The sequence below is a fragment of the Boleophthalmus pectinirostris genome, unplaced genomic scaffold (assembly GCF_026225935.1).
Source record: "Boleophthalmus pectinirostris isolate CB_2022bp ecotype Guang Dong unplaced genomic scaffold, ASM2622593v1 HiC_scaffold_14, whole genome shotgun sequence".
Taxonomy (NCBI): Eukaryota; Metazoa; Chordata; class Actinopteri; order Gobiiformes; family Gobiidae; genus Boleophthalmus; species Boleophthalmus pectinirostris.
Window position 1 is genome coordinate 12,004,327 of NW_026571047.1, and position 123,110 is coordinate 12,127,436.

Sequence of the window (123,110 nt, forward strand, 5' to 3'; positions counted from 1 at the left end):
CCCAGCAGGCTCTTCGCATTCCTCGACTGTACATGAAACCTTAATACCGACAGTCGCCTTCATAAATTAGCTCAGCGTACAAATGTCAGGTTTAAAGTTGAAAGGGTATTATTGTGGATGTAAATGGAGGTATTTTCTTGGGTGTGGGTCAGAAGATGGAGAGGGAGACTATTATCCTGTCAGAGGTTTGTTAAAGAGCCTAGTGATACAGGGATCTGTGAGGTTTAGTGGGTCAGCTCAGGGGCTAAAGTGGCCAAGGTGACAGCTGAGTTTTCAGAAGAGCTCAAACGCACATGCAAACATGTTCACAAGGACACCAAGGCGCAGGTGAATCAACAGTTCTAAGATCAATGTCAGTCCTAAAGCCAGACACTTTAGATAATAATCATGAAAACTCAAAATAATTAGCTATATAAAGGGACAAACATGGTGCAACTTTTACAATTAGGCCAAACCAAACTCATGAAACTTTTTAGAAGGCAGACATCAAGACACAACAGGCCATCATTTAATATATAAAGGCCAGGGTAACCGCTGGTAGCTAATATCAATGGCTAATAAAAACAGTGTAATAAAACAGCGTTAATATCCAATTTAATGAAAGCTAATAAAAAGGGCCGACAAACATGGCAGTTAACCCTAGTGCAGTTACTTAAAAACACAGATCCCAGAACACTGCATAGAGGAGCCAGTATCACGCTCATAGCCCCTAATGATGACTGATGAGACGCATTTGATTCAGCTGTCTGAAGTGGAGTGTCAGGGGGCTCCTTAGTGGAATATTTGGGCAGAGAGAGGGGAGAGCGGGTGGGCGGACGCAGCCAGACCCATTTGTCTTCTGTGTCAGCGCTAATGCAAAAAATAAAACATAAAAAGTGAAGGCGCTTGTCGATAGCACCAGGAGGTAGCGTTAGCTCGCATACTGTTTTGGAAAAATGGCTGATGAGAGCAGTCAAGAGTTATCAAGGGAGCGCAGTGGGATGTTACAAGATTTTAATGAAGGACATGTTTAGTTTCCTCTGTACGGCTTATGCTTTTCCACTCGTCTGCGTGTGTCTATGTGTGTGCTCTCTGTGACTGAGCAGACACTAATTTCCTGCATGGATCCCTGACCTTTCAGTGTAGCCTGGGGGATGCCATTTGATCATGACACACACAAACACACACATACACCATTTCCTGTGGCTCCACACCAGCCAGCACACTGCTTTTAGTAGGACATTGTTGATCTTTGCCTGCTGTGATCAAAGGTAACTAATTTCATGTTGCTTAGTTACTTTTTAAATTGCTACTACTACTGCCATCACCTTGAGGATTTGGAAGGAAACAAATACCAAAAACCTTAACATTCTTAGCAAAGATTCAGCTTCAGAAGACATTATTCATCCTTGAGGGCAATTCATGTGTAGCTGTACAGCAGTTCATTCAATCATCATCAATTACATTACAGAGCACAGTCATAAATGAGATGCATCATATGTAACAGTGACCCAGATTTGTGACAGGACAATGTCATGTACAGAGATGTACACATGTGACTGTAACTTGAGGCCAGGCTTTAGGTGTGTGCTCTGTTGACTATGCTTCCTCCTCCTTCTGTCCTCATTCGTTCCCTCTGGGGTCCAGTTGACCCCGGCTGGCCTTAGTCCACCTCTGTCTCTCAGACTAGCGACCCATGCCTCATTATGACCCTGGAGGAGGGAGGGGGCTTTGGTGTTGGTTACAGCGACCCAGTTTTCCAACAAATACAGAACGCACACCTCTCCCAGTTAACTCTGTCCATTAAGCTAAGTGAGGACGATCAATTATTCAACCGCTCCCAATGTATAATTCAAGCAGATAAGGGGGCATTGTCATGAATAGTGACACACACAGGAGGAGAAAGAGTGTAGTTCTTGGGATTTAGACAGAAGTACTCAAATCTGTACAGCAGTAACAATGCCATCACTGAAATTAAAGTACACAAAAAATATTCTTGATTCAATAAAAGTAAGTGTGTGTAAAACACAGTACATTAAATTGATCATGCACCAACTTTACTTTAGCTGATATGTGATATAGGTAAACTAGATCTTACAAAACTCCAATAAATGTATGCAATAAACAAAACCAATTCAAATCTGTGAAACAGCAACGCCTTTGTCTAATTGTGTTAGGCAGCAGGGCATGAAAGCGTATGAAAAATGAGAATAAGTGCCAACACACTAGGAAATCATTAGAGGCAATGGCATAGCTGCCAAGACTGTTGTGTGACACAAATGTGTTAAGAGTGCAAATGGGCCGAGTGGAGTAAGAAAATGTGAGTGGCTCCATGTTGCATGCTTGACTATAAATTACACTTAAGTAAAAAGTGAATGTAGAGAAAATCATGACAAAACATTAGAAGATAGCGCACAGCTTTTCAGTATTACTACCCCCTCCCTGCACTCAGCTGTGTAGGCGTGGGTCCTAGGGGAGCTAGCAATGTTAATACAGTTATTAAGCCTCTCCACTGAAGCCTGCTCCACCTCTCCACCCCTCAGCATCAAGGAGCTGTGTGCCTGCCAGCGCTCCCGCTTCCACAATGAGATCAAACAGTCCCAAGTAGGCCAGCTCTGGGGAAGCCAATGATGGGCCTGCCCGCTGAGAGTCCAGGGCAGGTGAGGTGGGCCACGTCAAGCCTGTGGAGTATCCCGCAAGGCTTTACTGAAGGGTGGGCGGGGGAGAAGATTCACTATGTCCTCGCTTCCTCTTTACTTTTAAGTCAGCTGACCAGAATTCCCATGCACCGCTCTCTCTGCTTGGCAGTAGTCTTAAGGCAAACACATCTTTCTTTTTGCTTTAGGATCGACTGGGGAGGTGGATAAGAGGCAACAGTGCAGAGAAACCAAAGTGGTCAAGCCGGTCAGAGACGTGGGAGAGACTTTGATATGGAGCTGGGGAATCCCTGTGAGCGTAAGAAGAGGCACCTGGCTGATAAGCACTACAGCAATGGGGCTTCTGTCTAATCACTGAATTACATCCAATCCATCATTTACACTGGGGAGAAGGCTTAGGGTTGCCACACTTGAGGAATCACATTTTTATCATGAAGGTTGAACAAAAGCACTGAGACATGAGTGAAGTAAGGACACATATCCTAATGAACGAAACAGGGCTGGGATGTGGGTCATTCTACACTCCATTTGCCCAGGCTAGCCTGTTAACAACCACTGGACACAGGCCAAGGCTCCATCAGTGGCACTAATAATATCAGTCTCTCCTTGTGTCTGTGTTCTAACTTCCTCCTGTTTATCCTCTCATTCTCCCTCTACTATTCTCTGTTCAGAAAAAGAAGAAAAGGGCAATGATCCAGGGGCCAAAAATGACATTAAACCCCCTGAAAGACTCCACAGAGAGGATTGTTTGGAAATGCCAGCCCCCTCCGCGCTCCTCTCTGAGTCTCACTTTCTCTCCTCCTGTTTTCTTTCTGCTGAGAGGTGCTGACAGCTCCGATACAATAATCCAGCTTTATTGTGGAGACTCGGAGGTGTCAGCTGTGCCATGCAAAGGTTTCCCATGTACAGCGTGCAGAGGGCAGAGTGGCACAGGGCAGTGAGCTACGGGCGAAAAGGGCCAGACAACAGTTACTCCCAGAGCACATGCTGGGCTTTTTGACAGCTTTAGCTCAAACCGAAAGGGAAGCCTTGTGTTTCAGCAAAGAGAGGAAAAGGATGGAGGATTAAACTTTGATGATCTGGAGACAAAGAGAAATTATAAAAGATATTGTTGACCTAAATTCATCTAACAGTGTATTCCTCTCTCTCCTTTACTACCTAATAGACTAAGCCTAAGTGTAGCTGCAGCACAAATTTTTTACTTACCCTTGCAGTGAAGTCGGGCAGTGCAATATGACAAAGAAAATTATTATGTTTTTCTCCTCATACAAATTTTTGAATGCATTTTATTTTCTTTAAATGACAAATTAAATGTTTGTTTAATATTAATTTCCTTTACATAAACAATACAGACTTTATACCCGTGCCATTTAACACAAAATAGAGTAAAAATTCTTCCAAAGTCTAAACTCTAAATCACATTTTTACTGACTGAGAGAACTTGCAGTGGAACCCTTAATTAAAAAGGCCCAAGATGATCACTGGTGATTAGAAATGAATGTCGATTAAAATGAAATTAATTGGTCAGCCCTAGTGTTGTTTATTTCCCACTTCTTCCCCAGACACATTCAGTCTGGCTCTAGTCTGGGAAGGTCTACATGATTAGGAATGTGGCACAAACGGGGTATTGTGTCGTACTACTACAGACTTTAGATCTCACATTATTAAAACTTTTAGCACAAAGAAACAAGAACATCAAGTTCATCTGTAGATACTTTTGAAAATAGTGAATCATTTTATATTTTCATGTATGGCAACATTGTATAAGATAAGTTTTTTGCTTTGTTTAATACTGTAAATAATGGTGTTCTTCTCTCTGTATTTTCTTTCTGGAGTTCAGTCCTATGAATACATAACATTACAGGTCATGTCAAAAACAGCCCTTTGTCGCTTGGCCTCATATCAGGACGGCTGTCTTTAAACGCGCGCCCATAACTCATAACTAGCAGTGGTTGGACTATATCTCTCACATGGTAACATCACAAACAGGCTCTAGAACAAGCGCAGTGTAACATGAGCCAGTCTGGCCTCTTCAGTCGGACCTGCTGTCCTATCCATCACGATGCAGCGTTCTTCTTTTCCTCTCCCATCTCTACCACACTGTTGGCAAGTCTATTTCATCCCGGTCCCAGGTGGGCCTTTAAGAGTCGAATGTCAGCGGCCAGGGCTCCAGCCAGACAAGTAATGAATATGAAATGATTCAGAGGACTGTGGGAAAGATTCAGACAGAGCACGGCTCCGTCACCAGCCAAGACACGACTGAGTCAGGCTCAACAAGGCTGGGCCCGACTGCTCCAACAAAACCAGGATACACAATATGGATCTCTTGAGTTACTTGAGACAGGCGCTGCCATAAATCAGGACATGCAGCAATATAGTGTGTCACCCGGGGGCCTAGTAAACACACAAACAGCAAGTAGTAGCCTGTCGAAAATGGCCTTTATGGTTAATAACAACTATGAGATCTACATAACAACAGAGCCATCTTCAAAGCAGGGCAAGAAACGTATTAAAACAGTTGTAGCCACAGGGACTTTGTTATGTGCACATACAAAAATAGGAAAAAGCCTGTGTGATTCAGAGTTCCATCTTTATCTTATAAAAAACAAACAAGACTCACGCTGCTTGGTTAACAATGTTGACTGAGAAGGCAGCAACACAGAGCTATTTTTGCCCAGACAGCTAGAGGAACTGCCTCGCTCTTGTATTTTTAGCCAGCTAACCTCTAGCCTATTTTTTGGCCTCCCCATTCTGTAAACAGGAGGGCATTTGCGTTGCGGTGTGAGTGCTGTACTTGAGGTGTAGAGTTCATGTGATGTGATGGAGGATGACTGCATTGGTGGAAGCGGCCCAGTGCTTTGGCCTAGAGCTAGTGGCCCATAGAACGCGGCTGAGTGCTCCTGAGTGAGGCTGCGGTCCTCTGCAACTGATGAAACAATGCAACATTCCATGTAATCACTCTATATATAGCGGATGTCAACCAAAGGGGGTTGTGGGGCAGGAAATCTTGTAAAATATGAGAAAAAATTAGGGCAGGGGAGCATTAAAGATTAATGGTGACAGTGACTGGACGGCTCAAGCTTACCATGTGGAGAATGCCACTGTAAAGACGGCAAACATGCCTGAGATAAAGTGGGGGACAGAAAGGAGACACTTTGGGAATGAAAACGCCTCGCAGATGAATAGTGGGGAGATGAATGTCCCTGTTCAATACCTCGATGAATTTATGTGTGTTCCATTATGAGAGCGAGCAGATGAAACGGGCAGATAGGGCGGACGGATGGGGGAAAGAGAGAACAGGAGTGAGACCCCTCCTACAATGTGCTGCTGAGCTAGCCATGCACAGCCCATTGCGAAGAAGCCATCTGTAGAGATAAGTAAAGAAGTGATTACAACAGGCGCAGCTCAATTTCTGACAGTTGACGCTTGACTGCCCTTGTAGAGGCGAATTGATTTAAATGAAGAAGCTATGAATATTTTAAAGGGCAACCCCCCTTTAACCTGCAGCACCTACTCCACTGTGTGTATAACAGCACTGACACCAGGGAGAATGTAATTATTGATACTGAGATTACAGGCCTATTGTCACAATGTCTGTAATCAGATGCCTTTTTTAAAGCGGTGTAGAATCAATGGCACAGCCTGGATCCTTTCTGTCTCTTCAGCTTTGTTCATCAAAGTGAGCTTTATAGTGTACACCAGGCCTATTTTAACTGTGTATACTAGGCCTATTTACAGTGCGCGCTAGTTTTAAAGTGTACACTAGGCCTACTTTTACATTGCCCACTTGGCTTTGTGTACTTGGTTAAACACCATGTAAACACCAGGGCACCAGGCCTAGTTCCACTGTGTACACCAGGCCTGTTTAGGGATTTGGAGCCAATACAGTACTATGTGACTGATGCCTCTGGCTAAGGCTCAAGCAAACAGGCCCCACTCTGGTGGGTCTAGTTCATGTGAGCAAAAGGGTCAAAATGAAATAAACAATGTGTTAACATAGCCTGACACTGCAATATGCCCAGGCAAATCAACATGAATGGGCCAGACAGCTTCGGCACAATTTGTTTAAAGTGCAGGTGAAGGACCACACCTACTCAGAGTACAACATTAACAATACAACTGCCATTTTCAAACAAAACATGGCCCTTTGAATGTAACAGCTAATCCACCTCTGAGGGCATCTCTGTTTAGCAAATGCAGAGCCCCATTAAAAAGGGCCGCAGCTTTGAAGGTTGGTGCGAGGTGCTGTTTTGGGAGCGAGTGATGGCAGGTTGTGAAATGCTGCCCTGCGGCCTTTCCCAGGAGACTGACGGCAGGCGCGCTGAAGCGCCTTCACCTTTGTGCCATTACAAACATACCTTGATGACAAAATGTGTTATTGATGTGCACCTGAAGGTGAAAGCAGGCGTGTTTCTGTGGACATACTGATCTGGGGCTTGCACACACACCATGACTCTACTAGTGCCTCCTAAATCACTGTCACCAGTGGCTGAAAGGGTTAGGCCCACGTGACACAATAAGGAGCCCGCCCCACATGTCCAGTCCCTGGAAGGACAGTGGTGTCCATCCATCTGTCCCACATAGCCCCGTGAGGGAGACTCATCGTCTCATCATCCTGGCCAGGAAAACATGGACTTAAAATAACATCCAAATTAATACACAACTATTCTGGGGGCTGGCATTTAAAGAAAGGGCACAAGTGCAATTTAGGAATACGCTAGGGGATTTCTATAATGTGAGTGGCTACACAATGCTTCTATTTGACTTACATTTTAAGCAGACTGGCCAACAATTCCAGGCAAAGTCTTGTGTGTGCCTTTTAAGACAACCTCTTTATCCAGTTGTTTATGTATGACACTGTAATACCCAAAACCCACACCTATCAGATAGGGACAATGCTCCAATTTCTCTTTGTTTAAGAGCACATGTTTAAGCACTGATAATATTGACAGCAAAGACAATGCAGCGCAGCTATTCTGCTTTGACTCAAAATGTATTGTACCTAAAATTATCATCAGGTGCATGGCTGCATGGTGGAGCCAGTGAAACCAGTAAAACTTAAAACATGAATAATTTTAACCCCCATTCCTTTTAAACATTACCTAAATTGCTCCTTACAGTCTGCTTCCCAACAAAACAATAAAATGCCATCTGTTTTTTCATTGCCTTGCCTCCTGCCAGGTACAAAACTTCCGCACTTAAATACCACATGAGTCAGATTAAGCTGCCACTCACTTGCCCTTCAGTCAGCAGCCTGCATTTCCACAGTCTACAACACTATGGACGTTTGAATGACAAACATGCAAAAGGTTGCCTCTCTCAGCCTCATCTAATACAGATTCTCAAAAACTGTTGAAATATTGACAAGAAACCCATGAACTATTGTGAGATTTTGAGGCCCCCATACAATCCCCTCTTTCCCCCAATTTAGTGTGACAGTCATGTGAACGAGGAACAAGCCATGCACATTCTTTCATGCATGAGTCTGTAATTGCTGTAAAGATTCTGACAAGCAGTCGGCCAATAATCAAGAGCATTTTATCAACAAGACCGAAAACGTGGACAGTAAAAAAAAACTCCTGTTTCTCCCAAAGTAGGCAGAAATATGTGGTTGTGACCAGACCAGGCAGCATCTGGATTCTAATGACTGGGACAAGTTAAGTGGCAGCAACATGGAGGAACTAATAACATCAGGAACAAGGCGTCCATATGACCTGGATTTATGCCCAGGCCTCTTAATGGGTCCAGGAGGCCGTTTTAGGCCACTTCAGCAAGGATGTCACCGAGTGCACTCTCTCTCCCATCCTAAAGCCTCTAATGAATAGTTATAGTCAATGCGGAGAGCGTGGAAAAACAAGCTGACTGAATAAGGGAGAGAGGGGGTAGAAAAATGTTTACTCCACGTGCAGAGGATAACATACCAGATGACTACGGTCTATGAAAGACTATTTTGTGATAAAAACAAAAAAGCCTGCAGATATTTCAGGCATTGTCTTCACTGCATTTGAAGCTCGACTAGTTTGAAATCCAATGAAAATTCCTCCCATATTTTTCGATGAATCCATGTGAGGACACAACACTCTGCTGTCCTTCTCTTAAATCTTCCTGTCATGCACTCAATATTTTTATTACACTGATGTAGTAAAGCAGCTATAGCTATACTGCCACATGTCAACCCACTCCCCCACTAGCCCCAGCAGAACAATGTGGAGTGGAGTAGAAGGGATCAGAGGTCTTTTCCTGGGCCAAAACCCCCACCACCTCGTTGCCCCCTCACACAAGCTCACATGGTTCGAATCAATGCCGCCACTAGAGCTGTTTAGTGGGCCAGCTCAATAAATGCTATCAAGCTGCCTAGATCTCTCACTTTGAACAAAATATGCAGAGGAAAAATTTGGGAGAGGCAGATTGCAAAACTTTGTAGTCTGTGCCAAAATATTTTAAATATTCTTGTGCGTACTGTGCCATAATGTGAAAATGAGGAGGAAATTGGCCCTTAAGAGTGTAGAGGTTCCTGGCTTTTTACACTGCTTCAGCTGTGAAAGACAACAGTGTTATCTGTTTTATAAAGGGCCTGACTGAAGCTTTGTGCAGGCTGCTCCCTTTGAGGTGAAGAATGTTGCTGCAATAAAACTCCTATATTGCAGCAATACTGTATAGAAGTGGCTGGAGATAACCCCCATCTCCACACGTGGCTAATTAAAAATATTCCAGAAGTTTAAATCTATTTTTAGCCTGCTGTCAACACTGTTCGAATGCATCTCACTTCACACACAAATAAATTAACACACAAGTGACAATACCAAGTCTAAAAATAGGACTTGTTTACATCAGGGCTGTCCCCATTTAAAAGACACAATTCCCAGGAACTTCTGGCCTATGAGTACATCCAGCCAGATTATCAAAGGGCCAAAGGGATAACGCTGGCAGAGTAGTATGATCTGATTAAGGTTGGCATGGCTTGCAAAACCTTGTCTGAACTAAGTGCATGTTTCAGGATGCTTTAGAAACATAGCCTGGCTTAGAAAGATGCGACTGTAAAAGGGGAAAGAAACGCAACTCAACCTAGCGACATTATTCTGAGGCAGAGCAGAAAATGGGTCAAGTATATATAATGCAGTTATGACGGCCTGAGAATATGAGTTATACTAAGCATATCTTCACATCAATACAGCAGAACCAAGTTTAGGAGTAACCCGCTAAAACGCCTGTCCAATTAGTGAGATGAAGTTGGGAAAGCTACAGAGGGCACCTACAGTGATTGGAGCCGTTCCAGTGCTGGTTCCTGATGGACGTGCTGTAGGGATGTGGCGCCCCGGGCACCAGTCCTTTCTCCGGGATCAAGCATCCTCTGCTCTGGTTGTAATAATCCATCATTAAAAACGGGTTCGGGCTGGGGTTCAGTCCCACAACGTCCACGCTCTCATACATCATACGCGGCAGCAGGGTAGCGAGGGATTATTGGCGAAAAGACAAGAAAAGAGTGACACAAACACACAGAGACAGACGAGCAGTTTGCTTCGCAGCTCGAGAACTGCATTAAGATTGAGAGAAAAGTAGTACATCCAGCCACAGCGTCGGTATAAGGGAATTTGGCATCTTCTCTGCGGTGGGATGCTGATAAAAACAAATACGAAGCTTAGCCGCGTGCGCGTAAAATCAGAAAATGATTTAGCAAAGCAGTCTGCATGGTGTCCAACGAGGGTTGCGCCGAAATTAACTTTATATGTTGGTCCACTCTGCCGTGCACGGCTACATTACAAGCTGTATCCACGATTAAAAACAAATACAATCCCAAATGAAAAATGTCCCGAGTCTGTATCGAAAGCAAGCAGAACCAGTAGTAGGAATTCCCGTGTAGTTGCAGTGCGTCCGCTCGGGTATGGTTGCTTGTTTCGCTTGTCCCGTGTGCGCCTGCTGCTGCTCCGCCGTGGCTCTTCACTCCCCGCTCAGTCCCGTGCTCCGCGAGGCTCGCCGGTATCGTGCCAGTTCTTCTGTGACTCCCCGAAACGCACAGATATCCAGCGGCTGCCTGTGTTTGTATTCTGGAGAGGAGCCCAAATAATTCCCACACCAAATCGTGCGGTTCTCATGTTCTGCACAAATGTGACAAGGCACAGCAGCTGAGCGCGCTGAGGCTCCGCCCTCTCTCTCTCTCTCTCTCTCTCTCCCCTTGGACTCTTTTCATGCGTGGCTCCGCCCCCCGTTAACCCCTTCAGCGACGTCACGGTAGAAGTCCCTCATTGAAACAGCGGCAATATTCGGGACGGGCTGCCTTCTCTTTAAATAGCGCAGTATTTGTGGACATGATTAAGTTATATAAGCTCGTTAATGAGTCTTTTATATCTGTACCGGGACATAACGAGGGCCAGTCTGATGTATCTCTGTCCGTTTCCTGGAAGTTCCCAGTGCATAGTCTCACTATTTGTACTCCTCCTTCTCACTGAGGTGACCCTCTCCCCCATGCCGCCTGCAGTCCCTAGCCCCTGATTTTCTCTCCCCCAACCGCGGTCTCCCTCATTTGCCTAATGCTATGCGGCTGAACTTTTCCTGAACTCAGAGAAGTAGGCAGCCTCACCTCCTGTTGACCCACTGGCTGACTCGGGTTTGCCTCTCTGGCTCACTCTCATCCCACATTATTCAAAGTTCCCCACCTTGTTCTCAGTAACATCATTAGACTTTTCCTCAAGCGCTGCCCACAGAGGCGTCCCATGCACAACAGGTCCAACAGCTCCACTTTTCTCACACTTTGGCTATTGGGATGAAGTCCAACAAGTGTCTGCTTCAGGTTGCATCACATAATAACCACTCCACCTTTACTCTACCGCATTCCATGCAGCATTGTTGCAACTTGTTCAGCAAACATTAGCTCTGTGTCATTCATGAGGCTCAAGCTGCTGTCACAGGATCACAGCACTGCCACTAAGACACAAGCTTTCCTTTTTCAGTCATGTGATCAGCCATTAGTCAGTTAATGCACCTAATTAAGCTCTACTATGTCAGGCAATGTGTCAGAAATGTCACAGTTAGATGTTGACAAAAAATGTAATTAAGATTAGATGTGCTCTATGCAATTCAGATGCTAATTCTATCCTGCTTTTGCATCACTTTCAGTGCAGCAAATCCACCAAACAAAGCCTGCTTTTTCCTTGTGACCCTTGACCTGTTGACTGTATGCAGATGAGGCCCCTCCTCCAGGCTGGGATACCTGCAAAACTACAGAGGCCAGACCAGCACAGTTTTGGGAAAGGATTATCAGCAGGAGGTCTCCCCTCTACTCCTTCTCTGTGACACTTATTTAATGCAGGTCCTGGTGTGTTTACCCTGCCTGATAAGAGCCCAGTGTGCAGGCCTGACCACAGCTGGCCTCCACTGCTCTGATAGTGCTCCACACATTCCTTGACAGGATTAGCACTGCAGTAATGGATGTCAGTAAATGCTAATTTTCCAGGCTCTGTTTTGTTCTTTGGTAGAGAGCATTCACCCTGCTGTGATTGTATAGAAAAAGTGAGAGGTAACACAAAGGCACACACAGGTGATCATCATGACACAGAGGGAGAGAACACTCAACATGTATTTAAGCAACCAAGCTCTCAAATCCCAGCCTACTCTAATGTACATCTTTTCTGACAAACAAACCCTAACATCCACACATATAGCTTATAACTTAATAATAAATGGATGAAAGCTAACTTGATATTCAAGACTTATAATATTGTCATAACATGTAATAACTGCAGACAAGACATAAGAGGTTTATTTAAAACCATGATGATGCACAGACATTTTATGACAATAAATATATGAAATAGTGAATCTAGCAGAGATTGTCACTTGTGTGCCAGTCATTTAGAGTACAGCTGCAGTCAGGGAAAGGGAGGAAGACCGCAGTGGAGAGGACCTTCAAGGGGGATTTCAAAGAGTTTTATGGGCCCGGGCGGAGAGGAGATTGCCGGCTGGACCTTGAGGGTGTCAAACTATTTTTACTGCCTCACTCTTCTTCTTTCTTCAGCCCAATCAGGGTGTTAGGAAGCAGTAAAATGTGCCCCCAATCACCTCTCACTTGCTATTACTCCTCGGAGGAGATGAGCCGGCAGGTTAGAGCAAACAATGGGCTGTTATGTCATTGGCGTATAGTGTGTGATACAAAGAGGAAGAGTGGCCTGAGCAGAACTTGGGTGAACTAATTAGTCGAGTATTTGGAGTCGGTCCACCAACATCTGCAATCATCTGTCCCTTGACTCTTCTGCTCTGCTCTGGGGATCATTTTTCCTTCTCCATGTCAAGAAACACTTCCTGTACAATGCACACTTTATTGGAGCAGACGGTCAAATCAAAACACCAAAATCAAAATGTTCCAAACTCATGGAAAAGTCTGCTAAGGTCTGGCCCGCCCGAAGAGGTTAGCATTAGCCTATGAGAAAAAGCTGTTGTATCGCTGCGACGACACTTGACTGGAGTAAACTCTATCTGCCTGACAAGATAAAGGTGGACATGTTTGACTTGGAGTGGTCTGGCTCTAATTTTGGAGTTCCTGTGAGCTTTTGCGATCGCTCCACAAACACAGACTGCGCTTGCTTACACCTCCCCCCGGGCCGTACCGCACATGTGCCAGCAGATGGCTAATGCCCAGGCGATAAAGAAGTTGGGACAAGCCTTAGCAAAGCCTGCGATTTCACTTCAATCTTCACAGTGACCTAATAAAGCCGTGGAGGAGACCAAGGTAAGTGTTGGCACGATTCTCAGAGAAAGCTGGTTGGTGATGATGTCACCGTGGTGAGGAAGTATACTCACAGTCGGTGTGTCAGTGGTATTATCCCATGCCTGTGTGGAGAGCATCATAATCCCCCTGCCCCCACGCCAAGCTCACCACTCTCCCTCTGTACTACTACTACTACTGCTCCAACTATTACAGCTACTAAAAAAGCTCCAATATGGAATAGTCTTTGACGATGTGAAAAAAGACTTTACTCTTATGATTACTACTATGATTATTACCACAACTACTGCTGCAACTATAACTACAACTGCATCTACTACTACTACTGTCTAGGCACTGCCACTGCACTTTCTGTGCACAGTGTTTGTTTGTGCAGCTGGTTGTGTGCAGCCTGTCCCGGCAGCACCAGCCAAACTCAACAGCTGTGCAGTGCTCCGGGACTGTGAGCCCATGTGTAATGAGGGCCCGACCCCTGGATGTGCGAACACGCCACACTTATCGATGAGCGCCGTGCCGCCTCCGCCCGGCTGCTGTCAGTCTGCTGCTCACACAGTACTCTGCCTCAGCCTAAACTTAAACTGTTCTATAGATCACTCTGCTACACTAAAGAGAGCCTCCAAGTGGCTGCAGGGATGTTGGAGAAAGCTGCCCCCTGTCATTATACCTTTAATGTTCCTCCGACAGCAGATTCCAGCATTTATGGTACAGGCCTATATCTGCCCATAAAGCCTTTTATTGTTTAGCCCCGCTCTATGGTGGCCGTAACCTGGTTTTCTCATTTTTTATGGGGACCTTCACTATATCACAGGGGGGAGAACAAAGCTCCCCACCATCGGTGTTTACCAAAGTATGGCCTACTCATAAATCCATCATGGCCAGAGGCATTCTGGAAATACCTCAGTGGAGAAAGAGAGCGGGGGAGGAGACAGGCCTTATTGTATGGCTCGCTCGTCCACACTCTGGCCTTGAGTGAGAGAGCCCATCTCCCCAGTCATCATTAGGTCTATGCTCCTTTGCACCGAGGCCATCACTCAGCAAATCAAGAGAAGATTGCAATGGATGTTACCCTGGAGGAAGGATATCTCAATACCATTCATCCCAGACTCAGAATGGACACCCATTAACTGTCAGGAACAAGAGTTTTTTAGTACATATGAGTGGACACTGCTAATTCTATTAAAAAGACTATAAGGACAAAAAGAGCAAAAGCAAGAAGAGTAGATGAGATAAAAGAGAGGAGTTAGAATGATGAACCGGTTAAACAGAAAGATTTGTAGCTGATGACTGCAGAGTGCAGCAGACAGTCGGGGGGAGGGAAGAGGCTGGCACAAGTAGGAGTTCAGCTCCGCTCTGCCAAAACTCATTACAAACTGGCATCACTAATGAGTTTATAACTCCAGCTAGCACTATTCATCATGTTTATCCCCTACTCCTTCATTGCTCTGTCCACAGGCCTGATTACTGCCTTCAGCCTAATGTCTCTACAATGCACAAGCACATCTCACACTGCTATCCATCTCTCATTTGTGCTGAAACTTTTTATCTCACAGTCAAAAAGAAGCTTTTCATTGATAGTATTTTATGCTGCCTTAGGTTTGCTCAAGTGCAGCAGAGGCTGTATTCCAGTTCCATTCACAAGTGTGATGCTGGGGTGCCCTAGGGATACAGGGGGGGGGGGGGGGGGTGATGAAGTGGGGAGGGTGGGTAGCTCGCTTTAAGTGAATTGGCCTCAGTCTTGTTGTGCCCAGCCCAAAGCATTATAACGCCTTCACCAGTGACCTCCACTTAAGTGGTGCCCCTCACACCCAGCGCCAGCAGGGCACGGTGCACAGTGTGTGCTCTAAAGGCTGAGTGCCATGAAGCGAGGAAAGGTAGGCGACTGCAGCCTCCTGTAGTCAGGCTGTAACAGGCCAACAAACACAACTGTGGCTTCTGGTGGTTTGTAGAGCAAGCCCAAAATGGAGGTATGTATCTGTTCTGCCTGAATAAAGAAATGTGCAAACCATGACTGATACGGAATCTTCTGATAACCTGCTAGCTCAGGAACTGTTACTGTTACTGTTTTGTTTTTTTTTTAACAAATAAATGAGTAACAAATTGAAAGCATGTTTTCACCAGACCTCTGTCTGGGGTCAGTCTATTGACTGGATCCGTAGTTTTCATGTTTTCATGTGTCTGTGTCATGCACATTCCCAGTGCAGAGTGTCAAACATTACAGAGGGCTGCTGGTTCAGATGGTAATGAAACATGTGAAAACCCCTGCTTAGCCAGCAAGTTGTGACCTGGGGACAACAAAGGCTCCAGAGAGAGCAGCAGACTGCGGCGGCTCGGAGCATGACAAATGCCTGAGCCACTGTCACTGCTGTGGCCCCTGTTGCCTCAGCTTTTCTAGCAGGCGCGGGGAGGCCGGAGAGGGGGGTGGTCTGTATTCAGACCCAAGGAGCGCAGCAGAAGGAGGGTTAATGGAATGGATGACTCTGCCACATTCAAAGAGTGATGAGGCCAAGGGAGGAGTCGTCAGCATTTCACATGAATTAGGAGAATGTTGGAGAAGGAGCAGCTACTGTTAACTCTGTTAATGCCTAACACACTCAGGTCAATGCTGATTTCAGATCAAACTATCTAATATTGTACATATTTTTGCTGCCCATAATCTGCCTATTGGTGGTCTTTGACAGGACCCTGAACAAACTTTTTTCCCCCATAAGTATTCCACACAGTTCACTTTCAGCATTTGCAAACCTGAAAGTATATGTGCTGGTTTGCTTCGTGAACTATTTCCTTCAGTTTGTCACATAAAAGAGTATACTGTGTTGTCAAATTGTCCCCTTTTGATATTGCAGTAATGTCAATCTGATTTGCATATGCACAGGGCTTTCTGCTCAAATAGATATACTGTATAAAAAGCGCTATGTGCCAGGGTAAACAAACTGACCAACTGCACATTCACACTAACCATTTACAATAATATTATTTCCTTACATAAAGAATTTGACCTCAGATATAGATGGTGATTTGAATTCACACCAAAAATGTATCCTTTTCAGTGCTCAAAAACATGTGGCTGCATCTTGCTCTGATTAAGACTTCTCAAAACCTCCAGGACCTAAAATCCACAGAAAAACACAGAATTTCTTTCATGGCTAAAACAAACAAACATGAACAAAATCAAGACCACATGTCTGATATTTTCTGCTAAATTACACAAACACAGAGCTCCATTTTGTGGTCAGCAATATCCAACTGTACCAATATCTAAAAAAAGGTAGTGTCCTGAAGGATGGGCCTGAACTGTCACACTGGTCATAATTGGACGTGAGCCAGCGTTCTTTACCCAAGTATCAGAGGGGCATGTAGGTCAAGGCCTCCATCACAAAACAGATTGTCATGGCACCGCTTCTCTCTTAGGCTCCGTCATCACGACAAATAAGAGCCCCACTGGAGACCACAAAGCCAGGGAACAGCTGCGAGAACTCCATTTCAATGTCAGACTTGTATCCTCCGGCATTTGGCTTGTCTCAGGCTGCAGCCATTAAGGCAAAAACAAACAGAGTATAAGAGGGAAGCGTCTGAACGTCACTTGGATAATCATATGCCAAAAGTGAGCCTGTATCTCTCCGCACTGCACAACTGTTGCTTAATAACATTACGCATATCCTCAATGTCACCTCAATGACACGTCTGCTTGGAATGGATCGCGCAAACAGATTTACGCTGGCCAGATTACAAAAACTTGATGTCAGCTTTCTGCAACTATGATTTTCTGGAATTGACTCAAGAAAGAGTCCAGATTTTCTGTCTTCCTCCTCTGTTAAGGATGTCCAAACATTTATGAAAGCCAGATCAGATGAAAACATGCATCATGTTGTTTTGAACTTAATATGGCAGACTAATTACTAATTACCCAAAATGGAGATTTCCAGCTTTGTAGAGAACAAATCAAATGTCTGCTTTTGGCCTGCAGAGTTAAGTATATCAAATTTAGCAAAAAACATAAAACAAAACATAGAAGTATTTTTATGAATATATTTGAGTGATGTGTTGTTTCTATGATTTTGGTGTGTTAATTTGACTAACCTTTCCATTAACTATCAAAACCAATAAAATCAAGTCTGCAACAAAAGAATCTGGCACTAAGAAGATTCACATGACTAAATATCTAATTAAAAACAGGAATTGTAGTTTGCAAATTGACTAACAAACACATATGCACACCATACAAACAAAGGTGGTCCAGAAATGGTATAAATAAAAGTCACAGTCACTACACCGACCCAAACCATCTGCGTCATGCTCCAAGAGAGAGGGGTGTCTCCAAGTTACAAAAGTGAAAAGCTCTAACCATTAGTCGACCATGTCATACCATTCTCTGTGTGATCCCATACAGGGGGAGGAGGGCTAACATGAAAAAGAGCCTGATAATATTTAACCAGTGAAAATCTATCACTAATCACCCCCCTCTGTCACGCCGGCCCTGCACTATTGTCATTCGCTGCCTTTCACTGCTCCTTCAATATTTCGCCTTCTTTGTTCCACATTACAAGCCCCCACTGATCTACATTAGTTTTCCCACAAGCGTTAATATGTTATGGTGTCAGTGCAAACAAAACCTGCACAGAGGTCTGAAGAAGTCTGGGTTTGCCACTTCTGAACTGTCTCCTGACCCTGTGGGCTTTTCTGCACTGTTTGAATCCAAAAGAGAAGTCATTTATCTGGTTCATCTTCAGAGCACCTCACAGCACCTTTTAAAAAACACTCTTTATTTGCAGCTAAGGCTAAAGCTGAGCTCCCTGACAGCATGATGGAGCGCTTGCGATCTCTCCTCCTTCTCTTATTCTCTCTCCTTCTGCCTCTCGAGCTTTCACTGTTTTACCACTGCAGCTCCAAAAGTAAAAAGTGTTTTTTTTTTTTTTTTTATTATATCGGAGACATTTTAATACATTTTTAACTGTCGGAAATGTCAGAAATGAAAAAAGATATATATACATGGATTCTGGTACATCAGTTCCTAAAATGTATACTCTATAGTCATTTACTTAAATAATTCTCCTATCAAACTCAACTTTCTAAAAAAAACACTATTACATCAGGGGGTATGTAAAATCTATTTCTTTAGAGCTTTATACCATATTATAACATTGTCCCCTCCTCAAAAATAGGTCTGAAGATGGTTTATAAGTCATCCATGCATGTTTGAGTAATGTAGTGATCTCTCCCAGGCCCAATTTGGACCTTCCTTATAGCTAGCCGTGCAATTCTGTTCAGCTCACACAACAATTTTTCATAAATATACAAAAGCAGTAGGCAAAACAATACACATCTATGCTTCTACACAAACCTGATGTGATGTGCAATAGTTTCATTACTGGAATACATGCTGATTGTGTTGTGATAATGCTCTGAAGGGGGAGCAAAAGGAAACAGTTGAAAACAAAAATTAAACTTCTAAACATCTGGCAAATATAGCATTTTCAAAACAATCAAAGGTATATAGTACATGGTGATCTAAATATGTTATGTGTTAGCAATCAATATTACATTTAGCCAAGCTGTACAATTAATCACAATAAAATCAACATCTTTAGGCAACAATCATCCTGTGCTGTATGTGTGTAAAACCTGCTATTGCTCTAGTTTGACCTCCATTAACATGTATTGAAAAGAATTCATTTTTCAGTTCAGATTTCAATCTTCCCTCAAAAACGCACCGGGGAACAATTTAAAATGCCCATTGTAAACTGAATTGTATTGTGTTGACATGAAAAAAATGATGACGTCAACTTATTTTTTGGAGTTAAAAAGTTTGTGGCTTAGGATTTCTTCTTGCTTACAGTGCACTATTTGGAGTTAGAAAGTTATGCGGTTTTATTTCAAACACTAACCCAGCGAGGCCCAAACAACCTTGTGGCTACAAGCTGGATACAGCAAATAGAGCAACAATGCATTCCTTATTTAGCAGCTGTCAAAGTCTACTACAAAAACAATACTGTCGCTCATATACTATACTATATTTTGTTTTGGAAAATTCTCACGCTACCTGTTTTCAATGCAATCTCTGAAGGGAAAACCACTGAACAGCTCATGTGTATAGGGTGACAACAGCAGTACCAGTGTGTCTCCAAGTGTCAGACCTGATTACCAGTTCACCTCATCATTCTCAGTGATCCGTCGATTGCCCGCTCCCCTTTTTATACCGGCCTATAAAAGTCTAATTTTGCCGTTCAACTGTCAAACCGCCTCTGCTTTTGAAACGCACTGATCGATGGCCATATTCTGTCTCCCATTTTCCACTCAACACTGTGAAAAGCTATGTTCCATACAAGTGTAAAAACCTCTTCAAACCGTAGTGGATGAGCGCATGTTGATGTATATTTCCATACAACCACAGGTGAGTGCCAGACAGTCTAGACTCTATTGGAGCTCACATGTGAATCTTCTTTCTTTGTGCTTCAATGCAACACACAGGCCTTGCACATATACTTGGCCTCAAGCCCGCTTCTGTTTCATTTTTGCCCTTATTTTTTGCTCCAACTGTAGACGGATCATTCGTCACCTTCCTCTTTCCCCTCCGTCCAGCTGCTGTGAAAGATAAAGTCAAAATCTGAACCATTGTAAGTCCAAGTGAAAATAAATATTGTCAAATAAAATAAAGTAAAGGGAAATGGCTGCATAAAATAGGCCATGTTATTGCAAGGTCGCTAAAGAGGTAATATTGTACCAGCTGTGTCCTTTGATGAAGTATAAATGTAATGGATGAGGCCGCCGTCCCAGATTTGGAGATTTGATGTAGTATGTGTATCAGATTCAGCCAAACATGGGCGGCTTTTAGACCAATGAGTCGATGTGCCTTAAAGGACGGGCAGGTGAATCTGACGCTGTGTTTGCGTAACAAGTGTGTTAAGTGACAGATGCCATATGGACACGGGAAGAACTTTAATGCCGGGTGTCATCGTTATATTGAAAGATTACAGGAGATGGTATACTTAAGTTTATTGTCTTTGGAAGATCAAGTGACATCAACCTGTCCAGGGACTGCAGGCGGAGACCAGCATTTCTGCTAAAACCTGGCACATAAAATCAAAATTCTAAAATTATCTTCTGCACACATCCTTCAGTGTCATTGGACAAGTGTGGTTTAGAACAGGGGTTCTGAAACGTTTCAGGCCTGGACCTTATTTGAGTGGCTTATGGTCATATTTAGCCTAATTCCACTAAAATATTCATGTTTCAATTACAAATAGCCTTGATTAAATACAGTGTCATAATAAAATATGTATATATCTATCAAGTCATCTCACAATCTTGTGATTCCACAGAGGCTCCAGACCCTGACTTCAAGAATAGTCTAAAACAGTTGGATTAGTCTCTTGTCAAAGTTTTAATGACATTTGGTGTACAACTGTTATTTCTTAAACAGACTTCCATCTGTTGCAATAATACGCAATGCAATTACCAGAAGTGAAACATGTTTTGTATTACAAGTTTAGCACAAATGTACATAATTCTTTAAATTGTACAATATGGAAATCAACATCAGACCATTGTTTTTTTTGTATGATTTTGTAACACGGAACCAGCTGTAAATACTACAGGTGTACAACATACATTGTCTGTAAGTACTACTTTTATATAGTATTACAAAACAGGTTTCTCAAGAATGAAGCAACTTCGCCCATGGCAACTTGGGGAGATATACAGTGAGTGACACATGCTGTAAAAGTGTTATGATTTCAACATTTCTGTCAAACTTCCCTATGTTGCCAAACGTCTGTCATCGGGGTTGTCTAACATGTTCTGACGCAACCCTTCGTTTGGTGACCTTGGGCAGTGGCGATGTAAAATACACTTTATCTGAATCCCATCAACACGTGGATAGGACTCAATAATGTGTCCATACCTGAGCTGGATGATGGAGTGTGTAATGGCCAGTGTTCTGACAGAGGAGGCTGTAGAACAAGTGCAGAGAGTGTGTGAATAATTCATGAAGGGGACACGGCGACAGTTAACAGGAGTGTGTCATAGGACATCCATCTATCCATCCAGCCATTTATCCTTTTACTGATGTGGCCTCATCCGCTCCCTCTGTTCCTGCGCAGCCCTGATAAAGGATAATGGATCTATTGACATTCACATGCCCCAAAAATTCACATTAAACATGGCGATTAAAGGGGCGCCGCGTGCCATTCACCGCACAGGCACGCACACAGCCCATCATCAAGACTATCTATAATAATAATACAATTCAAACTTCGATGGGAATCTTTCAGCATTTTACAGATTTTATTAGATGTGACTTTGAAGATTTGGTGTCCCCAATTCATCTGCAAGAGACAGACAGCCTTTAAACTATGAACAATACAGCTTTTCAAAATATTGCAATTAGTTCAGCACAAAACTTTTCCTTTTTAAAAAAAAATAATGTATTGGGAAATATGGTAATAAAAATTGTGGTCACTATAATAATTTGTTCTTATCACACTACACTTTTTTTTTTTTTTTTTTTCCTTCACCAACTTTTACTCATGCCAACTTCTGTAAGGCTCTAAGTGAGTGACAGATGAATGTAACCAATCACAGTCAAATGAAGACTATTTAATTTCCCTGACATTATTTACATCTTAAAAGGTAACCCATGGGTTTCTGGATGATGAAAATTTCGAACAGTTGCCATGGCGATCAGCAATTTAAAATAAAATATCCTATCTTCTGAATAGTGAACCGTTTTCAAATTGTTGCCTATATCAGGAAGCTGAAACCCACAAATAGATAAATACAAAGTGTACATGAATCGTCATAAAATCAAAATCTGTCTCAAAGAAAACACACCCCAGTCACAAACATAAAAACAATGTGCGAGTAAAATTGATAGAAAGTAAAAGCTCTCGCTCCCATAGACAATTTTACAGGCCTCCAAGCTATTTTTCAAGCCGTTCAACATTTGGAGTGAAGTCTGTCTCATTCACTCTAGTAATTTAGCCTTTAATGATGACGAATAACACACAACCCATTTCCAACCAAGCTTCCAACACCTGCTAGTTACGCTCAGAAACGTCAAGTCAGGCACAGGCCCATATGTTGGTAGTAGTATACGCTCCTGCCTGTGGTTATAAAGTAATAAACCAGTACGAAGAGTATTGGCAGTATTTCCCTGTACAAACTTACCAACAGACATCGCCCCAAGGTCCTCTGTGCACCTGCAGGGCTAAAGACGGTTAACTACAGTGCTCTAGTTAGATGGATAATCATAACTGCTGTCATAGAGTTGTCCACGGAATAGCAATGGCCGCTAATGCAGTGCTCGGAGCCATGCTGTCAAGATGCAAGGCGAAGACAAAGCTAATTACACTAAGTCAATGGACGTGCGCGATCGATATCTAGAATTAGAAGAGTATTACTTGGACGATAAATGAGCGCGCTAATAATAGAAATGGTTAGCTCGCACTCAAAAGGGGATGGAGTTTTATTGCCGCAGTGTGCAAGTGTTTAGCAAAAGGCTAGAATGCTATTGAACAAAAACAAAGGAGCAATCTTTGGAGCTAGCATAGGGTAACCAGATTAAAAAAAAAACTGGGACATCCCTAGTTTGAGTGGGTTAGTAATAATAAAATTGTGAAACAAGCGCGTAATTAAGGAAATTTGTGCACTTACAAAATGCACTCGGCATTAATGTGAGTCAGCATAGTCACATATTTAAGCAGCTTTTCTGTATTTTACCTAAACAAATGACAATTTATGCCTTTCTTTACTGTTGGCAGGGATCAGATTGGGCAAAAATAGGGACTCCTGGGACATTTCTTGTATAAAAGTGGGACAAATCACTGGTTTTGGAAAAAATCTGCTGGCACAGAGGACACAGGGCTCAAAACTGGGACTGTCCCAGGTAAATAGGGACGTCTGGTCACCCTAGCATGTTTTTTTTTTTTTTAGGGTTTTGTTGTGTGCGTTAGGGTGCTTTCACACAGACAGCAGTTGGTGCGCACCAAACGTTCCATTCGAACCAAAAGAGCTTAGTTCAGTTTGTTTTCGTTAGTGTGAAAGCATCAGTTGCTCTTGGATCTGCACTAAATCAATTGGACCAAGACCTCAAAAAGGAGGTGGTCTCGGTCCGCTTGACTTGCACCAGGGGGACTACACCAAAGTTTTGGCATTTGGTGCGATCCCTCTGGTGTGAATGCAAACTCAGGTCCAAACCATAGATGACAGGTGCAAGTGAACTATTGGAAATGCATCATAGGGACTGGTCAGTGGAGTCCGTACCCTGCAGAGGGGCAGTGTGGGAAAGCCACTGGGTGAGACAGTACATCTCGGGCTCGCTTCCGAGCTATGTGCAGTCAAACCCACTGTGTGCAGGAGCCTTGGATATAAATAAAATGGACCAATTTTGGTTCATTTAGCAGTTTGATAGGCACACACTGGAGTCTATATGCTACATAATAACTATTTTATTGCCTGGTGCGGACCAAATAATCAAACTAGAGGTGTGAAAGCGCCCTTCGATGGGACAGCTATTGAATGCTATATTGGACAAAAATCAAAGAAGCAATTTTTGAAGTTAGTTTTTTTTAGCTAACTTTTGGGGGTTTTGTTGTGCATGTGTTGTATGGGACATCCTATCCACAGCCCACAGCAAAGTTGCATTTTTAGCGGTTTTTAGCTAACCCTTTGGGGATTTCATGTATTGTAGCTGGGGTTTTTTTGTTAACTTTTTCAGGATTTGATGTATAGAGTATGGGACATCCTAGCCACAGCTACATGCAGGTGCCCGATTGTTCCAGCAAAACACAATGGGGTGCCCTGCTATGTGCCAAAAGCGCAGTCGTCTGGCAAAACAGCTGAGTGGTACACAGCAGCTTCTAGTGTTGTTCTAATGCAAGCCCGTCCAATATGTGGGAACAATGACAGTAATATGAAGGTCTTTCAGCAAATAAACAAAGTAAAAGACTCTTTGGAAATCCAGTATTTATCCAATAAACCTATCTGAGTACCCATTAGACCTTTATTTACAGAGAAGGAACATTCTCTGTTGGTTACATGGTTACAAAATAGCAGAAAAAAGCATGCAAGGACTTCAAAATAGAGCATAATGGCAGGCTATTGAAGGATGCGCATCTCCACCAAACACATTTTTATTTAATTTAGCCTCACTAAAAAGTCAATTGTTATCAGGGAGCGGTGTTATCTGGTTATACAATGGGCTCCAGGCTTCATTCATACAGTGGAAGACAATGGTTCTTCTGTTCTGCTAGTAGGATATAACAGTCACATTACTCAGTGTTCAAATGGCAAACTTGGATCAATATCTTCAAAGTCCACTTCATTACATCCTCATGTGTTGTTATAATACTGCAATAGCATTGTGTTGCATAGTACTATCTTTTCAGTAGAGGTTTGGCGGTTGCATACTTTATCACTCGGCGGGTAGCTTAAGAGAGGAGCCAGCTGCCCCTCGTGTGCCCCTCTGGGTGGCTGCACTGACTGAGCACATCACAAAAGAAGCTCCAAGATGGTGTGTGTCGACGCATAACAATCAAAGGGAGATCCACAAGCAGGCCACACAGAGTAATGTCAGCTATGCCCAGCTCTACTTGAAAACATGTAAAAAATACTGCAGTTTGTATTTGATAGAGGAAGTGTCTGGGGTGAGGAAGTCTGGGAGTCCCTGCTTAGACTGCTGCCCCTGCGACCCAGCCCCGGATAAGCGGAAGAAATGGATGGATATTTTAAGTTTTTAATAGGATCTGTTAATTGTAAGCACGTCTTAAATATTTTGTGTTTTTCCATTTGATTATGACTGGATGAGGTGATTAGTTAATACAGTTCATAAATGGATGCTAAAATGCATTCGTGACTAAATAGGTCTATTCACAAGTACACCACAAGTACAAATACATGAAACACCAGTGATTCTCAAACTCTCACACCAAGTACCACCTAAGTACTATAAAATTTAGCATTCCAAGGAGGATAAACACGTGGATGCTATGTAAAAGTTAACACGTGAACTTAAAAGGTCCTGTATTACACAAATTGACTTTTGTGAGCTTTAAGCCATGTGACAATGTTGTTACTTCATCAAAAACATACCCGGAGTTGTGGTTTCTTTCATTCACGCATTGTGGTTTATTTGTCTATCTACATCTCTAAGGTGTGTAGTGTTTTCCATTCCATTCATCCATTCATTCAGCTTCCATGCAGAGTTTGTGTGTTAAACATGCGAGAATGAAACAAAACAAAACAAAACTCCAGGTTCATTTGTGATGAGGAAACAACATTATAACATAGATCAGAAAATAGCATAATAAGGGACCTTTAAGTCTACGTACCACAGTTTCAGAACCACTGTCCAAGACTATGGGCAAGTTACAGAGCAGCACCACCCCTTATAAGCCTACAACTAACATTTTTATAAACATATCCTTGTGTATTGTGCTGCATATATGCAGAAGAATTATCATTTGGAAAAACAAACTTAGCATGAGGAGTAAATCAGGAAGGATGGGAGAGTGAGGAAAATGTGCACTGGTTGAGTTATAGTCTCAGTCTTTTTCAAAGTGCTGAATGATGGAACTCTGCTAACTTTTTCCACCGTTTCTTGCATAAATTTCACTCTGAAAGAACAATTTCCCCTCGCGTTTGTTTTTCTTGCACTTTTACTTTCCTATAGTTTCTGTGCCTCCTGTGAAGTTTTGGTAAACACGTTCTTCTCTCCTCCACCCTCTGCCTGTCTTTCTCTCTCTCTCTCTCTCTCTCTCTCTCTCTCTTTCTCCTGGGGAAGCGCCGTGCCACTGTAGACTTTTATTTGTGTAATTTACATCCTCCCTGACAGCCTTCTGTGCCCCCTTACAACCCCTGGCTTTTACTGCAGCCAGACCCTCGTAAAGCAGCCTCTCTTTGTGATGAAGAAAAAAAGTGGGAGGAGGAGAGGCCTGTCTGTCTGACCTGCAATCCAGAGAAAGCAGATTGTAAAAAAAAAAAAAAAAAAAAACATGACCACCGGCGCACACTGGCTTGTCTGTGGACACCATCTAGGCAAGTTGGTTGGAGGATTGGTTTCTTAGACAAACAAGCTTGAGGATCTCCAGGGATCAGGACATTAATCCAGTGGCCATTATGTGCTCGCTCCATACTTAGCTAGGTAGCGGCCAGGTCGAGCGAGTCAACAGGTAAACCCATTAACAGGTGGTATGGAGGGGCGTCTCATCTGGAAGCAGAGAGGTCAGGAACACACGCCTAGCAATAGCTCAGAATGGGTTTGAGGTGAAAATGGTACAACGAATACTTGAGCAGTAGAATGAACGTAAAAACAAAGAACAGAATTTTCAAGTTTAGCAGTACTTATTACAACAATTATTTACTTAATTTATTCTTTGTTATATAATCCAACAAATCCTAACACTAACCCTACCCAGCAAGAACAAATATAAAGAATAAAGAATACATATTGTGCTTTTTTCTAGTACTTGGTAATATTAAACAATAACACACATAGATCATTAATTTACATTTTGTTTATTGTAAACCACAAACATAGGTCTAAATCAGCTGATAGAAATGGGACCCTTGCCTTCCTGCAGAATAGACTGATACTTTGCCATGACATCACAAGGTGGGATGGGGGAATCTAGACGTATGTCAATGAAGAAATGTTCAGCAGTTTTTACATTGACACAGTGCACGCTTTAAAGTATAATAAGAAATCTGCTACCAGGCTTAATAACATTGTAGGCATTATGAGTGAACAATGAAAGAAAAAGGTGCAACATTCAATAATGTTCCTATTGCAAGAACAATATTATTCAATGTTTCAAAGTTCAGTTAAATTAAAATAAATATAAATAATTAAATTTAGTCAAACTGTCAAATAAAATAATAAAGATAAAAGATAAACTATAAAATGGAGAACCCCCACCTTGTTGTTATAAACATTAACCATTATTGCTATGACAATTCATTTCTAATAGATTATGCAACTCAGATGCCAAACTAACAGACCGTTGTTTTAGTCTTCATCATAACAAACCAGTGACTCATCCGGTGCTGGTATAGTTAATAAAATCATTTGTTGCTCAAGACATCCTGCATTTTATTCCATTATGTATTCAGTTGTTGTTTGTAATATTCTCACACTTTTACGTAGGATATAACAACCCAATTTCTTAGTGCAAAGACTTTTTGAAAGAGAATTACAAAGCAACAAGCCTAACTCTGCAAGTGAGCTCCAAAATAGGTAATGAGGGGTTGGAACTGTGCTAGCATTTCAATGAGAGACAAATGAAGGACAGCGATCTGAGAGGAAAGACACTGGGAACAGAAGGAGAGAGAGCTACACTGAATGAATTAAGTCGAATCCGGAATTAGCTTTTGAAAACAAGGCCGTGAGCGAGTAGAAGATAAACTAGCAGTACATTTATACCACAATGATAATGCCAGTTTAAGGGTGATACCTGAAGCATAGGACTGTGAAGTAGAGTCAGAGAGCAATGGGGAACAATGACCCCCAGTGGTTGTGGCTAGTTCTGTGTTTTGGAAGCTTATACAAAGTAAAGCTGCAGTGAAAATCATATCTTACATTCAAATGGAGCCACAATACAATCAGCGTATGGTTATTAGCAGGTAATGGGACCATTATTCTATGTGTGCAATGATAAAGATGTAGGCTGACACGTCCCATGAAATCTTAATTTGGGTTAATAGGATGTATACGTCTTGGCAATGGAAGTGGTCGCAGCAGCAGCAGCGTAACCACAGCGACTGCCTCCCTGCGATGAACGAGACCCCGTGTGTTATTTTAATCGACCAGGCCTTGACGGTATTAATTATTTAGCAGGGCAGTGTATTGGGATGTCCCGTGGGTAGCAGGAAGGAGGGAGGGAGAGGAAGGGGTCTGTGATTAAGGGGTTTAAGAAGGGAATAAAAAGTATTGTAGAATAAGGAACGAGGAAAGTCATAGTTTAAATGACTTTCAAATTTTAGTCTTAAAACACAATGACAAGAGTGCTAAGAAGACACGTTGGTTGCTTCTTCAAGAGTTGCCTCTATATAAACTGTAAACGCTCTCATATATGGTTTGAATTAGATTTGAATTGAACAATACTGAAATTTCAAACTCGATTTTCATGCTAAGGAATAGGCTCAATACTCGATACCCATTTAGATACCACAGTTTCTTTAGACAATAGTATGTGATTTTCAACATTAAATCATAGTACTTTCTTTTATATTACCACGTATCTGTGTAATCCCTCATTCAGCCAGGTATGCTCCATAGTCCATGCACTCTTATACTTGCTCTGATACAGCTCAAGATCAGAGATAGATAGATAAGATAGACAGATAAATACTTTATTTATTACAAAGGAAATTCATATTATTTATTTAGAATTTCATTCTAAAGTTATTCAGAAAAGGTTCATTTCTGTTCTGTGAATGTGACTTTTTTAGTATCAATACTTGTTCAAATGTTTCGAAACTAGTTTTAGTATCAATTGGTATCTGATTTTCAATACTTTTGACAACCTTATTCATATCACTGAGCAGGAATAAGTTAACAGGTTTGTTGAGGGAGAACTCCATCCCTGAACCTGAATGCCAGCATTATATACTTTAAATAATAATTCACAAAGTATGTCCTGTGTTATGACATACCAATAATATACTACAGGGATATGGCTACTATTAATAAAAACTATACACAGATGTTCTTGCTTCCAAACCTATTCTTGTTGTGCACCATCTCAGTGTGCACGTCTTGCCCTAAAAACAAAAATATGAACTTAAAAAATAGTTTAAATTTGCAGGTACACTTCCCTTGGTAAAGAGAAAATCACAGGCTGGAGATATGAAATACAGTACATTTCCATTATTACCCATTCCATGCACCACTGTCTATATTTTCCCAGGAGCAAATTGCAATGTACACCACAGAGTATATGATGGTGCACACGTTTGTACGCAGTGCTGAGTTGCAGGAACTGCACAAAGTTTACACTGTACAACTCGGATATATTTGGCTATGTACAGCTATATTCAAATCCTCATAACACAAACAGCACAACGTTCTAATCGTGACCACACCTCACACTGGGTCTGGAGTCTACTTCCAAAAAGCTCTTGCCTGGCAGTGCGGCTCTGTTTGCCCAAAAACTGCAGGTCCCCCTCGGCGCGCCTCTGTGCCTAAGCAGCTTTCACAGTGTGGCTCAGCGGAGACAGAGAGGGGAACAGAGCGCCCCTGCTGACACCCTCGCTGGGCTGACACAGAAAGCTTGTTTGGGGGCATTAAATCTTAATACACACCGGCGCTGGGGAGAAGGAGCTGAGAAACGGAGAGAATTAGGTCTGCAGAATAGATGGTGATTGGTTAGGAGCCGATTTTGGAGTCGGAGGAGGTGTTAAGTGCGAAGAAGCAGGGGAACTCCTCGGGGGCAGGAAGGAAGAATGATGCGAGGGCCAGAGGAAATCCTTCGCTTTCCAATCCATGCCAGAGCCGCGCGGTGCAAGCAGTAAATCAAACTGGTTAAATCATCACGTGTTAATGACTAGGTTAACCCCTCCCCCCGCCTCCTCCTCTTCTTCTCCTTCACTAAAAGCCTGAGCGGAGGTTCTGTCATGCCCAATTCATCGTCTCCAACCACAGAAAGGATGGAGAGAGGAGAGAGGAGAGAGGGAGAAGCACAGACCAGGGTGTGAATCCTGCTCTCTTCGTTTAAGAGCAGCCCGAGCGTGTTTGTCAAGGTCGCTGTAATCATAGTCTCATGCTTCAGCTGTACGGAGGAGACAGGGCCGCTCTGCCTCACTCTACAAACTTTTATGCACTGGGATGGCGTGGGAAAAAGTTCACTTCAGTAAGGAAAAGGCAATGACAGCACTGCAGGGGAATACTAGTATATATATAGAAACATCCAGCGCAATAGTTTTGGACGTGGACTGTCAAGAACTCAAAACTAACTATTTTTGTGAACTAGAAGAAATAATACGTCAGTGGCAGGACAGGGGGGCTACAATTATGACTTGAACCTGGGTTGCCATATTGAGGACGCTAACACAAGTCTTGATTTATTACGTAGTATGGACTTGCAACCTGTATGAGCTCTCACTGCTGGAGGCTGTACTAGCACTAAGTCATAATTGGCTGTTGATGCTAGGATTTTGGAGTATTCAAATCAGGCAGATTTGGAAACCTAAAATGCGGTGCTCTGACTGCTTTCTCACTGGATTAGAAATATGAGAATCAAAGCATTTAAAGGGCCCATACTATGCTATTTTCTGATCTATATGATAATGTTGTGGAGTTGTGTTTTCGTGCATTCACATATGTTTAACAAATCCTGCATATTTAAGCTAGTTCTTCTCTCAAACAGAAAACACTCCACCTTGTGATGTCATGTGGTAATACAGGAAGTGCTCCACTGCACTCTGAATATGAATGTGTTAAAAACACCACGTGTTGAATTTCAACTCATCAATGAGTTCTACTTGGGACAACACAACTTGTGTTAATTGTTGTGAGTGGTGGGTCTTGTTGTGCGTTGTGCTTTGATATAGTTCAGCCAATAGTGACTAAAATGATTGTCTGTTTCTGGCATTTGTTACAATACTATATATAATATACATATTTATAATATATATTTAACCAACTTGGCCTAGCCGGAAAAAACAAAAAAAAACAAAAAACTTGGCCGTAGGCATTTTGTGATTGGCTAATAGTGTTAACACATTTTTGTGTTGTAGAAGTTAAATCATGCAACACATTATTTGCAGACACAACATTGTTATTTATCTTTCTACACATTAAATGTGTAAGAAAACAACACATTCTTTCTTAGAGTGTGTGTTTTTAAAGTCCAAACAACTTCCCTGAAATAATTTGGTTGATTTGAGCCCTGGAATATTCAATCTCTACTGAACAAAAGGTAAAAGATAGCTGTTAACTTGAAAACAAACACTAAAGGACATCACAAGGAGAAACAAAGCATTTTGAGCTTTACCTGGTGTCTACACGACAACGGTGAAGTTTTTATTCATTTTGCCCTTTCGTCCACATGGAGCTGGCATTTTGGGTGGACTAAAACAGACTTTTTGAAAACGGGTTCCAGAGTAGAGAGATCTGAGAATGCTGGCGTTGCGTTGTCGTGTGGACAAGCAAACTGCAGCTTTTGGAATGACATTGTGACCCCGTTATCACCACGTGTGTTTGTTTGTTTCAGAAGAGGAAGGACTTTTTGCACATGTGGTCTTTGTAGTATTGTGTGTCCAGTGGCTCTGGTTGTATCCTGTTTACAGCGCCACATATAGGTGCGACATATGTATTACATTGTTTTCATTGAGTGCTCTATTGTCGTCTGGACGTGTATATTTATTGATCTGACACGTGTGTGGACGCAAATTTTTTTCAACCCACAAAAAAAACTAAACAAACAATAATCCAAGAGTGTTGTGGTGTGGGGAACGTGGCCTTCAAATTCCAATTTTGTGGGACCCCAAAATTTACAGCAATATGTAGCAGCAAATGCTTAAAAATGCCGGAGATGTAATATGCATAGAAACATTGCCTTCATAAGAATACAAGAATACAATGAATGCAAACAATCTATTGTGGACTTTGTTTACAAAAACTAACAGTCCCGAAGTCAAACAGTAGCATCCAGGTCTAGAACTGTATGACACGTAAAGCACATTACACATTACAATCCAGACACAAAGCCAATTCTCTTTTTCAGCTCGCCATTTGTTCAGAACACTATTAAACAAGCGACGCCGTAAATTTAACAAACAACGCTGGTCCAGCCAATAAATATGTCATAATTTAACGATCCAGGGTCACAAATCATCAGAGTTAGCTTAAGCACCTCTGTATGCTAATGGTGGATAGGAGCGCTCTGTTCCTGGTGTATTTCTTCTCCCCATTCCCCCTGCCTCCATTGGGCTGAGTGATAAACACTGTCTGCTGGCCATAAATCCGGGGGGAGTCCTGACAGGCGTCCCAATAAAGCGCTCCATTTTGTCCCGGTTTGGTGGGGGCCCAGAGGAAGTGAGATAACATTAAGAAGTGGTGGAGGAGTGATGGGTGGAGGGGGGTGGTGGTGCAATTTCATCAGCAACAGCACATACACAATAACAAACAAGGGAAAAAAAACTTGAGATATGGAACGCATTCTCCGGTGACAATTGTGATGGCTTTATATGTGCTGAGTGGACGAGGTGCTGGTGACAGAGGTGAAGTGTAAGCTGTGAAAAACATCTGAACACAAACAAAGCCAAATGCTACAGAGGAAGGGTAGAGATGTGACTGTAATGATGTAGTTATTTGCTTTGGGTCCTGTGTGGTACAATACTTGTTGTCAGAACTGCATCATAGTTAAATAGCCAGTACAGTTCTTAGTGTTTACAATTAGTCTAGAGGCCAAAAGTGAGTGGAAGGGAAGAGGAGTTTGATACATTTGATTTGATTTTTTCATTTATTTGATTGTTTTTATGGTAACAGTATTTTGACAGCTACTTGTCTGACATTAGACATATTGTGCTTCTGTCTGCTATAGATATAATCTATGACACCCGTGGATCATTACGTTCATTACAATTTAAAATTTCGATATTGATCCAAACAACAGCTTACATCCATGTTAGAAAACTGTGGTGCATTTATTTTTTTGTACCAAAAGGACTACATGACAGTGCAGAATCCTACATGTATCACTGATTAATGAAAGTAAGTACAGTGCAGTGGGCATAAAGCCAGGCTGGCACCACCTAATGCCTCCGCACAATTTTGTTTCTCTCCAGCGACTAGGTCAGGAATCAGAAAAAACTAGACGGTTTGCAAGAACCCCGGAAGTTGTAGACCACACACCGGTCAATCAGCAAAGAGCTGTGAAACCATGACATCAAACTCAAGCATCTGTCTGGGTCCCCTTTGGTGGTACACAATAGTAAACAAAGCAGTCGAGATGGATGTAGACGAAGCCATACATTCTGTGTTGGCAACGATTACTGAGATCGAGGATTTAAAGCTGGAACAAAGAGAATGTTTGTTAAATTTGATCAAGGGGAAAGACGTTATTGCCCTTCTTCCTACAGGATTTAGCACATTACATACGTTACAACCAAATAGCAGCGACTGGTTATAAAAAAGAACCCGCATACCGTTGTGCGAACAACTCCTAATGCTGCAAGGTCAGACGGTTTCCACAAAGTGAAACCGGCTGATGAATCAGACTAGTGGGCATATACCAGTGGCGGTGAAAATGGACGATGTTCAGGGCAATGATGTCTTCAATCCCTCTAATCACTCAGAGAGGTTAAATGAGAATGGGAAACAAATGTAACATGATTTAAAGCACTAAAAAGTCAATTTTGCATAATAGGTCCACTTTAAACTCATGCGAACTCCAACTTCAACATACTGTAGCTCATTAGTGTTAGTCATGTTTAGGAGCTGTTAAAGTAAACGTCAGTACAGTGCAGTTTCATGCATCGTATTATTTTATGCAGTACTGAAATAATGGTATGTGATCAAATGCAGCGCACCCCTCTCCACTTCACACTCAGCTGTCTAATTCAGCGGCTGTCTCCATCCCTCCACATCAGGCCGTCCATCACATCTGTCAGAGTCTTAAATTTCACAGTTGTGCTTTTGTCTACCACACACTCACCACGAGTCTTTTATCTCTCATTATGAAAGACACTGTAGTACTTCAAGGTCTATGGTCAAGAATCCAAGGGAACACTGAGCCCTGTAAGAATACACTGTGCAAAGTGAGACATTGAGAAACGCGCGTGGATTAGCCGACATGAGCTCCTCCGCTTTAGCTTCTCAGTCATTGTGTGTACTTCTGTCTGCAGGAGAGGATTCCCACCTGGTAACAATTTCGCCTGTGCCTGGTAAAGCATGGCCCTGGGAAGGAAAAATAATGTCTGTTGGGTTAGTGGTTTCATTTTTCAATCAAATAAATCACGACTATACAGAAAATAATTTTTGTCTTTAATGGCCTCCCCAGCGTTTGAAGTTGCTAGAGGGACAGCAGGCTTTGAAGTTTGAGGGGGGCGTGGCCTCAGAGCTCCGCCATATACTGTATGTGTGTGGAGTAGTCATTTTGTCCCTGAAACATAACACTTTATTCATTCTATTGCACTTTCGATCATTGCTTCTACATGAGGCTACTAAACCATCTCAAATTTAATTAAATTGTTGAAACCACCGTTAGCAAGATTAGCAGGATATGACTTTTCCAACTGAGGCGCTCCGTCAAATGGAAGTCGAAAATTATTGGCGCACGACTCTGGCATTACGAATAGTTTTGCATTGTGTTATAATAAAAAGTCACCATGAGCAGATGTGAGAAAGGAAATGCTACTATCACAGATCTGTCCATTATGAAAGTGATGCAATATGACTGATGAATGAATATTGGCTTTGTGGATGCAGGCAGTAGAAAGAGCACAGCAGTAGCACAAGTATTGGGTGGTATTGTTTCTCACTCACACACACACACACACACACATTTAGAGCACAGGGAGACTACGTCAGCTTCTGGGCACACAGCACAAGCAGCCACACCAAACGTGTCGACAGACAGACGACTACCTCCAATGATAAAGACTTAAAATATTCCCCTCCAAAACCCCTGGAGCCCTTCCACTACTTTCCATGTGTACCTCCAGCCACTGCGATCTGCTTTTGACATAAAGACTATTTTTCAAACGGGGCTGAAAGACGCCGGCTTTGACAGCACATCTGCCAGGACCAAGCTTCTTTTTCAGGTTTTAGTAGGGGAGGAGCAGCCGCCATATAGCTGTCTGCTAGCACACAACTGACTAATGCACTCCAGAGCTCACTATCTGTGCTGAAGGAATGTCCACTCTCCCCTTCACTGTATACAAAGACATGAGGAGAGGGGAGTTCCTAATGCCAACACACATACACCACATGCACAAGAAGCCATGGAGCTGATATTTGAATAGCAGTCCAAGCAAGCTCACAGTGTACATGCCCAAGGAGTTAGTAAAGAGACAGGTGGGTGGAAGACGGATGTTTGCTCACTGCCAGGTCATACCCATGTCTTTAATACAGACAGATTAAATGTTAGGCAGACACGACCAGGGCTGCTATGACAACAAAAGTCAACTGAGAGTGGAGTGGTGAGAGCGAAAGTTTGTCCAAGTGCTTACAGGAAATAGTGGTGTTTGATGAGTAAATATTGAATCAGCAAAATCTCATCTGGGGCAGCGGCTGACCTCTCCCGTCCAACGCTCCTCTGTGTTAACAGTAAACAAAGACATTTTACCTACATTCTGCGGCATAAATACAGGATTATGAAAGCAAACAGCCTCATAGCCTCTGCATCTGCTGGCCTCACAGCACCATGTGAACGGACACTTGAGAAGAATAAAACAGTATCAAATATGTGGGCTGCACTTTCAATAAATGGAGGCTGTTATTTCATAGCCAAAGCACAGCACTGCAGCTTTACTTGCATGGTAGGTGTACTTTCTACTTTTGAAATGTTGATAAAATTATAGTCATAACAAAAGCAAAGGTAGCATTTATTAGCAACAGATGTTTTGAGATAGCCTGTTCATTAGGTCAATGAATTATAAGTACATTCATGTTTACCCTCCATTCCTGAGAGGAGAAGTTAAAGATGCACTGTGTAACTTTTTGGGGGGAACGTTCACCACTTGTTTGTATCCATGGAGAAGTTATTGCCTTATTTGCCTGTTATGTACAACAGTGTTGCATTAAAATAATATTTCTTGCATTTATTCAGTGACAGTAAGAATGCTTTTTTTTCCCCTAGAAAATAAAATCCCCTATAAGAGCAGGGCCACTTATCCACAGATCTGACCTGTAACTTGGCCGAGTAGCGTCACCTGCTTGATTCGGTGGAGACAGATGTGTAATGCTATAATGCTATGGGTCATTTCAGCAAAAGCATTTCCATGGAGACGAGCAGACAACCTTCCACCAGAAAAGTTACACAATGCACCTTGAAGTATAGTGAAATGGTACATCAAAAGATTCACTAATAACTTACCAGTTAAGGGGCACTACCGTAACCATTAAACCACAAAATCACATACAAAACAACTAACAGCAAATTTATTTACTATCAAGCAGTAACCAGTAACCAGCAGGTCACTGATCTTAACCATTTAAGCTAAGACTTTTTCTCCAAATTCTTTCTGTTGGACATGGTTGTCAATACAGTGTGTAAGAGTGGAGGGAGAGGGTTAAACTGACTCTCTCTGTACCCACTCTAACTCCAGGTCTCTCCCATGGCCACTGGTCATTGGTGGAAAGTGTGCGTTGTCTTCCTGATTCTTGTGTGAAGTGTATGTTGGGGCGTGCTGTGATTTAAGATGCCTGCAGGGCCCCTTCACTTTGCTCATTGGCTGGTTGGCTCTTGATCGCTCTCTCCTCTTTTCTAAGTCCCCCGCCGGTGCTGTCTCTGCCTCTCAAAGAGTGAACGATTAGATGGGTCTTTAGGTCGGCCAGGGGAGTCACGCATTTGACCTTAGCTGTGTAGAGCTGCACTATCTCTTCTTATGATCGGCCCACTACTTCTCAAGTCTTTAGTTCCACTTTGGTCCTGTGATTACGCAGAGTATGTATCCAATTTAAAGTTTATTATGGTTAAAGCAGGCTGGGAGAATAGAGAGGGCAGGTCTAAAGTAGGTCAAGCAGTATCACGTGAGAATACCAGTTGGACACCAACTGAACAAAAAACTTTTTTTGTTATTCAATTGAAGAGTCTTTTAGGAATAAGTTATCTATAAATGAATTGTAATTTTTTTTATTATATTCCTATATTTTGTATTGTAATTACTGAATGGAATGGTTGATTTGTCCATAATTTCTGTCACATAAATAATTGTAATACTGGTTACTTTGTATTTTGGGTTAAGCTCAGCTAATATGGATCTTAATAATAAGCACTAATAAAAAAAATAAAAATAAAAATCCCATCAAAAATCATCAGAAGCATAATTTGAGAATTGTCAGTTTTTCAGAGAAGGTCTTTGATGACAGACAGTATTTCTTCCTTATTTATGGGTGAGTGGTGGTTACTGTTCATTGTAAACAAAGCAGCTCCTCATCAAAGTGCTTCTTGGAACAAACCAGTAAAAAACTGCACTGCAAAGGTCACTCTTTGTGAGGTCTGCCACAAGTGGATCATTAAAAATAGTGTGTTCCACATTTTAGGTCGTCTGGGTCTGGAGGCACATACTTGTTTTGTCACAGTCTGTCTTGTGTGCGGTTGTGTGAGGTTGTGTACTTTGGCACAAGATTTGATCTCGACACAAGCCCATCAGTCAGTGTCAAACACTGGAATCTCTCTCCGAGTCCAACTGCACGGGAAGCTCTTCATCTGTTTGTCGCATTAACAGGAACAAATCAAAGTCTAAGCCTTTGTTTACAAAGCCACTTCAAATGCATGTATCTCGTCACATCCTCCTTGGTTTAAGCGTTTAAAGGAAGACTCAATAGAACAAACACCAGAAGGGCATGTGGCGCTGGGGAAGGTCAGAGCCAGCGCTACTTTCAGGTGTGTCTGCGCTCTGATCACAGGCTAACAGCACAACAGCTGTTTGCACATGAAAGAAAAAAGAAAGGAAATTACAGGGAAATGACTTCCACAAATACAGACGAAATATAATCTGTTCTGCAGTAGTAGTACTTATACTCATTTTCACTTGTAACAGTTTCACTATCTAAAGAATCAAAGTGTTATTACAAAGGAAACAAGTGAGGATTCATTGTGAATAAATAGTATGGAACTTTTTGAAAGGCAAACTTACTTGAACACAAAGTCTAGTGGTGTACTGTAGCTGTGGTCACAGTACAGGAAGCACATGCCAACCAATAACCAGCAGACAGAACAAACAATAGTTACAAAAGCTCTACTTAGACAATACACTTCTGTGAGCTGTGATTCCAGCAGGCTTGTTTGTAGAGTTTAGACTCTCACATCTGTGCGTTGTACCTCAGCACATTCACACAGGATACACTCTTCACATGGGGTTTATTTATGCAGGGGAACCTCGCACAGTCTAATATCACATGCACTGATTAGTGATTTTAATCCCGTCTGGAGCACACATGTCCGCCTGGCTTTTCCTCTTTTTCCAGTATTAATTACAAGTCCAAATATCTACTGTTTTCTGCCACACTCAATGGGCTGGAAAATGCCAGATGACTTTCATGGCTTCCAGCAAGTCTCTCTGAATCAGTGCATGCCTCTGTTATGAGCCTGCCATGCTTTTGCCTGTTTTGGGTAGTACATCAGGTTATCTGTCGAGAGTTTTCAATATTGAGATATCCAGGGTGCAATTACATTAACATAATTAAAATATTTGGTTCAACCTGCTCAAAAGCTTTCATAAAGGCCATCATTATTCCTCTGTATTTGACAGATCCTTCAATGCTGTTGTGGCAACCTGTCAGGTGCAGCGGGCACAGCGCTGGGACCCATCTCCAGATGTTATTGTTCATGTTTTGGGTTGATGGAGTAAACCAGAATACCTGGAATGAAATCCACCTAGACACAAAGAGATTCACGCAAACCTCACACAAAAAGGCCCAGGCAGCCCAGGAGTCGAACCCAGAACCTTCTCGCTGTGGAACAAGAATGCTAGCCACTCTGCCACTGAGATGCCAAAGTGATTCAGGGACAACTAGCTTGAACTGAAAAAATGACCTCTGTATTACTAAATGCCATGAAACAGTTTGTGCACAAATTTCAAGTGAAAAAGTATGAAGCAAAGTGTAGCAGCAGAAAAGTCTGCAAGAGCCAGAAAGCACAAACTGTAGAATGCTAAGTAGCAGGCAGCCCAGTCTGCAACGCTATAGAAGCTGTGCAATGTGCTAATGCTGTCAGTGGTGCATTATCCAGCTCTCTGAAGACACTGTGCACTAATGCTAGCAGACAGGCCTGAGGTTAAGTGTGGCCAGGGGCCCCTTAGAGAGGTGCCAAGTGTGGACTGGTGGCCCCATAAGCTCTGGCCCAACACAGCGTTCTTAGGCCCTTTGCACAACACAGCTAGCCATTGTGCTGGGCTGAAAAAGCGCATTAGGCGCCGAGAAAAGGGCTTTCCTCTGAAACCCACTTGGACAACAAGCAAAGCTCTACTTGATAATTCAATCACTCTGAGTAGAGTACAAACGTCCCTTTCCTCTCCGCCTGCTGCATTAGGTAACTGCCCTATATTTTACAGATGCTGTCACTCGGAGCGCTTATCAAAGGACAATAGAGGACTGATGCCTCTGAGAGACTCATTGACATTTGAATGTATGCAGCAGAGTGAGTTATGACTAGATGAAATGGGTATTGCAAAAAGGGCATAAGAAGACAGAGATGAGCGTATGGGTGTGGAGGGAGAGATAAAAGAAGGAGAAGAGGTCATAGGGAAAATGGGTTGAAGAAAAGGAGAGAAGAGGAGAGAGGGAGGCAGTTGTTATCTGTGTGCCCTTGTCTTGACTTCCTCTCGAGTCTTTGAAGTGGGCACAAATAAAGAAACAGGCCTGTGCTGGCACATCAGAGGAAGGTTCAGATGTAGTCCATGTTTACCCTGCTGTATGGCTGCCGGCAAACGCCTGCTGGTTTTCAACTGTCCATGGAGCTCTCCATGTAGCAGCCCCGCTGCTGTGACACTGCGCCGTTAGCACAGTGTTTATGAGAGATAGCACGTGTCCTTGTATTTCTAATAGAGTGTGATGCCTTTCCGAGTGTGTGCTGGGCTTGGAAAATGGAGCCATCCATCGGATTATAGCAAGACAGCCCTTTCAAAAAGGAGGGCCTGCATTAGCATAAGCGGCCAAAAGAAGAGATAGAAGGAGGAAGACAGGAGAGGGGAGAGAGGGCGAAAAAGGGGAGTGGATCACACTTGCCAGGCTGTTTGGGGATGAATCCTGTGGCTGGGATCAAGTATTCTGGGCAGGGATTTGGCCCCGGGTCCACTCAAAGCAAATGGAAAATAACAGGCTGCAACTAAATAGGTGGCAGCGTAATGATAGCTCTGTCAAGTCCAGGGGTAGAGAGAGAATAAAGGAGCCTAGTGGAGGGAGGGATGAGGAGGGAGGAGTGGTGGGCTGGTAGAGGCTGTGTAAAAGAGGACAAACTGAGTAAAACAGAAGCTGATGAAAAGATACACAGTTTTGAGAGTGCAAAAGAGTAACCAGACCAAGTCCACCACCACCAACACCAGGCAAACTGAAGAACTAAGGAAAATGTGGGCAATTTAGTTTAACAAAGATATTGTATATTATGCGATTCTTTCTTCACCTGTTCAACTGTGATCACTCAGAGGACCTTGTTTTGATCATAGTCAGAGTTTACTGAGGTAGAAATAAGAAAGAACCAAACTGCTTTAAAGGCACAATTTGTAATTTGTGTATGTGTATAGGGGGCTCTACTGGTAAAAAAAATCAAATAAAAAATCAAATAAGCTTTAACTGCTGCTTTGTTAGAAATATGGCATAAGTGCTAAATGTTTGATTTTATGTAAAATGCTGTTTTCATCCGCACTTTGTCATAGGTTTCAATAAAAGATCATTGTCACCCTGGCATTTGAATTCCTCATTTGAATAGAGGCTATTAACTGACTTCATTTAGCTCTTCCAACAGTCATTCATTTGCAACTTTGATTTAACACAGGGATAAATCTGGCCAAGCACCTGTAATGCACTATATTAACCCAGGACAATTACCTCTTTTCAAATTTTAAGAATAGGACAGTGTATGTGCCCATTTTTCATCCTCCCACTGCTCAGAAGTTAATTAACAAGGTCATTAAACTGAAGTCAATGAGCGCGATGCGAGATGTGTTTTACACGCCATGTTTAATAAGCCTGAATCCTCTCCATCGCTGTATTGGCACTGCTCAAATGACTTTCCAATAATGACAAGCGCTCCCCCAGAGGTAGCATTTCTGTTCTCAAATGGCAGCTACCTGATAAGAAGAAAAGAAATATGTCAATAAGGCAGTTGTTTGTGTCCTCAGTGATCAGTTTTCCTGCTCAAGGGGAGTCCAGCTTGACACAAGAAAAAGTCACAACAACAACACTTTAGTTTACAACTGGGTGGTTCTAAAATAGTTTAACAATTAGCTTTTGGATTTTTTGTGCATGGGTACGTTTCCACAAGATTTTTTACTCAAAGAGCCTACATTTTGCTTAACTTACCTTTTTGTGTTTTTTACCTTAAAACAAAGCAGCTAGCGCGTTTTCATTTATGTCTTTCAGTAATCCTGCATACTCGGTGTGTCTCCCTCTCCAGATCTCAACATGCTTCCCCCTCACTGCTATATATACATCAACACATTGTAATCCATCAAATCTGGTTTAAGTCCATACACTTTCACCATTCAGAATAATGCATCATTTTGGACATTTTAGAACAGGCACTGGTTTCCCCTCTAAACAATAAAAATAAGCCACAGCATCCAATGTATTCTGTACCTAAAATAAACCATAGCGTCCATGTATTCCCTACCTATTGTGGTGACATGTTGCTATCATTCCTACTCAGATCCAAACACAGGGACTCTCCTTTAGCCGAGCACAGCATTTTTTATTATTTTTTTACCAACGTGTGCCACCCATGCAGCGCTCTGACATGGCCTCTGCTTGATTGGAGCGGACCACCAGGGCAGAGAGGAACCACCTGTCTGCCCAGCATTACCATATCCCTATTTACCCGCTGTCAGTACCTTCAGCCTCGCTCCTGCTAAATGGCACAGGCCTCGAGCTCTGAAAATCCTCTTTTACGTTTCCCTCCGAGCCTCAAAGTACATTCATAAATGCCATGTTGCCCCGTAATAAGTCAATAGCTCCTGCGCGAAGCAATTACTGACAAAACAAGAGCGCTCTGTGGGGAAAGGCCAATTAGTCGGCGGTGGCAGCAGGTAGCAGGTCCGCGCCGTACATTACAATCCTTCATAATGTAATAGCATAGCGTCAGAGCAAGCGACAGACAGCGGAAGGTTCAGATGAAGTAACAGGATCAATAGAGGTGTTATCGCTGCAATAGAAAGCGTTGAATATCATGAAACGCATTCTGTTGTCCGGCGTAGTTGTTTATGAGCGAGTAATCCATCTCAGATCATAATACTCGGTTAAATATTAAAGCCTCGGGGCGATAAATGCAATATCAATACGCACGTAACACCACAAGATGATTTTCAGATAATGCAATGTGAAGACTCGGCCCAGGAGGCAAAGACAGGAAAATAGTGTGCATGTGGCAGGCCTAGATTAACCTTTCTGCTCCGTTTAGTGCACATAATTGCTCTGTGGTGGTTTGGAAGATGAGCCAGAGGAGATGGACAATTCGGAGAAAGAGGAGGCAGAGGGAGGAAATGTCCGCTCCTTTGTGCTGTAGGAGGATCCAGTTGCAAATGAGCAGCAGGTTATGACATGTGCAACTCATAGACGGGATAGTAGATAGAGATAGGACCGATATTTAGACTTTTAGCATATTTGCTATCGGCGTTAAATCTCCAGCATTTGTCGATATTTTGTTTTAGTCAAAAGTTTTATATTATATAACTCACAACTACACAACTATCTTATAATTTTGTGTTAAAAAATGTCTTGGGTGAAGTTTGTAGTAAATTTAAATTACATACTTTGGGGAAAATAATCAAAACTGGCCCTACTGTATATATCAGCCATAAGTTGCTCTTCAGTATCAGCATTGGCCATGAAAAAACACATATTGGCAAACTAGAATTGAAACTACTAATTTGAGTAAGTATCAATACTAAAAAAAAGTCCCAATACAGAAATGAAACTCCTCTGAATAGTTTTAGAATGATCATGGGCTGTATCAGAACAAGTTTAAAACCACGTAGACTAGTATACGGCCATGGACCAATATAGATCCTACTTGGACGATTAAGGGATTAGACACACATCACATTCTATTTTTTATTATCAAAATCGAGTGTGGAATTTTAGTATCGTGACAGTATGCAGTACGTATAAAATAAGATGAACACAAAACAAAACAGATTACTTTCCAAGCACAATTATTCAGTCAGATCAAGTAAGCACAGCACTTACAGCAGTGTTAAACAAACACTAGTGTCCCAGAGTCTTCTAAACAATTGTGAAAGTGTGTTCGAAGCCAAAGAAGACAGATGTGGTCTAAAGTTCAAGCTGTTGTTTTAATAATATGTGTGGAAAGTTCTTGCATTGTGTTTGGCAAATCTTTTCGACATTATGCTCTATCATTCAGTAATGCAAATTGGCTCAAAAGCTGTACGCATCCTCACTGCGCAGTTAATATGTTTTCATTTCACAATGATCTATTTAAGCATGTGTTTTTATCATAAAGCACTATACACATACTTATAAATGAAGCAGTTTCAGACCATTGATGTCTATCTGGGTTTGCAGAATACACAAACCAGTTAATACAGCATGGCTCTAAAATGGACAAAAAGCATCATCAATGTCGGTCGTAAGGCTGCAAGATTAATTGCAATTTAATCTCAATCAATCAGCAAATCGCAAAGTACAACAATTTCCTCCACAAATAACAAAATATCCTGTCTTATTCTGCATAAAAAACTGCTCTACAAACATCATCTTCTTAAATGTGATTCTTGATTAGTTTGTCAGTCCATATTTTATTGGTTATTTTTCCTGGGCATCTTTAAAACAGGATGCTTTTATCTAAATGCAATATCAATATGCAATATGAAACTTAAGACAGAAAATGGACTAAAATAAAACTTATTCTTTCAGTTTGGTTGTGTTTATTGCACTGGAAAACTCAAAAAATCATGTATCCTTACTATGAGCAAGCTTGTGTCTCCACAAACCTGACTCTTTCTTGCCTCAGAGGGGGTTCTCCTCCTGCTTGTTTCCATTAAAATGTTGTTCCTTTGACTATAATATTCCACAATATGGCATATCAATAGGGAATGCTCAGATGTGTAGTTTTATCAGTCTATTTTCATGGATTCAGGTACGGATGACATACTACCTCCAGAAGGTTACATCCTGTACCTAAACCTAAAATTGTTAATTTAATTTAATTGCAATGTATGTCAGTAAAAATCACAATTAGATATTTTGATATTTTTCTGAAAATAGTCAGCCCTGATCTGTCATTCAGTTATCATAACTTGTTTAGCAACCTGTTTGAAAATCACCTTCTCAGATTTAACAATTTAATGAGAAGAGAGTGTGTAAAGCCAGGCACAGATGGGTTGTGACTAAAGACCACTTGTTTATGAACTCTTTCACTGATAGCATGAACCACACACTCTCAGTCTTACGAAAGAGCTGTGTGAGCACAAGTGCGGAAATCTCAGCTACTTCAGTCTTCAATACATCCCTCAGTGAATTCCTTTCATTCAAAGCATCACAAAAAAGAACATCTTGACACTTTCTTGTCACTACTTAACACTGAAGGAGGGTTAGCTGGAGCAAGAGTGTGTGAAAACAGACTACGTAAAAGTGGGCAAGTGTGAATGGCGCTTGGAGTTATCACGGAGGATGCTAATCGGCATGAAGGGCAAATATTGTACTTATGAGAAAATGTTTGTTCAGGCTAAAAAGGGAAAAGGAACTCATGTTATAAAAAGAGGAGAAGGGGGCAGTGAGGAGCGGAGGATTCTGGGACTGAATGGGGAAATGGGTGGGACTACGGGCAGGGCAGAGACCGTTCTTCACTTTCCTAGAAGGCTGACAGCCAACACAAACTTCAGGAGATAGAAAGTCAATAAGGTGGCCCCGCTGAACCACAGAGGAGTGAGGTCACCATATCAAATAGCGGAGCTGCATCGATGAACTAACCTCACTGTGTGTTTGGACTCTTCAAGTTTATGTATATATAGTACTGTGTCACCAGGTCATCGACTGCATAACTCTTTGCTTATAAAGCCAAGTCTAGCACATTGCACTACATGGCTGTGTCACAATTGTACCTGGATGTTCTTTAGGACTGCATAATATACGGAATACATAACATGCAATTAATTTAACAATTTTCCATTTCCGTATTTTCCATGTAATCCAGAGAGGCAGAGTACTCTTGAGACAATAACCAGCGGGAGTTAATTAGAAAGTCAACATTCTGACATTGCATTGAGATTACACAATATACTGTAAAATACATTCATATTCACTCAGAAAGAAATCGTACTAGTTTACACTGAGGAGTTGTAGACCTTGCCTGCATGAAAAAGTACAGGGAAAACATGACATTAAGTAACTAAACTAAAACCAGCATTCATAAGAAAGCTATGACCTGACTTTGATGTCAGTATTTGCATGCAAAGACAAATAGGCACATACTATAATGAATGACCTATTTTTGACAATTCAACAACCAAATTAAAATGCAAAGCAATAATAGATGCAGAGTAACATGAAAGCTTTTCAAGACAACTTCCACTGCAGGTTGTTTCATTTGTTAATTTAAATGTGAATAAAAGGATAAATTAACTGCACCTTTTATAAAGCTAAATGTCTAGATCTTCCATGATTTCAAGAAGTGACACAAAGTGTGCAGAGCAAAGACATAAGAACATTTGGCAACAATTATTTGAGCATCCACAGCTTGTGTAAAAGTGCTCAGTTGAACGTTTTCTCCTTAGTTTGATTTGAATAAACAATTTTGCAAGTCAAGTTTTATAGTTTGTGATGAAATGTTTACAAAGCCCTAGCATGAAGGTTGGATATGATGATGGTATTTGAGTGCTCTGCTTGCCAAATTGGTGTTCCTGAATAAACAATTTTGCTTTTCATGACTGTCCTGCCTCATTCGCCTATGACTTGACATATCATGTGCATGTGTGCGTGTGTGGGTGAGCTTGTGAATTAAGGACACTGCTGAAGGCAATGCACCACCAAAATAAAAACAGCATAAAGTTGCACAGATACACAAACACACAATAAAACACAATGTGATTTGACTTACTTGCTGGTGACGGTGTGCTGTATCCACTAATAGACAATCCTGGCAGAGCTGGAGGAGACAGGCTTCCCAACATGTGAGGGAAAAAGTACGAGTAGGTGGGCATTGGGAAGCCATTTAAATGGGGACCTGGTACTGGGTTGCCCTTCCCAGCCATTGTAGTTCAAGTCCCCCTTAGAGTCAACTAAAACGGATGGCAAAAATTCAAATCGTAGAAGCAAATTTAATCCACCATTGACAGGAGAAGTTATTCCACTGCACACTCCAGGCTTGGAAACTTGAACGCTGTTGTCCTCGCCTTAGATGTCAAACGGTACAAAAAAATTTGTTGATTTAGTGAATGTGTGTGTCAAGGGTTGAGTTACTAGGGAAACAAAGATAAAAAAGACACAAGTTCTAAAAGAGGGGGGCCACCACTGTTTTATCCCTGTCTTTCTCTTGGGTTTGAAAGGCTCTTATTTGAGAGAGGCGTCAGGGAAAAGGAGCACGGCCATGCCTTATCTCGCAAGATGAAGGAGCAGAGGCAAGTCGAGTCAAGCAGGGGTGGACTTTTGATGGCTGCAGTTAGGTTCAGGAGTAGTAGATAGTGGTGATAGGGGCGCTAGTGGTTTGCCTTTGAAAGAAAATAAAAGGGGGATTTCAGTCTTCCACTGTAGGGAATGCACCGATCACATGATGCCCAAGCTCTTCTGCTCAGATGGGCCTCCCGCTCGCTCCCAGGCCTAGAAGAGAGAGAAAGAGAGATTATTTAGTGCTTCAGTGACACGGCAAAGAGATTGTTTCCCTTTGTGCTTAAGAGCTTGAGCAAAATACTTTTTTTCTGACACTAATTAATGGTAATGTCTCATCTGAAATGTTACAAAAACAGCCCATCCGCCTTAATTATCTAATGGTGTGATAAAACAGTGAGAAGAGCAGTGGGTGTGTGATGTCTTCTCACCGCTTTGTACGCTCTGCACACACGCTCATTAACAGTGACAGAATACATAGAATGTACAGCGGGAGCCAAAACAGCAATGAACAGAGCCCAAAACAAAGAGAAAACTTGGATAATTACATCAGCTAGAGGTGTGCCCCAGGGCTCCATTCTGGGGCCACTGGAGATTTCCTCAGCAGAGTTTACTTCCAAACACATACTAAACAAAAGTGATGTTACAAGCAGCTCATGATCATTTTTCATGTTTTCTTCATAATGACCTTCAGCTTGTCAGTGATTGCGACAGACCAGCTGAAAAATACACAAATGTGTCTTTGCATGAACGGTGCAGTTCAGGAATGTGGCACTCCAACATGAATCACGCCAGGACATCACGGATCAACTGCAGTAAATGGAGAGGGGTCAAGGCAGACCTGTCGGCAGCCTGTTTCCACTTGTACATGTAAGAGGCACTGGGATGGTACCACTGACTATTAGATCTTAGAGAGAAGAAGTTCACTGTTAACAACCCAAACTATGTGTTATTGAACAGCAGGTTAGATATGTGCATTTCTATACACTCTACTACTTGTTGTAGCTCAAGAAGGTTGCAGCTCAAGGACCAACTTCTTATTACATGGAGCGCTTCCATTATTATTATTGTGAAAAGCTTGTGTTTATTCTATAAGTATACTCAGTCAATAAAAAGAAACACCATTTTGTTTAGATGCAATCAATAAAACACTCTCCAAATCCAAAAATGCATCATTAAATGCACAAACAAGAAATATGTATAGATATATTGCATTCCTTTGCCTTGATGCATTGTGAATCAAGGTACCATGTAACATAAACATGTCTGGCAACACTTCTATAATGTGTGTTTTTAGGCCATACATGCTTTTACTGTGAGGCTGCTGTCTTGTTGGCTGTAAAATATGTTCATTACAAAATGTGTGTGTACTGATACAACCTTAAACTTAGCCTACAATACCCTGAGATAATGTGCCATATCATCTCAACATGATTCTCACACAAAAAAAAGGATTGTGAAACACGTCCAACAGTGCTGTAGTGTGAGACATCTGCTCCCAATAATTCCATAGGGCTCAAGCTTTGTCCAGACGTGACTTCAATATACCTCCGAGTAGAAAAAGCACATGAGCAATAAGTTATGGGAACAGCTTTCCAGTGCATGTGTAGGCGTTGTGCCGTCATTGCTAACCCTACAATACAGTATGTCTTTTAATCACATGGAGAGCTGATTTTATGGGATTGGCATCTATTAGCTGCTTTATTTTTATTGATCGCTGCCAAAGTGCTTTGAAGTCACCCGGTGGCGATAGGCCAGTGTAAATGGTGGACAGGAATAGCGTGTTGCAAGGAAATGTGCCCTTATATTAGACAAAAGCTTTAATAGCCTTCTTTTAAAGCCCATGGGAGATGGATATAGTTTTATTTGCTTATAAAGCCCTCCTCTCCATGACCAGCCGCCTATTAAACTAAAGGAGATCTACCCACAGCAAATGCTTTTAAGATATTAGTTGCTGCTCTGTCCCACACAAACATTTGTTAAAAAAGCTGGTCTTCATACACAAGTGAATTTGTATCAGATCTGTATTAGGTCTGTCAAAAGCCTCATTCAAGTGATTTAAAGCCATTTATATTTTAATGTAATGCCCTGAAGCCACCTAGACTCAGGACTGGCTCTTTGAATGAGGACTACAGCTCGCCGAAAGGAACCACAGGCCGGAAATAGGCCACTTCCTTCACCATTATCATTACGACGCCTAGTGTGGGCACCTTTAGAGGCCATTCCCAATGATAAGCTACATCACAAATTACCCTGAGCTTGTACCAGCACTGACTTTGTTGTGGACACTAACACCTACTTCTTTTTATTGATGTTACGGTAAATAGAGTCGTGTATGATAGTTAAGGGAGCAAAACTACAATGCAATGTGGTCCCATGTGAAGTGCAAGTATTCATGTCTTTTTTAAGAATAATAATAATAAATGGTACAGGATATATATATATATATATATATATATATATATATATATATATATATATATATATATATATATATATATATATATATATATATTTATTTATTTATTTATTTATTTATTTAGGTAAGAATTTCATCCATTTGACCCATTTAAAATTTCCCTTTTACACATTTTTCATAGTTTAGGACCGATTTATTATAATTCTTACAATTGGTCAAGGTCACATTAATAAACACTTTTAAACTTTGAAAAAATGTTTAACTAAATTGCAAAAAATTACAAAACAACAACAACACACAGCCAAGGGTAAAATGTGCTGTCAAAATTGTAAAAACAGTGATGCATGAAAGTAAGAGTATTACATAATTGTGAGGCCTTTTGCATTGCTAAACCTACTGCTATGCAAAGAACGAGAGAATGTGAGTGAACACTTGTTCCATTCCTTTACCCTCAGATAAGGACAAATGTTGAACAAATACAACCAGAGGCACATCATTATGTAAAAACCAATGGATCAGAGACACCCATCACTGTACAAATGCAGTGTATATTAATATGTCTCTTATCTTTGCACTTCTTATACTTACTACCCAATGTATACTGGTGCTAATCGTAGCACCATTTGTCTGACAGCGTGCTCTTGAGCAAAGGCAGTCCTATGATGTATGTGTTCTATACAGTAGGCCTGACACTCAAGGTCACTGATATGAAGAAGAAGAAAGAGGACGACTGACGCTGGCCTTCACAGAGACTATACCGGAATGAAGATATGTTTTATATTAACATGCACTGACTACGCTCACACACACACACACACACACACACACACACACACACACATGCAAAACACTTGATCTTTTCATAGGCTGGTGCGTAAACATGAATAATTAACAATGACTTACTTACAGCAAAAGCAATCTAAATGGAACTAACAGAAATAGGTTATAGGTCATAGGATGGTATAGAAGAGATCCCTGAGGCTGGAATTTAACCATTGTCATACTTGTTTAACAGCTTCTGCGTACACTATATGAGGTCCCTATCACTACACAAATCATTGTGGTAAAGTTCATGCATGTCTACACAAGAAAAGTACCAGGGAAAGGCATGCAATCTATTACATCTAAGAGTAAACATAAGCAACAATGCGGGTTGCCAAGCTTGTTTGGACCAACTAAAAATAGTTGAAGGTCAAAGGTGATATGGCATGAGTGACCGTAATTGAAAGTGACAGAAAATGGTGAATAAATAATCAGGAAAACGGCAAAGTGGCAGCGTGAGGTCGAAGGGAGAAGGGCGGACAGGGCAGAAAACATGGCCACAGGGGACAGTCGGGCATATCACAGGACAGAATCACTCAAATGTGTACAGGGGCAGAGCACATCACAAAAGGTGCACATGTGAAGGAATACTTGTCATAGCAAAAACTAGACTACCACTAATCTAAAGTACAAGATGTACGTTTGTGTCAGTTCCCCATTTGGATTCATTAGAGCATTAACAGCCAAAACATGTCAACAAAGCAATTACATTTCCAAGGGATTAAGTTAGTGAAATTCACACTGTTGTTTAAAACAATTTGATTTTTTTATAGGAACCACATTCATCACATCCACATGAGTAAGAGTCAAACATATCATCTGACCAATTTAAGAGAAAACCAAAAACCGCAATGCTACCGCCATAACAATCCGCAAACAAAACTAGAAAGGGCAACACTTCATAGTATACTTATACCCTACCACAAATTAGCACTAAGTAAAATGAGATGTTTTTGTATCACACAGCTTGGTCTCCTGATCTCCTAATGAATGAATCTTTCACCGTTTGAGTGCCTCTGTTGCTAAAGCTCTTGGTTTCACGTATAGCTGCTGGTAAGCACTGCAGTACTGTCACGCTCGACAGTCAAGAGGAATGTAAAGCTACTTAAAGTCAGCTATAGCTATATCACATATTTATAAACACAGTGAAGGCAATGTTCAAGGGAAGGCTTACACTAACGGTATGCTTCATTGTCAAGACTCCATGATAACATAAAGGGCAATAGAAAAATAAACTCAGCATGGTACGTGGTATCTGTGTATTGCTATGACTAAAACTGAAACCTTAAAGATGGTCTGGTACCTTCTTAACTTTAAAGACTACTTGTAATCTAAAATAAAAGCCTCAAGACGAAAGACAGAAAACCTCGTGTGAAAAGGGACTGGCTGTGAGTATATCCACATGTAGCAGCATGGTGCAGACCGTGGCTCCAGGCTGTATGGCTCTGCAGCAGGCGCATGATGAAGTCGCTAGAGCATGATGTGTTGAATATTTGATGAAGACAGCAGCAGTACGTTTATACACATCCAACATGAGATGTGATAATGTGTGGAATGTATACAAAGATGTACAAGTATGGACTGTACCATCAAGTACGTGTGTGTGTGTGTGTGTTATATAAGACAGGACATTTGCATGGCATCTCCACGCCCCAGGGAAGTACCACTCTGTATACTGCATTTATGCTACATGACTAGGTCAGATGAGCTCAGTTTTGCATAAATGAATGATCACATGTGCGAGCCAATGGAAGCAGACTTGTGGCTGACATAAGTATTTTAGTAAACGATATATATACTGCAGTAATGGCTGAGATATATAGAGGCACAGTCAGAAGTCACACAAGGTCATCCAAAATCCCCTGTCTGAAACATTTCACAGTCACAATTACCAAAGCTGCCTGCAGGTTAAAAGATAAAATGTTAAAGTTGTGTTAATACCAACATTTAAGATGCGCAAAATAAATATGAAACCCTATATGAAAAGTATCCTTCAATGCTTTGCATGGAGTTGCCAGTTCACTACAGTACAGTCCCCCTGTGCAGCAGAAGACCTAAGCTCCTCTTTTAGCCCACCACTGCACACTTGTTCTGCCTCAGTGCTCTTCCACCTGTGTAACACTATCATGTGGACCTGGCTGTGGCTGAGCTCTACTTCTCAATGACAGAGAGAAAGTGTGGCACGAGGAGGCTAAAGGGTGCTAAGTGCACATCCAGGCCAGTAAGAATCCTCGGACGCCTCACCACAGCCCCCTGCGGGTTGAATCCACTTGTCAGCCAAGCCTGGGTGACATTTTTGCCTCACCTCAAAAAGGTCAGCCTTTAATTATCCCAAATGCCAGCAAGCACTGCACCTGCAAAGAATAAGCGGCTAAGCGGCAGCGAGCGTGTACGTCAGATGGTAGCCTGTCTCCTTCACAGCCACTGAGCACTACTGTGTGTGAGTGAGCAGAACCGGACCATCTGCCCACCTGCATGCACTCATGCACACAGAGCCATAAACACACGTTCAAAGGCCCATTCTGACAGTCACACCCCCACTGCCACCCACAGGCGACCAGTGCCAACCACAGCCCATAAAAGACATCTAAAGAGGGCTGGCAGCCTGCTCCTTACGTAAAGAGTATCACATGAGGATGTTAAATCTGAGAAGTACCAAGTAAAAATAGTGTTCTAACAGTATAGGTAAGACAGGTTATAGACCTGTGGATAAAGAGCAGCACGGTTCAATGCTTCTGCAAAATCTGGGTCATCCGTGTGACACCAGGCAAACTTTATTTATCACGACTGAAAGTTGATAATCATGCATCAAAGGAAGTTGTGGGGGCAGTGTTATGATAAGGTGCTAAAACAAGTATTTCCGGTAAAAAGCAGTTCGGTGGGTGTAATTGGCAGAGCATGACATGCACGATTTGCCTTCAAGTTACTCACTGCAGCTTTTCAGCTCAGTCAATATTTGCAGGGGGCTATGGTAACAGAGGGCTCACACCCTCATGACCAGACTGGCCACATGCACCAGCCAACACAGCACCAACCTGCCCAAAGCAAGTGCCATAGACAAGGCACCACAGATCTGTCCACCAACAACCTCTTCTGCCATTTTCCAAACTTTTCTCCAGCTCTGAGAAAACAGGGCCGCCCCTATTGTTTACACAGCTGGCTCCATGGAAAGCATTGCCTAATATGAAATATGAAGAGAGAGGGGAGATGGGAGAGGTGAAAAAAGAAAAAAATAATGAAATAATAGATGAAACAATGCAGAAGAGACACTTAAGGTTGTTCTGTGGTGATAGACCCATGCCTCCTGCGGTCAGAGGCTTTCAGTGCATGCTGCTTTCATGGCTGCTTCCGCACTTGTTGTTTTATTGGAATTTACATAGTCTTAGTGTGTCTCTTCAGATGCCCATCCTGAAGAAACCCTGTTTATCTTGATTTTGTATAAAAAATTCAATTGTAAATCAAACATATTATGAAGCCAAAACGAAACAGCTTTGAAATGCTTTTAAAAGACACACTTACTTATTGTTTAATCTAGTTTGTTCCCAACTATAAACTAGAGCCCGACCGATATGGATTTTGTTGTGGCTGATATGAAACCGATATAATGGGAGTTGGCGCTGCCGATAGCCGATATAATCACCGATATATTTAGTGATGTATAAATTCACTGTAAATCTTGAATTGATTAAAAAACTTAGGTTTGGCTCTAGTGGATTCTAAATTGGGTTCATTTAGGCAACATTTATTGTTATTTTGACTCTTTACATCATATTTACATACAGCAGATTGGCCTAATGGCATTTTTGCATCACATTCTAGCTACTAGTGATGGGTATTTCAGTTTTTTTTTTTTGGAGAACCGGCTCTTTTGGCTCGGCTCACTAAAGCAGCTGGCTCTTTCGGCTCCCAAGCGACTCTTGAGATTGTTTTGTTGTAAGCAGGACTAAACCAGAACTGAACCAGGACTGAGTGTCGGGACTCGATTTCTATCTCTCTCCTGCACTCGAGCCCAAGATTAGTCCTGGTATTATTCATTTTATGCTGAACTGCAGCCAAATATGCACTTTTTTTGTATCCTATGCACACGCAGATTTCTGAAAGTTTCGTTTTCAGACGCTGCTGCTGTCAAACTATGGGTCTACATGCGGCATGAAGAGAAAAAGTGAGAAAAAGAGAAAACACGGCTCCCAATAAGAAGCAGGCTCCCATTGCTTCGATCGCGACCGACCCATAACTCCTAGCTAGTAAACTATCGCTATTAGCCTTTAGCCGTAAATGCTGCGCACCGCGGTAGTTAATTATATGCATAAATGTGGATCATTCACACGTCTATTCACAGCTCATTTACATATCAATGCAGGTCCAGTAACAAATATACGGCCAATGTAGTCACTTTACAATAGGCCAATAGAAAACAGCCTGTTTATGTGCGGGAGCTACAGCAGCTAACCACTAACAAAACCTAAACTAGCTTCAAAGTCGATGTATTTCCAACACTCACCGCTCACACAGGCTCCTCCTCACATCACAAGTCTGCACTAATAAATGTCCTTTTTTTTCTCAATGTTGCACACGTCTGTGGGTGTAAACAAACACACGCGAGTGAAGTGACGTCACTCTGGTGGTGTGTTTAGGGACAGTACGGACACAGACAAATTACACAGCAGATAAATACTGATGCGGAGCCACATATTAGGACATTTATCTGTCTGTAAATTGGATTAAATGAACATAATGTAGAGAGTCTAAGCTTTATAACGAGGTATAACATGCCCACGTGAAATATCGGCCCATATCAGCAAGCATATCAGCCGATAACCGATATGTCTCCATGTGCCCATATTGGCCGATAATATCGGCCAGCCGATATATCGGTCGGGCTCTACTATAAACTATACTTTTTCAGAGAATGCTCAATGTTTAACAATAGGAAGAAACTAACTAGATGGACTAGATGGAGGACTTGTAAGATTGTTTGAGTATTGCATAGAAAAACCTCCATTGAAGGATTTATAATGATTTCTAAAAAAAGGAAGGCCATTCATATTGTTTATGGAAAATGTTGAGAGCGCTTCAGAACCGTAAGCCCAGCAAATACATTTTAGACAATGCTCTGTTTCATAAAAGAGAGGAGAGCACTTATGTCTAGTGTTTTGTGGGTACATGTAAGTGTGTGTGTATTTATCACATTGTGGAGACTCAAATCTGTACAATTCCTGGAGCCCTGCCTCCTTTATGTGGACAAACATCAGGTACGCATTACGGATATTAAGGATAAACAATTTTGGGAAAATCATCTAATTTCTAAATTTTGGTAAGCATTATTTTAATTACAGGATTCTGTTCAAAGTTCAAATTTTAAATGTGTGCTGAAGAATTGAGAAATTGACAAATATGCCTATGAACTAACAAGTTCATACAAGAAAAACATGTGTTTTAGAACATGTTTGTACAGATCTGAACTACAGGGGTAGCAGTTTTTATGCAGAATTAGGTTAGCAGTTAATAGATTGTGCAGGAATCGTCAAAAATTGTGGCTTTTGCAATTTGCCAATTGCATCCTTTCAAAAATTGCAGCCCTAACATAAATCCTTTATTACTAGATAAACAACATAAAGTTAAGATATGGGTTAAGATTAGGGTTTAGGCTAAAATTAGACAAGTAAGAATTATGATAAAGTATTGATCAGTTTTCAGAAAATAAATGTAAATCAATGTAATGTCCTCAAGATGCATGGAAACCCAGTATGTTTGTGTGTGTGTGCATGCGTGTGTGTGTGTGTGTGTGAATGAGGCTACTCCTCCACTCCAGAAAGGCCAAGCGCAAATCAACTCCACATTTCGGTGCTGGACTCGGACCTCCCCTCTCCTGCATACAGTCAAAACACTCCACTGTCATATTTCATGCACATTTCAGACATGCGTTTCCACGGAGACGTTTAAACTCGCTGGGGAGAAGAACACATCTGGTTCTAAAGGATGTTTCTCCATGTCTTTAATCAAGTCCATGCACTTTGACATATCTCTGTGGTGTAAACTTGGTGCACCCATCCAGGATATGGGTCTAACAATGTGAGGTGAGGTACAGAAGAGTCAGTGACAGGAGGGGCCGATGACGCACTAAAGCTCAGGGCCCCTTCCTGTTTGTGCCGCCACTCGCCTGCAGGAAGATCAAACACAAGTACATCTCCTAACGGGTGTACCCACTTAAGGCGGACAGTCAGCAAGGCTCCACAATGTTCGATAAATTATGTAAGCTTTGTTGTTCTACTGTGTTCATCACTACGAAGTTAAGTGAAATAAAAATGTGAAGTAATGGTAAAGTTAAAAGGCCCGTTTTGCACTGTCATCTATGTTATAATGTTGTTTCCTCATCACAAACATACCCGGAGTTGTGTTTTGTTTCATTCACACACAAACCCTGCATATTTAGGCTTCCACTGTTCCACTTTGTGATGTCATGTAGTAATACAGGAAGTGCTCCATGCTCTATACACCACTAACATAATTTGGATAATTTCAACTCTAGAATTGCAAATCTCAGGTAAAATGTAGCTGTTAACCTGAAAACTACCGCTTAATGACATCATAAGGTGGAACAGCATTTTGAACTTCGAAGATGTAGTCAGTCTCATAGTAAAGGGTTGCTCAATGTGTGATTGTGTGAATGAAATATGTGTGAAGGAAACAAAACAACTCTGGGCATGTTTTTTGTGAGGTAATAGCATTATAATGGCTAAAAGCTCACATGAGAGAATTTTGTGTTAAAAAGTACAACATATTTCTGCATATTGTAAAATAGAGAAGGAACAATGAACTAAAATATGGTTTATATTTTGCTATAAAAAGGGTAAATAAGAAACATTTGAGATACATTTCGTAGAATCATTTCCATTACATTACCAGTGCAGAAAAGCTACTTATGATATTCTCTTCTATATTGCTGTTTTCACTTAAAACAAACCACAATTCTTTTATAGTTCTTTAGACATGGAACTTATATAACTAACTACTGCAGCTAAGACAGTATATAATAATTTTTTGCACTGAAGTATGTATTTTTTACCAATAGGTGATTTTTTTATTTAATGGGAGCCTGGCATGACATGAGTTAGGATGAACCAATAAAACCAAAAATGTAGATCATGGACCATAGAACGGTGACTTTAATTTACAGGCCTATTGTACTGCCCAGTCATGTGTTACTTTCCCATAATTTGCAAGTAAAAAGATAAATGTATGAAACTCAATTGAAACTTCATAAATGTTTTGAAATAACTAAACTTTCAAAAAGTAATTGGCAACATAGCAACAAGTACAGATATTAGGGTTTTTCACACATTGTTATGACGAAAAAAAAAAAGTACTTAACAAGAATTTCTGAGAATTGCAAAGTACTAACGTAAGTGCTAATTACTTCTTGCTTATGGACATCAAGATCATTTTTACTTCGCAATTAATTAGATACTGGAATATCTGATTTCAGACATTTTCTGCCTAGTTATCTTACATGACAATGGGCCTTTCAGTATAGTTTGCCCATAGAGTGGTGGAAATCCCCTGTCAGCTGGCTTGATGATCCTTTTTGCTCTAACATACGCACACATCAGCTGACCCAGAGACAGTCTCAGCTCAAACTCCCCCCACGCTCCTCTCTTCATGTCACTCATCCCCCCACAGGGAGACCACAGATTTCCATGACTAACCGCTGGTGCCATCTGAGAGATAAGCAGGCCGCAGTATGTGGGGCAGACAGAGCTCACATGTGCACTGTACTCTGTTGTTTATGGAAGCCAGTGGTTAGTGGGTCAGGCTGGACAGATGAGTACCACCATGTGCTGGTCAACACAGCCAGTCTCTTTAGGGCACATACATGTTAGGTTTGTGGCCAGAAGTGTGCAAATCCTCCAGGCATCTGCTGCAGTGACATATAGAACAGATGACAGTTGGATCCAGTTGACAAGAACAAATATCCCTCATAGAAGCTGAGTTCATGACCACAGTAAGTGACCTTATCAGAGTGTCCTTGAATGCATATCCTCCAATGGTAAGTGTGAGGTTTTTTAACAGAACAAGCAGAAGGCCTGCAAGATTATTCATGATCAAATAAAAATAGCCATTTCAGAAGATGCAAATTGCAAAGGCTGCAATCATCCGGAAACAGGAGCAGGAGACTTCGCACATCAGTATAAAGGTGGGTGGTTGGATGAATGGGAGAAACCCAACAAAATTTCAAAGGAATCCCGCATACCATCAATCTTTGCAAAAGTTAATTTGAATGCCACATGGTCACAGCATTGTTAATAATATGTCCAACCAAATATTCTGGACAAACGTTCTAAAATACATGCAATTTTTGTATTAGTTTAGCAGTTGATGTTTCAGTCTTTTGTTAAATGTGAATGCTTGTGAGTTTTAAACATATATACTGTGAATAGAAAAATAAGCCCAAAGCTAATTGTAACTGCAAAACGTGACAGCTGTTTTGATATTGCCAAAATGGTTCCACCCTAAGAATGTGTACATTCTGATGTATCCCTTATAGCCAGATCTCTGAGACATATACTCAACAAATCAGGCATATTCTTGGCTTCATTGCAGCAGGCGAATGCTCTCTAGGAGTCATAAAACTCCCATTTAAAAATGCATGGACTCCATAAGCTGCCAGGCCTATCTATTAACTGTATTATAGTGTGGTCAGCCCTGACTGCAGCCAGGGAATGCTCTTTACCATTAGGACAGAGGGAGAGGAGGAGGAACAGCAGAGAAGAATGAAGGCACAGAATTTTCTCTTCCTCCAACCTGACAGTGTTTAAACAAGTGTAGGGGCGGACCTGTACAACCTGGTCCTATAGCAGATGTGGATCTATAACACAGAATCTACATGCACTTCCCCATCTGTCTGTGTGGTCTGTGTGCCACGGCACCTGAACACAGGCCTCTGGCGAAGACAAAATGTAATTGATTCAAGTGTTTCTGAGAGATTTTCCTCAATGTCTTCAGGCGCTCACTAGATGACTATTGATTGGTTAATTGATTGATTGGCAACTGGACGACAGTGAGTCAACAACATCATCACTCTTCATATGGACAGTGGCAACCCAACCCCTCCACCCCTGAGAACACCCCCTTTCCTCCCCCAACACACACACTCAAACACACACATACTACTGCTCTGAAATACGTCCGACAATAATCCCTATGTGAAAGGTCCGTTGAGGAACAGCATAGAAGCATGCCTAATATATTTATTTAGAGGTTACAGTATCAATGCTCATTTCAACATCAGCTCAAGAAGGGTACTCCAGAATATGAAGTCCAGTGGTCCAGAATGTTCAAATTAATATTTAAAAAAGGCTGTTCAAATGTTGTTTTACTGACCACTTGTGGCTAGAGAAGACATCCCTATATAGGTCATATTTGCACAAAGTCCCTGGATACATAAAATAAACAAACAATTTCTTCCAAAATTGTTAATCTAATGTATGGTGGTATGGTTGTATGGTTAGTAAAATATTGTCCCGGACACATGGCTTGAGATATAGAAATAAGGAGGAGTAAAATTCTGTATATACTATCTTCCCAAAATCATTCCCCATAATGCCTGGTTCTGCAGTCCTTTGTATAAGCAAACATAGCTGCTAGTTGCACATAATGAGATCGCAAAACAGAGCCACTTCCAACTGAAAACAAAATTAAATGTCACTTAACTAAGTTTACCCAGAAAACATCCCCTTACAGTCTCCTTGTTTTGTTTAGTTTTTTTTTTACTGGAAACTCATCTCATCGGCGCGTCCTTGAGCTACTCACTAAACCTCCCCTCTCTCAATGTGCACATCTGCCTAATGTCCTGGAATTAAAATGCAAATGAGCTGTGCACGGTTTGGGTGCAACTTGGCGCTTCTCTTCTTGATAGTATTTTCGTACCCTTTTTTCTTACCAACACGCCTCTCCGTACACGCATAAGTCAAACACAGTCGATGAAAATTAATGAGCTGATGCCCTGAAGCGCTGGCGACACTAACCAACAAGGCCTCTTTGCCTGTAATGGGCCATATAGACAATGTCCGCGCTATTTCAATTAACATGAAGTAATGACATATACAGGCCGAGGGGGTAGGTGACGGTGAGGCGGGGAGCGAGCAACACCTATGCCGCTAATGGTCCATTGTGGGCGAGCGAGACAATAGGAGCTAATAGGAAATGTAAGATTATGATGTAGGTCCCTGTCGGAAAGGGGTGAGTGACACTTGGGAGTGGAGTGTTACATCTTAATGCACTGCTGCCAATGGGATGAATCTGCTATAGGGGGTGGGACCCATCCGAAGGCCGCTAATAGCAGTCGCTGTCAGTCTCGCATTAACCTTGAGAACAGCCAGGGGACTCTGTTAGCCCCCGTGACCTCTCCTTTTACACACAAGCATCCTTTATGTCCGCATGTATGGCCTGGGAAAAGAGCGCGTCCTTCTGCTTGTGTCTTGGGAGCACCATCAGGAGGATTAAATCAGTCCATCACAAGCGCCGCTAACGTCGTAGAGGCTGTCTGGGCACAAGGGAAACTGCCCCGCTGCCCTCGGGGGTTAGGCTCCATCAAGACAATAAAAGCACACACCCCCAGCGGCTTTGTGTACAGAGGGGATCATCAGCCCCCAAACACCAGGTCACATTTAAGACTTGACCTAATCGAAGGCAATTTCCATTTCCACTTGTTTGGTCTACTTCACTTGGTTTCAATATGTATCCATTCAGTTTATTGCAGTCCAATGCAACCCTGAAAAATGACTATAGCTGCAAGATTAGATCCACTAGAATAGAGATAAAGCTAATTTTGTAACAGAAAAAAAAAATTGTCATTTCTCTGAAAATGGGAGTTCTTATCTCAAGAGTGACAATTCTTAACCAACTGTCAATTACCATTTTTATGTAACCTATCCCTGTTTTGCAAAAAGTTCACTACCTTTCCAATGAATTAAAGGTCCTATATTACCCCAAATCATTTCTTGTGAGCTTTCAGTCATGTTAGAATGTTGTCAGCTCATCAAAAACATACATGAAGTTGTATTTTGCGTCATTCTCACATATTTGAGTAATCCTCTGTTATTAGTCTGTCTACATCTCCAAAGCTCGAAATGCTTTGTTCCACTTTATTATGTTATAAAGAGGTAGCTTTCAAGTTAACAGCTACCTTTTACCAGTAGTTCAGTAGAGTTTGGTAATTCCTGATCTGAAATTATCCAAATGATTCAACTGAAGATGTATGGAATTTAAAGTTCTTGAGAGAAGAACTCAGCCTAAATATGCAGGGTTTGTATGTTAAACATGTATGAATGAAACAGAACAGAACTTTTTTTTTTTTTTTTGAAGACACATCATTACATCATAACATCAATCAGAAAAAAGCGTAATATGGGAACTTTAAAGTCTGACATTTTGATTCCATCACATTTTCTTTGAAGGTTTATGACTTAACATCTGAGCTCACTATATTTCAGAAAAGTTTGGGCTTTGGAAGGAGAAGAACAACACTCCATGCCAAAAAACCTCTAATATCAAAACCAAGTATATTTCCATGTGTCCATCTTCATTTTTCATAATCAAGCAGAAATAATTGTAACAACACCAAATGACTTGCTTGTTGACTTGGCTTTCCCACCGAGCTCTTCATCTGCCTTTTGCCATTCTGCTGCGAGGGATTTTCACTAAATCAATTTCTTGTCGTACAAACCCCGAAACTGACAAACAAATAGAAACCACGTTGACCTAAGAAGCTCAACTTTTATGAAAGCCTCTTGTGTTTCTGCGTTTTGGCCTGACAGACAACACGCATTCGGAGGCATGACTAGGCAAGCCACTGCCCATGTGTTTTGAGTCAACTTTTGCTGGCAGGAAGAGCAATGGAAGGGAGACAGAGTAGAAGAGTGGACAGAAAGAGGAGAGAGAAAAAGAAAGAGGAAAAAAGAAAGTCAAACTGGCGGGAAACAAGCGAGGCGTGATCAGACTCAGTACTGACCTAATTTCCACCAAAATGAGATCAGTGGTAGTAGGACATGAACAACTGTAGAGTTGGCAAATGGCTTATACTGTACACATATAAAGTCCAGTGATTAATGAAAAATTAAATACAAATCAGTTATATTTTTTCAGTTCTAACCCTTGCAATTTCAAAAAACTTTTAGGAAAGTGGAAAATGGATGCTGCAAATTTATGTTATTATGTGAACGTGTATATCTGCAAAGTCCTTTTGTCCAAAATAAAAACATCGGTGGCCTTCATTTTAGAGTGCCCCTCATGCGTACTTCATTCTAAATATAATTAATTTTCAAGAGGCTCCATCTTAACTTCTCCTCAGCACTTTGCCTGATGTAACCCCGCAAAGAAGGAAGAAAAAATAGGTCCAAACCTAATTGCCGATTCCTGTCTATACTGTTCCTTGCCTGCATAAGAGTCTGCCCATGTCGGTGCAAAAAAGCTTTTAAAGAGTGAACATTTGTGCTTGAATGGCCAGGACATTGTGTGCCTATGCCTGTCGCTCTATCTACTGGTTGCTTTCTTTGCGTTCTACTATGCTTCTGTACTAAAGGATTATTTTTAGAAAGCCTCTGACAATATCACATCCCCAAACGGGTGTAATCGTATTATGCCTGAGGTGCTAAAAGCCTCGAGATGGTAAAGAACATCGCGCTGGAAGAAGTCACCGTGTTGAGGGGCCTATAGCAACAGCAGAGTGGGAGGAGCATATCAGCAGACACAGACACACACTCAGCATGTCAGGAGAAGGAAGACCGAATCATATGGAGGTGGGTTCTTCTCAAGGGGACAGCGACAAGTAAAGATGACATGCAAATGAAGGCAGCAGTAAACATTGGGATTGCTGGAGGAGGTTGGGGCTGCTGGTAGGTGGAGGTAGCGAGGTGGTATTGGCAGCTCGAGAGGTTTCCGTGCGGGCCGTTGCGATGATAGATGAAAGAGTGAAGTTTAATCAGAATGGCGCCCGGGGCATTTTCAGAGAGGTAAACAGGTTAATCAGTCAAGCCCTCCTTCCATCCGTTCCCCTGCACTCTCTCCTCGACCACTACCTCTGACACTGGCACGCCATTCGTCTCTTTCCCATCAGCACCTCGCCACACTGCCCTCCTACAGCAGAGCACCCTTCATTTTCCTCCGTATCCCATTTCAAATCTCGGGACCCCCTCTCCTCCTCCTCTTCCTCCTTCTCTTTCAACCATGTGACCATTCAGCAGATGAAGGGGAACTTCAGCGTCAAAGCGACCATTTAGTATCTCTGGGCATCATCAACCATAAATGTATGATGTGGGAGGAGAACACGGAAGCAATTCATCTGTTTTTTTGTGCTATTCCACTACATGTCATATTACACCGTATCAAGTGAGCTAAAGACCATTCAGACGAGTTGAAATTCAAATCCATCGAACCATATAGGAGTGAAAATGGTAAAAGAATCAGCCAAGCATTATTCATTGTTCCCGGCATCTCAAAGGGTTGTTTTTATTAGCAAAACGTGGCCTCATCCCATCCGCCTCTCCAAGAAACTGCAATGGCCAACACTTGCGCAAACCCAAAATGCTCCGTGCCAAATTACTACACGCCTGACCAGCGGACATTTTAAAACAAACTACAACAAAAAAAACAAAAAAAAAGGGAGGAACTTCCTGTGAGTTTACAATCTGAGCCACGTTCCCTGTTCCTGTCATAGATTCATAGACTGGCTGCCCTCCCTCCTTTCCTTAGCCACTTTCTGCCCAAGAAAAATAAACAATCAACTGGTAACAAACCGCTCGGGCCGATGGAGTGTGAACCTTACTGAGGCTTAAAACGGCACCCACAGAGAGCGGCTGCATCCAATGTAGACTTACCCGCACTGACTCGACCGCACTAAATTGCCCGGGACACCAAGAGAGATCATATTCATTTGTCTGGGGAGGCCAACCACAGACTTTGGTGAGCAATCAACAAGAGCCGCCTGTTGCCAAGATAAACTTCTCAGCCAGTTGCCACTCATTTACGAGCGTGCCTGCCTGCTGCATCCACAAAGCCATTTTGGGAAAATACTATAGCACAACAAATGTAAACGGAATGGTGATTTGTACACACACGCTAATGGAAGTGTTTAGAAAATTACAATGAAACAGGTTTAGGATGTAGCAATTTGACCATTTGGTGTAATGTAGCTAAGAGAGCATTAACACATGTTGAAAAGCAAAGGTTGTGCAACTATAAGAGATAGTATGAAAATATGAATGTATGAAATGATGAATTACTTATTCCAAGTAACAATATTTGAATCAAACTGCTTTTCAACTTTCATCTGTCACCATTTCCCACAATAGAGCATGACTTTACACTTTAGAGCATCCCAGGTGCGCATTTCAAAACCAACTGCAAATAAAGGAAGTCTGTTTTGAAATAATTTTGATCGCTTCTTTTGTATTGGGTTTGAACTTTCAAAGTAGTTGCCTTGGAAGTTTTATTTGTCACATAAATATTCTTCTGTTCAGTTGCAAAAGACATTGATTGTGCAAGAAAGTTGGGAAATACACAAAAGATGACAGACAAGGGACTGCTTATCTGGCTACTGTGTACATTCTGACTTTGTGCTGGGAGACTTCAAGCAGCACACCTCCGCTTCTGTCATGGAGGGAAAATTGGATGTTGGCTTGTTTAATGAAGTGAGCATCCACGCTGTATTTTGAAATGCACACAGCAGCACAGAGGGAGGAAAATAAATGGTAATGATGCTATTAATGACAGATCGGCACATAACTCAAGGTGGCACGCAGAGGAGGAGGAGGACTGCAATAGTCTTGGAAAAAACAATGAGAGATGTGGGGGAGTTTTGAAAGGGAACTGAAGGTGCTATGAAGGCCTGTACACACACACACACACACACACACAGATAACACTAACTTCATGGTATATCAAATGTTACAACTATGATTCCAGGATATGTAATTTTCATTTCACTTTTTACTCAAAAGCCATATTTTATTCTGTGTCTTTCTTCTGTACATGATGCTACAGTTAAGCAGTTAGGGTCGCCAACATTGTTCTGAGCAAGCTGCAACAGAAAAAAAGACAATTTATTAGCAGGAAACTATGACCCAAACTTTGTTCAAAATGGCTGCCTCCCGACTGGGATCTATTTACTTGGTTTACTGGAAAAGTGGCTATTCATCAACAGAACCAAAATACAAGGAATAACTCAGCCAGTGGGAGACAGGAGCTGGACGTGGATACATTTGCCATACCCTGAAAAAAAGTGTCCTAAAAACTCTCCGCGGTCCTCTAATGCATGGCAGATGTGGCCTGTCGGGAGTGGCAGCCCAGAGTGATTCCAGCCGCCCCGAGACGAAAGAGAGGAATATACATCGGAGGTAGCTGCAGACAGTCGGTTTAGCTCCCTGTAGATGGAGATGGATTCTTTCTGACAATGCGACAGCCAGGCAGACAACACCTCTGGCCCGTTTACATAGAAAACTCATCCCACTAGCCATGACAAAGCGCAACGAACGACGGGGCAGAGCTAGTGAATGCAAGTAAACAGATGGAGTTAAGTAGGGACAGGGAAGTGATGCAGGGAGAATAGACAGAGAAGGAGAGGCTATGGATGACAGACTAATCGATTCCGTTAAGGAGCACGAAAGCACTGTGGGTATGAGAGAGCGAAAGCTATAAAAAAGATGTGTGCGACGAAGAGTAAAATAATGAGCGAGAAAAGTATAACATCATCTATATAATTGTGCGATAGAATATATAGATATAAAACCTGGCTGATGGTGCCAGAAGCAAAGGAGATATTGTGAGACGAATATTGAAAGTGCAAATCTGGCAAGGATATTATTAGCATATTAGCTGCTGCAAGCTAGTTTTGCAGCTTACAGGTGTCGGCTGTTTAGCAGTCCGCTCAAATAATGCCTAGTTGCCAAGAAGCTATACTTTCTTGTTAGCAATGCTTGAAATAAGTCATTCATAAATTTGTTTGCTGTTTAGTTCTATGAGTATAAGCAATTCAGAGGTAAAAATAATAATTGTGATGATTGATTTTAATTCGGTCTATATTCAGAAAAAAAATATAGACTGAAATAAACATAAAGTGCTTCTTTTCCGGGCTGTTTATTAGGGGTGGGACACAATTTAAAGCAAAATTTGGTTCAAGAGACAAGTCAAGATGTAAGATTTGACATAATTATAATACACATTTTAATGAATAAATTGTGTGATTCAATTCATGAATTTGATCATGACATCTATAATTGCCAGCATTTTATAAAAGGTGTTAAGATGATACACCATGTCTTCCTTATAATGACTTGTATTCAAGCTTAACAGTAGGCCTCAAACAGTGCACTTCCTAGTCTACTGCTTATGGTGACAACTATAAAGTGAAAGTGAATACAATACAGAGAAAACGCAGAGACTTAAGTGAGACGGAGAGACTGAAGGAGACGATGTTATGATGCTATATTTTTGCTGCATCTCAATTTGCACAAAACTTTCATTACCGCCAATTTGGGCCCAGAGTCGTAGGCCGGACCATTAGGTGAGGCCCGGTATCCATCAGCGTAATCTGCCTCTCAGGCCCCTAAATTACAGCGCCCCCTTGCTTATTAAAATTTGTCACCCGTCTCCCAACACCCGGCACTGCTGGAGATTGGACAGGGGCCCCCAGACAAATCTGTTCCAGAGGAGAGAGGGAATAAGGAAGGAAGTGCAGGGACAGTAGGAGGGAGGGGGAAATATACTTGGATCATCTGGTTTGATTTATACACTGGTGTAGATCTGCTGTGGGTCTCATACTTACCCATTCCCTCCCTCCCCTTCATCTCTCTTTCCCTTTCTCTCCCTCCCTCCTCTCTTTTCTATTGCTGTCACCATTCCAAACACACACTTGTGCCGAGAGTTTTGCGTCGCATCCCTTCGCACACTCAATCAAACCGTCGGCCAGATAAGACGCATGATGAATGGAGTAATTGAAGGCAGAGGCAGGGTAATACCGCGTCGTCTGCGTTTGGGAGGGAAGAAAAGTGGCGAGCGGGTGATTAGCCTGTAGGATTTATTGTTATTGCCGTCTTATTAGAAAATACTAAGACAGTCTGTACAGCGCATATAAGACGTATACAGCAATAGACGCTATATAGATACGTATGGCGGACTTGAAGTGATGAGCGCACAGTGGGGTTGCACCTATGTTGAAATGGAATTGGGGGAGTGACTCCAAGTCAGGAATGAGATATGCGCTTGAGTGTGGGCTGGGGAAATTTGGACGCAGGAATGCATGCCGAGAAAGCTCATTAATTCACACCCGGGAGATTTCTCTGTCTTGCTGTTTTTACAAAAGCAACAGTGCCACTTGTCTTCGTTCAGTTTGGGCATCAAAAGTAAATCGGTGGAGAAAAGAGAAGCAAGCTCGGGGATAAGTGTTTGCCGGGAGGTCAGTGGGTGAAGTGGAGAGACCGGGCGAATCCACTTCAGGCTGGAGGACAGATCAAAGGCTTTTTCACACACTTTCACATATCAAAACCAAGAGAAGGCCTTTGACAGGAGCAAGCTGGGGAGTGGACTTATCAGAGGACACTTGCAACCTGACAATATAGACTCTGCTAGGGTTGTCCCGATACAAAAATTTCAAACTCAGTTTCGGTACAAAGGTACCGGTACACGATGATATTTTTTTAAAACTCTTTCTTTAGACAAAAGAACACTGTTTTCAACATTAAATCAAAGTACTTTCTTTTATATTACCATGAGGTGTTATATCTACTACATATATGTGTCATCTCTCAGTCATGTAGGTAGTGGTCCATGGGCGTATACTAGTTTATGTGATCTTACACTTTCTGTTCTGACTTTTGATACAGCTCAAACTCTTAGATATTCAGTAAAGGTTAATTTCTGTGCTGGGATTTTTTAGTATCAATACCAGCTCAAATGAGTATCTAGGTTTTGATACTAGTTTCAGTGTCGATTAGTATGTGATTTTCAATACATTTAGATCATCCTAGCCTCTGCAACACTGGGGCTTCTCTGGGACTGTAGCGTGTCATTGTTTCTTTACTGTTCAAAACTAAATAAATAACAATATTGGATCCTGACAAATGGTGCATGAGGAGATGATTTCAATTAGAAAAGTGTGTTGCTTTTTCTCTAGACTCATTTCAAGTGGGCTGACGCTTCAATCTCACAAAATTGTTGACTTTAAAAACTATTCTTTTTGACAACTTTCAAAAGCGTTGGAAAATAAGTATAGTATGTCAGTAAAAAAAATCTAATTTTGTGTGAAACTAATATTTTCCATGCAATCAGTGTTAATCTCCATTTGAAAACAGAATGTAATTTAAGTCAAATTATGGCATGCCTTCATCAAAATTCAACAAGAGGGAATTCATAACAGTAAAAACGTCATACAAGATGCATTGTGTCCTGTATAAAACACATGACACAGGGGAAAACCACTCATGTACACAGTAGGCAAACTGTAATCTAAAACAAAGCCTACTTACATAGCTAAAAATAAGAGCAGCATAGCAGGAGCCTTGTCTTAAACTTTCATTAGCATAGCACCCTAAGTATTCAGACATACAGGGGCTTGGAGATGGCAGGAGCACAAACATGCCCCGCTGTTATTTCAGAAATGTGTTGTTGATGCGGACAGCTTTCTCCTCAGATAAGCCTCCTGCAGTGGAGGCTCTGTGTTCAGTATCAGAGGAGAGGAGGATGTAGTGCTGTTTACAGAAGAGTGTCTACCTCAGTTGGTCGCCTCCAGCCTCACAAAGGTGCTGTGCTCAGACTGATTGAGTGCCGTGTGCTTCGGCCAACTGGGCTCCCGGCTGCAGGACTGCCCTCATCGATTCCTCAGACCTGTCCCTCTGCTGCTGAAACACAGGGAAAGATAGAAAGGCTAAGAGTATGGAAATTGAAGGGAAGAGAGAGAGGAGCATTATCTTAAATGAAAGTTTATTAGCTGTATCAGTCAGTGTGTGAGTGGGGGTTTCGCCCCAGGCCCACCATCCTTCCTGTATCTATGCTCCCCTAGTGTTTATGTGTGTGTATTTGTAAAGGGAGAGGCTGGGGAAGGGGGAGCAAGCATGACGGGAAAACATTAGGTTGTTGGCGAGCCGCCTGTACACCAGCCAGTAATTGGCTTGGGTAATGGTCATGTCCAGACAAATGGTGTAGGCCTTAACCGCGTTACCAACTGCTCCGCCTGTATTCACAGCACAGGGGCCAGCTCCAAAAACAGAGCAGCCGCATGTTTGTTGGTGCACGGAAAGTGATTTACTGAGGCATTTGTCCCACCACAACAGCATATTCTGCATGCTTCACACATGTGATTCATGACGTGCTCACAGTAATATAAGGAAGAGATGCCAAAGCCGGCTTGGACTTGGACCCCGGGGGACATCTGCCAGTGTCCACCAAACTGGTGACAGATCGGGGATGAGGACAGTAAAAAGAAAAGAGGAAAAGAACTATGGAGGGAGTGTAAGAGAGCGGGTAACAGGATAACATCCATTTTTCATGTGTCCCTCCCTCCTCTCTGCATCACATCGCCTTCTGTCTGATGGCAAGCTGAGTCGCTAATGCCCATTGTGTCTAGATGGGCTGCCAATGGGCTTACAAACTCTGCATTAAGAAACTCCTATAAAGCTGAATGAAAACAATACTATTTTACATCCATTTATAATAGATAACACAATTCTGTCATTTCCCTCCTGATCCATTTTTGCCACATGCAATCAACAAACTACAATCTCTAACAAGTGTATTTATTAACAATCTACAGCACCTCACAAATAAAGACAAGACAAGGAACTCGATGTAGGTCTAAAGAATGTCTTAAAAGATGTATCACGTAACTTTTCTCATTGTTCATTGCTCTCTCTTCCCAGTATTTATTCTCCCTGAAGACAAGCAGGTGTCAGGTTTGTGGAGGCGGGCCCACTCACATGTTTTCAAGTTATGTTTTGAGTCATTGAAACATGTGATTGATTTAATGCATGATAGATGGAGCATTTCTTAGTTCTTTATTTGTAAAGGGACAGCACATAGGAATGAACATTTAAAATGTATATATGCAAAGATTATAGCCAGCATGGCTAATTTCCATCTGCAGTCCCCCAGCAGGTTGATGTCAAATCATCTACAGAGAAAAGTACAGCAACAACCACACTCAACACCAGCTCACTCACTATACATACAATTCAAACTTCATTTGAACTTCTAAGTCAAGAGTTATAGAGTTAAACCAACAACTGCTCAATATAAAACATGTAATTTTGTTAAACAGGGTGACATATTTGAAAATCGAAGAGCCACTGTATTAAAGCTTTAGAAAATGCTGCCAGTGTTGAAAGCTCTCGTATATGAGCAGGCACTGTGTTCCACATTTGACCTGCTCGATAAGTAAAAGAATTAAGAATTTAGTATTTGTCAAGTATAGTAGTGATAATTAGTGGGATTTTTGTCTAATACCTTAAGTGCTTTTTTATTTTGTTATATTATTTTATATTTTTATAGTAATTTAGGAGGCAAAATCATTGAATTTAAATACATAATTGCAGAGTTTATTATTAGATTATTTCTTATATGACAATAATTTTATAAATTATATATGATTTTATTCACTGTTCTTTTGACATGTTGTTTGAACAATAGTTATTGATGAAATGTAACTCCCAGATACTTCACTTCAGGGACCAGTTTCTGTTTTGTTCCAAGTATGCATACATCAGGGTCTGTATCCATGCCAGGATTTTTTTGAGAAAAACATACTGACTTTGAGATATTGTAATTGATGTAATTGTAAATTTTTTAGCCAGTTTGCTACCTCTGACATAGCAAATGATAGGTCCAATGCAGTTTGCTGTTTGTTTTTCGAGTTAACATACAAAACCGCATCATCAGCATACATCTGACAGATTACATTAGATGGACAAATTTGGGTCCATTGCTAAAGAGTAAAACAGCAATGGTTAAATTTTTGGACCAGTGTCGAGCCTTGAGGCACACCAAAATTGTTTTGAGATGTTGGAGATTTTACGTTATGCACACGGACACATTGCTTTCTCAAGGCCAGATACGATTGTAGCCAGTTTAAAGTTATTTTTGATAGATTGAAATGAGTAAGCTTTAGAAGTAACATGTGATGGTTCACAGTGTCAAACACCTTTAAGTCGATAAACACTGCACCAACAACACCGCCAGCATCAATACTGGACTTGATGTTTTCAACAAGATAACTGTGGTCTCTGTGGAATGATATTTGCAAAAGCACTGGGTTTAGATTGTAAGGGCTTTAGATGTCCAGTAAGTAGCTCTGTGACGCACTTTTCAACAGTTTTAAGATTACTGGCAAAATGTTGATTGGTCTATAATTATAGATTAAAGTAGGGTAATGACTCCAACCTTCCAGGGACTTGGAAAAATAGCTTCTTTTTTGAAGAAACTTATTAATAATATTTGTGGTTGACGTAAACAAGTGATTGCTTGTGGGGTTTTTTGTTTTGTTTTGTTTTTTTAAAGATGGTCTCCAAGCCAAATGCATCTTCGGCTCTAGAATTCCTGAAACTGACATTGACATTGAATGGAGATAAGCAGGTGACAGACCTCCCACCAGAAATCAGAGACAGATCCATATATCAGTTGGTTCATATTTGCACTTTTTAGCATATCACCTATCATGCTTGGGCCAACCAGATGCCGACGTAAAGTATATGCATTAAGCTTCTTGAACACTTTAATGTGAAGAAGGCACTGCACAAAAGACGGCTACATAGCTCCTGTATCGACTTTGTAGTAAAACAGGTTTGTGAATGAGCTTGTAGTCATTTTACATTGTACAATTTGGTGAAAATAATCTAAATTGGGCTTTCATCTGCCTAAAAATATTGGCAGAGCTTATCTCTTATTGGTTTCACTGGATTCTGAGCAATCAGTATCTGCAATGGTCATGAACAAAATAGAACACATTGATTGATTTTAACCAGAAATGTTACATAGTGCAGCTTCAAGACTTAACTGTAGTTTCAGTTAAAATCCCACGAACACAAACATCACAAAAGCAGCTTGTGTGTGTCTGGTGGCCGCCCCAGAGCCATCCAGCTATCATCTCTCGCCAGACAGGCCCCACCAATGCAACCCAGCTGGATAATGAGATCCATTATGATTTACATGCCAGGCAGAACAAAGACACACAATGTCAGAGAATGTAGGCTCACTACCCCACTGCTCTCAATATAGGTAAGTGTTTCAGATTTCACATTGGTGGATCCTGAAATATCTTTCTTCCATCCACCTTTAAAAAGACAGCAGAGCAGTATTCGCCTTGCATTGATCAGTAAATCCATAACAGCACATACAGGGGTTGGTTCCAAGGTATCTGTCAGTGTGTGCGAGAGTTGTAGACTGGGATTTGTTGAAGAGTACTTGTCAAAAACATTTGGAAAAAGAAAAACTATTGCTTTATTTCATTTTTCAGGCAAAGGGAGAAGAAATCAATGACAGAGAAAGAGCAGTTATTTACTATTTACGCACATTATCTTAAAGCTGCAGTGGCAAATTTTTGCAAACTCCAATAGTTATTTTAAAAGATCCTATATCACACAAAATGGATTCTTGTGAGCTTTAAGCCATCTTGTAATGCGGTTGCTTCCTAAAAATATACTGCACAATAAAATGAGAAAATGTCTGCACCTCTACACTCTCACAAACATTAGCCTTGGAAGATGTATTTGTCTTAGTAAAACAATAAACCAGGATGTAAAATTTAACACGCTAAATCCTTCAAATTCACTTCCCTTACAAAAACTGCCAAGCCTTACTGATGACAGAAAACAATGGCACAGTCCTTTGGCACAATGTTTTATGGACGACTCAAATAACGCCAGTTCAAATAAAGACCCAAATGCCAAGCTCCAGACCAGGAACCATGCAGTGATGGGCAAAGATAAGAATTTCACATCACGATCAACAGTAGATTGAAAGTCAAAAATAAGCCCAAGGATCAAGTATTCTACAAGAAAAAAAATCAAGTGGAGAAGAGGGACAACAAAATGGGTTTCACATTCTTCACAAACTGGGCCATGATAACCTCTTTGACCTGGCCGCATGCACACACAATCCTCTGTGGTATGTATTTCCTTCATCAAATGTGATCAGTGCTACTGTCCGCAAGCCAAAATTCACTCAGCCGTGATAACCCCAGTGGGAATGAGTGGCCACATGGTACACACACACACGGCTGTTGTAGGACGCGTCGGAGATGTGTGGGGTTAAACGAAAAGGTCAGAAAATTAAATCAACATCAAAGTGAATGAAGGCTTCTGTGATGAATGGCGCAACAGCTCAGGGGCATAGAACGAGCCGAGTCATAATTACATATCGTTTATCTTGATAATCAGCTCTTTCACTTTATGACACTGTCCAAATGAGATCTGATAGACAGGCTATAAAACAACAACTACAAACAAAGGATAGCGTGACCAGTCTGTTATTTCACGGACTTCAGCAAACAACATGGCGAGTCCACTCACATGACTCTATTGTACAAAATAGGATTGATAAAATATGGAATATGCCAAAGCTGGAGTCCATCAAACGTTTTTCCACAATCACAACAGGCATTTTTATCAGATGTGGATCTTGCAAAGAAAGCAAACTGTTCTTGGCTTTGGAGCCCTTAAGACCACTAAATGAGAAAAATGTGGCCTCACCTTATGTAGCTTATGTAGCCAAGCCTCTGATGTATGAAAGATGGCTTTTGTAATGGTTGTTTTTATTTCATGTCACAGAGACTTGACTGACAAAGCCTATTGAAAGTCATTTCATTCAAAGCGGGTCCTGTTTGTATTATGGGTGGGCCCACTGGAACCAAACTTGGTCATGGAGATATTATGGCTATTCTTTGTGCCTTTACAGACACATTTTTTGCGGTGGTAATCAAATTCTCATGAGTGTAGAGACAAAGTGCTCATCCTCTTCATGGTTAGCAGCTCTCTGATGTGTAAGGACTTCTAAGCAGGCATGTGTTGACTGTGTGGGAGTTCTAACCCCAAAGCCCACTGTTGTGGCCTGTCCCACGCTTGGAGTGACGAAGCAATCAGCCCCAGTGTCAAAACCCAAAACTCATGCTGCAACCAAAAGAATCCCCTATAATTGTGCACTAACAGAACAACCCAGCGTCTCAGATCTCACTTAACAAAAACCTAACATCAATATTTCTCCAGCAAACTCAAATCGGGCCAGCCCCCTCTTGCTTCTCAATCTTCCTTAACAAAACAGCTCTTTGCTCTCAGTGGTGCCAGCCCTAATCATTTCCCTCAGCTCCAGGTGGTTCTCATTGACGGGGCCCAGTCCTCCGCTCGGCAGGATGCTTGGCCAGAGGAAATTGGCTCGTCTACACGCATTTATTGGTGGTGAGCTCTATCGAACAGTGGAGTGGCCCTCCAACGCCGACTCTGGCCTTTGTTCAGGGCCCGCTTGTGTTGGGGAAACAGCTGCTGCGTTCACTGCACCATCCAAAGACACAATTACAAACACCCTTTTCTTATTACTTCTCACTGCTAGCTGCCGTTGTGTGGAATTAGCAGCGGAGTGGGCTCTAAGTGGATTCTAATTCATGGCCTGTTTTCATGAGCCCAGGCTGCAGTGGCTTTCCCTCGCTAATGAAGGGGATGAAAGAGAAGTGTTAATCAAACTGAGCATCTCATCGGTGGTAATCAGTAACAGAGAAGAGGCCTTGGAGAGGCTCCCCTGTGATCCAGCTTACATACGTGTGTGTGTGTGTGTGCGTGTGTGCATGTGTGTGTGAATATGTGTGTGTATAAGAATGGATCTCAACACCACTGCATTAAGTCCCTTTGTACACTACAGTGGAAGTTCTCAATATGAAACATGATCAGAATATATTTGATTCAACAGGTTGAGACTCAGTCCTGGGACAACATAAAAACATTCATCAAAGCAGTGCAGAGGTTCAGTTTGAAACTTTACACTGATGGCAAAATATCAGTATAAAACTATAAAAAGGAACACAGCATATTGATAAACCTTAATAAAATATATTAAAAACAAAGACTGAGGGGGGAAAAAAAAGGATCTGCACTGAAACAAATAAAAGTATTGGAAGTATTGTCATTAAATACAGCAGTAGTCCAAATCTTGAAAAGAATAATGCAGGCAATAACACACCAGGGCCATGTATCTAATTGCTTAGAGTCTGGGGACGGATGCTCTAGTGCTCCATCCCTCTCTGGCTCCTTTGCCTTGGACCGCAGCGCTAACCAGCAGGGCTTGATTAGATTTAAATGTCAAGAGAGATAGGACAATACAGTTATCTTCCAAATTATGGACCATTAAAGAGTCTTAGCAGTGCGCCTCCTTCCTCCACTAACTAATCACCGGCCAAATTCATCATCTCACAGAGCTGGGTATCATTAGGAGCACTCAGACTCTCTCCTTGTGAGCAGATCCCACCAGCTCAGGGTGTTTGTGTAATGTGTGATCAGCTGTCTGGGGGGACCTGGGGTACACTGCCCCGGGCACAAACCCCATTACAGAGGGACATAGGCGGGGTGTGTACACAGGGAGGCACATTTAGACAGCAGGAATGACAAGCTGTGTCCCACCTACAGCCAATGAGCAGGAGACAGAAAGACAGCCTGAGACAAGGGGACAAGGCTCCCATCTGGCTGTAATTCACCCACTGTCCTTGGGGTGTCATAGGAAGCGGCAGGCCAAAATAATGGAGTCTGCATCTTTTGGATCCATTTGCATTTGTCCTCTGCCTCAGTGACATATTGACTTTGTCCAACCATATCTTTGGGTTTTATCATTTATTTCGCATGCATTACAAAAGGAGGGATGGTCAAATGGTGTGAGCACAGCAAGAATGTGAGGTGATACAAATGACAAAATATAATGTTAGAAGTTGAGTGTTGAATTTAAACCCTGTATGTTGTTGTTTCATTGCAGTTACAAACATCTCCCTTTCCCACTTGTTATATGTGGACCTTACTTTCTGAATGACTCCATGTTGGACTCAGGGATGTTTGCACTTGGGTCTGTTGATGTGCATTCGTTGGGCGATGCATTATGGATCTTTCCACAAACAACCAGTGTGTGTCATCTTAGGTATACCATATATAAACTCTTTTTCACTTGAATAAAAAAACTTGTGTTTTTCAGCGAAGATGCCCATTAAAAAAATAGTCCACTTTGAATGTAATTATAACAGTTAATTAGGATGTGAAAATTCTAGAAAACAGATGAAAAGATGCGTAGTGAGTGGTTGAGGAAAGTGGAACCATTATGATACTTAGCCTTTCTCTCTGAGCACAGTGCATTCGTATAAGTGGGCTGTTCGTGCGCAAAACACAAACATGCACTTATGGATAGGCCTCTGCACTAAAATGGACTTTGATGGAGGGTTCTATAAGTAAGAGCAGTTGTGGAAAGCATGTTTATTTCATTTTTAATAAGGTGGGTTTCATGTGACATTACAATATTAAACATAAAAACTTTGCTGATGTTTTGTTCCGTTTTCTGGTTAAAACCTTAATTCTTCTCAGTCTTGGTCAGCACAACTATAATATAATATTTCTCACATTAGCTTGAAAAAGTGGTGGCTTTAATTAATATTAAAGGTGAAATGATCACCTGATGGTCACTTGGCAGGATTTTATGTTCTAGAATACATACATTACAAATATTATTATTATTATGAATAAATAAATACATACATAAAAAAGGTTCTAGTATTCTTATAGATCCAAAATGATACCCATCTTTAAACCACACATGTTACAATGTAATATCTCAGTGGAGTAGTTGAATTGTTTTTAGTCCATAATAATAATAATAATAATAATAATAATAATAATATCTCTACACTGCATACATATGCATAAGAGCAAACAGTGTAGAGAATGAGTCTGCTTTTGTTATCAGTCAAAGAGGTCAAAGCACAGTGATGTATAGAGCCAGTGGAGTTTAATCAAAGTGGCCCCTGGTGTTGGAGGGGCACCAGCTGAACCTCTGTGGGGGGACCGAGCTTCATGAGATGCAGTTGCAGTAGAGGTACAGCAGCACAAGGGGTAGAGAGAGAGAGAGTGTGTGAGTGTGTGTGTGTGTGTGTGTGTGTGTGGGGGGGTTTAGAGAGAACAAGAAAACGAGAGGGGGGGCAGAGGGAGGAGGAGCCCAGGGTGTCATTCCTCTCGCTGTCAGCCCCCCTCCTCCCCTTTGCGAGATGTGGATGCTTCGCAGGGACAATTACCGACTGACACTTCATCATGGGCCGCTCGACAGGCGCTGACGGCCCTCGTCCAAACAAATGATGCCGGGGTCGAGGTTGCGGGCCTGCCTCTGAGCCGGGCCGCCGCCATAGCCCTGCCTGGGCTGCATTAGCCCAAAAAAAAGCAACATAAAAAGAGAGTCCTTCTGACCAACCACCTCCTACTCTTAAGAAAAACACATTTATCTGCAGCACTGGGAGAGGGTTGAGGGGCTCATGTAGAAGGATGGGGATATGGTGGTTGTGTGGGTGTTTGTGTGTGTGTGTGTGTGTGTGTGTGTGCCCGCGTGCGTGCATGCGTGTGTGTGCGTGCGGGGGGGGCTTCTACAGTACGGGCAGACCCCATTCTCCCACAGTAAAGAAAAAAAAAACAGGAGCTCTTCATCTCAGATGCATATACAAATAATGTGGAGCCTTATGTATGCTGACCTAATCAGATAATTGGGTTAAAAAAGCCAACAAGGCAAAAAGCCTTAGTGACACAAGTATGTGTCAGTGAAGTCTTGTGAAATGCTGATAAAACACACATTCCTTACAGAAGAGCAGAGATCAGTCCTGCCTGACCTACTCTCCTCAGAAAAAACTGAGTTGCACAACAGCCAAATATAACCATCAAATTTATCCATCTGGAATTGTACCAAAATGAAACTAAGAAAAGGATGGACTTTCAAAGTATTTGCTGCTGATTAGATCTTGTTTTTGCCATTGATAGTAAAGGTCCAAAAAGTTCAAGAACAAGCCACTTCAACAGTAAATCAACAGGCTATAATATTTTGTATTTTGAAAAGATAACACATAGCAATAAATGTCAGGAAAGCATTCAGCTGCAGCAGTACAAGGTAGAACTTGTGAACTAAAATCTCCTGAAAATCTCCAGCTTTTTGTAATATTTAAAAGCACTACTACACCAGTTACCAGCCAATGTTCAATATGACTTATTAAAATCACCATTACAACATTTACTGGCTCATCAAATTGTTTCCTCAAACCCAATGCATAAACAAAGGATTTTGATGGACCTGTTATCTCTCTTTGCCCTGTGTCCTGTGTGTGTAAATTATTAAGCAGCCTGTGATCATAGCCCAGGTTTCCCCACAAACAACAACCAGGATACATCAAATTACTGAGGCTGAAACAACATGTGGCAAAAGCTGTGTGCCTTCAAACACATTCACCACTGTGCAGGGGAAGACAGAGAGACAACGCTAACAATCAAACATTTATCAAAGCGCTCCGTACAGGCAGACTGCTAATACAGGTGGTATTGTTGTTGTGCTATCCGGGCTGCTACTGTAAACAACCTTTTACACTTCACTGGCACTACACTTTGTAATGCCCTCTGCTTTCACTGGCTACCTTCTTTTCTAATTTTTATGCCACTCTCCCTTCTTTTATTATCACATCCTTTTCATTCCTTCATGTTTTCACTATGGGCATCTTCCCCCTTAGATGATAAATGTGTTTATGGCATCTCCACTTGTACAAATGCCTTGCACAAGCCCACTGTCTAAGATAAATATAAGGAGTGTTGAGAGGGGGAGGAGGAGGCTAAAAATGAAGGGCAGGAGAGGTGGAAAAAAAATGGAGGAAGACCCATGCGTCATGTTAGAAAGGCCCTGGAGAATGCTTTCAATCTTTCCGTCAATATAGGGTGCCCGAGCCGGTATATAAACCATTAAAAAGAGGACGCAGCTCTGTTTATTTGTCATGACGACATGAGGCTGACAGCTTCCTGTAAACAAGTTATGGGTTTATAGAAATGCACAGACGCTGCTCTGTGTGTAGCTTTCACAGAAATACATACAGTAGGCTTTCTCTGCAGTCGCTAATCCAATTTATGGTTGTTTTGCGTGGAGCCCATAAAATGGACGCTATATTGAGCATTTTTACATCTAGATTGTAATTATGGGATTATAATCCATCCATGTGTATCTCCATCTGAAGTAAAGACTGAATACGCTTTTTAAAATGAACTCTTGGTGCAGAAATGTCAAACAGATGTATAGAACATGTTTTTCTTACAAGTCTTCCATAAGTAATATTGTGTGCTGCACTCTGGTGGTAATTAGTGGTCAGAGCTCCTGTTTCTCAGAAAAGAGGAAGCAAGTTTGATCTGAGGCCAATTATGATAATTGAAAGGAAAATAGTAAATCTTTGTCTGTTCGTGATGTTTTTACCATTTCAGGCCAGTGATTATGTCTAAAATATGCCGTCCTTTTAGCGAAGAGCCCATTCTGTCCATCATCAGTGCTGATAACTTGAAATAGTAAAGACTCATTTCTAGAGAGACATTTTTAGTTTATCAACTATGGGCCTTAAATGTGCACTGTGTAACATTTCTAGTGGAGGGTCCACCACCTGCTTGTCGCCATGGAAATGTTATTACTTGGTCTAGAATCTTCCACAGTATAAATTAAACCTATCTATCACGAGGGAGACAAGCAGATTACAGCACTACACTATATTACAATTCAGATCTGTGGAGAGTCGCCCCTATTCACAGAAGGAATTAATGTATTTTTGAGCAACAGAAATTATTAATAATATCATGGAACATTCCAGTTAAAGCAATAACATCTTTGTGGAGACAAACAGGTAGCAGAATATCAGCCTCATACTCATTTCCTGTTCCTGATAATGCATTCTGAAGTAAACAAAAATGTCCCAGTGCAAAGAAAAAGTACCCACGATAAATATTGACCCTCAAAAATGATTGTTCCATCTATCTTGTATTGAACAATTGGTCGACATAGTAATTATCGTGACAGGCCTACTTCCTGTTGCTTCGTGAATGCGATGTGAGGATGTTTGTGCGTGGTGCAGGTGAGCTCCGGTAGTGAGACTGACCCACAGAGGATGACAAATGGCTTCAGCAGGGGGGCTGTGCTTGACATTTAGGTTTCACGCAGTAATGGACGCTGACCTGTCGGGGTCACTGGGGCCTGGTCAGCCCAGCCTCATCCCTGTAACTGGAGCCTAGCAAAACAGAAGAGGACACACATAATCAGTCAGTCACTCAGAGCCCGGGGAGACACCGGGACATCCCACAGGTTGGACCTTATCAGTGGGTGTCAGTGCTGAGAAAAGACACATGTGTTAGGTATGTGCTTTGGAGGGTTGATGCCAGGAAGTCAATATACTGCATATTATTCTACAAAAGCTCTTATGACCTCTCTAAGGTGTGACTGGTTGGTTTTTCTTTAATTAAACTCGCTAAATCCAATTTCCTAAAAAATTCTACTACCAAAGAAAGTTGTGTTTGATAACCTCTGTTTTGCTTTTTTGCCCTAATACTTGTCCTACTATCTAATTGTCTCTTGGTGATCTTGGTTAGCTAGCTTGAAAACACTTGCACCATTTGATAGTTCATACTTGGCTGGTTATCATATCAGCAGAAAGATAGACTGTCATATTAGTAAATGAACAGGAACAAAACAAGCAGAATGCACAAACTATTTGTGTTTGATCAATCAAAAAGGTCTTTATGTGCAGTTAAGGCTGGACAATTAATCAAAGTTTAATCGAAGTCAAGATTCAGTTCTCTCTCTAATCGTCAAAGTTATGCTTGGGTTTTTTCAGTGCCAATATGAGGAGATCAACCAATTAGGGATGCTGGCCTTAGTCGCTTAGTCAATTAATCAACAATGGTGTTTTAGCCGGCCAAAATTTGTATTTGTCGATTTTATTTAGAGTATACAGATTTAAATGGAACAACAGCAAAAAAGGAGACGTCAGTAAGTTAGAGGAAGATTTGGCATTTTATGGTATGTGAAAATGGCAGATTAAACTCATGATTCAGATGTTTAATCTATCTTTATATTAACAATTGTCCTAATAGAACCTTTCTCTGCATAAATACTTATTTTTGCATGAACTTCACTGCAGGTGTAGTCTTTTGAGTGCAGTTTGGTTTAGATACATAGAGATGTGTAATACAGCCCTACAATTTGAGTAAAATGTTGTGAATTTTTGCTCTTTCATTAAGCCCTATGTACAGTATAGCATAGCACGAGTAATTGCCCTGTAATGTAACGTTCCAGAAGTGGTTGTTAACACAGTGGTGGCCAGCGCTCACCCTCCACTTGGCAACAGGAGGCTACTTTATATACTGTTGTGGCAGCTTTGTGGTAATAATAGAGCCCAGACCCCTGCTCCAGCAAGTGGCACGCTCAGTCAAGTGAGACTTTGGCTAAGAGCGCGCACATGCACACTAGCATACTCTCCACACACCCAGCCCGCTTCACAGCTAATGAGACCACTGGGAGAGAGAAGACAGGGAGAGAATATGAAAGAAGATCTAAGGAAAGAGAGGAGGACTACAATAAGAACAAGTGGACAACAGAGGACTGAAGTTATAATGTTTGGGTTTGAAGAGTTCATGCGATGATGACTAGATCATTGCCAAAGGGAAAATGAAAGGTAATTTTTTAACCAAGCAGAACGGACACAACACCTTGATCAAAGGTATAGTGTGCAGGCTAGGATTGGCAAAAGCATTGAAAATCAGATACTAATTGGAACTATAACTAGATTTGAGAAAGTATCAATACTAAAAAAAATTAAACAGAAGAACGTAAGAAGACAGAAACTATTTTTTCCTGACTAGCTTTAGAATGATCTTGAGCTGTATCAGAACAACTATAGAGCACATAGAGCCATGAACCACTATAGCACCTACTTGAGGGACTGAGGGACTGAGGGACTGCACAGGCATAAAGGCCACATGGTAATATAATAGTACGATGATTTAATGTTGAAAATTACACTCTATTGTCCAAAGAAAGAGTTTTTTATTATGATTATGGTATCGGAATCGGTATTGACTATCAAGTATGTTTCTCAGCATCGAGCTCAAGTCTGAAATTTTAGTATCGTGGAAACTCTAGTGCATGCATAAGTAAACGTGGCAAGAATAAAGGTGTAATTAGTGTTCCCATTCCAGTGTTCATCATGAACCTGATCTTTTAGTGACTGCCTAGACTGACTAGCTATAGTAAAACTAAAATCTACATTCTAAAAATATTAATTCAGCTGCCCTCATCTGTATTTAATATTACTGACCTATACAATGTTGTGATGTCATCTGTAATTCAGCAATAAAAAGAACAGTGGCAGAAGCACACACACAATATCCAACAGTTAGAAAACCAACATCTATCAATTGCTCTTTGCCTGTGGTGCTGCAGCTTGCTACATTAGGCTCAACTAGTGGGTGGATAACTGAGTAAATCTCTCATAGTCCAAAAGCAGGGACGGCTTAAATGTTTCGGCGACAAGGAATAAAGGAAGACAGATGCAACTGAGCCTATGCTTTGTGCTAGCAGAGAAAGCAGGACATGAATTATTAACAGACGTGAAGCCAAACTAAGCTGAGTGAGCTGCTTGGCTCCGTGCTCATCCAACTTGGCTTGTTGTGAGACCACAGTGTTTATCACTCAGTGCAGGTGACAGTGCCAGCACATAATGTCACTTCAGTCTGGCTCTCATGCAGACCAATGTGGCACCATGAATGTGGCTAGAGCAGCTCCTACTGGGATAATTACCTAGCAACTCCAACATTTGTATGGAAAAAGCATTATGTCTGATGTTTTATTTTAATATTGTTTAATAAAGAGATATTTAAAATATTGAGTATCCAAAATGTTATTCATTTCTTTAAAGGTGCACTATGTAATTTTCTGGTGGAGGGTCTGCCACCTGCTTGTCTTCATGGAGTCATTTCTTTGAACATAATGTTCCTCAGTATGGCATTACAGCAGGTGACAGTACTAGCAGGTCAAGTTTGTGGAGAGGCAACCCTCAACTAAAATGCTTAGGGTTTTTTTTTTTTTTTTTTTTTGCAAATTAATCATCTGTAATTCATAAAATGCAAGTCAGATAAATTTGATATAAAATAAAGCCATACTGTGGAGCATTCAAGGCAAAGCACTTACAGTTTCATGAAGACAAGCAATCTGAAAACTAGTGCACTTTCAAGTAAACAGCAAAATTTGAGTATCTAAAATTACTAGAGAAAAGCCTCCTCTGCACTAACCTCAAGAGTTTTGTTTTTGAGTAATGTAATGTTAACAACAAACTATAATTATTTTTTTTTTAAACTATTTTCTACAAAGTTCTTTTAAAACATCAACTAATTACAAGTAGTCAAGTCAACTTTTCAACAGATTTGACATACTGCCCAAAAATAAGTCGCACTCCCACTCCTTTAAGCAAGGGACCCATTTTTCCAGCCACCATAGTTTCTCTGGGAGTGAAACTAAATTGAACACTACTTCCCCCTATATTTTATGACTGTGGATTCCGGCTCAAAAGGCAGCCCACTTTCTTTTCTAGGAGGTGTACACCCACTTCTGATTCAGCCAGCCTATTGTGAACAGTCCCTGGTGCATTTTTCAAATCAGCACATCTGTGTCGAACATCCAGGGAATTACCTTATATGACACGCTTCGTACTAAATCGTTTCTTCACTTTTCAGGTTAGATAGAAAAGTAAGAGTGCATATGACATGTTTTTCAAATGATTGCTTGGTTTTGGGGGAGAGTACCTGTTGTGGATATTTATCATAATTTTACATCAGTTAAGAGGCAGTTTGTGGAAATAATTTGAGAAGTAAGAAGCTTCGAGTCCAAGACCGGAACTTACCTATGTCATCCACAAGCAAAATTCCATCCAAAATACCGAGACAATTACGTGCAAGGAATGCATGTTTCTGCCAGTAAGCATTCCTTTAACAAAGCTGTTTATTTGTTGCAGTTTAATCAGAACTATTGTGCAATTTATACAAGTGTTTGGCATTTTTACGGTTACTGGGTAATAGGTATGGAATTACCTGTTCTTATTGTATCTGAATGTCCAATCAGGAAGTAAAATTATAAACTAGAGAAAACTAGGAAAACATTTTTTGTAAAGTCTTGAATATAATGTTGTTTTAGTGAAATGAGCAGTCTAACTTGTCATATGTACTTTAAATTTAGAGCAGAAAAACACATGGACTTTCAGCGAGCTAACTCCACAGTGCAGAACTCCAGTGCCTGCTTGGGTTGCTGCCTCAGTCGGCGTGTTTTTCCGGCGGTTCACATGCTACAGCTAATCCCTGGTAGACCCGCAGGAAGGCTTCAGAAGCGACCCGAGGCAGAGCTGCGAGAGACAGAGAGCTACGAGGCACGTCTGACTGCACCAAACCTGCCAGAAAAGTTTCACCGCGCTCACAAAGTCGACACAAGAGCGAACTGGAGTTCTGCTCAGCTAGCGGGCAAGTAGTTCTCAGGATAGTATATGATTCGGTTTAGTTCTTAGCTCACTCTATCTTTTCTGGTCCAACTGCATGATAATGGGTTCCGGATGGCTAGCTCAAACGTGATGTCTTGATTTCACAGTATGGCATCAGACTATCTGTAATCCATCATTATCCATCTATCATTCATTCATTCAATTACAGGTTTTTGAGCCTAAAATTATCATGAAATACATTCTTATTGAGAGCTGGCTCACCTCTCCACAGATCTGACTTTGCGTGGTGGTGTCACCTACTTTTCTCCACGAAGATTGAAACTCAATGCCATACTGTGGTACGTTCTCACCAAAGCAATCATCTTCATAGAAAAAACTGTCTGAGATCCAGAATCCACACTTCTTCAATACTTTATGAAGATGTGAGTCTGGTCACTGGTGAATCTGAGTTTTCACAAGGGCGTGACTGGTGGATTAGTCAATCAGGGACACGTATGGTTCATCTATATCAATTCATTGATATTAAAATAAATGTGGTTGCTTAAAAGGAAAAAACAACATCACAAGGGACTGAAAAACATTGTGGATTACTGCAGAATCACTGAGCAAAGCACTAAACTGTTAATCTCAGGTGAAAGAAATGTCATTTTGAAATGTCATGAAAAATTACCAATGAACTCCTTCATTTCACCTGCCCCACTGAAAAAAACTAATCTGAGAGCATGATGGACACAAGACGCGACAGAGGGCGTAGTGACCAAACATATAAAGAGATTTCATTCTGGATTTGCCAGCCAAGGAGACAAACAGATGGACAGTAAAGTTCCCTAGTGCTTTAAACCTGTTTTCTAGTTTAGCAACATTATAACTTTTTTACTTTTACCTTTCTACAAGCACTAACATGAAAAAGCGTCTCATAAAACGAATCAAAACTTTATATAATAGTCACATGATTTTCATCCCGGCGAGCAGTACCCCCATAAAAACCAGCTTGCATTTGCATTGTCAGAACTGATAGTCTGTCTTATATTCAACAGCACACTCTATTCCCCACGCACAGTAAAGTGGGTTAGTGCCATACACTATAACAACAGCCATAATTGCGACTAGCCAATATACCTCGGGGTAATATTTTCTGACAAGACATGTTTACTTTGGGCCGACAGCGCAGCCAATTAGAGCATGTCACTGCTGCATACAAATACAATACAAATACGCATTCACTGTGAGGGCCGTGGAGCTAAAGTATGACATGCCCTACCATTATAACTGCACTTGACAATAAAGCAGTGCTGCGGACTCCTGGATAATATGCACCTTTATCATTCGATGGGCCATTTCCTCCTACATGTATTTCAATTGTGCTCCAGGCAGTCGCGGGGAGGTGTTGAAATGACACAGTGCTACATTCAAATCTGTAAATATACTAGCTTTATCCCCACAGGTTGTATGATAAACAAGCCTTCCTTTTGCTAGCTCTGCAAATATCCATACAGTTTACAATATATCAACAACTAGTGCTGTTAATTTGTTCTTCTCCCCCCCTCCGGCTCTGTGCTTCCCAGTGGCTGTCCGGAGCACATGTGTTTTGGGTTACCTAAAGCGGACTCCTAGCTGGACTCAGGGATGGAGAGAGGAAAGAGAGAGAGAGAGAGAGAGAGAGAGAGAGAGCAGAGAGCAGGGAGAGAGGAGAGAGAGCGGTCTTTGTCTATGGCACCATTAATCAAGTGTCCTTTTAACAAAAACAGAAAACCAGATGAGAGACAAAGGGAAGAAGACGTGGGGGGTGGACCCTCATTTAGGCCCAGAGAGTACGAGAGGAGCGGAGAGAAAGATGGATAGACAGAGGGAGAGACAGAGAGAGAGAGGAAGAGAGGGAGAGAAGGAGAGAAGGAGAGAGAGAGAGCAGGGAGGGGGTGCTTGCCTGACCTACATCCAGACCTTCAATAAATCAAGCAGCAACAATAACAAGCAAAGTTTTCATGTGGTTTGACTGATTAATCAGTTTTTTTTTCACTTGACATGGGAAGCGACGGAGTCTTTTCTTCTTCTTCTTCTTCTTCTTCTTCTTGTATCTTGTGGGAGAATGTTGCAGGGAGCCTTCGAGACCACAGGTTCTTGATTTTTAAAATACACTCCGAGACTAGTCAGGACCAAAACAGTTAAGAAGCACAAAAAAAATAAAACTGTCTGAATAGTGTCTTGTAATTGGCACAACTTACAACAAGCAAATAAAAAAGCTTAAAGGTCTTATATTACACGAAAATTAACTCTTGTGAGCTTTAAGCATGTTAGAATGTTGATACCTCATCAAAAACACACAGAGTAGTTTTTTTTTTTTTTTGCTTCATTCATACACGTATGAGTATGTCTACATCTCCAAAGCTCAAAATGCTGTGTTCCACCTTGTAATATCATGTATAGGTAGTTTGAGTTAACCGGTACCTTTTACATTTAGTTCAATAGAGATTGGCAATATTAAATATCATCCAAATGATTCTAGTGAAGGTGTATGGAGGTTAAAAACACAGTGGAGGACTTTTATGTTTTATCTCATGACATCACAAGGTGTTTCCCGTTCGAGAGAAGAACTCAGCCTAAATATGCAGGATTTGTGTTAAACATGTGTGAATGAACGAAACTCCTGATCTGTTTTTGATGAAGAAACACTATCTTCTGATCTTTGTTATAATGGTAATATTAACTTAATACAGGATTATTCAAACATGCATGAATCATTCAAAATACAACTCTGCGTAAGGTTAAGATGAGGAAAAAACTATTATAATGTCATCTTTAAACATTGAATACATAATCTTACATCATTTAAAATCTGAGGTTATGGAGTACTGTACAAGTCCCAATTGCCCCAAAGCACAGCAGTGTATCATTGCTGTCTCTGCTCCACACACAGCAGCACTGGCTCATCTGTTCTGATTGGCCAGAGAAAATGCTATTAACATGCACTTTTATGCATACTTTTATTAGCAATACTTGTAATTACATTTTTTAGCTATGTAACTGTACTTATAGTTGTGTATGTATTCTCCACCACTGGCAACAGGGTCAGCTCACGAAAGGACAGCCTACATTCATATCATTCTCACAAATCTCTCAAAGATCTTCTGCAGTGAGACACTTCGAAATGCAAACGCTCTTAAAAATTTGAACAAAATTGGGGACCTGCTGAGGGTAAAACTGTGGGACTGGGGCGGCCCTTGGAGAGTTGTAGCGAGGTGCCGATCGATGGGTACCGAGTGTGGACAAGAAGACTCCAGGATCAATCGGGGGCCATTACAGAGATGTGTCTTGTGGGACCAGGGGAGAGGAGGGTTGGGGTGAGGAGAGGAAGGGAGAAGGGAACTGCATCAGTGGGGAAGAGGGGGCATGTTATAGTGTCTTGCTTACTTTATCTGTGGATGGTTTTACTCCAGGTGGGCACAGGATGCATTTCCTTTATGTCTTATATTTTGGTTTAGATGTCCATTTAGATCTAGCAGGAAATTATTTGTCTTAAACTGAACATAGTATTGTGCTTGAATTGGATATCTAACGTTGAAAAATTCTGGATGGAGTCCAAAAATACAAAATGTGACTTGTGTGGATCTGGAAAAATCAACAGTAGCCATGTTTGATTCGACAGCATGGAATTGCATCACACATATTTCATCAATAAGGCATGACTACTAAGTTAGAGTGAGAACATGTCGTACTGATCATGTACAGCAGCTAATGATATCCCATGAGCCCTAGCGCCACACTGGGAATACAACTCCTCTCTCCTACATACAATGTTCCCAAGACATACATATCTAGAGGGGATTTTTTTTTTCATTACCAAGTCAGTTTTCCCTTTCCCTCTCTACATTAGAAGTTGGGAGAGCTGACTGTGCTATGCCCCGTCGATGGAGAAGCTTGATTGGGTCGAAATGGACTAGGCCTCACATAATCCTAATCTGGTTTTGCTCGGTCTTGGAGGCTTCGGATTGATTTAGAACAAAAACCCTCCAAGTTAAGCAGTTAGCAGGTTCCCAAATAGGGAAAAGCTTAGGATTCAAAAGTGGGTTATAGGGACAATTTTCATATTTATAAGCTTATTGTTTTCTTCAGTAATAAACTTAGATTCCAAAATATAACAGGACAAACTTGCGTGCAGCCACAGTTTTTATTAAAGTCTTTTGTTGAAAGCAGTGCATTTGGTTGATGTGAAATAAGACTATTAAAACGTCAGTGAAATGTCTTTACCAGTGCTTACAAAATGGAGTTGAGGTGCCATCGCGGCTGCTGCTCCTGCTGTCCAAAAGCCCTTCTGTGGCTGATTAAAAAGAATGTGTGGAGCTTTGGGGAGGCCGTGCTACGGCAGAGCCCAGCCTGTGAGGAGAGGACTCTGGGTTTCAACAATCTGGGTTCTCTTTAGCTTTGGACAGGGACCAGTGTGAGCTGCACAATACACTTCTGTTTGAGAGAAGGACAAGTGAGGACCGCCCCCAAGTGTCTCTCTGGACATCCTGAGCAGATCAGACGCTCCAGGAGACAACATGTTAATCAGTGGTCATGAGTCAATGATTTCAGCTCAGGTTTTGAATAAATAAAAGGACAAATGAATGACAATGTATAAAATAATAATCATGAAATTTGTAGACTTTACTTTGGACAATAGCTGAAATGACACGTCATCTGTTGCTATAGTTTTTGCCTTTTAAGCACAAGCAGCCACTTTGGGTCTGTTGGCAGCAGCACTCAAACCCCAGGCAGCCTTTGTACTGTAGAGTTTGAGAGCTCGGAGAGGTCAGTGCAGCTGGAGTAGCAGCCATCACTGTCAAACTAAAACAATAGAGTGGAAGGAGATTGGGAGTCCCAAACACAACTGTGACAAGTTCAAGAAAAAGTGTGCAGAGTGAGTGCAGGCAGCACCTGTCCCTCTTAAAGCCATGTCCCACAGCCCATGGTGCTCATGGAGCTCATGAAGCCTCTCTCATGGTAAAGGGGGAGTGGGCCGCCCAGCCTGCCAGCCCACCACGGGGAATTTGTTTATGTTTCCTCACTGCCAAGTTCCTGTCAGAAGGCGCCCCGAAGAGGAACAGCAGGCTGCTCATGTACAGTTAGCTACGCCCTCTCCTCTGTGCATGGCTCTGTGTGCACAATATGGGCCGGGCCTTTGAAGAAACACCCAGATCTGGGGAGGTCGCAGTGACTAGGACTCACACACAGACCGACGTCATGCTTTATGTCTGCTCTCTTCTCAATTCAAATGCTGAAACATTGTACCAGGCTTTTTTACCACCACAAATGGTATATTATAATGGTACCTTTTATTGAAGCTTCAGTTGGTTTTGCTAGTGGTTACTGGTATTATAAAAACAAGGAAATACCACATGAAACACTATAAACAGAATAAACAGGACTAGTGTATTTGCAACCATTACTATGTGTAAAATCTCAATTATCTACAATAATGCTAAACAGAAAATAGCTCTGTGGCTTTTCAACACAGGCAGTGAATTATGACAATAGAATCCTGCTCATTAAAGCCTTGTATGTGAGTGTGTTTTTTCAGTCCTCGTCTGTGTGCCAACAGCACTTTGGTCCAGCGAGGTCAGCCGGTGCATGAAAGACATTCTACGGTGATTCTGAGGAGGAAGCCCCTCATTTGTCTTTGCATCATGCATGTTTGTGCGATTGTCCAGTCAGTGTGCAGAGGAAGATCAGGTCAGACAAGGCCAAGCAGAGGGGCGTGGGACACAGGAGAGAGAGACAAGAGGAAGTGATGGACAAAAAAAGAGGAAAACCAAAGGCCTAGCTGGAAAAGTGTTCCACCGAGTGGCTGGAGGAAACGCAAAAAACAGGAAGCAATTGATGTCAGCTTGGATGTGGAGAGCGCACCCACTGCCTGTCACGTGGTGGCACATTTCAGCACAAACTGTGTTTACGCACACATCTCAGATAACAGCGTCAGCTGAGAGGAGGAGGCACAGGGGAGAACTGCTGCCTCAATGACATTCATGCAGGCTTGTCAAACATCTCCATTTTTCATGGCGCTGCCTAAAAAAAAACTGTGGGTGGAGTGAGCTCTGACGATTGCAAAATAAAGTTGAGTGAGCAGCTGCGATGGTGCACAAACTGCACAAGTGAGGAAGCACACTGCCACAGTAAATATTCAAATGCCACGCAATGAGATATGTAGCAGAAAGCCCAAGTGAGCCTCAAGTTGTGCAGTCAAGCACAAAGCTGTACACTTCTGACAAATCTGACAAACGCAACTTTAATCCACGCCTTCTGTCGAAAGTCATAAATGCCTAAGAGTTATTAAAACTGTCAGAGCCACAAAAAGTTTACTCCAAAGATAAAAAAGTGGATCAAAAACGTGAAGTGAAGTGACAATATGGGAACCATGAATAAACAAGACATCTCTCTGGAGATAGAAAGTCAACAGTGGTCTGAGGAGAGGGAGAGGCACAGCAGCAGAGCGACCTACCGCACACTGAGTGTGAATCATTAAAAGCATGTGTTCCACATCAACTGCTGGGGCCGCGTCCCAACCCACTTATGAATGCTATCTGAATGATGGTGGAGAAGAGGGCTTTAATAACGCTTTATGTGGAGACAAGCCGTGAGGTCAGGAATACACGTAAAACACTGAAAAAGGCTGTGCCCTGCCAACTCTCCACATAAAACAAATGAAGCAGCTAATATTTTACAATCATGTGAAACTATGTTCTTCATAAAACATGGGCTGAAAATGTGCATTGGTTCTACACAACAGCTATCGTTATTATTTTCCTGCCAAAACTGTTAGTCATTTCCATAGTGTACATTGAACTAAACACAGACAAGTGCAATCACAAGACAGACATGTTTACAGTGGTAACTATGGTTACTGTACTGTTTTCTCTGATACTGAGATAAAAGATAAGGAGTAGCCTGTAACTTTTACTGTAGTCTGGGTTTGAACAAAGGCAGATTTATGAAGCACAATGAGCGACTGACCAAATAATTTAGTCCCCCCCCCCCCCCCCCCACTAGTAGTTACTTATTATGTTTGTTTTAATCAGATCAGTAAAAAAGAAAACCTTAATAACAAAATTAACCTTACTGACGTCAGCACACTAATGGTTTATTTTTTTTTATTATATGTAACTTTGATTGCCCAATCCACCAGTGCCTAGTGCCAGACTGTGTCTAGGCCAGCTCCTAATGATGAATATCTGTTTCTGCTTGGCCTTTGTCGCTTTAACATGACGGAGCAAATCTGCCCGTTTCCATATCCAACTATGATGCAACCAGACCTAATGCAGCATGAAAGTCTACAAAACAGAACAAATGGTCTAAGTAGAACTTAGAAGTACACCTCATTTAAAATGGTTTCTCAGGCATCATATGATACCGACTAAAATTAAATGAATGCTCTTGCTCGGAGCGCTAAAACTGCTCTCTACAGGTGTGGCGATGGCAGGGTGACAGTGAGGAGGAGACTGAGTGACGAATGCCAAAATCTTAGTCATGATCCTGACCACAAACCCATCATAATGTTATGTACACAGAGCAGGATGATTTTGCTCCCCACAAACTCAAGTGTGGAGTGCGAACAAGTCCAATTACTGAGAACTGACAGAAGCGTCACATTCGGGCTTATCCCCAAAAACGTCAATCTGGCCCTGAATCGATTGCAGCTCCTCAGCTCTGAAGAGAAACAGAGAGAGAGAGATATTTGAAACCGGGAGCTTTGTGGTCCTTATCCACATGTTGCAGACTGAGTGACTCCCCCGGCCCCTTTACTTGGCAGCAGACCACTTCCAATACGCCGAAAACTCTTACGGGCTTTTTCCTTCCTCAGCTTGAGCCGTAATGACTCCGCCTCTTTCCCGACACATTTTCCCAATCTGCGTCTGTGGGCTTGGACATCATGTGAAAAGTGGAGTGAAACAGGGCTTTTGTGGTGTGAGAATTACCTAGGGCCGTGGCGAGCACAGTAGCGCTTATGGCCACAACTCAATTACTGCAATGTGAATCAGGTGGCAGTCGAAAAATTCCCCTTCACCGGACGCAGTAACGCAGGGGACAGATAGATGCCTCCATTGGTCAGAAGACAGAGCTAATATAGTGTGTCATCGCATATTAGCAGGAAAGATATGCCAATGATAAGAAAAAAAAAAACACTAAGGAATGTATAACTTAAACAACAGTGATCCTACATGCTATAAATGTGATCCCAGGTTTAAATATAAAACGCCACATGACAGTCAGACGCTCTGATAAATAGCACCTTTGTGTGGCATGCGTTGTGGAAAAAAGGTCAAAACAATTCACTGAAAATAACAGGAAAGTGGTTTAGTGATGTACATGTTTAAAAAGGGCATTGAAAGAGAAAACAGATGTAGTATAAATGTCAAGTACAGCTATGCACCGACTCATTTTAATCAAGACAGACATTAATTTCTAATTATCAATAATCATCTTCAGTCTTTCTAACTGAGAGGTTTGCAGTTAATCCTCTGCCGATAAAATCATGAAGTTTGGGGAACTTCTGAGGAAGAAATTTTACTTTTTATGTTAAGTGGCTGCATAAGTCTGTGTCGTTCATGTTCTGGAAAATACAAAATAGAAATTTTATTTGTTTTTTATTGAGGCCAAATAAAACTGAACTGAAAATTGTGATTGATTAATACAAGAAAAATCATGCTTGTTAGCTTTTTTGTGAGATATAATTAGCAAATTGCAGTTTGAAACATCTGAAAAGAAATGTACTTGTTTGTTTTGCATTTCCTGAGAACTGAGCGGTTTGTAAAAATGTTCAAATGCAAGAATGATTTTTCCTCTAGACATTTGTCCCTTCTGCTGTTCTGTGTTGAACATTAAGCGAAATGCTACGTCGAGACAGATGTTTTGTGACAGGCGTGGTAATGAGTGCGTTTTAATTGGGGCATGATCTGACAGTAGTACGAAAAGTCCCTCCCTGCAGACCAAAGTGACCTTGATGTCATTTTACAAGCAGCGAAAGAATTTCACACTAATTCGTGAACACAAGCGACTCACACAGCCTTCATAAGTACTGTTTTAACATTATGTGTCCATCTAATGTGCCTCTTTGGGCTACAGACGCTATAATTAAGACGTTTCCCAGTGAAATACAATGGAGCAACACTTGATACAGTTTTAATAGAAACCACTTGTGTTATGTTATCCACTGAAGCTAAATCTAGGCCGCCTGTTAAAAGCCTGTAAAACAATTTAAAAGATCATCACCATCAGCTTCAACGATTTTATGGCTAAGTAGTTATTTTGGGAAATAGCAAGAGTGCCGCAAACATGTAGCAATAAGATATGACTTAGGCTCATAAAGCTCGACTGGGAGTCAGGGACTAGTTACAGTTTTAACTTCAAAGGCTGTAAGAACAGTAATACTACTGGGCATATGCTGAATTGTTCTTCAGTATGTGCAGTAACCAGAGCTGTTTTATGCAATAAATGATACCCATAGTTAGAGATCGTTCCATATGGATTGGCGATAATAATATTCTATATTGTTGACACAGTGTTTACAGTTTACATGTATTGGGATATCCAGTAATTTGCTGCACGATTGTGGAAACATATAGTCATATTTTCTTGCCTAAACACTTTTTTCATTTTTACTCTCTTCATTGTTGAGTCAATGTGATGCCTTCTACAAACATTATCCTGTCTCCTTTGGTTCTTATTATAAAACCTGCAAAAACTGTAGTAAGACTGTGACAGAACAAACATGTTCCGAAATGCATACGATTTCTGTTTTAGTTAATATTCAGACTCTCTGCAGATGTGAAATCTTTCAGTTAAACAAACCTCGTAACAGCCTGACATTCTTGTTCATCTAAATACTTGGGTTGACAATGAGCAGGGCTCCGGTCTAAAAGTGACAGACGTTTACACTGTGAGTAGGAAGTGTGTCTGGGTGGGCAGGGGCTGGAAGTCACTACACTGATGAAAGTGGACAGGAGTCGCCAGGGGTAATCACGTCTCCATCCAAACTGATGGGAAGCAACTTACAGCACAAACTCACCTGAGAAGCGCATGGTCACAAATACATTGGTAGAGACACACACATACAGCAGGTCAGACAGTCTATCTGCTTTTCCAATGCACCTCAATATACTGCACCACCTAGACCACGGCTTCAATAAGAGGAAGCAGGAAAGAGCAATACAACAGAGAAGTTACAGCACCATATGGATTCCATGCCCTGCTATGCCCATCAGCTTAAGTTGCCTCTTAGTTGTTTCTAGTGTGAGGATAAATAACTGTGCTTAACCATTTTGAAAAAACATTGCTATAGTTCATTATTGCACTGAGGTCATGTGAAGATAAGAACTGTCATTACTATGAAACATAGATATATGTCAAGACAAATACATGATATTCTGAACTATCATAGCAAACTAACTGCCCTAACTAAATAGGACAAGTCCTACTGATAGGGCTAATGTCAGGACTTGTTACCCAGACAACACCCTGGAAGGACGCTCATCAGAGTCTTGAGTGTGCACTGTGCCAAAAGGTCTGGCTGGCCTGTGCACCAGCAAAGAGGAGATAAGTCTGAAACATGGTAGCCTCCCACTATAGTCTGTGTATAAAACTCATTGTATAGGTGTACACATTTACTCTACATGGCAATGTTGACACATACTCCTTGTACAAGTATTGCTTTCTTCTACTTGATTAAGTAAATTCTCTGAACCTTATTTCTCTTTCAAGTGTGTTCCTTATCTAAGCAAATACGAGCAAACACAAGAGGAAAAGGCTGATTTCCTCAACACTAGTATAACATGTATAGGCTATAACATACTATTTTGTTAGGTATGTGAATTTGTTTAAGACATCAAATATTACTACTGGTAAGTAAATAAGTAAGTAAGTCCCCAATTATATAGTGCTTTTCACAGACATTTTTGTCACAAAGACGCATTACAGAGCATTACATTCAGCATATATTATTCATTTACTCTATACCTGGTGATAGTAAGCTACTGTTGTAGCCACAGCTGCCCTGGGGCAGACTGACAGAGGTGCAGCTGCCATGCCAATCGGTGCCAACGGTCCCTCCGACCACCACCATCACTTACGCACACACCACTTTCATACTAGGCAATGTGGGTGAAGTGTCTAGCCAATAGCACCAGTGCTATTAACAGACTATTAACTGTTCTTGGAGATGTGCAGCAATGTTTTGGGTATCTACCCTGGAAACCTAAGCCTTACATTAGAAAAGGTTATGTGCCGCAGTATGCTTTTACTTTCTGTCTGGAAACTTGAACAAAGTGAGAAACAGCAGTGTCATTTGATTAAATTCTACATGGGGCTTACTAAGTGACACCTCTAAAGCTAAAGATACATTGTCTGATAAAAAAGTGCTTATGGGTCCAGAGCAGAGCCATAGTCAGAGAGGATGTGCTGCCCTGCAGGGAGAGTCATGAGCTCACATTAAAAGAGACACAAAGTGTTGTTTTAAGTCACTTCTCTTGAACTCCACAGGCAGTGCAGTGTTCTCCTCCTCCTCCTCCTCCTCCTCCTCCTCTCTGACTGAGAGCTGGAAAGCCCCTTCAGTCACACATAGATCACATAACCTCTGCTGACACAGGACCACAGCACTCCCCATGGACAGATGCAGATTCACACACGCTGGCCAAGGCCGCGCACCGCCATTGTCCTTCAGAGTCATCCAAACAAAACAATGAGGAGGGTCACGCAAGGCCCCCTGTGGAATGGTAAATAAGCAGCGAGAGTGAGAGGGCCTGGGCCCAGTGAGGGAGCACAGACTAATCCACTCTGACAACACAATGTGGAACACCAGTCAGAAATATGATCATCTAGGGGCAGGTGAATTCTGCTAATGTCCAATCATTCAACAAGATTCTGACAAGACCTGTGTGGAATAAGTGTCAGCTCTGTGATGTACACAACAAAAACAATGATGTAAAGCAGTATGTAAATGAGCCACTGGTACAGGCGCAGAGTTATGTTATCACTGCTGTAGCACTGTGCAGCTACACTTACACACAAATATTAGAGCATTCAGCAGGTTATAGTGAGGAATCAATGAACAGGATTAGGACTGGCACAGTAAGCAAAGGGTGCAGCTAATGCTAATCATGCATTAGTGCTGAATGAGCCTTATTACAACATCAGCTTTGTTGTCATTATTCATCTGATACTAAATTATGTTAATTCAGACTTTGCTTAGTGATAATAGGGGCTCCACAAAGGACTGGAGGGATAGCCCCACTGCCCGCTGCCCTTTCATATGTTAATAGGGAAACTGTTTTGGGTTTACTGGCCTGGTTGGAAATGATTTAGGGCGACACTTTGCTCTGAGCCTTTATGTTTGGGCTGTCTGTGGGCTCATATATCACTCCGATCATTAATCAATTAGCGTCTCTGAGCCACCTGTCGGACACATCGGTGCACAAAACATTCCAGCCCTTGGGCAGTTGCTAGACGATGATCATCAGCAGCAATGCTATTACTTGCGTGGCCTGGATGCCTCGCCCCCTCCCCTTTATGGTAATATCCTGATGGATTACATAATCACACCCAAACACTGGCTGCAACAACCAGGGTTCCACTCAGAGAACCCAGTCACAGTCCAGCTGCCATAGCGGTTATTTTTAATGGAGCTCCCATCCATATCAACTGGACATTTTTTGACTACACATTTGCCCTCCACTGCCATAAAGTGAAAAGACTGAGTAGAGAGCAATTGATAGCGACCTTGAAGGGGAATCAATAAGCTGATGGCTATTCAAAAGTGCTGAATGCACACTGACTCCTGCGTCCCACATTGTTTTAAATGCAACGGCCTCCAGTGGCTATTGATAGTTGCTTTGTATTGATGGGGCATCACAGCAGCCAAACACACACAAGATGGAAAGGTGTAAGTTATCAGACGCTAACTAACATTGGAAAGAGCCCAGAAGTAGTTTTGTTCACAGACGAGGGACTTACTGCTGACTTGCAGAAGTCCACTCTAAAATGCACTTCTGGATGCTTAGGATGCACAATGACACTGTTAAGGCCCATTTATAGCCCTTCCCATTTAAATGAATGTATTTTTAAAACAGCAAGAAAGTTCCATTTTACAGTAAAATAATGTACCCCACAATGGTAACCATTTGTATTGTGACAAAGCACCAGAAAAATAACATGAAACTCCACTTGTGTGTAAAGGCCATCTTGCCAAAAGACAATCTTTTTCTCTCAGGCATGCCTCGCTGACAATCCCCAATGCCCCTGCGTCCTCCCTGACACCCTAAAAGCCTTCACACTTTTGTTACTTGCAGAAACATTCATACAAGGGGCTGACGAGATAAAGTGGAACTAAAATTAGAGCCTAATCTGCTGACTCTGAATGTGTGGACATGGAGAAAGTCGATTTGTCAAGCCTTGATTTAGCTGTATTCTTCAATTATGAGAGTAGCACTTTCACGCAGCTTAGCACTACCGCATGGCTCGCACTGAGTAGTTTTAGAGTGCCTGGACAAGGACTAGGAGAGAGCATGTAAATATTAGCATGAGGCTTACTTTGCATTGTGCTGCCTTTATTGAGTGCCCTACCTGTGTTCGGACTGTCGATCTTTGGAAATGGCATTCAGCTTCAAAAGAAGAGTAAAAAACTGGTTTAGTGAGGGTTTTACTCAAATCTGGGCCAGTGTGGTACAAAGTGTACCAGGAACACCAGATGCCTTTTTTCTTTTAAATCCAACTAGTTCAGGCAAGGTGCCAGCTCCCAATATTATCAGGTGGATATTCGAGAGAACAAAAGCTCTTTTGCAAATCTTTGGGGGGAAAAAAGCCTTTCCAGAGGAGATACGCACTGTATGTGTGTGCACAGCCGTTTTCTCTGGAATTTCAAACAAATTCATTTCAAAAGATTATTTTTCTGATAATCTCGCACGGTCTTTTATTTACTTATCTTTGCGGTGTATGGGGCTAAAAACTAGCATAGATATTGGACGTACTGAGGTCAGACCAAAGCTGGGAACAAAAGCATTGGAAGCGTATCTACTATGGCACACTGTAATCACATTCCTGTACATTTAGTTCAGAATCTTCACATAAAAGGAAAATGTACGATAGACTTATGGTATCAATAGGACAAAGAGTAGATAAAGGTGCTCCACAGAAGCAGATCGGAGACAGCTGGGAGGAGGGGGTGATGGGCAAAAGGTCAAAGCTCAACCTCTTGGGTTAAGAGGTGATTAGTAGCATTCATCATAGCTCCTCTAGCTGTTCAACGAGGAGCCACACTGCTTCCCTCGCAAGAATCTGGGCGCATTTCGATGTCAAAGTCCAATAGTGGCAACCAGATGCCCCGGCGTTTATGACAAAGACAAATATTGGGATCGCTAAGTGGAAAAACATGGCTGGCATGGAACGACAGCAGCAGTGGATCGTTACATCATTTTGACTATTTAATGAGCAAAGTCTGGATCGAATCAGGAGTTTAAAATTCTGCCAATGCCAACATGAGAGCTTGTATTTCATGCTCCATGTGAGGGGCTCAAAATTGAGTTTCATTTGATAGCAAAACAATGGTTGGAGGATGAGGAGGCTGTGGTTGTGGTGAAGGGAAAAGAAAGACAACCGGTGATGAAAACCATGCAAGGTATCTCAATGCAGATGATCCTCAAAGCCATACTGACATTCAACATGGAGCTAATGACAAAGGAGTAATTGAGAGTAGGACACAGTTTGGCAGTGTCTTATCAGAGAGCACACGCCCCCAATGCACCGGCGCACAGGAAGAGAACAGCAGCTTGGCTTTGTGCTTTTGCAGCAGGGCAAGTGGATCAAACCCGGGCCAGAGTCCAGCGGGGAATCAAACTGTGGGAAGATCATTAGGACTAAAGCATGCAACAGACATCCATCAAAGTCAGCATGACAACGGCTCACAAAAATAGACTGTTTGTTTGTAGTTCTGTAATAGAATAGCTCTGGAAAGCACAAGCAAAACACAAATTAGAAGAGACACAAGCTTTGCCAGAGGTAATGAATTAGATGCATTAGGATTTTGAGAATGCTTGTAAATATGAATCTTTGTATTAAACTTTGTTTTTTATTTACTTTTATTTAACCTGGAAAGTCCCACTGAGATTAAGAATATCTTTTACAGGGGATTCCTGGCATCAGAGGGAGCCTACTGTAGATGCTTTTAGTGATAGATTGAAACTGGAGCACCCAATGGAAATGTAGGCAGGCATGAGGAGAATATGCAAACTCCAAACAGAAAGGCCTTTGCTGCCTGAGATTCAAACCCTCAACCTTCTTGCTATGAGTTGTACAGTTATTTTGTTAGCTGGAAAACCGGTAAAACTGGTAAACAAATCAATAATATAATATGTTATAGTGCCTACTTGGACTAAGGTGAACTGAGCATGTTTAGAAGTCAGAGCACATATGTTTAGGTGAAACAATAAGCAGTAAGCACACATCCAAAATGTCCCAGCCACTTCACAAAATGTTATAATATAATAATTATAGTTGAGAGGAAAATAAACAAGAAAATGGAAAGAAAAGTTTAGATTTAACTTTCACTTTCTGCAAGACAAAATGCTGCAAGAACATTACATTACTTATACAACCCTAAATAGAAAATTACTAAGTATAACACAGTAGCACCATTGTGTACTCTATGATGAGTAGTTTATGTAGTATGTTATGTAGTACTTCTTTTTTTTTAATCATGCAATTAGCTGAAAGGTCGTCATTATAATTTTAATATTTGTGACCATTGTGTGACCATTTTAATTCAAGCACAAATTATGATGTTCAAGTTCAATACAGATGTATTACAAGCCTTCAAACCATTTGTTTAGGACATCCTTAGCCTCAGCTGTGGAAAAGAAAAAGGCCGAACTGTGTGTTGGCAACATGGTCAAGCTGAGCAGGCAGTAACCAAGAAAACGAGGAGAGGCTGATGTGTATAAATGGGAGTCTGAGCAGAAATCAGCCTAAACAAGGAGCCAGGCCACGCTCAGAGGAACCTCTTGGACCTCAGTCAACACATTTCACACACGCTGGGTCTGGAAACAACACGCTGGGGGCTCCCACCTTCATTTAGATGAAAATGGACCTCCTCAAGAGGAAATAAAGCCATTTTTAACCCCCTCCCTCTCGACAAGTCAGCCTCCTGTAATGTGCCCAGTCAATGGACTGTGGGTCTATTCAAGTGAAGCAGCCCACAGCACAGCCATAAATAATGTAGGGCAGCTCACATGAAACCCTAATCACCATTGTGCTGTCACCCAACAGAGAAGATTGCTTGTTTAATTTACTGCGCCGCATCTGTCTCAGTTCTGCCCAATTTAGTTTCAGTTTCAATGGGCAGGGACTCCAGGTATTTATCAATATGGCTTTGTTCCAATGCTATGAATCAGTGCAGATGTAATGATCATGTATCTCAGAGTGTACATGTGCACGTGTTGTGCTGTATAATGTGCTGCTCATGAAGCCCAAACAAAAACAGACAAAACAATGGCGTCTGAGAAGAAGCCATCAGCACTCAATAAGCGGAGCTCATTACTGCCCATACACAGCCTACTTCATGACATTACTATTCCATTAGCCTGCCAGCATTTGCATATTGCCGTTACCTCTTTATAGGCGCACTTGATCATAACTGGCAGCCATATGCTGCATGTTGCACCATATTACAAAGTTATTAAAAACATGAAAAATGGAAAATATGTCGACATAAAATGAACTACAAACAAATACAAACAAAAGCATAAGTATGTATAGTGTCTCTGAAACAAGTGTCTTGCCAGCATCAGCAGAGCAGTTTTTTCTGGCATTTTTTATACCAAACTCAATGTACGTGGAAATCATTTCTAGTAAGTGCATAAAGAATTTGCTCCTAACTGTCACTGTTGATTAATGAGTGCACTTTCAGCTGTACAACGGTAGCCTCCACACAATTAGTCTACAATTGTTTTTAGTGCATAATTTTGGGATGATTTGGGACTGAGAACACAAGGGCGTCCTCTCAGAGTGTGTGTGTTGACAGTGATGTGGTGGGATGGCTCTTCAGAGCTCTGGCTTCACAGTGATGATAGTCCATGGACACAGAAGCAGAAGCTCACTCTCTGCTGTGTATTGAGTCCATGGAGCAGCTATAAGGCGTGTGATAACAATGCTATGAGCTGAGCTGCAGCTAGTTGCAGGAGCTACAGTGGCACTGTGGTATCATCTCTGTTCAGGACCATTATCTGGCCCCTGTGCCGTTCACTTCACACTGATAAATGTGACCCAGCTCCTCCAGCTAATGTGCAGACAGCTGCAGCAGCAGCAGCAGCTGGGTAATACACTGTCAACTGCCTCAGACGCCCACACAGGAGGCACAATGGAGAGGATTTGTTCCACTGAAATCTGTGTAAGATACTTTGCTTTGGGCTTTGCTTTGAAACTGGACGTGGGTCTGCTCATGGAACTAACACGTCAAGACTCAATAAGGGCCAAAAGAGGCTTGTCCTGAAGGAATGAAAGATGTGGTAATTCAGTAGAATTGAGACAAGTGCTGTCAGCCATTCTTAAAAAATGCAAGCTTGCACAGTGACAAGTTTGTCCAATGTCCAATTACATGAGTTAAAGTCAAAGTTTTCCTAACACAAAGGTGAGATGTGTAAATGCTGATATACACAGGTGACACTGGTGATGTGGGGAGCTGTCTGGCAGGTGCTGTGGACTGAGCTCAGAGTGATATTAACATGTGTCCTTCTGTGCACAGGGACACGACAGCAAACAGCAAAAACAGGCCAACAGAGAAAGAAGAGGTGGTGTGTAAATCCAATTTCCAGTGACAGCGTCTCAGGATCCCTGTTTAGTCAAAGAACATATCATCTGTCAGAGGTAATGGCAGTGTCCTGGGGAAAATGAAGAAAATAGAATGGAGAGCATTCATTAGGAGGCTGGGGGAGGTGTACGTCTGCACACTGTCTCCCTGGGAAAATAAATACATACACAAACCATTATTTGTGCCTTTACAAGGCTGCGGCCACTCTCCACAGATAAGAGAGCTCCAGTGCTTGTCCTATCGGTGCGATGAAGAGGTGGACTGACTGTCCAATCGACGTCTGGCAGACTGGCCTCTCACTCAGAGCTGTGGATGTACTCAGTGGCAGCAATTGATAGCATTGTTTTATGTAGAGGAGGCTGGAGAGGGATTAAGGAGCAACAATGGGGCTCTTTGAGTGGAAATGTCAACCATCACACTGGGGGACTGTCTGACTGGGCGCAGGTCCTTCTGTAAAACGCCAAGGTACAAACTGAGAGTGGAAAATAGTACGAAGCTTGTGAGGAGGCTAATGAAAGTCTGAAGGGAGGGCCAAGTGGTGGGAACAGGGAAGATGAAATCAAACAGGAGCTAACAGGTCGACAAGTTCTCTAATGAACATCATGTGCTTGAGTGCAAGAGAAACACAAGGCCTGTGGTTTATGTTCAGCTGATCTAATTGCACTGGATCAGTCCAATGAGGTTAATTTGGTTTTCTGGTCATTTCTTTGTCTGAAGCACTCTTCAAAACGTGCACAAATCATTCGCAAATTCAGCCTACAGATCAATGAGCAGGATAATAGGTTATAGGTCTTTAGCTCAGCCTCATTAAGAAAGAAGCAAATGTGGCCTGATTCTGGAGGCAAATTAACATCAGGAACCTAAAATACCTCAACCAATGATCCGTTCTGGGCCGTGTTATTATTACTCGAATTTCTTTGTAGACTCTGATAACCCCCTTGGCATTGAGCCTCTTTGAAAGTCTCACTTTTAAATCTGGAGGTGAATACAAATACTGAGTTGAAGTGAGGTGCCCTGCCACTTTAAGGCCGCGGATGAAACCGAGTTATTCTGCTGCTCTGACCTAATTGTTCTCGCTCTACGCTGTCAGGAACACTGGGAGCTGTGCACTCTGACACGTAAAGATTATTTAATACCATCAAAGCCATAAAGGGAGGAATAAAAGGAGCAAATTAACCCCCTCCGTGCCTGACAAGAGATTGTAGAAATACTGAGAGAGTGATCGGTATGCACAAGCAGACCTACCCAACTGCTGCCGGTGGAGAAAACATCACAACATCACAGCACTCGCTTTCCCAAAAACTCCCATCCCTCCGTCCCTCCCTCCCTCTCTCCTTCTCTCTCTCTCTCTCTGTGTCTCTCTTCTGGTACCAGCCCCCATCCCGCTGCTCCACTGGTTTTTCTCACACTCGCCCTGCTCCCTGAGGCAAAGTCGACGTCAGTGGGCACTAAAGCCAAACCACTGTAATATCCCAATTTGATTTTTGGACTGTTTCATTAGCAGAAAAATGCAGAAGAACATAAGCAATTTTCTTTTATGTCCTTTTCAGAGACCAACCGGGGTCAGCAGGGTTGAATCTGAAGTTAAAGGGTCTGTGCCTAATTTTGAACACTAAAGAACAGGCTTCAGAATGAATTTATGCTACGCCCATTTTATCTCACTCTGATGTTGAACCATGACATTTCCTTATTTCCAGATGGCGTTCATCATGTCATCACCTAAAAAAAAAAAAAATTACATCTATAGGCCACATTATTCAGACTTACAAAATACGAAAAAAAATAATAGCACTTACAGGCCCTTAAATTTCAACGGATTTCTGTCATAATGGTTCACAAACTAGTACTACTAGAGGAGAGAAACATGTAAAAAAAAAATTGCCAACATTGCAATTCTTGTTTTGGAGATATGCAAAATTATAATATAAAGTTTATCATCTGCTAACTAGGCTGCAAACATTTATTCATAATATTGTCTGAATATCATCATCATGATAATCCTTTGAGATATCGATTTGTCAATATCACCCATCTCTACAAGACTGTACATCATTCAACAAATATGTTTTATTTAAGCTTGTCCAGGACTGCTGTGCAAACTGTCCAAAACCTAATACCATCTTTAGGAAAAAACAACTTCAAAGGTTCTTTACTTATATTTAAATAATTTAAAACATACACTGAGATATGAATGTAGTCAAAACACTGGAGTGTGTAGGTGGTATGGGGGCTGACGTGTTTACCATTAGGCGAGCGCCGGATGACACCTCCCTGCTGTCCTGTCACCCAATGGAGCTTCTTGAACCTTCTAGCCCGTGTACATGTTGTATAAGTGTACAGTGCAGTTGAAAGTGATAAGTGGAAATAAGACAAACTTAGCGTGTGAGGCAGTGACATCCCCAGGCCAAGGGAAAATTGAGAGGCGCGCTGAATCAAAGCCACATGAATCTTTGTAAGGGTTAGTTTGGGCTTTTATCCCACTGCAGACCGCACCAAATCTATTTAAGCCAAGGCAAACTGGACCACTCAAAAACAACCAATGTCCACACAGGGGCATGTATTTCAAATAGTATGCAGGAAGTTCTACTAGAACATGCCAGAGCTGTGCACAAATATATTCTGGCCTTTACATAATAGCCATAAACATACAGGATATAGGAATCAAACTCCAAACAGCTCCTCTGCTCCTCTCTGATAAAAAGATAAAACAAGCTAACCAACTTTGTCCTCCTATTCCAGCACTGTGAGCCAGTCACAATAACAAAATTTAAAGTGCAACATATTGCTACAGAAAATCTTGATAAAAGAATAATATTCAAACTGCTTTTAGCCACTGACACAAAAAATCCAAAGGTGAATATTCCATTTTCTAAATGTATTACATTGTTAGAAACATCAGCTGTGACAATTACAATCCTAAAGGAAATACTTAGTATTATAGTGAGTCATCAAAGTTGCATACTCAACCCTCTACAGCTCAAATCTAACACAAACGTACACATACACATACAGCTCTAAAAAATCCAATTCATGATTCATTCAATTTTATTGTATACATGTTTTGAAGAGTTGCATCTTGTGTTTGTTGAAATACATTTCCAGTATGAAGTGCAGGAGAGCATACAATTGTTTTGAGAGCAAATACAGGACTGTACACCTAATATTTATTACTTGGCATATACTAGTTTTGGACATAAAGTAAGAGCTAGATTATCTTCCCATTTCACCATAACTTTATTTAGAAAAACACAGAATGTACTATCATTTTATAACACTACTTCCGTTCTGTGTTGCAGTGGCAAATGTGACAAATAAAGCCCTCCAAAACAGTCACAACTGACTCACCAGCCCCATGTTTAAAAAAGAAGAACGGGAGAAAAAAATTGTCCTTTTGAGTGTCATTCACACTTGACTTTACAATGTGCAGAGGAAAAAGGTCGTGGTGTGGGGGCCTGTGTGTGTGTGTGTGTGTGTGTGTGTGTGTGTGTGTGTGTGTGTGTACCACAGCGTCCGCTACCATGACACATTTAGTAGCATGTGAAACCAAACCGTGCAAGGCCTTTGACTGGCACCGCTCATGTGGAGGCAAACTACTTCCCGTTAACAGAGACTTTGACAGAATGCTGCATGTGCTACACTATAAACTAGCTATGCAGAGTAAAGAATGTGCAATGTGGTGAGATGGACAAATGAAGATTTTAGATTCATGCAACATAAAAGTAGGAGTAGCAGTACACAATGTTAGTGAATTTTTGTATTGGCAATTGTTCACAATCAGAGATAATCAAAAATGTCCTTGTTTCCTTGCTCCAAGTACCCATCACCCATTCAAACTCACAACCACCATTCAAATCCATCCAGTATGCAGATGCTAAACGTAAGGTATATTGCCCAAGGACATATAACAGCAGTATGCAACAATGTGAGCATGGCTACGAAGCATTGGTTTACTTTAAACAGCCAGCAGCCATTATATCATACATCATAATGCTGTCTTATCTGGAAAGTTGACATTTCAAGAATGGGTTATTTTTCAATTTCTGTTTAGTTTAAGAAAAAACACCAACCTCATTTGACTCTGTCACCCCTGAAAACTAAGCTACCATACTAATGGACAAAACTAAACACGACTGGGTGAGAAAATCCTCCACCAAACAAAATTTCTCACTCAGCTGAATGCCCTCAAACTCCTCACGCTATGAGTGTCCCAGGTCGTCACAGAAAAGGGCACCTATTTTCCTCTAATGCTCCCCACCTTATAAGAAAGCCCACACTGCCACCTCAACAAAGGGGCGTTTTTAGACATGATCAAGTACCACTGAGCAAATTACACACCCTCAAACACACAATGGAGCTCTGTTTTTAAAAGTGGATCGCTCAAATTAGAAATACACATCTCCAAAGTACTTGTTAGCATTTTAAATGGTAAGGTAATAAGCACTGCAATCTGTGGTTTTACTAGACAGCATTAACGTTTTACAAGGTAACACTGCTGGTTTCTGATGCTGCGGGGGATGTAATTCAAATGTTATAACACAAAGATGACATTTCATGTGCACAGATATAGACACCTCAAATTGCCACATTATGTTGACAAGGTTTCATTAACGGTGGCAACAAATTAGGGGGCATATCTGTCACCTTCTAAGTCAAAAATGCTCTTGTCCCTGTGTAGTGTCATCAGGTTTCAGCTGAACACTCGAGTTCATGTAAAGAATGCAGGCTGTGGCTGCCTCTCAGTGAGCTGCCTGAATATACACACCACTGAACAAGGGAAGTATAAGCTGATAATCCCAACTAGTGACAATGCACCTAAAATGAACAAACTTTACTTTAGAATGCCAACAATAAAATGCCTATTAGGTCAAGTATAAGAGGTTACATATACGCTGTTTTCAACACAATATCTGTGCACATTTCCCTGTTCAGACTATGAAAAACATGGTCAAGAAAGAGTGCGCCTCTTGAGATAACAGTCTATTCAGTCTATTTATTGGCACTTTTCAGCGGTTCAAAGGTGGACGGATAGCAGACGGTTTGTATAATTGACATAAAGAAACTGTCATCGCTGATAATGTCTTTCAGCGATAGTGTTCTGTTCGAGCTGCCCCAAAAGGCACGACGGGACACGATGTCACTATAATGAGCATTTTGAGACACGAAAATCTCAGAAAAAAATAAATAAAATAAATGAATAATGTAACAAAATAAATACAGTTAAAATCCAAATTCTCGTGCGTCATTTTACGCCCTTTACATCCTCGGGCGAACAGGTTAGATGTTTTTGACACGATATTCCGATAGGTCTTGTTAAAGCCAAGTCGTGTGCGCATGCTGTCAAATGTTGACAGGCTGTCAGTGACAAGTGCAGAGGAATACCTGGACCTGTTGACTCCTCCTCCGGGAGCTCTCTCGGGCTTTTGCTGCTGGAAGTTAAGCGGGCGCAGCTGGAACAGTCCGTTGCGCGACTCTTTTCAAAGTTTTTCCGTTGTCTCTCAAATGTCCGGACAGCGACAGCCTCCGCTGTGTTGAGAAGAATTATGTTCCTAGAAAATCACAGGTAAAACGACGGCGCGCCGCTGTCACACAAAAGACAAGTTTGGCACAGCTTTCGCGCAGGCAACCATTGCAGTCACGTTCTCTGGCTGTGAAATCCAACACCAGCGCAAGCCACGCCCCTTGCCTTTTATGGGGAGCAGCCCTGAAAAGTGGACGTCCCGCTCTCTCCGGATATGACTTAAAATGAAATAAAGCAGGCAAAAAGGCGTCCAGGACCATATTTAGTCTTGAACTGTTCTAAACATAATTTATTTATGATCAACTAATATCACACTCTCAGGTCTGATTCAATATCGTTTCTAGGAGCAATAGATTTACATTTTAAATGAGTTTTTGAGTCACTTATGTATAATTAGGATATAATTGTGTATTGTAAAATAAATGTACTATGAATAGGTAACTGCAAATTCAGACGCTGCCTTGAGATTGTAATGAACACTTCCATTTTTCAATTTCTTCATTTGACTGGAGCCATATTAAAAAGTCCATGACACAGATGTAGTATGCGGTGTTAGCCCTACATTCTCCCTTACATACACACACTCATTCATACATCAGGGTACATCAACACAGGGGTAGGGTGGCTGAAAGGTTTTGCTTAAAGACACAAGGACAATGCACTGGTTTGATCGAGGATTGCTACTGTGTTCTCCCAAATAGTAGCCTATTAAAGAGTTTGGGAAGAGCTTCAGGTCTCAAAGATAAGCTTATAATATCACTGTGGCATAACAGAGATTTTAGGATTTTATTTAATCATGACTTGTTGCATTAAATTTTAAACAACCCAGCAGCCCCTGCCTACCTCATGGCATGACTCCACTCAGACCAAAGTGCTGAGAACACCATTTAAGCTTCTAAAATATGTTTTCAAGTTGTCACTGACAGTTTGTCCAGCACATCAACGTTGGGCTTTCCTTGCCATGAGTTTCACAAACATTGGGTTAGGCACTAAAACAAATTGACAGGATGTTGAAGTCTGAGCATTGCATAAAAATTTTTACATATATGTGACATATATTACAATTTGCAAATATGACATTGTAAATAAATACAAAAGTATTTGCAATTCATTTTTCATTCATTTTTTTAATACCATTCTTTTTTTTATACTTCAGGCTAGTAGCAATATATAGACAGAATTGCTGGTTAGTAGCAGTGAAAAGTGGGTGGAATAAGGTGAATATTTTAAGAGATACAGCTAGCAGCTCTTTGATTGATATTGCCTTTGCATTTTGTAGAACCAAATAGCTATTTGTGACTACCCTAAACCATTGGTTCCCTTTTTTCTGGGGACCCATATTTTAAAAGTCACAAACCTTCGCAACCCAAGTCAATATACATTATTCGTAAATCACAAAATGGTTGTGGATTTGGAGGTGGAAGGTGGATTTGACCATTATTGAACATTAATGAGGATATTTTATTGTTGACTGAGTGATCGTGTCTCTCTGAACAATTAATTGAACCAGCAATAAAAAGGTATCCATAAGTAGCCTATTTGGACATTAAATGTAGCCCTGCATATTGCAAACCTACATGCAGATTGTGACAAGACGACCCAAAAAAAAAGCTCTTGCAACCCCCAGTGTTTGGGAAACACTGCCCTAGAAGAATGAGAGATTTGGTGGGTGGGGCTAACAGTTCAAACTAAAGTATGTTTGTCATTCACGGTTCAAAATCAGAAACATGGCCTTTAATGCTCTTAATATAATCTCATGTTCTGCCTGAAATATAGTTTTTTTGTGTAAGAAAGCCACTGCTACTTCACACATACTGCTCCAGTGGTTAAGTTTCCACCCCAGAAAGCAAACTTTAGTGACAGGTGGTACATTTGAAACCGCTTGTCCCATATGATTGGACAAAAGGGCCACGAGACAGTTGGTGACAGACTCCTGCCTCCATCTTTCCCCTCAGAGCACTGACACGGCTACAGAGAAAGTGTGAGCGACAGTATCTATCCCCTGCCTGCCTCCCCCGCTAGCTTTAAGGCTTTCTCAAACCCAAGCCGTGAGTGGCACTAAGCTATGTCAGTTGTCACACATCAGCACACCGGTGAGGAATGCAGCGCTGGGGGCAGATGGTTTGGTTGTGACATGGGACGCGAAGGCATGCAAGTTACCGCGGGCCGGGGGACTCGTCAAATGCTAAAAGTATGTACTGCTAGAGTGGCCGGTGTCAGAGGAGAATGGCTGGAGATGGAGCTGTCTAATTTCAGTGGAGGGTAACAGGTGGAAGTGGGGCCCTACGTCATGTAAATAGCCATCGCTGGACTGCAGTGTTGGGATTTGACTTGTGTGTATCTTTCATAGTTCCATGTTGGCTATAAGGCCTCTAGGGTCTCCTTATCTCTGCTACATCCTTATCTTGTAGCAACACTAAGTTAGAGCAGTCGAATCTTAATGCTGTTTGAGAATAGCTAGTTGAATCCTTTAGTTGAATAAAGAATGCATGTATACCGTAGCTATGGGCCTTGTCAGGCTTAAGCAACCCAGCCATGTGATACGAGTTCTATTTAATACTTTACATATCTTTGGAGTGTATGGTGGCAGAAGCTGGCCTTGTAAAACTAGAGCATTAAATGTAGTGCCTAGCTGCAGCATAGATATGGAAAATGTGAATTTGGTCATGCCTTGGTGATCCATGGCTCTAAATGTACCCAGTCTGGTTCTGAGCAGCATCATGGCGTGACTAAGACTGAAAGAGGAGCCAGTCGTTGACATGAAGGACTATGCGCAGAACGCATACACCGAAGTTTCTCTTGTACAAAATAGACTGTATTAATGCAGGGGTTGACAGTCAGGGTTAGCATGGCAGATTTGGCTTCAATTCCTATGTTGTAATCACAGACACATTACCACATTAAGCACTGTCATCATTATCCACACCAAAATTAACAAGTGTAAATTGTACAAGGATATGTGTATATATTTTTAATGACACAAATCTAAATGAGTCTGGAGGTCAGAAGTCAGTACTGTCATAATGTCTGGATGAGTAGTAGTAGTAATCAATTAATGTGCCATTGAAGTCAGTGGTTTATCTGAAACCATATATTCTACATTCTTGTGATAGTCAAAAGAGTGACGCTGAAGTTCATCATTCTTATATCTACAGATGCTCTGTTTGTTAAAAAACTACTTGAAGTCATTCCTCAGTTACACAACAGACAATAAGGACCACTATCAGCCCACTGAGAAAGAAAAGCTTTTTTTTTAATGATCGCACTTGTCTCTGTAAGTGAAATTCTTAACTTGGCCTTGACATTTACAACCTTTTGGAGGATGCATAGTATACAAATGCACATGATTAAATATTGTATGTGGTTTCTCTGATAAATGTTGTCAAAGCCAGCGGCTTGTACTTGCGTGTGCTTATTGTTACAGAACTAGTGCAGTGTCTCTCATGTTTCACTTTACAAGGCACCCCCTGAACCCTTAGCAGGTGCTGTGTTTCCTGCCTGAGTGGATAACATTAGCCACCATGATCAATACTTTTCTCCCCTGCGTGACGCCTTATTCCAGGTGTCAGGACTGGCCACATTCAAAGCAAAAAATGGTGTTGTGTAGAGATGCTTTTTACTGTCCAGCTTGTCACCCACAGCCAGGATAGACATTTCCAATCCCCTAAATGTCAGAAGACAATTACAGCCAGGCCAGCTAATGCAGTGGGGCAACATGAGAGCCTGTGGGCCTGACGTCAGCATGGCCAGCGGTCTGCAAGTCCTTTATTGGGTATAGATTTGAAAGGGATCTTGAGAGCGAGTAGACTGGAGCACCACCATAGTGAAAGTGCCAAGGCTTAGTGGTCAATCACCATCCTATACAGAGTCCCTTGGCTTTTAATTCCTCCAGCCTGCCTGGACTGCCTTAAACCACATATTTATTTGAATCTACCAGCAGCCAACCATTCATCACCACACGACTCCCCTTTATTAGCTTGTCATCTGTAGTCAGTTGTAATGGAGAAAGAGTCAGGCGGCCTCTATAGCAAAGCACTTAACACTGAGGGCTACACAACTGGTGAAAAACTGGTTCTGAATAGGCACTGAAGTAAGTGTTTTTAACTTGTGGTCAAGGACCGTATTAAAAGGCCACATACTGTAACTAACACATTGTAAGCTTAAGAAGAATAAAGATGAAAATGAGTAAAAAGGGAAAAAAAAAAAAACACAGATGAGATTTTATCAGTGGCATGGAACTGGTTAGCGGAGCCCCCGAAGATTCCTTTGAACTGTGAATGGCTGTTAAAAACTGACTTTTTCTCCACGAGCATGCCTCCATCTCAGAAACAAGCAACTTCTGAAACACACACACAACGCCACTGTATGGTCCGCCCTGCACTCCGAAATCTCACCTGCATGAGAGAAAACCTATTATACACTTTAATTTTCTCCTTCTCATTTTTTCCCCTCCTGGCGAAAAAAAAGAGATGATTTTTCAAACCTCTGACAGCCGAGCCTTTCGCAGGATTTAGTCCATCTGAAAACATGTGGTAAGCCTTGTGGAATGTTTCAAATGACTCCCAGATGTGGGCCGTAGACAGGTTTAACCCATTCTTATCCTCATCCTGGAAGAGAGATATGGAGCGAGCCACTACGGTAGACTTTGAGCAATATCACACAAAAAAGGTTTAGGCCTCTCCGTCGAGTTGTGTTACTTTCAAAGTATTAGAGCGCACCGAACTGTGGCTTAATGTAATTTGCACTAAAGCTAAAAATGGAAGTTCTCTTATGCTGCATTAGCCAAGAATAAAGAATGCAAGAAAGCAGCTTTTTTCCAGATGACTCAGCAATCGCACAGAGACCTGACCAGAGTTGATAGATTCACCTTTAGAGACTACTCATATTTTGGGCACAGTCTTTTCCCCCTGTGCAGTAAAGTCAGTGTATCCACACTGAATCATCTGTGTTTACATGTGATTAGTTTTGATGAAGCATGTTGTGTAGTAACACTCCCAAAAATGGCAGTTGACTGTGATGGTATTGCGGAGAAGCTTGCCGACTAAAAGGGGTGGAGAGAGCGCGCCCCTTGATATCCTATGAGCAACAAACTCAAGTGACCCCTTCTGTATTCGTCCCTCCTTCTTTCTCTCTCTTTCCTTCACTCTTCTGTACTCTCCTCTCCCCTCCCTCACTCTTTCTCTCACCGGCTTAGCCAACTGTGAAGCGCTTGTCCAACACACCCGTCAGTCTGCCAGCTAGCACGTTGGACTGGCTCCCATTATACACAATCATAACAGACAGAGAGGGAACATGCAGACAGCAGATAGAATTGCACCAATACTAAGGGGCAGGGAGCTCTGGCAAGGAAAGCATGTGCGACGAAAAAACTGAAAATGAAGAGAGAGAGAGAGAAGCGGTCGGGGAAGAAGAGATAGTTTTATACTCTGGGCTCTTAGTTGGATACCATAGGCCATGTGAGGCTAAAGCTGACAATGAAGCACATGTGGATGCACCGCAACTACCCCTCTTCTACTACCCCCCCATCTCTACCCACAAACCTCCCCAAAGGAAAGACCAGTGCAAACAACTGCCAACTTTAAACTTTGCTTTTTATTTCTGGAGGCAACCAAGTGCATTCAGAGCTGTATGGCCGGTAGCTCAATGTTAGTCCCAGTCCCATGTATGTTGATCATTATGAAGGAGAACTTGTGGCCTCTGATCTCAAGGGAGCTGTAGTGATATTTGTGTTATTCTTCTTGGCATGAAATATTTCAGCTTTTATTGCCATCTCGTGTGCAAAAGATACCATGTGACAGTTTCGTTCTCGGACATCAGAAACCCTCACGGGGGCTTCGTGTTTTTCATGTTTTCATCGTTTAGGTCGTTTGTGGCTTTTATGTCTACCCTATTTCATTTCAAAGTCAGTCAATGTTTACAAAGCTCTTCACATTAGGAGAACACAGGCTAAGAATAGGATTCAGAAGATGACTAAACTTAAAGTATGATATAAATAATCATAAACACTGTTCCATGTTCCCAAGGTTAGTTTGTTATTTTCACTGGTCAAATAAAGAAAAAGTGGTCTGAGAGTTAGAAGAAGAGGCATCAGGTTGGAGATCTAACATATTGGAAATTTATTTACCATCATTATAGGCACTGGAGAAATGAACCCTCAAGACACTGTGAAGTATTGTCCATTCAAGTCTAGTCCAGTCCGGCTATGAATCTGTTGTAGGGAGTATTATACTCTCTGATGATGTAGTGTAAGATAAGAAGGACTGAGCTGGCAGTGTGGGGCTGGCACAGCAAAGAAATGTCTCTACCAGACATCAATTGGCTCTTTCTTGCAACGTTACCATCCTTAAAAATATTCAGACATTGTTGGAAACCCAAGTCAATATGTATTTGTTGGTTTATAACCAAATTACAAATCCAGTCATTTTTAATATTACAGATAAATCAGTGCTTAAACTAGTGAGATGTTTTACCCTAGCTGTTTATATGGCATCAGTAAACAACAATGTGAACATGCTTTACCACTCCATGTAGAATGCTTTACCTCCTTGTGTTGGGTCATGTGACACTCCACGCCTCCTGCCGCTGCCTCCATTTTGGATCACCAGGGTGCCCATCTCGAACATGTTCTCTTCCCAGCATCTCATCAGACGATACCCAGAGAGTATGGCCGTTTAATTAGACCGCCTGTGAAAATAATGGTGCATTAATGGCATTTCTATGGAGGCCAATGAGCTGGAACAACAGGAGGAAAGACCAAATCACAAATCAATTCCAACAAATGTAATTAAGGCTTAATTAGCCTCTGGGGCGTCACTGGGACACCATGGAGGGGATGATACGATGGAGGAGAAACAGTGGAATTCAGTGAAAGTGACTGGGATCGTCATGGGTCATGAAAACAGTGTCTCTTCTTCACATAATGAGCACGTATGGAGCCTGCCGCATGTACAACAGTTGCCTAAGCCATACAACATTTATTAGCTGTGACACGTTCACATCACTTGATTTATCCGATGAAAGCATTGATTAAAAGCCATAAGAAATCATTGCTTCTGTATGCTAACACTGTGGTGGCGCGTGCCTGGCTTGATTTAAGGGCAATACTTCCAGCGTGGAGCCACACAGACAGAGTCGGCTAGAGAAGTGCTAATTCTCTATAAAAACAGCAGTGTGTACGGTTAAGCCCAACAACATTTTGGTGTTAAAAAGAAAAGAGGGGGGAGTGAAAACAACACAGAGAGACGAGAGAGAAAAAAAGAAAATGCAAAACCGCAGGGAGGCTTGGAGAGCGCTGGCCTGCCTCACTGGATGCCAGATCACACAAACATAGACTCCTGCGCCAATAAATGAGCTTCATAAACTGCAATTAAAACCCTGGGCACTAATTTAGTGGAAATGGCAGCCTGTAAAAAGCGACGAGTGTTTGAGAAAGAAGAGAGAAAAAACAGAGAAAGGCTTTGCACTTTTGGGCCGAAGTGATTTTCAGCCTAATGCAAAACACACTTTTTCTGGCTTGTACCGCACACATGCAAAAACACTGGCAGTTGGACTTACATGCTGTTATGCAAGGGAGTTTTCTGGGCACTTTTAAGAAATTATATCTTTAATAAACAGTTTCGAGTGTCACTAAACATTAGGGAAAATACAGACTTTTTCCAGACATTTCAAACACACCTAGACACACACGGCGGCAGGTCTGTCATGTGAAACTCAATGGTCAAAGGTGATGGGAGACTTATGTCCTGCTGTTGATGTTGCAGGTCAGAAGACTATAGAATGAGGTGTGAGCGTAATGATAAAATGGCCCACACACGATTCTGCATATAGTGGAAAGTAGAACATAAACATCTCATGCCCTTTGGAGGACAGTGTGGTCTTAGAGTAAGGGTAAATAGGAATGAGTGGACTTGTCACGCGATGCTGGATCACTCTCGGATAAAGTTGTAAAGAGAAGAGTGACCAGGGCTGGAAAATGCGTCCGTGTGAATCCCCAGCACAGGATGGGTGGGTTCGGCACCTTTTCCTGGTTAAGATGGCTGCCCGGGATTATCTGACCTTGAGACAGCTCGAGGGCTTGTAATCAGGAGTCATGGTTTCAGTAAGAGAAACTGTGACATTGTTTTAAAAATGTTTTACTGATATTGTAGGCAGCTCTGAAGGATAGGTCATTAATGCAGAGGGAAAAATACAGGGCAATTAACGTATGCAGATAACATTATTCTCACAGTCTGCCACATGCTTGTCTCCATGAGATGTTATTGCCTGAAATATTCCATAACATGACATTAAACATCATAGACAAGCTGATGAAGTTACAGGTCAGATCTGTGAAGAGTTGACCCACTTACAGTACTAATGCATGTTTTCTTAGCAATAAGGTTTTAGTGACATTTTAACAGTAATGCCATGCTGTGGAACTTTCTACTTTCATTTATTTCTTTTTTACAGTTTTGTTTTCCTCATACTGCACACACGACTACAGAACCAAGCATTGCCAACTGCAGTAAAGGTAAATAAAAAGACAGGATGTCCTCAAATAAAAAGAGATGTCCCATGTCAAATATTGATATGGAAACTACTGCGCTTTGAGTCTTTTAATTGCAGTCGATTTCGTTAATCCTGCCCAAGAGTTATTGATGGTATATGCTAGAATGTATGCCAAGATTTCCAACTGTATAGCCGTAAGACATCTGCATGCACATCCTGTTCATAGGGTGGGACACATAAAGGAACAAAGAAGTGCCGCCCTGTCCGCCATGTTGCCTTTTTTAATTGCTTATTGATTAGTGTGTCGCAGTGTGACAAAAACCAGGAGGAACAACCTGAAAGTGATGAGAATGGAGAGGTGAAACGCATGACTGGGGCAGAGCAGCGTCTCTGAGGGGAGCACAGGGAACTCAGCTGGAGAGTAAATAACATGGATTTTTAAAGGAAAGACTGCTTTTACTCACACGGGGGGAGTCCCATTGACTTTAGCTATTTTCTGTTAAAGTTACAATCAACAGACTATCTAAGGAACTTGAATTCAGACCTAAAATGGAATAGATTTCTGATTTCCACAGCACAGTACTTTCACAGTAGTACTTTGCAGTCATAATATGACATACACCTACAAAATTAAAAACATTAATAGTTAAAAACAACAGGTGGAACAATGTTTTCATTAGAGGAAATCTCCACAAAAAACTTCAGCTGGGTTGTCTCTCCACTCGTGGCCTCACCCTCTTGAATGCTATACTATAGAATGTTACAAGCAAAGTAATAACATTTCCACAGAAGTAAGCATAATACGTAGTACACCTGTAACATGAGGTCAGACCAGTGCATTAACCTTAATAACTGAACCTGCATGTAAATGTGGGTAGTTGTGAAAAACAACTCTGGTAACGGATGTTTGAGGTTTTGTCACCATCTTGTCAGATTGGTATGATTTGCTCAGGGTTTCCTGTGAAGGTTATTGAGTTTGCCCTTAATATGACATTTGCAGTCAAAAGTTAACTATCCTAACGCAGCCTTCTCTCGGTGTTGTAAGGCCTATAGCTTTTAATTCAAGAATGATTTTAATGTGTTTTAACATCAAATGCCACTTTATTGAGTCAAGTGCTTTTAAGGACCACTCAAATGAAAGACTACTACTTTGCTATAAAATCTACCATTTTATCGGCCAACAGAACATGATATTTTTATGTGGCACGCAAACAGAAAACGATACAATTTATAACAATGCATGTCAGTGTCTTTAAATACCTTTTCCCAGGGCCACAGACTGAAAGTTAAGTGAGACAGAGACATGGGTGACCACAATTCTCCAATGTCTCGGTAGGAGCTCTGTGATGACGAGAGCCGAATAAGACTCAAAGGAGACTGGTTTCCACTGATCTCTCTCCCCAACATGATTAGAGAGGTGCGGCTGCATGATGCTAATGGAGCATGGCCTGGAGCTTAGAGTTTATTCAAGCATTGAAAACTGCCACAGATCTGTTAAAGGAGCAGTGCATAGAGCAGATTCAAACGTGTTAATAGGAATTTAAAAACTCAATTATGGAAAAATAATAGTAATATGTCATGGAGATGCTGTGGAAGATGCTGTAGAAGGAACGTGATGGAGCTGTGGAGGAGCAGTGGGACAGTTTTTGTATGTTTTTTGTATTTTTACTTACATAAAATATAAAAACAAAACCATAATACTTTACATGTACAGGTGAGCAATTATGACCTTGATAGTTCTGTAGTATTACGGTATTTTGGTAATTCATCATAAATGTGTTAATACTGCAAATGTATTATTTGAGATTGAAGAAGATAAAGGACCCGTTTTACTTTTTTTTTTTCTTTTTTGATCTATGTTATAATGTTATTTCCTTGTCAAAAACATACTCAGAGTTGTGTTTTGTGTCATTCACACATGTTTAACACAGAAACCCTGCAAATTTCCACTAGGTTTTCTCTCAAACGCAAAACACTGCACTCAACACTCAACACTGTTCCACCTTGTGATGTCATGTGGTAATGCAGGAAGGGCTACACTGTGTTTTTAAAATGTCATACACCTGCACTAGAATCATTTTGATGATTTCAGCCCTGGAATTGCAAATTTCTACTGAACAAAAGGTAAAAGGTAGTTATAAACTTGAAAACTACCACCACATGTCATCACAAGGTGGAACAGAGCATTCTGGGCTTTAGAGATGGAGACAGACTAATAATGCAGGATTACTCAAACATATGTGAATGAACCAAAACTCCATGTTTTTGATGACCATTTTAACATGGGTGAAAGCTCACAGGAGTCAATTTCATGTGATATAGGACCTTTAAATGGATGGTTAATTATTCACAAAAAAACTGATATATCACTTTACACATTTGTTTTGAATGATTACAACATTTCCACCTATGGATAGCTACAATTGAAAATAGACAGAAGTACAGAGCAGTGAGAAGTAGGGGAAAAAAGGAATTTTCTGAGCAATGGCATCTTGAATGTAGGAGAATAAAGATGACTCAGACATGCATGAATAACTCTAAATATAAGGTCGAGTGGGTAAATGAGAAGAGAAAACAATCCTAACATGGTTAAAAGTCGATTCTGCATAATATGTCTCCTTTAAGCACTTTTGCCTTCATAATCATGTTAACACACACTAATGCAGTACATTTTCTTAAAGCTCATTGTTCTAAGCCGTGTGTTTATGTGAGAATCAACAGTTGAAGAGAAACATCTGGAAATTAGGAAGCGCTTATTATCCGATGAACAATAACTGATGGAGCGCCACTGAGGACTGCATCAACTCTAATTAGCTGCAAAGTGAAAAGTAGCACACACTGTACTTGAACATGCCATACACATCCAGGCAGCTGCTCAGTCACTGCTAACACATATACAGTACTACCATTTATATAAGAGCTCATAAATGCATTCTTCTAAAAGTTAGTGTACAGATTTTGTCTTAGGAACAACTGAAAACCACCAACACCAAACCATAACATTCACACTCACACTTGGTTACACTCATAGACCTTGTTAAGCAGCTCTGCCCGCTAAAACACAAACAAAACGGTCTCCACTCACTACAGTGGGACTGCTATGCCTCTCTGCAACATATAGGTAAAATATAAACTTGCTTGTTATAGATAATAAAAATATAATCAGCACTACTTATCTGAGAAATTAAAAAATAAAACATCTTCTGCCACTGCTAAAACAACAAATATTCACTACTAGATCAGGAGATATATGAGTTTTATGCCCTTCTGTGCAATATTCCATGCCAAAGCAATAACCTGCTGTCTACCAGACCATGTTACAAGTCAGGTCTATGGAAAGGCAAGCCCACTGAAAGTAAAGATGCAAGCTTTTTAAGAGTATTCATAGTAAAAATAAATATTTTTTGTAAAAATTTTTTGCTGAAATCTTGCAATGGGGTTTTAAATATGCAATCACGTGCTGCACATTTAAAAAAAAAAAAATACATAACACTTGTAACAGGTTGACACACTCGAGTTATTCAACACAGGGGCTGATAATGAGTGTAATTTCATGATAGGAGTGTTATGAGGATGAAATTGTAAAAACAGTCAGGATTAGGGTGCAGCCTACAGGTGGTATGTGGCCAGCCCAGGCCTCATTCCCCTGATCTGTCCGGAGAGGGCCAGATGTGTTCGGAGGAGCTCAGTGACAGGCGCTCAGATTAAGGTCGCTCTGTCCTGCTTGGATTAGCGCCAGAAGCTACATGATGCTAATGGGTTGGCAGTGCCAGGCAGAGCGAGTGGCAGAGGTAGGTACCTCTGGCAGATGTCCTTTCTACTTATGCCCAGCGTTCTCGTTCACAAACCTCCCCATCCCATCCCCAATCAGATTTTACTCACAAATACACAGGGGATGATCTCAGAGCTTTGGTGGTGACATCTGGTGTTATGAAATGGGAAACACCACCAAGGGTCCCAACCTTTTGATCTAAATGCAGATAAAGAGTTGGCCGTCTTATCTGATATTTGCCTCATTTTCTCTCTCCACCACACAGAGCAGCAGCTGTCACAATTCCAAAAATAAATCTTTTATTCTCTACACAGAAAATGACTTTAGCTGAACATTTGGATGTCTTTACCAGCACTCTTGAAGTATCTCCCAACCACTAAAGTAGAGTAGTATTATTTCAAAGAAAAAACATTTCTGATAGTGAGTCCACCACATGCTTGTTTCCATGGAGATGTTATTGCTCTACCTGGAATGTTCCACAGTGATCTATTCCGTTCAAGTGTTTTTTTAATTGTCCATAGAAAATCATTCTTACTTTGACCTGGTATAATAACTTTAATGTCATACTTTGGAACATTCCAGGGAAAGCAATAAGATCTCCAATTAGGTAGCCAAACCAATTCATTTATTTTTTAATACTAATAATTGTAATTTCCTCAAAATTTTCATAATAAAAAACTAAGTGGATCCATAAGTACAGTAGAGCATATACACATTCTCCTATATCCACACCAGGTTGCAAGCCAAACATATGGCTATGTATGGAGGAACAATGCAAAATTTATGATCACTTTGGTTTATAATGAACTAAAGCTGTGTTCGACCCTCAAATGAATCATTAAAATGTCACTGTCGGAAAGAACGGAATGGTCATATGGAAAACTTGATAGCTCACTTAATCCATTTGCAGTACATTATAGATATTTGAATACTTTAGCAACTAGGATTTTGCACAGTTTCGGCTGCTAAGTGGACAGTGAAGTGGGCAGGCGGGCACCTAGACTGCACTGCTCCAGGGAATGGGAACATGAGTCCACATTTCTAGACAGTGACTGGCCTAGTTTCAGGAACACAATCCACCCTCTCTTTCTCTCCTCTCACTACAGTGGGGCGGCCAAACAAATCATGCAAAGTTAACATCAAACTTTGATCCAAAAGGTCAGTGGATCTCCCATGGTACGGCTGACCTCTGCGTGGATGAAAGCAGGATGTCATTGCTTTTTTCAGCTCTATTCTATCCTCCTGACATCATTATTTTTTCATAATCCCCTCCCTCCGTTCCCATCCTTGGCTTCCTCGCTGGCCCCTGTTCTAAGGACACGGGCTTGTCAGAGTGGAAAGCCTGGACTGTCGCTTGATATTATGGCGAATGCTGGAGCGGGCGAGTGACGCAAGGTGCTTGAAACTAGACCACATTATCTCTGGCTACAACTGGAGAGAAGGAAGAAGTGTCACTAAAAAGAATCGGAGAAATGGGGCATTTATGGGGTGCGAAGAGGAGGGATATTGGAAAGTAGTGAATGTTTTTGAAAGATAAGGCGACTTTGCTGTGATGTGTTCTTGTCCATTGTAATTACTGTAATTACGTTGACAAAATTAATGTAAACTTTGACCATTGCAAGAAAATGTCCAAATGCTTCCAATTAATAAAGGAGACTAGACACAGCCTCCAAAGTCTTTAAAAAAAAGTTATATGTTTGCAATATGGCCAAAATATATGGAAGTAATTATATTTAATCTGTGGTCAATGCTATTTTTGATACACTCCAAAAATATATTAAAAATAAAATGATGATTGCTTAGTGTTGCCTAAAAATATTATGATGAAAAATATTATGATTAAAAATACACAATGATTTTATGCAATTCAATGAGATTTATAAGATAGATTACAATTATTTTCCCCTGAAATGTGATATAAATGTTTTGTGCAATGTTCAGTCCTTGAGTTCTTTGAAGAGACAGCGAACTCTGAATCCAGTCCAATGCTAACGGAAAACCAAATTAGTTGGCATGCTTATTTGGGATGCTCTATGGCCTTTTGTATATACCACTAAACAAGTGTCTCGACCTACAATATACAACCCCAGTTTACCAAGGATAACAGCCTAAAGGTTATGTGAGGATGCAGATATTTAGAGCACATTCACTTTAAACAATAGGGACAGAAGGAGCCAGATTGAGTGGACAACAGGTTCAGTCATTTGTACATCTCCCTTGCCCTATCCTCCTATCCTGATCTGCTCATTCAAATCTTTCCCTCTGTCAAAGAAGCCACTACTGCCCCCTTCTCCCCTGCTGGCGCACTGCAGAAAGATTTCCCAAGATAAGAGTCAGATGCAGCACATCCTCTCTCTCTCTTTTTTCCTCTATCTTTCTGTCTGTCTGTCAGTCATTTTTTCTCTTTCTCTTCCTCTACCATGGTATCACTCGTTCCCATTGGCGCTGGTGTGTGAAGAGCACCGGGGGAGAAAACTTGCACCGTGGGGCCTCTTAAGTATTCAAGGTCACCGCTCCACAATGTGCATGTGCGGCGGCGCGTGGGCTATTTCACAAGCCATGTGATGTTTTGTAATATTGGACACGCACCCCTGATAATCTGATAGTGGCATACTGCTGGGAGATTGTGAAATGGGATGACCTCTGAGCAGGGTGTGTCCGAGAGCGAGAAGAGTGTTTACATTCTTTTACTTTGCTGCTTCAACTCCATCAGTCTTTCTAACTCAGACTACTACAGAGGCAGGAGGTGCAATGCAGTACAGTGTCTCATGCTGATGACTGAGGAAAACTATCTTTAAATCACAAAGGAAGTGTGACAGAGACTTTTTTGTTTTTGGTTCAGCTACTGCACACAAACTTTAATTTGTATGTTATAAGTTTCCAATGTAACTATCACTACTCTTTTACTGCAAAATATTGGCTATAATTCCAGCAATCTAGCA

The 123,110-nt window shown here is 41.5% G+C and overlaps 1 long non-coding RNA gene across 2 annotated transcripts; it reads right to left on the reverse strand.

The window, feature by feature from the left end:
• Positions 1–20,284: 20,284 nt before the first annotated feature.
• On the reverse strand, positions 20,285–108,035 carry LOC129407871 (uncharacterized). 2 transcript variants are annotated; one of them, XR_008631752.1, is made up of 4 exons: positions 107,771–108,035; positions 68,793–68,920; positions 46,284–47,002; positions 20,285–20,420 (listed from the first exon to the last, which is right to left on the reverse strand). It is a non-coding gene; the product is annotated as an uncharacterized LOC129407871 (long non-coding RNA). The 2 variants fall into 2 exon arrangements; XR_008631751.1 differs by having other exon boundaries at positions 20,286–20,420; positions 68,793–68,917.
• Positions 108,036–123,110: the final 15,075 nt, after the last annotated feature.